The sequence below is a fragment of the Myzus persicae genome, unplaced genomic scaffold (genome assembly GCF_001856785.1).
Source record: "Myzus persicae strain clone G006 unplaced genomic scaffold, MPER_G0061.0, whole genome shotgun sequence".
Taxonomy (NCBI): Eukaryota; Metazoa; Arthropoda; class Insecta; order Hemiptera; family Aphididae; genus Myzus; species Myzus persicae.
Window position 1 is genome coordinate 194,441 of NW_019102674.1, and position 144,179 is coordinate 338,619.

At 28.1% G+C, this 144,179-nt stretch overlaps 1 protein-coding gene and 1 long non-coding RNA gene across 4 annotated transcripts; one reads left to right on the forward strand and one right to left on the reverse strand.

The window, feature by feature from the left end:
• Positions 1-7,842: 7,842 nt before the first annotated feature.
• On the forward strand, positions 7,843-103,346 carry LOC111032926 (5-hydroxytryptamine receptor 2C). 3 transcript variants are annotated; one of them, XM_022313410.1, is made up of 8 exons: positions 7,844-8,304; positions 26,211-27,034; positions 63,150-63,377; positions 68,818-68,957; positions 76,825-76,964; positions 92,935-93,087; positions 98,572-98,853; positions 101,462-101,774. In XM_022313410.1, exons 2-8 carry the CDS (start codon positions 26,245-26,247, stop codon positions 101,772-101,774), a joined length of 2,046 nt encoding a protein of 681 aa, XP_022169102.1. In that variant the 5' UTR covers positions 7,844-8,304; positions 26,211-26,244. The 3 variants fall into 3 exon arrangements, with proteins under 3 accessions (XP_022169104.1, XP_022169102.1, XP_022169103.1); XM_022313412.1 differs by lacking the exon at positions 92,935-93,087 and having other exon boundaries at positions 7,843-8,304; positions 101,462-103,346; XM_022313411.1 differs by lacking the exon at positions 7,844-8,304 and having other exon boundaries at positions 26,245-27,034; positions 101,462-103,346.
• LOC111032927 lies at positions 80,132-82,146 on the reverse strand. Its single transcript, XR_002604352.1, has 2 exons — positions 81,939-82,146; positions 80,132-80,299 (listed from the first exon to the last, which is right to left on the reverse strand). It is a non-coding gene; the product is annotated as an uncharacterized LOC111032927 (long non-coding RNA).
• Positions 103,347-144,179: the final 40,833 nt, after the last annotated feature.

The window sequence follows — 144,179 nt, forward strand, 5'->3', positions numbered from 1 at the left end:
GGTGTAATTAATTTTTTTTTCAAAAAACAATGTGATGCTTATAAAGTCAGTTTTCATTTATAAGTTATTCAATTTATATTTTATATTATACTGAGTCTTTATTTTATATTGTTATACATATTTCTAATATTTGTTAATTTTATTAGAACAAGATTGTTAGACTGTGATATTGTTCATTAACTAAAATGTAATTTACCTAGAGACTGATTTATACCCGCAGAGTTATAATAAGCTTATATAATAAATTATGTGAGTCTAACGTTGAGTACATCGGTAATAGAAACATGATTACACGGCGTTATGGATAGGCATTTTAGCTACTCAACTGTGGTCCATGTTCCCGATATTTTATATTATTATTTTGTCATAAACATAAGTATGACAATACTTTAATGTATTCCAAATTTTAATAATAAAGTTATGAAATATTCGGGCTTACACAATATCAGGGATATCTCATGAGTTCGCTTTCTGAGTTAACACTGAGACATTTATTTAAATGTTTAAATGTTTATTATAATGTTGTTTTGATAACCATATTTTTAACTATATTTTTTATTTATATTAATATCATATAGATACCTAGTAGAGTACTTAAATTGATCTTGATAAAGACGTTTAGGTACCTATTAAAGGCAGTTTGTAGAATTTGTTGTCTTAATTATTGTTCAGAATGTTTTAGTAACGTTTCTCCGAGATGAGGTAAATATTTTATGGACCCCTGGTTGTTTTTTGTTGTTTTTTCGGTTTTTCCGCAGTGTTGGTAATTTCGAATTTTTGTGAAAATCCTAAAATACTACATTTTTAACGTGAATACCTTCTAAATTATGCCCGTGAAGCACATGAGACGTTCGACGACTACGGCTGTAGGTCGACGCATGTACATCAAAAGGTGTGTAGAAGCGGTACCTAAACGTACCTTTACACGTACATTGTGTGGGTATAAGTCGTCGTGTTATAATATATTGATAGCACTAGGTAAACTGTTTATGAAGGTCGAGAGTATGCCAAAAGGGTTTAAAAGCGTTTTACCCGATACGAGGGGCGAGAAGCAGCTGTAAACATAAATCAATATATTATTATTGTTTTTGGAGATCTAGAGCGCATTATGTATGATAATATCATGTGTTGTTATTATTATTTATTGAACCATGCAGGTACTCGTCTCCATGCCCACGAAACTTCTATGGAAAATTGGGCGGAGTGTACTAAACAAAAAAATCACATGGGTATTGAATGTCCCATGAGACCTCCATAGGATAATTGTGGTTAACAGATTGCGGACCCTAATGATATTCTTATAAAATCAAATTATTCTGTGTCTAGTGTACACACAGTATGTCATTATGACATATTGTTGTTCGTTTAAGTTGTTGGACTTACGAAGCCCGAGCTTTTCGTTATCTATTTACCATGTAATTTTTTATTTCGGTAACCGACAAGTCCAGCAGTATATTATTGTGTCTGCCGTCAGAATAGTGTACAAGTTTTCAGGCCAGGCCATGGTTCGTAATAATTGGTGGCTTAGGTTATCTTTTCGTAAACGTGTTTTTATACTGTAAACACAACGTTACGTCGTGCTGTTTACTCTGGATTTTTTTTTAAAAATCAAATTTACCATTGTTTTATGAAATATCAATACGCATACGGCTTACATGTATCGAATAATTTTCAAGTACATTCCGTAATGATAAAATTCAAACTTTTTCTTTCTTTTAGCGAATACAAGACAAGTAATGCTTGTGCTATTATCTATACAAAAAAGTGTGATGCTTCTAAAAGGTCAGATATAAAACATTAAATATACTGCACAATAATCATTACATAGTGAAATCTGTCTAATGGACACCTATAAGGAACGAACGCTTTTAGTGGTTCCATCACTGTCCATTAAATCTTATATACAGGTTACACTGAATACATATACATTATTGTACATAGTATATTACTAATAAATGAGCAATAATTGTGTGCGAGTGTGTCTGTACATTTTTTTCTCATTGATTTTGTCCGAAATCCGCAACTAGTTAGGGATTATTTTGATAAAAGAAATTCATAGGTCAAAGATCATCTCGGGAAAAATCGAGATTTTGAATTATACTTAAAATTTTGAAAAAATTACAAAAATCTGAAATATTGATAATATTGATAATATTATTATTTATTGGATATCCGAGGTAAAAAAAAATATTAGTAGTAGATTTTGAATATAAATATATAATGCTAGGTACCTACTTTGCAGCACTGCTGTTACAGTCGCAACGCATGAAAAAGTAAAACAAATAATTGAAATATATTGTAAACTTAGTTAATGATTATATGTTATTTTATATAGGAAGTAACTATCTAGGTATTAATACACGAAACGGGTGCGCTACGCTAGTGTCAACAAGTAATTGACGGTACCGCAAATTCGCTGGTATGTAGTTGCCAACGCACCCGCAGCAGCACAATATAGGCCAGGAGTGAACGTGTTAAGGTTAACAACCAAGGGTAGTTTTAATTTCTCTTTACTGTTTTATTTTTATTGAACAGGTTAATTTGTTATTCATTAAAACACCAGTTTTTATGCACGGAATGCTGTAAGTATGTTGCTTTTTCACGAGTAAAAAGAAAAAGCAGTTTAAAAGTGCTTTTACAACGAAAAAATCCTTGTCATGCTCTCTTAATATAGTGTGGAATGAAACATTAAACAATACAGTCTATTCTTATTATTATATAAAAAATAACCATCAACAAATAGATGTTGATGATGAAATTCTTTTCTTGGACATTCCAGACGACTTGAATGATTTCATTAAAATCACCGAAATAGCAATATTTTTATACAACATTCTTATTTTTGTTTTGTTATAAGAAAAATAAAGACAAATTTTAAAATAATACAATTTTTTTTTATTTAAACAAATACAATTATAATTTTCAAAAAATGAACATGAGTTAAACTTATAGGCTTTTAATATAAGCTTATAATAAGTAAAACTTTATTATTCTATTATATAATCAGGACAAACAATTATATACAGATAAAATTAGTTATCGCTAATTATAAGTGATACTTGATGGTTGGAACTTAAACAAAATTTATATATTTACAAACCAAAAAAATTAACAATATCGTTTATTTTATATATTCTATACGAATATAATGCATTTGAAGATAATGCTGACAATCGATATCAACATTAATTTAAGTTCCATCATGTTCCACCATAATATTTTTGACATGCAATCAATTATTATTTAATCAATTTGTACAAGTATCATATTACGAGTATGTAATTATATAATATATACAATTTTTTGAAAGTACTACTTATGCATGATGAACCAGATGCATCAACTAGAAAATATTAAACATTGGCTTATGTATAATATTATGTTAATTTCAAAAATAAATATACGATACAGGATACACGTATTGCAGTTATTATAAAAATAAAAAGCGTAGCAAAATACAATTCTGTATTTTTACTGAGTTGGGGTGGACCCAAACACAAGTTCCTTGAATTCTATGTAAAATAGTATGTTGTATAGAATGGAATATCAAATGTACTAAGGTACATTTTGATAATTTGAAATCATTCAAAAAGTATGTTAAAAATCTTGATCTGTCTATTATATAATTAATATGTTGTTATAATTAATTTTGTTCTAAATACTCTTATCTTTTACTCTGTTTAAAATATTGTATATCTATACTCTGCTACTTCTTAATGCCAACTATCACTAATTTATTATTTATGTTTTTATTTTAAGTAATATAATATAAGAACCGCTCCCCCAGCACAAGCTTTGCTTTTAGGGGGTGCTGCAAATAATTATTTTACGTACTTATACAATGTGTCACTTGTTGTTTTTGCAAAATATATATTATTATTATTATTATTATTATTACATAACTAAATGGGTTAAAATTAAAATACTTATAAAATATTGACAACTCTGTAAGCTCGATTTTTAAATTGTATTCTAAAATGTATATGTTTAAATAAAGAGTATATTTTATTTTTAATAAAATAACATGATGTGATTTACATTAGTTCTATATTAGATTTAAATATAATGGAAAAACAATATGTAAAAATATTATGATTTATGATTATTAAAAATAGCTATTTTTTTTACCGAATTGGGCACGTGATTTATGCTTCCAAAAACTATTCAATTCACTTTTATAAAGAATTGCTACCATTCGCGATACAAAAGTATAACCAAATAATAATAATGAATAATTATTAAAATCATTGAAACACATAAAACAAAAATATAAAAACAGACTGTACATGTAGGTAATACAGGTATACTGCTTCAATCACAACTGTTACATGGTACAAGTTTATACTTAATATTCATATGAATTTCTTTGCTGGTACGGATCGTGTTCGGACAAGCAGCATAAAATGGGTCGGTCGCCGGGCTTATATTTTGCGAGCGCGTAATTATGGTTTGGGGCTTAGGTAGAAAAAAATAATGTTTATTGTAGCCGATTTGATACCCATTATTGCTTGACCGTGAGTGGAGGGTAGGTAATATACCTATGTATAGTGTGTGGTTATCACCATGTTGCCGTCGGGTTGGGTCAACGAAACTCTCACCGTGCAATAATGATAATTATCATCAAACATTTACTGTCGAATAACTACATCCCCTCATTCGGAATAGTTTATTTTGCCTGCCTCCAAAGTCAGTATTACGTAATTGTGTGGCATAACTTTCTAAGGGTTGTTGGTATATGACGTCAGTTTACACTGAATGACAGGGTTCGACTAAATAAGCGTGTTGGTAACTCGTCGCGCTTCACTCTACTCGGGGAAGAGTGTTGCAGGTGTAGTACCACTTTAAATTTGAAAACAATGATAAGTCCCTGCTTTCAATCGATGATTTTAAGCGAAACTTGCATTAGATTTTTAAGATTCTAAGTAACCCCACGTCATAAGTACTACTGTTGGGTAGTTCCTTAAACTCATGTAAATTCACGTAAAAACACATAAACACCGCATACATGCTTATTGTAAATTACCCCTACAGATTGTATATTTTCCAAATTAATGTTAAAAAAAAAAAAGATTCTAAGTTGTTGGCGTTCATAATAACTAACGAATTAAAATGTTTGGTTTAGAAGGTCTCTAGCCCAATTTCTTTTTAATCGTTAATGTGAGAGAAGACATGTTGTTGATAAAGGAGTTAGAATGGTTAATTAATTTGGAATGGAATTTTTTATAGTGGCTTTTAGCAAGTTCATTTACTGTTGAAAGTTTTAAGTCATTATGGAGAGCTGAATTTGTGATATATCACGGAGCACCGGTTAAGAGACTTAATGAGATGGATTGAAAGGCTTGAATGGGGTGGATGTTAGCTGGTTTCGCTGGGCCCCATATTTGAATACCATAGGTCCATATTGGTATTATGAAGTTATCTTATGTTGAAATATTTCAACTCTTACACCACAGCATTGTGTAACTTTTCAAAATAAATATTAAGTAGGTACCTATATTATATAAATATCATATTATAGCCGCAACATTTCGTCATTCTACCGATATTATAATAATAAAAACAATTTTGATTAATGATTTTATTCGAACCTTATAAAAAATATTAAACACTCAATTTTAAGTTATTCAATCATGTTTCAATCAGAATAATAGATCAACATTGCACTTCTCTACGATGTTGGCGCATGATCGGTAATACTGAGTGATCGGTGAAAAAGTCTGAGTCAGATGTGGGATTAACTCGGACCTCGGTATGGTCTTTCCTCACGTCCGTGGACCACGTCTATATGGAAGAAACTTATTTTGAACGCCGAAAAACGACGTCTTCGACTACTGTATATTACAGAGACGCGATTTCCAATCTTTTTCGCCGCCGCCTCGAAAACGCGATTACGCGCGTAACCGACTAGAAGAAAAAAAATCCGTTATCGTCGTAAAACAGCAATACATTCCGACCAGACCTCCGAACATCTATAAAACATGACATGACGGATTTAAAACGTCTTTCTAACCCACCCCTTCCACTAAAAGAAAATACGTGATGTGTTTAAACGTCGTCTCGTCGTGGAGATGTGAAACAGCATATTATACACTCACCATTCACTGGCTGGTGTTAACCATCAGAGATGATATTTTAGGCAATGATAAAATTTACTAGAAATAATGATTGATTATGACCGGCACTTTTAGTCGATGTTAAAAAAAAATTAAGTTTATTGACATCGACACGTGCTTATATCCACGTGATCTGTTAATGATCGTTTTTTTAAAATATAAATACGTATAGAGACCACCAAACAAAGACCAATAGATCGACCTTAAAATAATTATATTTTTTAATAATTTAATGTTGTACATTACTACTGTAGTTTATTAGGTTATGAAAAAATATAAAAAGTATGTAAGTAACAAAAATAAAAAATTATAGGATGATGTTTACACATAATTATAGTTAAACGCCTTATAAGTGACTTACATAAATAACTATAAGTTATAACTCGGTTATAGGTCAAGGCCAGTATTATTAAAATGTTATGAAGGAATATAGGGGATTATTATGCCTATAGAAAATTGAGTGAGTTGTCACGTTGACAAATTCGTGATTTAATGTGAGGTAAAGGGGAAAACGGATGGAAATTAATGAGAAATTATGATCCACTGCAAAGATAGTACAGTTAAAAGATAAGAAATGAAATTGAGGTAAGCGCTTAAGCGTTTTAATGATAATTCTGGGATTTCAAGTATATATTGAAGAAGAAAAAATTGTCACGAAAAAATGTTGAATTTTGTATTATGATGTTTCAATTTTATAGGTGTTTGAGGGGCAGCTGGTGCCAATTTACTACAAAGATACTTTTAATGTCACTGAAAAATTCACATATATCGTGTCAATACTGAAATTCATACATCGAAAGGTCATTAAAGTTGAAACAAAGTGAGAACAAAACAAAATCTTCGCTGCGAGTACACTTCATTGTTTTCACATTAAAACATTTTTTACACAAAATAAAAGTTTTTCGGAGATTCTTCATACCTTCAAGTTCGTAGATTTTAAATTTAATGTTAATTCAATTTTGAGTAAATTACAAAAAATATTTGCTTCAATATAGCCCTAAATACTGAAGAACATGATTTTGAATATGATAAATGTACGTATGACTGACCCATAGTAGCTGTCACCATTACCCGCAGTAATAACTTGGGAAAGTCAAATCGTTAAAATTATGAAATGATATAAAGTATAACATTTCCATATAGGTTAGATTATTATAGTTTACTCTTATTATAGTAGGAATACCTATAATATTTAAGACACGATTTTTTTCTTTTTTGTCATTCAGTGAAACGTTCAAAGATGTACTTGTTTTTCCGTGAGTTGGAATTATATTTTTGAACTAACCACATGGAATGTTCCAATAACTTGACAAATACCAATGTTTTCAACGCGGATCGCTATTCGGTTGTATGTACCTACACTCGATAATTGCGAAAAATCAAAAATTTAATAAATTTATTATCGAAGAAAGAACCGGGCCGAGCGCGCTTGGCGGGCCACACTTTACAGTTATTACTGTACACCGCTATCGAGCCAAACCCGGTTTGAGGGATGACACAGAGATGACGACGACGACTTGTAATTTTTCTTTTCTCTCATTCTCTTCCGGTATCGCGGCCGGTAAGTTGCGTTAAAAATTGGGACGCGGTACGAACGAACGAACGAACAAACGAACGAATGACACTTGAAACCGCCGCGTTGCGCCACCGGCCGCCGCCGCGGCGCGTGCAGGGCGTTTACGCAGGTGCGGCGGCCAGACGTGTTTTTTGGACGCGCCAACACGGTACGCGAGTTGTACGGTTTTTCAGTGGTAAAACGCGCGCTTTGCCGACCGCAACCGACTGCACCAGACACACGCACACGACAGCAGCGAGCTCACGCCAATAATATTACGCAACCGTCGCGGCTTTTTTTCGGCCTAGAAAATTGTTTTTTTTTTTTTTTTAAAGGATTTTCCTCCGGAATTTCCCACTTTTTCGAGTCAGACTCTCACTGCCGGAATCCGCGCGTCCAGGACACAGTTCAGCCGCAGTCGGCGCAGTGGTGGCCGCGACTACAATAACAACAAACAACAATCTCATCCGTTTTTTTTTTCATAACACAATTTCGTACTCTTTTCCTACGCTACTATTGAACTCCATCGTCATGTGCACTGAAAATAAATTATACACCTCACCGGAACGCGGCATGGTTCTTCGAGTCTAATGCTAATTGCAGTCGAGGTTCACGAATGGAGCACGTGGACAATTTGTAAGTGGCTTTAGATTTTAAATATCTCAGTATTGCTTTAAATATGCATATATATATATATGTATACGAGTAGATGTTAAGGCGTTGAATAGTTTTATTCGATCGTTTAATGGGCCGTTTTATTGGATTTCAAATATGCAAAAAAAATTATATATGTATAATTTGCATACTTTTTATTCAAAAAGTAACGACATTAAAGTTAAATGACTTGTTCGTGATTAAAATACGTGCATTTTCACAACATATTTTTATAGTATCATAATTTGAATAATCTAGGTTCGAGTCTATACTACTTACGTATTAATATTACGTGTAGGTAGTCGGTATACTTACATCCAAAGAAGATAATAAATTGTGTATGAACATTTTCGAAGGTATTTCATTTGTATAAAAAATATATTTTAGCAATAATAATTGTTGAATATCGACATATTTTAATGATTAATCGTAATATAAATACATGTGAATAAAGATAATAATTAACCTCACCAAAAAAAATCTCTAACTATTTATGGTCCTTGGTGCCTAAAAATTTTTTTTTTAATATTTACAAATTTGTTTATCATACACATTTTACAAATATGATCGGTGTTTGACTCACTCTAACCTTATGTAGTTTTCGATTTTTAATGAAAAAACTGTATTCACAGTATAAAAGCATATATAATAATGTGTTCACTCCGCTGAATGCCTGGTATGTACCTAAGATAATAAACATTGTTTTTTGTAAGTTGTATTATTTTGGGAAATTTTGTTCATAATACCTTATACAATTACATATACACACACATTTTCCAAAAATCATCTCTGCTAGTTAAACGATCCCTTCTTGGTGACCTTACTCACGAATAATTGTCAATCATTTAAGTGGTTTACCCTTTTGTATGTTTAATTGGTTAGTTTAATATACATTTTATATGAAATAAATAGATAAAAAAATACTGTTTAGAAATTATTAAAAATATTTTTACTTTTGTGTTTTTATATTTATAACGTACAATTAAATTTTATTCTTTGTCACAATGCTCTTTTACCGTACATTTGATGCAAATTGATGATTTTAAATGGCTCTTATTTTTTCATAGGAATTCTCGTTATTTACATATTATGTTATATTAGATATTATTACATTATTTTATTATACGTATTAAATATCTAATTAAAAATAAATCATGTAACATGCACAGTTTGTTTATAATAGTATATTACTTACCCGGTCGCCTGGGTATTTCATATTTTAATCACCTATTTTATGATTAAAACTTGAGTCTTGATGAATCTTAATTAAGTAAGTGGCAAATAAATGTAGTAGATAGATAGTTAAATAATAATTCTGGCTTACTAGATAGATAATGTAATTAGAAAGAGTGAATTATTGTTTCAATGTCAGCTATATTTAAAAATTTAAGTGCATCAAAACACGGTTGAAATACTTAACTGCCTACTTATATTTTAAAAAACTGACTATTGAAGGCTTTTTAACTTTTTAGATACCTATTTAAAAAAATTATTATTCAGAATAAAAGTTTGTTGATACAAATTTATAAACATATTATTTAAATTGCAACAAAAATTAGTTTAATACTCTATACTAATAATTAGTGAAAGACCAATGTTAATGAAAAAAGTATTTAACACTGAATGACTAATCAGTAATATATTTGAAACTATATGCAAGTATACTATATATTAGCAATTAAGGTACCAATGTAACATGTTGGAAAGACAAATGTTACGTCATGTTAATTATATTTACTTAAGTAATTAAGGTTAAATCTCAAAGATATGAATTAAGTTTGCCAACCACATCAAAATATTTCTTTAAGTAATTAATTTGCATTCTACTATATATACTATGCATACAATGTAAAGTTTTTAGTTTTCATAAAATATGTGATTTTTGTTTCGAAAATAATTTTACCTTTAATTTCAAGTCAAAAATATTTTAAATATTATATTCTAAAAATCCCACAAAGGTGAATTCACTGTAGGTATTTTGTAAAATTACCGTTTGTGTATTTTAGATTGTTGTGGATACCTAGGTAGTTATTATAATTTACTTTTTAAGTACTTTTGATTTAATTACTAATTATATTAACAAAAATATATTTGAGTTTCATATTATTTTTGTATTCTACTTAGTTCAATAATTTTAAAATACATCCTTATTCATGGATTTATAAACAATATTATTTAAATATTATTTGTCGCTCAACAAATTCGAAAAAATTAGGTTAATCCATACTTCAAACAATAATGATATTCACAACGATGACTGTTTGTTATGTATCTAATAATAAAAACATATTAACATGCAAATTATTTGTAAAAAAAAATGTATATTTAGTTAGAGTGTCAGTGGTAATATGTCATAGGTAAGGTATATGTTATGAATTCAACACCAAATAGATACAATTTTACAATTCGATATTTAATTAAAATAAATGTAATTGACGAGAACTATTCAAGGCAATACTCAAGCGTAACAATAGTAGAGTTGTTTTATTTTAGAAGAAAAATATTTGTATGAAAATGTATTTCCATAGCTTTTAGTTGAAAATAGATAGATTATAGGGGAAATGCCAACTATTATACAGCGGAAGTGTCAAATAACGGAATGTCATTTTGGTTGGGATGTTAATGGGAAAGAGGGTGTAAATCTTTTGTTTTGTTATAGCAAACATATCGTTTTGCAGCTAGTTTTTGTAAAAGCGCTCAGAATTCCATTTTGGAATATTGTATGTGTATACATTATACAATACGCATTATAATAATATTAGTATTCATGTAATCTGGAAAATAAAAATGTATTTTTGTTTACCAAAATGTATACCTTTTTAAGTCACTCAAACGAAATGTACAATATTAATTTATGTGTAGAGCCTATGTAGATTATCTTTAAAATTTAAATTGATTAATTATGTAGGAGGTAGAATAGAAATATCTGTAACAATATTTTAAGGGAAATTAACATTAAATTAATACTAGATACACTAATATGAAACACTGGAGTCTCGAGTGTTATTATTTAAAAGTTAAAAATAATATAAAACCTACCATTTAATTTAAATTAAAAAAATAATTGTTGTGTCTAATTGCAAATTCCAATTAATAAAAAATATAAATAGGAATTTAAAACATCATTTTATTAGTTTTAAGTTTGGAGTTGTATGCAAGATCGTTATACATAATCCAGGTAATCATATTATGCACATAAGTTAATTCTTTTAAGTTATAACAGTAAATAGTAAATATTTACTATCTAGAAACTTATAAATACTAAATATTCTATTATTAATACTAAATATTCTATTATTATAGGTAACTAGAGCATCTCGTTGAAAATTCGATTTTTATATAGTGACATTTTTAGAAAAAATATGAAATAAAAAAAATGATTTGTGACTCAAAAAGTGAAAAACTTAAAAAAATGATTAAGATAAAAAATGTTTTCAAAAATACTGTTGGGTTTTATAATTAGTAAATAGTTGGATTCAATAACATAGTATGCTACTTGAATTATATTCCAACATATTATGTAATATAAGAATAACTAACAAGCAATGAATATAGATTAATATACTCATAATTCAAGATGACCATGTTTAATTTTGAAAATTGATCTAAATTCATTAACTTTTTTTCTGTGGTTCCATAATCTCGAGGTCCTTAATGGAATCAACAATTCTGTAATGGACCGTATTGTTTAGCTCTCGGTATCTTGGGTGTGTGAAAGCCGTGATAACCGGGACTACACACTAATTATAAATTAACTGTACTGAAAATCCCGCAGGGCACAGTTCAAACCTTTTATTTTACATTGAACTCCATAAAAACGTCCCAACCCGTTATAACAAACAATGTTATTGAGTTATGCACATATTCAATTTAGCATACATTAAATAGTTGCAGTGATGGGTAGTTGAGTCCGATATTATGTGAGTTATTTTTAGGTTGTTTTATTTCCCGGAAGATAAAATAAAGATAACTTGGTTAGAATTGTAAAAATAGTTTTGACTATACAACCATGAATCATTATTTTATTATAATACGCAAATATTGCTTATGTTCATTATTTTTTGATTTTAAATTTATTTTCACATATGAATTTTCAAATACTATATATGTTTTCACATTGGCTAGTGCATTTCATTATTTTTTAATACTTACACCACATTCTGAACAACAGTTATTTTCTTTAAGAAATACATTTTAGGGTATTGTATATTCGTTATATTGTAGACTTGGACTTACAATTTTGACTCTAGCATGGTTTTACAATCAACGATTTACCCCATTTAATTTTTATTATCTTAGACATTTTGTGTCTCGACTTAAATTACTTTTTTAATAATTTTGTAAATACTAAATAAGCAATAGTGAAAAGTATTGCAAAATTTGGCTTGCGTTAATCTTTTCAATACGTTTTTGTCACTTAAAAAAAAAAATCGTCCATATTAAGTCAGACTATAGGTTAATTTTTTTCAAATTTTGAATAATATAAATTACTATAAATACATATGTTAGTATTGTGTAGCTTATATGTTAGTCGTATCATAGCAATTTTTAGTGAATTGTAAAATACATTGTGTGGTAAGCACTAAAAGTGATTCAGAGTAAAAGATAAATTGATTATTAAATTATTATTTGCATTTATTTGATTCAAAAATTAAATTAATAAGCTCACTTTTATACATCCATATTATATCAAGTTTTATGAGACATGGTAGTTTTAGTTTTATATGCTTAAAGGAACTATTAGTGTAATGAAACAAAATTACAGTTTTTAGGACACTAAAAATGTTACTTTTAAATTCAAATAAATGTATAAAAAGATAATTATTAGGCAAACGAGTTATAGATTTTAGTATGTATTTTTATTTTAGGCGTGTTATAATTATAATTATTAATTTTCAGTTATAATAAGAACATTTTATTTACTAGCCATCACAAGCATTATTTTATATTTTATCAATTAAAAAAGTTAATTTTTTTAAACTTGAAAAACTTAAATATTTTAGTTAAAAGATACTATTAAATATATTAACTATTTAATTGTTTAATTGTTTCTTACGCATTTTTTTATGTAGAACCAATGTGGTTCTACATAAAAAAATGAAAAAAGTTGTTTTGTTTTCAACTGTATGGTTATGAACTTAATGAATCAATTAATAAAATTAATTGTAATTAACCGCCACGTGCATATTTAAACCCGAGTAGAAGATAGGAGGTCTAAAGAAATGACCAATTATCTCATATTTAGATAATTTTGTACTGAAAAAATATTTTTTCTAAATGCCATTTTCAATCAATAATATAATACATTTTCACAATTTGACTAGCAGTGTTACATTTTTTTATCAAATAGATAGCAAAAATAATCGAAATACATCAATCTTTTTCACTGGCAGATAATAAATATATGTATGAATATAAATATATATACATTTTAAGTAATAAGTGATCTGCGTTTGTCCTGTAAATGTTGAACATGATATCGAAACTACTTTACCTGTCATAGGATCTACGTATAAAAAAGAGGAACCACGTATGAAAAAGCGTATGCCACCCAATTTATATGATAAGCACGTCAGTTAGTAATCAAAATGAAAACTACTATTATGCAAGGGCAATATCAAATTGACAGAATAAAAGATGATAGAAAGGGTAAAGAGATTTTCTAGATAAGATGTCAATACAAGGGCCAAAAGTAGTCGACAAAGAAAAATATTGTGTATGAGACCACTATGACGCTTAACCAGAAATGCAGGGGAGCAAGGAAATAATAAATCAAAATAATCTGCCGGTTTAGACGGCTTAATGTTTTCACACTTTTTCACAAGTCCTGTGAACTATTTGGCAAACAATAACCTAAAAAAATAGTCTGTATAAGTCAACTGTAGAAAAAAAAATGTTACATAATTTAACGGCTTTCACGATTGGCACGTAATCGTGTAACGATATTAACGTGTCTTATTTACATTTAAGACTGTGGATTTTAACAAGAAGTTAAACATACAATAAGCGAAGAATCCGGTTTTTATTTGCATATATTTAAAATTTTTAAGTATTAGTTTTATTGTTCGTCACTACATCTTTTAAAACTGCTTTAAATTAGATTAAAAAATATTAATAATGTTTTTTTTTATGATTTCTTGACCTTTCATAATGTTTAAAATGGTTTGGTTTTTTTTTCTAGAATGTTTGAGATATGTTTAAGAATAGTCAAGATTGAAAGCTATGAGTACCCTCATTTTTCATAACTACGTTATTTTTCAAAAATATAGATTCTATTCAACTTTTAAGTTATGAATTTAGATCGAAATGAAGAATAATATATACAATAATAAAGGCAATTTATTGTTCTTGGAGGTGAAAATATGTTTTTAAAATTTTTTTCCAACATTTTCCGTATATTGTTTTGATTAATTTAATTTAAAAATTAGGTTTTATTTGTTTTTTTTTTCTTAAGCTTGAGAACTGTTTTCACACATAAGTAACTAGTGTATTTAATGAGAAATGAGATTATTTTTTTTATATTATTCAGTTTAAGTTTAAAGTTATAACAACTATTCAAAATATTATTATTATTTTATGTATCATATAATACAATATACTAAATATTTAATATTACAATTTATAAAGTTAATGGTTTACCTTACTATATCTGAAAATATCTTACAATATTACTTTTCTTTGATCATAACATTATAATTGGTTTTTAAATATGCTCGTCATTCATATGAATCTGAAATCTTTGATAAATAAAAACTGTTGTAAAGAATCCATTTCTAATACCTACATTTGATTATTAATAGTTAACTTTTAAAAATTTGTTGCAATATCTGTACCTAAGTATGTAATAATACAAAATATGAAATTATATTTTTTTAAGAAGTGCAACAGTTTTATCATTTTATGTTATTAACATGCTTGTCAGAAGAGAATTTGATAAACAGAGGTCGCATATTAATATAATAGTTAATCCATGAGACGAATATGCAACTCTCAACATCAGCGTTAGGTATATCATAACCATGCTCAAAACAATCGATTTAGATGGATGTTAATTAATAACACTGAGTGGTTATAACAGATTAACTAGAGCACACAAGACAATTTTAAATGCATTGTCTGATAATGAACTAACTATCGACAATAATTAAGACACTATAAATACAATCAAAAATATATTAATAAGCTAGGTATACTTAATTAAAAACAATAAACTTATTAGAAAATGACAAATTATTCTACTGACTTACAATCCTGCTAATTTCAATCTTTACAACGATAAAACTTTGGCAATTGGTTAATCTCTTATAAGATCCAATAGTAGGTGTATTCGATAAAATACACTCAAGTGATCATTGGCCCAAAATTAATCAAATTAGATAATTGACACGATTTAACCGAAACTAAAAACAAATGTTATATACCTAATATATATATTTTTTTTCATTCTTATTTATTCGTATCTACCATACTCAAAACCATCATAGCTGTAGAACCATACATTTAAAGTAAGTATACAATTTTTATAAAAAACATATGATTGCCACTTTTTAGATTCTTTTTAATATATTTTTCATAAAATAATTATATAAATTGCCAAAAACGAATATTGTTTTGTATAACTTGATATTATATTTGTTCGATATTTCTAAAAATAATAACTTTTTAGAACGATTCAAGTAAAAAAAAAAAACAAATTAATTCGTTTATTTACTTCAATAAATACTTTTACAAAGTTATTCGACAGTTAATACCAAACAACTCAGTTTTAAATTAAAGTATTTAATGATGGTATCAAACGACGGACTTTATTCCATTATTAGAATTTTGATGTAATCTTATATAACAAAAAAAACTCTTGGGAAATAATGTTTTACAGAGTATATGTGTAACTTGGGATTTTTTTTGTTAAAGACAATAAATATTAGCATAAAGCCAAATTTGTAAATTTCCAATGTTATCGAATGATGATTACCATTAAAGCCCTGAGGGTAAATGATAACCTTGAAGGCTTGCCAACGATGCAAAAAGAATTCAAATTAGATTTTGTCGTATATTTTATAAAATGTATGTCTTTAAAAATACATTTCCAAAAACCAAATACGTAACTGAGATAGACTAATGTAGGTTTAATGATTTAAAAATACAATCTTAATTAATTATTAATGATTTTACTCTGTTATTTATTGGTATACAAGCAAACAGTTTAAAATTTCAAAAAAAATGTGATAATCTACGTAGATCACTACATTGGTTCAAAAAGAAATAATTTAAAATTAATAGTAAAATTATAAGTTCAGGTGTCTAGAAATGTTAAAAACGTTTAAAGTTTCTTCAAGAATGTTAATATAAGTATATACAACTTTCTTATTTTCCAAACACTTTTTCACTCTGATAATACAAATTATTTGTAAGACACAATCATTAAATAAACAAAACGCTAATTGATGTGTGTACAATGTAAAAGCTCTCGCAATGCATCTTTCTGACACAGGGATTTAAAACGATTTTAATGGGAATAAACATCCCCAACAACTGCCTTAACGAATACCAATATTTTTTTTTGTTATTGAGTAAGTCTTAGTGATCAAAAAAAAAAATACCATCTTATAGCCATGGTCAATTTTTTTTCAATTTGTATAATATAATATTTCCATTATCAACATGTTAATCTGTAAATTAAATTTACATTTATTCAATCATGATAAATACAATGGAATGCATAACAAACTTTATACTATGTATGATATTTGTTTTAAACATAGATAAAAAAAGTCTAACAACTCAATCTGTTATTTCTTTGACAAAAGAAATACAAGAATTTCGTTTATGAAAAGAGAGAAATCGCAAAAAACAAGTGATCCCTTAGGGTTTTGATAAACAATCAAAAACTAAGGTTTTAGTAAACACGTATCCCTCGAAAATATGTGAAAAATACAAACAGATAATATTAAATATACATTTACGGAAACATGATCAAAGAACATATTTTATAAATACTTACATTCATCGTTTCAACATTATACATACCTACATTATAATAATAATAATAATAATAATAATTTGTTTCTATATTTTCAATTTCAAATCATTTTGATTGATTTTATTTATTTTTGAACATAGGTACCGAGTATAAACAATAAGTTTCTAAATTCTTCTTGCTTTTTATCATTCTTATGCAAATAATTCTACAAAGTTGTAGTCAAGTATTATACATTCAAAGGAAATGAAAAATTATTCTGGATGCGTCTTAGTCTACTTAAATGTTTGAATAGTTAAAAAGATCGTGATAATTTACTGCAGGCTTACCGATTGATTTTCATAATAAGATAATTATTTCTTTGGACATTTTCATAAAAGTCTATATTATACGGATAGAAATCACTGATCAGAAATTATATACAATTTTTATGAAATTCGTGATTTTATGTAACACGCATTTTAGATCTGTCCGTAGCTTAACCTTATTAGTTTTTTGGTTAGGTCATTACGAGCACTACGTACCCACTTGTGTTGTCTCCGTATTACAAGCGTAGGGTATAGCAACTTTGTGTTTAGTAGTAACAATTTTATTTGGTAACCTTTAATAATACAGTTATAATAAAATATTATTTATATTATTATTATATTTTATAATAGACTACTATTTATCAAACTTAAATGTAAGAACATTATCTGTGGTTTTATTACATTTTAATTTGTAAGAAAATTATTAGAATATTTTAAATACCTTAATTTGCTATTTGCTTAAAAATTAAAACATCGTAACTCGTAAGACACTTACTTGAATTTGTAGATAGACCATAACGTTATGTTCTAACCTTTAATTTTGATAATAGATCTATTAATTATACTTTTAAGGATTACAGCACTAAATTATAACTGTTCAACACAAATTTGATACTTTGTACATTTGTGTGATGCGTACTATATAATCAAATAATTTCTCCTCTTAAATTTGACAAACTTCGGTCATATCATAATTATAAATGTACAATTGGTGATATTTTGATAACTATGCATAGAAATAACTTGAAAATATCTGTAAAGTATTTTAGTAGAGGTTATTTCTATGTTTTTTTTTAAAAAAAGAATAAGGAGTTTGTAGGATGAAAAGTCCCGGGCCTTTTTAACCATTACTGGATGATAAGCTACGGGGTAATATACATTTTATACTATGAAAAAAATCGTTGTATATTAGTGATAAGTTGAAATGGTTTAGTAATAGTTTCTATTGGTAACAGTGGTATCGATATTGCTTTTAAAAAAACTTTGGGGACATTATACCCTCACCCCTCTCAGGAGTATTTATTATAGGAATGACCTATCTATTTTATAATTTCTATTTTTCAATAGATAATTTATTTCATCTGGATGGCAGAAAAAATTTAACAGTACCTACTATATAGCGCAATTTTAGATAATATTCTATTTTGAAGAAGTAATTTTTTTGATTAGAAGTATTCGAGTAGACAAACCTTAAACACCGACTATAGAATTTTTGCAGAATGTTAGTCGGCATCTTACTATATTATTAACAGAACGAATATTTGAATCGTTTTTATTTTTATTTTGGCTCTTGTTGTTTACTTATAAGCTAATGTCATATTTACTCAATTTTAAAAATTAAAGTAATGTACTACATTTCTACATTTAGGAATAGTAAATAATAATTGCAATATTAAATAATATTTAATAAATATTATTCAAACCGATTATAGGTTGGTAGACATTTTTTTTACCTTAAAATTGTCTGCTCCTATTATGCTTAGATGACTGAGAAATTAATTTTCCATCTTGATCACATTTTTATTTCATTACATAATTAAAGAGACATATTATTAATTTGTTTTAATTTTAATAGGAATTCTTACCTTGTGTGTAGGTACGTATTCAATATTCTGTAGTCTGTGCCCATTCCCACCCATTAATCTTTACTGCAAAAACAAATTTATTGATATCATTTCTCGTAAAAACATTTTTTCTTTGCGCTCAATTTAATCATAAACTGTATTTTTAATAGAAAAATAATACGAGTGTATATCATTACTTTTGTTTTAAATTAAAAACAATTTTGTATAATATTGAATTTAATGTGGTACTGTTTATTGATGGTATTCTGAATGGTTTTATGTTTTAAATTAAACATTTTTTTTACCCATGTTTCCAATTCAATTACTAACTAGGTTTGCTTTGAATATTATATGAAATAAAACTCATCTATGAACAGTTTTCAAATATTTAAAAATTGTATTTTGAAATATTATTAAAGGTGAACTTGTTTTTCCAGTGTATTCATAACATTAAAAAACAGTACATTACGTATGTAAAATGTTCATAAAATATTCATAATTTCATAATATTAAATGAATGTATGGTATAATATAGGTATATTGTCTATTTGTGGTTATGTTTGCACAAGTGTTTAATCCATTTTTCCCGATACTGCACAGTTTTGTAATATAATACAAATTTCACTGATTGTATGTGGTTCCTTTTATACGCTCCGTTGGACAACTTTTAATTTATTAATTAGTAGATTTTATAGATAACATTAATGACTCAATGACTAGCAGTCGAGAAAGGAACGAATAGGAGCTGTAGTAATTGATCTGGAAAATTGGATTTCGAAAGAAAAAGTGAGGGAAAAAAATATAGGTAACGCTATTGTATTCGTGCAGCACGTACGATATTTTAAGATTTAAAAATAAATTGTTTTATTGTTTCATGTATTATATGAACAACACTTATTGCCATTATGGTGTGAAAATATATTCTCATGTCACTTGTAAAAAGGGGCCAACTTGAATATAGGCACTAGGACAACCTTACTAGTATAAATCAGTAGGTATCGACTTCCTACTATTTAAGAGGCGAAATCCGAATAGCGGATAAAAAGTAAAAGTTAATGTAATAATGTACCCACTTAAAATAAAAATACATTATACATTGATAATAAACCTTTTTTTCTGATGCACTGTCTGTGAATAAATTAATTAAAATATTACCCAATCCAAGTTATTGTATTGATTATAATTTAAAAACGAATAAAACTGCGGGTATCCATTACTGATTCATAACTAACTAATAACTACTATTAGCGTGGGTACTACATTTTGGTGAAAAACAATGTTTTTCTTATTATTTTTCTATGGTCATCATGATATACTCTCATTAAATAAAATAATTTTTGAAATCGTTTATGATGAAAATTAATTGAATTGGCAGATATAATTTTACTAAAGTTGGTACGAACATACCAGTATCAACTGTATATTTATACACTTTGATTTATACTTACATTTTTTAACTAAGTTATAATGGTGCCTTAGAATGTTTAGACTCGTGCATGCTTATAATTAATTATCGTGTAATGCTAGATTTCTAGTATTTAAATACTTGACACTATAGTGTTATTCATAAAACGAACGGGTCCGTTGATTATTTTGCAAATATTAGATTAAAGTTGGTCATTTTAATCATCATTCTTGTTAGTTAATGTTTAAACTGTGATATGTTTAAACATGATGTCTTAAATAAATACATTATTGGACATTTTGTACACACTGTGTACTAGTGTACTACACAGTGAGTATAGTGAGTACCTACATTAAACGTTAAATGTTTTAAATGTATTTTACGTTTTAGTGGTATGCAAATGTGTTATTGATGAAATCAATTAGAATAAGAAGTAACCAATTAAAAATAAGTATTTAATTTTGAATATATTTCAGTAAACTATATTATCCATGTTGTGTTATTTGTATTATAATATTACAAATGTTTAAGTAAAATGTTATCAACGTACCTATATACATTAGAATCGTTATATTTTTGTTGTTCATTATCCATAATTTTTACACTATTATATTAAATACCAAATGTGTTACAAAACTCACTCCAAACGATACATCCGTGCAAACGAAAGTCATGCGTCTGTTTTTGTATTTTGTCGTAAAAAAAAAATCATTAAAAAAATATTAAAAATTCACTTTTGTACGCAAGTCTCATGATTTTTTTAGCACTCAGCTCTATTTTTAACTTAAATTCTATTCAATTAATTTTTGCTTCTATTATGTACGCGTGTGTTGTTCATGTTTTTGTCTTTATTGAATTATTGTCAAATGCATTTTTAAAAGTACCTAGTGTAGTATTAAAAGTTATTAATACTACATCGTTTGTACGATATTATAATGATCATATTAGATATGTGATACAAACATGAATAATATTTGTTGTATTGAATGTATAGTAAAAAAATTACTTTTAAAGTTATAATACATATGATTTACTTTTTTAAATAATGTCTGAAGTTATTAGTGTATCACTTGTCATAATATGTTTGCTGAAACTTATGTTTAGAAAAAATTGAGGTTTTCTGTTACAAATATACTTGTTTTTCCACAAATGTTTCATATTATTATTATGAATTTTTTTATCAGGGGGAACCCGCTGCAACATAAACAATTGGATATGAGGTGGTATGGTAGCGGGCTGTTTTTGTATATTTTTAAGTATGTTTTTGAGTTGGTGCTGTTGGTAGGGTTGTACACATGGTATTGTGTATGCGTGCCATGTTTGGTCTCTAAAAACCCTGAGGGTTACCCATCCAGGAGTTAGTGACGCCGGACGTTAGTTACTGCACCACACCATGCAATTTTCATTTTATTATAATTCATGTAAACCATACAAATGATGAGTACCACTCAATCATAATATTATTATGATTACAATTGTGAATTGGTTTTAACACCATGTTGTATAATGCAAGTGTTAAAATAATATTAAAATGTTTTATTTTCAAATGCCTAATCGAAGCTTATAGTTTCATCAATCATATAGGTAATAAAAAATTAATAAAATGAAATAATACACTGATTTTCACCTAAACACTTTCATATTAATATATTATACACAGTGTTTCATAGAATTATGACTATAAAATACTAAGATTTTTGATTTACCTAAACTATAAATGTTGGAATGTTGTATAAAATGTTTGTTTTTGTATTGTTGTTACAATTTTGAGAAATGCAAAAATAAAGAATGTGCTTTCAGAAATATAGTTAAGATGTATTTTAATTTAGTTGTATAAGGTATACAACAGATTATAATAAGTAACGATCAATAACTAAAATTATTTTTTTAAGAATTTAATAAACATATTATATACAAATACAATATATAAGGTTCCTGTATTGTAATGCAATTTTTTTTTATATAAACTATAAAACATAATAATTTATGATATGGTGTGTAAAAATGAAAATGTATGTGTTTATTGGTCACCTAATTTATCGTAATGGTTTTTCGGTTAGTTCTATTGTTCCTCGAGGGTCTCTCTTAAGTCTCTTCTTATTTGTATTATGTATTAATGGTCAGTCTTCTATTTTTGATAGCTCTATTAACATTATTTTATTTGCCAACGATGCCAAATTTTTTTCAGTTATTAAATCTCCAAATGAAGCTTTAAAATTACATTCAAATTTGGATAAATTCGTTGATTGAAGTCGTGGTAATCGCCTACCATTAAATATAAATAAGTGCAATAAGTAGGTATATGATCACCTATAACTATTACATGATTGATAATTATCCTGTTACGTGAGTTACTTCAATTAGAGACTCTTTAATTTTAACATGGATTTTTCCATTAACATTAACACTTTTATAAAAAAAACTTTTAAAATTCTGGGATTTATTAAGATAAGCACGATTAATTCTAGAAAACACGATACTTTTCAATAGTTATTTTCCGTATTGAGTTTGGGTCAATAGCCTGGCTACCTCTCTATTTTTTGCATATAAATCTGATTGAAAATGTTCAGTATAATTTTTGTAAAACTATTATGTTTTAAATTAAATGTATACATCCAAGAGATTCATATAACGAGCAGATTACCCAATTGGAAATAACGTCTTATGGCTTGAGAAGAAATGTTGCTGATAGTGCGTTCATATATGACTTATTAAATGGTCCTATTCATTATCGTGAATTACTATCTCTGATTGGTTTTAATATTAAAACTCACTCACCGAATAAGAAAATCTAATTTATTTCATGTTCACCTTTAAAAAAACAAATATTCTTACATTTTATTTTTTCTCAGAGCTCTGTCATTGGTGAACCATACAACGGACCATGTTAATTTTTTTCTATGTAGCGTAATGTATTCGGACAGAATGTATATACTAATGTGCTTAAATTTAACTGTCTTAATTAATGTTTTAAATTATCAGTCAATTCTTGGTTATTACTGTTACTGTAATTGTAATATTTATTAATTATTTACTATTATTATTGTCATACAGACTAGTACATACTTTTTTAATTTTGCTGTTTATAAATATACATGTGCTATTTAAATTATTCAATTATTAAGTTAAGCAAAACATATATACACAGTTATTTTGTATTTTTCTAAAATGTTTAAAAATAATTTTAATATGTATTAAATTAATAGTTTATATCTCATAAAAGTATGCATTTGAGTATATTTGAATGAATAATTTATATTTTATAAGACAATACTCCTAACTAGGTTCATCTTAAATTAACAATTTATCAAAATTGGATACTGTATATACTTAGTACTTACATATGATGTGTTAATATATCATATACGCTGAGACATTTTACTATTGTTTTGAGATTTGAACACTGCTCATGTCGAGAAACTTTTCAATAACCTCTTTTATTCTCCTAAGCGTCAGAGTTCACAGGTACATTCATCATTCCAACAATTCTCACTACATGCGGTCATTTACACGCGACGAACAGAGACCATAGTGTAGGTATCCAGAAATGCTAGATAACAAATATTTTAAGTTTTTTCTATGATTCCCTTTTCTTATATTATCTTATTACTCCATCTATGTGTCTTTATACACCTAACAATAATAGTCAATACGATCAAGTGAACTTAATTCATAAAGTTAATCACCCAAATGTACCAAATTCACATCTGTACATTTTTAATATAGATTATTTATCTTAAAAGTAGGTACTCCCCCAAAATGCTTTGAAAATATTTAATTATGTTAGTAACAATAATCGTGCTCGTCAATTTCTGTCATGTTTCAATATATTTATAAAACAAATAATATAAATTACAATCGAAACCGATTTCGTTAACTGATTATTGAGTAATAACTAATAATGTATAATAGATACCTACCGTACATACCTATTATAAAAATGAATCCAGTGAACATTTCATTATTTAAAAAAAATATATTGATTCGTCTTTACTCTCTATTTGTCACACGCTTCTCATAAACAATATTTTTTATCCTTGCAGTTATAATAAATTGTTTTAAAAATGAATATTATTATTTTTCAAATCAATAGAAACAAAATAAATTGTTAACACTGAATACAACATGGCTGAAAACGAAAAAAAACCATTAGTCTGATGTTGTCTATTTTTTTTTTCTGTAAACGAGGAAAATATAGTTTAATTCGATCAAAACTGTTTGTGATTAATCTTCAATTACGCTAAATTTGATAAATTGAGCGTTTCCAATTCATATGACAACTATTCTCTTTAACGTTGAAGTTTTGTGTATTTATGAAAACTATTATAACACATTTCGTGTTGCCATCAAAATATTGTCACTGTCAGTCAGTATGGCACGTCTGACCGATGACAATAATATTATTTCCACTCATGGGACTGTCATCGAGACCCGTCGCGTCTGGTGGATAACGGAATTTGAAGGGCTCTGATAATCCTTCGGCCGAATATGTAATTCCCCACGTGTTTCAAAGGTTTGTTTGGGAAGGCCGTAGAGTAATACAACTTTGTAACGAGAGAATTAATAGGATATTACCTTTGTACAAATCTTCAAATATACATTATACATATTATACACAACATAATATGTTTTACACTATATCTATACATTATTAGATATATTATAGATATAATAGCCAATAGGTATATCCTTATAGGATAAGAATTAAAATAATAATAATTATTAGTACCTACCGTTGCAGGTGTAACTTGACTATATATGTTAGTGGTTGCGATGATTGAAACAATACGTTTAAACGTATTACAATGGGTCTGGGGAAGATGTATTGGGCAAATTATTGACGATTGAATGTTTTAATTGGTTGATAATAATTATCACACTATATTTATTATTTATATTATATTCTGTAATTTAGAAAATTTGATTTTCGTATTAACACACTACGTCTATGTTTAAAATATTAATATTATAATATTTTGTAATAAATCGATAATAATACGGAACAATTCAAACATATTGGATACATCCATGCAATACATTAGTTGTAATTTTAGTAACAGGTAGTAAGTACTTATATTTGGTGTATGATCATTACTATTCAGTTAATCATAATATTTTTGGGGGATTAGAGATAATGGCCAAAACAAACGGATTTTATAAATTAATGTTACTACTTGCTAGGTAGAGAATATAATTGTGACAAAATACTGATGAGATCAGTCTCTCGGCATAGGTACAAGAGTATATTATAATACGTTGTGATTTATTCCATTATATGATATTATAATTACTATTTTTAGTTTCATTTATTTCTTTTAGCAACCAAATATATTTCAAATTCTGAAAAAAATGAATACAATAAGTACCTAATACATATAAACAAAATTATATACAAGACAGGGTGGCAAGGAAAAGGTGAAAAAGGTTTTAGGCGAGTTCAAATTTAAAATTGACTTGAAATAATTAGTATCATAAGCAAATCTTTGATTAAATATTGAGTTTCGTGGTATTGAATCAAATTTAGCAACTTGTACATTAGTAGTTAATACTACAGTTCTGTAGTCGGGTAATTTAATAGATTCACTTACCTATAATAATAAGAGGAAAACAACAAGTAAAATATTGTTTTTCAGCTCGAGTCACGTGCGTTGAACAGAAGAAAATGTAATGGGCAGCGGTCACGATGACGGAGCTGGCAAGGTGTGGTTGGCGCAGGTCATCTGCCGCCTGGTGTACTCTGTGTACCAGGACAACGGCAACTACTACAACAACGGTTCGGCGTCGACCGCGGCCACAACCGCCGCCGCTGCAGCCGCGGCCGCCACAGCCACCACCGCGGCCACCGCCGCCGCCATAGCGGTGGCCGGCACCGAGATGGTGATGACCGCGACGACGAACGGAAACAAGTTGCTGGTGACCGAGGCCCGGGTCGACAGACTGGACTGTGGCGGCACTTGGACGCTGGACTGCCGGCGCGCTGCGGGCGCACTCGCGTGCACCGACTCACTGTCCAGGGCCACCGACGCTGATGTCCGGCTGTATCTGCCCGCCAGGTTGTCAGCCCACTTTGACGGACAGCCGGCCGTGTCTGTGGGCTTGCCTGAGATGGCCCGTGGTAACGCCGTCACCGTTGTCCGTTGTGACGGTGACGGTGGCGGTGGCCACGACCACGACGACGTCAACCAGGTGACGTGTTCGATACACGGCGAACAGTGGCCGCCCGCCACCATCTCCACTGAAGACGAGGATGGCCACCAACGTTCGTACAACTGGAAGTATCTGTTCGTCGTCGTGTTCATCGCTTCCGGTGGCGTGGGCAACATACTCGTCTGCCTGGCCATATGCTTGGACAGACAACTACAGAACGTCACCAACTACTTTCTCCTGTCTCTGGCCATAGCTGACCTGCTGGTGTGCCTGTTCGTTATGCCACTGGGCGCCATACCGGGATTTTACGGTAAGTGTCTACAACCTAAATGAATGAGATATTATGGTCTTTACAGTGTCACATCAGCTCTGCGTTCGATGTACAACAAAACTTTTAAAGAAGTAGTTAAAATCCATATTAAAGCAGCTTAGAATGTAGTTGAAAAATCGGGAAAATAACTAAGTTTGAAATTTGAATGTATTCTTACATAATCAAATATTTTATGGAGATAGGTTTTTTTTTTAAATTAGCAGAAAAATCCTATTTGTGACATAGGTATTCATAGTAACTGTTCTCATCATCAGTATTCTGAACGTTAACTGAAAACATGGTAGCGGTCCAATATCCAACTAAAAACAAATAATCATCCCATACTATTAGAATATTATTATAAATAAATTATCCTTCATCAGTATATTATCAATGAAAGGTAAAAAAACAAAAATCATGTGGTTGTATGTGGCTAGGGATTTTTGTCATTTTATATCACAAATAAAAAATTGCGAGAAAAAATAAAAATATTTTAATTTTTAAAGAACAAACTCTATGGAGATAATAATTCTAAATACAGAAGAACGAATTATTTATAATTGTATAATTGTTATGCGCCTTCTAACGTTTAATTTTTACCCAATTATTTATTTAATCTTTAATTGATTTATAACAGTTTAAGAAAATTAAAAAATTAAATACTATATATAAGTATATAAATCATTTCTATTTGATTTGTTTTTTGTTGAGCATAGTATATTAGACTGGAAAAAAATACCAATACATTCACGAATAATATTCTGTTATTCTTTTTTTTCATAAGTAAAATACTTATTTGTACATCGATAAAACTGTGTAGGCAAAACTAATTCAATGCCAACTGTTTTTTTATTCTTATTAATAAAGTAAGAAAAAATAAAATCTTTGAACAATTAAGGAAATCAAACACAGTTACAACCTCCGTATAATGTACAATACAAATTTCACTTAAGTTTATATTTTTTTCGATTAAAATGAGTAGCATATAAATTTTTTTGTTCTTTATCTGATTACTGTATGTTTTCTATACTACAAGCTCGCTACAAGCTCCTATCTAAACAATGTTACAGTAAGGTGATTTCCCATGCCAAGTGTTCCCTTGCATCAAATCTCTTCGTTGTTTCTGGCCCTTCGTATAGAAAACACGTAGGTAGTTTTACTTCCATTTCTCCCACTGTAGTTTTTGATGGGTTTTCTAAGTCTAATCCTTCTGATACCGCTGAGATTTTCTTCAAATATTTTTTATTCTTTTTGTTCCTCATCCACCAGTCACTAACCATATTTATGTTTAAATCATTTTACTTTTACTGTTATATTCCAAATCACACTTATGATTAAATTAACAAATTATAATATATTGATACATTGGTTATTTAAAGACTTGAAGATTAAATATTTTTGGTTTTTAAAAAAAAAATATAGTTACTTCCACATTTAAAATGTTGGTAACTAATTTGAACAGAATAATATTCTGTAAGAGTACTTAAGAGTACGAGACTTTTAAGAAACGTCAATTTTATAACCAACAAGTATAATACTAATTTGAGTGATTTATTCACTTAACAAAACAAAGTTTTCAGTTTCACAAGCTATTTATCGGCCTAATCGATTCGTTGCATAGTTGTACTGTACGTTAAACTCATACTCTATAATATGGAGTAACACAACGATTAGTACTGACATTATTAAATACTTCTATATGTACAATTGTCGTTTATTTTTATTATATCTATAATAAGTGTTAAATATTGTATGTTTGTATTGTGTTCAAGAAAAGTAACTCAAGTTGTACTAAATATAACAAATATTATCTGTACATAATATTTTAAATTTAAATGACCATTGGCTCTGGGCAGCTCGATTGGGATATCAACCCTGAAAATTACAATCTACCGAGTGCAATCGGTCCATCTATCAACTTTGAAAATAACCGAGCGCAATTATTAGTACATGGAAAGGTAATTTTAAACACAATTGGTAAACTCCCGTTGCGGTCGTATCTTACTAATCGACCCCTCTATGTGTCTGTCCTTGGTTTATTATCTCTAATGTTTACACTGACGTTCAATGTCCCCAAGGTGCTTTTCTATCTCCTTTCCTATATTCTTTCTCTCATTACTTTCAAAGTACAATCTCACTTTACTCTCTGCCCTGCTTCTTTCCATATCTCTACTGCTCCTGAAAAATATATTGAAAATACCCCTAGTATCCAGATAATGCTCTCTGCAAATCACGACCCTACTTTTTCTTTCTACTTCTTACATAAATCTATTATTCTGTATTATGCTGTAATTTAATTAACATATATAATATTATTATGTTACTTAACCTAACTATTATTTTATTCAGCTTGCTCAGTAAATATAAATAAATATGATATTATACATAAATATAAGGTAATTTCAGAATTGTTATGGTGAGATTTTAATATTATTCCACTATGTACTCGTATCATCGTTTCAACAGTAAATTATACGATCTTAACGCACTGACGAATGAACTTTTATTGCATACCATAATCGTCAAAACATAACTGGATTATTGACTGGATTATTACCTGTTTTTAAAAATTTACTTACTTAGTGAGTAAACATACTTCTTACGAATCCTAGAAAGAGTAGAACAAAAAAGTGATTAGAATGGTGTAAAGTATAAGTTTATAGGTTTGTTTTAAATACAAAGAGTAATTATCAATGAAAAAAATTGGGAGTCAGCTACAGACAGCTATTATGGTTCTGTAGAAAAATATTTAGGTAATAGCGCTTGTGTTCTTACTTAAGTTAAACACGTGAGATAAAAATCTTTGTATTTTTTTTCCGAAAACCAACTATCGTAACAAGTCTCTATGCAGTGGTAAATCACGACTGTCAAAGAGTGTTCACCGAGATATCAGTGGATTACGAAAAACAGCTTTTGCGCATATTCACCTATAGGGATAGCTTAAATCGTATCCATACTACGCTTCAAAGAAATTGTTTCAACATCATCTTGAACATGTCTTGATTAAATGATTGAAAAACACTGACAAAATTAAACAAGTATTTAAAGATTCAAAGTAATAATTAGTATTTTTTGGTCTTCACAGATACAAATTATAACTATTATTATTGTTTGAGTTACATATAATACATGGTTTAACACAAAGATATGATATATCTATGATATATAATATTTATAATATTTGTCATATCTTTCTGTCATAACCTGTAAATATGGTAATTAGTAGATTTAAATCAAGCCCAGGAGAGTTATTGATAATTATTAATTAAGGTAAATTATGTTGATAAAAAAACAAAACTTTATATGGAAATTAAAAATTAACTTATTCATTTAAGGTTAAATTATTATTATTTTTTTATAATATAAAAATATTCGGTACATTGAACCAAAAAAATAAAAAGTAAATGTTTATGAAATATAACGCATCATCAATAATAATTGTATTATATTTATTTTTTGATTATTTATAAACTACCGTAACACGAATTTCTTATCAATAAAAATCAGTTAAGTTAAAAATTAATTTAATGACAGTTAAATTTTAAAAAATAAGTTACAAGTTAATAATATTTTCTTTAATTTAAATGTTTAACTCGGTTATGCCTAGGCTTGGTTTGAGGTATACTTGTAAACGTAATCCATCACGTATTTCATTCTATAAATTACTATCCATCAAAAATATTATGAAATAACTACACTCTACACCATATATAGGTTCTCAACCTATGGTCCGCGAGACATTGTCAGGTGGTCCGCGAGCCATACTTACAAAATGAAAAAATATTTTAATAATTTCATTTTCCTTTGAGGCATAACACTAATTATTGACAATCGTGTATAGTACGTCGTTTATTTATAAATGTATATTACATAGTGAAACCCATGTTATTAAAAGCCTCTTATTCATATAATAATAATCAAAATTCTTAAATATGTGAAAAAAAATTGATTCTTATTTGTAAGAAAAATAAGGTATACAATTGAGGTGGTCCGTGACGTATCGAAAGTTCTCATAGTGGTCCGTAGTACCAAAAAAGTTGGGAACCACTGCTCTACACAGTTATCAGTTATGTTTGTTTCAATCTATAACTTATTTACATTTTTCAAAGAAGTGCAATAATCTCTTAATTGATGACTTCTGTATAACCAAACTTTTAAATACATACCACATACGGATTATCATATTAAAACAAAAATCCACATAAATAACTAATAACAAAATTTTATTGAAGTAGGTTAGTGAGGGTTCAAAGAAATATCTTCATGTCGCCAGTTATTGCAAACATATACAAATTTCAAAGGTCAACTACCAATTACTCTCATGAATAGGTAAAATATCCAGGAAGAATATCAAGCCCAGATAAATATATATATTTTTAAATTAAATAAAATTATATTTTTAGAGAGTATTTCAAAAATGCATTTATTTTATTACAAAAAAAAAAAAAAAAACAAAGCATTTATTGTAAATGTAGCAATAGAATTTTACATTGTGTAGGTTCACATTTATTTGAATAAATTAGGATATTTAAAGTGGTACACGACTCTTTGTTTTTTTAAAAAATACCTAATACCTAGTCTTCATTATTGGTGCTAATGTCATTCTCTAGGTCAAAATATTTAAATTAATGAACCTATCTTGATTCATACTAATAAGAGGCCGGCGACCCAAGTCATTTCGGAGCGTGGTGGGCCATAATATTTTGACATAATTTGTCGTTAACATGTTTACGCTTATAAAAATAGCTCTAATTGTCCGATTTTGATAAAATGTATACAGTTTTGATCAATAAACCTTGTATAGTAATATAAAGAAAAGAAATGTCTTGGGTCGCCGGCTGGCACGTGGCCTACAAATGATACGACTTATATATGGGCCACCCTTGGTCGCCGGCGGTCTTGTTCTAAATCTAAATTTAGGTGGAATTTTTTTTTTGCTTATCATAATTTACACTGTTATTGTTTCTGTGACGATAAATGATTTATCCAATGTCAGTCGTCTTTAGTTTCCGTTTTCGTTGTGACCGTTTTTGATAGTGTTGTGAATTTCATTACTTTTGTGTTTTATTTTTCAAATTAAATTAAATTGTTTTTAAATTTTTGTAGCATTTGCAAATCAAAACTATTTGTATGCCTCCAATGTTTCCAACACCATTAACAAAGATAAATTACTTATAAAATACTCAACAAAAATAATTTTTAATGTTTAATGTTAATATAAAAGTAACTTTTTTCACATATTTTAAAGTAATAATAAATCTTTCATTAGTTTGAATATTTTATCGGTTTTTTTTTCAAAATTATCTAATTTTTGTTGTCAACGCCACTGTAAAATCTATTTTTTTTATCTCCAAGTCGTATTAAAATAAAGTCCATTTATAATGTTGAATTTGGTTTCCGGCGACCCAAGCGGCCCCTGAACAATAATTCGGTTTGGGTCGCTGACGTGTTAAACGCCACATAGTGGCAAATGATATCTCACGATATACTTCATCATACTTACCGAAAAAGTATAAGATTATAGGATAATCTTGCAAAAATTAGGAAATACTTTACCATCATATAATGTCAAATGCTTTTTTATTTTTTTTAAGCTTGATTTTTCACTCAATTTTTTGCTCAATTATATTATGTTATTATATTTTGAGGGGGTTAATTATCTGTGGGGGGAGGATCTTTTCTACACCCCAAGTATATTTTCGCCAATGAGTTCAACAATATAAATTTAATGCTAAATTGATTTTAAAAAAGGGTATTGAGATTATTCCATAATTTATTCGTAAAAAAATGGTATTGATTTGATAACAAAATTGAAATTCTTTAGCATAAGTAGGTAATTAATTTACGTGTGATAAATAATGATAAAAAAATCTCATTAGTTATATTAATTAAATGACCTTAATGCAATTAAATATGTAAAAATTCACTGTTCAATAATTAAATTATTTTTCATGCCGATAATAAAAACTGCAGAATGTTAGTCGAGGCTTAAAAAATCCCGGGTAAAAAGGTAGCACTTAAGAGTCCCTAGAAATGATTTTCTTTTCCATTGATTTCATGGGGAAAACGAACTAATATACTTACTTGTTTATATAAATGTGATTGAAAATATAAAATAATTTCTGTTGAACAATGTTTAATGTTTAAGCATCCAAAAGGAGGGGACTAATTTGTAAATAATTAATTTACCTTTTTATTTGCTTATTGTACGTAAGTTATATACACATAATAATATATTAAACATTTGATCAAAAAAAAAAAAAAAACAGATATCTTACCTATACTATTCGTCGATTATTCAATATAGAAACTAAATAGATTACACTTGTCATCGGCAACAGCGCGTTGTTAATATTAATTTCATGAAAAAACATAAACATTTTTGCATGTACATAATGATTGATCATCTTAAATAAAATGCAAGTCACATAATTCGATTTTTATGTCTATGAAACGATTGAAAGTCGACGTTTTAAATTAAATGTACATACCTATAGGTATGTTTAATGCAGAATCCGATTTGGGTATAAACTTCATGGCTATAATTTATTATACCATCGGCCTTACTTATTTATATAAAATATATTAATAATTTTGTTGGTTTTTTTTCCATATCAATATGAGAGATTATCTGAAATGTGTCTTTACAATTCGGTAATTGTATTACTATATCCTATCACTATGTTTATATACACGATACTCTGTGCTTATGTAGGTATTTAGGTACTAAAATATTATGTTAGTATGCTTCATCGATTAGACATCCATTACTAAGACACCTAATACAATGGAGTTAAGACTTCAGAATACAAATATGTTCAAGGATTGTTTTTTATCGCCTCTAATTGGTTTAAAACATAATGTATACTATTATACTTTATTTAGCTTACGTTAAATATTACTAAAAAGTAAAATTTCCGATCGTTCATTATAGAAAATAGGAAAATATTTAGTACCTAACTACAACGATTCATTCTTAGTGGTTTTCTGATATTTTATTTATATTTATTTGATATAATAAACCCATTTTTCTTTTAAAAACATATTTTGTGTTCATAAAAAATTGATAATTTATTTGAGTAGGTATAATAAAAATAAAACAAATAATTATATTTATCCAAACATTAGGAATAATTACAAATTATATTGCAATACTTTAATGACAATCGTTTTCTATAAAATTATACGAAAAATATGTTAGAGAATTTTTATTTCAACTATTAAGATTATTGTTGGAATTTACTGTCACGAGTACCTATTAAACACGAACGTATTTGTCCTGCTCTGTTATAAATTATGACGAATAGGGTAAAATAATATTTTCTGATGAATAATATTAATTGAAATTATTTGTTTAACTTTGATGTCTTGGTTAAAAACTATTTTTACTTGTTTAAATGTGAATGTTATGTTTTGTTGAATAATTTAGTTCTGATTATTAACTATAAATACTTATAGATTTTATCTAAAATTATAACCTCTATAATATAATAGTTTTTAACTACTAAAAACTAATGTGATACTCTCTCTAAAATCTATAAAATTGAATTATAAAAGTAATTATTACAATAAACGTTTTTATGACAAATGTTGTTTAATCAAACGTAATATAATTAGTGCAATGAAAACTTTCTATTCTAAATGAATAAATGTAAAATTGTATTAAAAGTAAGTATATAGATATTGAAAATAGTGTACTTGAATGAAATATAGGTTTCTCATAAGTACATTTTGTAGTTAGTTTGTATTATAAAATGCGTGTAATTAATATTTATTTTCTTAGTATCCTACTTAGTTCATCTATTTTCAAGTTTATAAAATATTATATAGTACAGTATTGTAGGTGTCAGTTTATAGTATATTATGTATTATTATTTATACGTATAACGCCTATGGCATTAAATTATTATTACTATTATTATGAGATTAGTGTTTTCGTATTCATCGAAGTATATTAGATAACAATATAACAATACTAAACTGAACATTTATTTAAAGTTGTACGATACGTATATATATATGCTTGATTCGATCATATCAACTGAAATTAAACATACCTTTCCAGTGACCCAACAAAACTATCAGTTACACACACAACCCAAGAGGGGTCGGTCACGTTTTATAAGCCTTGACAACTTCAGTTTCCTGTCATGTGCATTCTAAAACCCTTTTTAACCCAAAATATCATGTGAAAAAATGAAAATAAAGGATACATTTTAGATGAGGGATTATTTTTAATCATCAAATTAAATTCGAATCGTTTATTGAGTGTAAAAAGTAATCAGATACAGTATTATTATACATGTATAATACTATAGGTATTTCAATAAAATTAATTTTATCATGACATCTATTGAAAGCGTATTGTCATTGTGTAAACGTGAGACATTTGTAAAATGTCCGTGACAAATACACACATAATATTATAGTGTGCTCAATGAGGAATAAAAGGGTTAAAATATGATTTATACGAAAGCTCATAAAGATTAAACACAAATTTACCGTTTATCAGTATAAACGACCTGCAACAGTCCGGCATGATGGTGTAATAATATAATTATATCATAGTGCTGCCCTGCTTAATAATAATATTATTGTTTATACAATTATACGTAAACAACACAAAAATTGTACATGAATTATGAACGTAATAATAATCATAATAATAATGACGATGCCGACGACGACGTCGACGGTGATGATGATGATGATGATGATGATGATGATGATGATGACGATGATAATAATAATAGCAATAATATTCTTGAAGACTGAGTTGAAAACAGGGGACAGAGCCCCTCGGGACCAGATGTATAATAGCGCACCATAAAGACCACTGTTAAAGCTCCAAAGCCACCGCACGAGTTGGCAAGTAGTCAGCAAAAACTGCCCTTCATTCCGGCTTGATTAATCTGTAACGTCATTTGGGAACATTTTACCTATCCTAGTAAAAGATCGCAAGGTATATCCTTTCCCTATGCACCTATACCTATGTGTTTCTCCGTCGCAAAAGGGACGATGTGTGGTTAGAGACTCTCCTTGCTCCTGTGGCCGTATTATGTACCTGCGTTACGAATAAGGATAAGGAAAATATATTATAATATGTTTTTGTGTGTTTTAATCTTTACATTCCTCCGCCAAACAACAAATTTAATGCATATACCTACACTGTACAGGTGTGGGCGCTGATCCGAAAAATTGCACGGATAAAAGAGAAGAAGATACAAATATTACGTAAATCGTGGTTTCGTATTATTATTATTATATATATATGTGTATTATATGAAGGTTTTTTAGCCGGTGAGTAGTACGTGTACTAAAAAGAGATTGAAACGTAATTTATTCTTCCGCGATCTGACAACCTCCTTTTGTCCCGTCTTTGGTTTGAATTTTTTAAATAAATACATTTCATTATATTTCATTCCTTTAAATTATTATCACAGTAATGTAATCGTTTACATTTTACGCTTCATTATTTTAACACGGCGTGTGTTCTATTATATATAAACTATTGTTTAATAAAATATCTCTTAACCCGAGATGTTGAAAAACATTTATTTTATTCGATAAGGTCCATCTAAAAACTGAGTTCTGTTTCGATGTTTTTTCCAGGAAACCGAGAAACTTACAACGCTTTAAATATATTCATGGTTTGTTCTTTTCTGTTTTGGTAGTACAAACTTGAGCTTTTCAGTCAACGGTTTTATGTTTATAGTAGGTAGCTACTAAATGTGATTTATTTCCTACTTTGCATTATCCTTGCAACTTCTATTATTTGAGATTTTTGGATTTAAAACATCGTATCCACCAAGGAATACGATTATCGTTGAATGTTTTTATTAATAAAATATAAAATAAATAATTTTTTTTTAAACGAATAGTGCGATTGTAAATAGGCATTAGGGTTAAATAATAAAACACAAATAAAATATTGTGTTTACTTTTTTAAAATCAATTTTTTACTAGTTAACTTTTACTACCTAAATAATTTATGAAAAATATCATAAAAAAATGAATGCTCTTAGGTTAATTTTTTGATAAAGATTTAATAATAGCTATCCATTTAATTTAATAACACAAATATAAACCTCACATCCTTACTATATTTTATTTTATTATAAAAACAGTTTAAATAAAAATATTATTTTTGGCTTGTATGAATATAATTTAATTCTTTATTACAATTAAAACATTGAGTGTGACATCATTTTTGTATCGATATATTCTAATTCAAATAACTTTTTTAAATTTGTTTTGCAAAATAAGCGTCATTTTTATTTTGAGATGTTGTTTTGCGAGAGAAGTCGTTTATTAAAAACACTTTCATCTAGGAGAAATGATTCAAATAACTTGGTTATAATATTTTAAACGGATTAGGGTGGTTGCGAGAAACATGAGTATAACTGTTATACATATAGACTATGTCAACATCACAAATCATACAATACTGAAAGTAACGCAAAATATTTTAACAGATATTATTTTTTCCACAACTAGTATCAATGTGAATTTTTTAGCTTCAACATTTTCTGTTCATTCATTTGAATGAATATTTAAAATTGTTAATCATATTACAGTATTGTATACATCATTCATGTAGGTATGGTATTAAATACAGCGAAGAACCTTTTCCTTGGCCTTTACGAACACTTTATTGCAGAACACCTCCAAATGACAGATATTTTTCGGAAGAAAACTACAAACTTTCTACCATTTGATCCCAATGAACACTGAATACTTCCGAATAGCGGACAAAAATTCAGTCCCCATATTCTAAATGTTAGTAGATATTTAAATGATATCTAATGTAATGTAACTTTCGTTATTGCAGTAATGACATGCGCGCTATACTGAATTGTATGTTGATTAAAGTAGAATATTGTATTTAAAAATACAATTTTATTTGAAAAGTATGAAGTGATATTTTATGAGTTACCCTTTAGATGTGTATCTTAATTAATATATAGTTGAAGTGAAACTAGTTAATATGAACGCAATTAAAATTATATTCTTGAAATACGATATATGTGACACGACGTATATAGTACTATATACTCGTAGGATCATCTAATTGAGGTAAATGTTACAAAATATGTTAAGGGGATTCCATATGTAATGATTCTAATATTATGCAAACCGTTTACAAAACATGTGGATGATTTGTTTACTAATACTACCTACCTAAGCGGTAGGGACCTTAAATGGCTTTAACTCCAAAACATATTTTTTTGATACAGGGTGTTATTTTTTTTCGATTTCACGATTAAAATATTTATTGAGATTACCACACCACAACTTTACCTAATATATTATGTTTTATTCATACATTTTCCAATTTAATAACAATTATTGTGATTTGTGGTTATAGTACTTAGCCACGTATGTTGTGTAACTATAAATTGGTTATTTGTATTATGCTCATTTAGTAGTAAACACTAATTTAGAAATTCGATTGACAACATACACGAACAAGGTGCTATAATTTGTTTTTAGTGTTTTTACATTATTCTATTACTTGTATAAACTTGTAGCGTGACATTTACAGCTACTGAACACGTTCCCCCTACAACGGAATTGATATGTCAATGTCCCGATGACCATTGTTTTATATCTATGATTGTTTCATCGTCCAACTACGTATAATTAATATTTAACAATATAATGCCGGTCATTAGTGAAGTAAGTTGTCGATTTTTCTCCGTTTTCAAACATTTTCCAGTATAAATTGTTCGTTTATTACATCATTAAGTTAAAGAATCTTCGTAATACAGCCTAAGCTTAAACTATTGGTTATTTTTGTTTTACATTTTGGTAACATTTAATGTGTTTGCAGTCATATTTGTTTTGATAAATTATATTATATGTACATTTATCATGACTTTATTTTGAAATAAAAAATAAACATGGGCCATATCAAATTTATGTTGATACAATCGTATCGTTTAATTATAATATCCAATCAATATTACAACTTGCAGTTATGAGTAAATATTTTTAAAAACTAAGAATTGTATTTACCCTAACGTATTTCTATTTCAAAATTATTTTATTTTTATTCTTAAAATAAAATCTTTTCTCACAACATAAAATTAAATAATAAACTATATAAAAACTAAAAATGTAAAACAATTTTCTATTTGTTGTGAAATGTAAATTAAACAAACAGATTTTAGCAGTTGGTATTATATTATGTCTGAGGAAATAATTATTAATTTTAACTTGAAGTAATTACTATCGCATTTTTAGTTCAGAATGGTGAATTCAATGTTTATTTTTACGAGTGTTAATAATGATTTTTGTTCCGTTTCCATTTTCGGTACATATAGCAACTAATTCGATTATCGAATATAAAAGTAAACCTTTAAAAAGTTATAGAAAGGTCGTTGTCATTAACGAAAAGTTAGGACTAGCAGAAGTTTAAGTTTATCGACCAATATCGGTGATTATTACAACTGTCACAAACTAGGATACTACATAGAGAAAACTTGGTTTAAACCTTTAGAAATTGACAGTTCTAAAAATCCAATTTAGTACACTTAGAAATAAAATTGAGCATCACTTCTTTAGTAGTTTTTTTTTCTTTTTATCACAATTGTACTAAGTACAATAATTAGAGATATTATTTATGTTGACTAATAACTACGCAACGCGTATTGATGCCTTGAATGCTTATCACAGTTATTAGTTAGAATCTCGTTGTTATTTTGAACATTAAAAAAAATGTATAGGTACCTTTGAAATATTAATTATACGAGTATATTGTATTTAATATTTTTCCATGTAATTGAAAAATCATGATTTTCTTGGTACTTTTCATCTTATGTACTTTGTACCCTTTACTTAAAATATTGTGTGTAATTTGGTAGATTATTGTTATAATATAACATCAACGACAATATTGCTGTATAACAATAATAATGGTCGTGGGTCTTAAAGGTTGTTATCTTTTCCAACATTTTATTTGTAACAGTAAATTTTGCATTTTTTTAAGTGTCTGTACTCACATTTTTTTTGCTGTGACTGATGATAGAGATTTAAGTCTTTTGACCTGGAATACCGTGGACATGCCATATTTTTTTCGTTAGTTCGGATTTTAATAAGAACAAAAAACACGGAACTAATGGAAGTAAAAAATAGTTATAATGTCTGAAATGTGAGATAAGTATGGTTATTGTACTTAAACGCAAAAGTGTGAATTGTACCCATCATTGTAAAAAATTAATTGCTTCCTCGTACTGCTTTTCAGTTTTGTTCAATGGAAAAAAAATTATTTGTTACATTTTACATAACTACATACGTAGTATATTATCTATATATTTATTTGTACATGGTAATTCTTTTAACATCTAATAAATAGACATTAAATCCAAAAGTATGAATGTTTTTAGTAACATTTTAGTTTAGAAAAGTCGTTGAAAAAAATATTTTTAAAAATAATATTTTTGTCGCAAGCTGTCAGGTACCATGTATTTTATTTTTTTGAATTACACTGTACATTTTTAATTTTATAATATTTCAAAGTAGAATATTTTTCTTAGATTTAAATACATAAGATTCATATTGCTAGTGAGTACCTAATTATTTATTTATAATTAATAAGTATTGAAACTGAAAGTATATAATATTAGAGGAGTGGTGTGGGCCGAGCCGCATAGAGGTATTCCGTAAAATTTTGGCGCACCAATCCCCTCATCAACATTTTAAGAAGGTACTTATCAATAACAAGCTCATTAATTTAGTGTTAATTCAAAATATTATTATTGTGTTAGCGATTTTACCTATTGATTTTCTCCAAAAATATTCTCCTTTGGAATATGAAACTAAAATAGTAAAATGTATGATGTCATTATTGTGATTCAAAAAGGAAAACACTTACACTAATTATAACGATAACAAAATGGTAAAAATCATTTCTCAAAACCTTAATACTTTTTTAGAAAATGAATTATAATTAAATAGATGTAAAACACACTAAAATTGTGTGTTGGAAACTTGAAAAGGCATTTAGTATGTTGAAGGACTGGATCATTTTTTTTCTATTTACGTTAGGTCAGCGGTTCTCATACTTTTTTGTTCGCGTAGCCCTTATGTTCCTAAAAAAAATTACGGAGCCCCCAAAATTCAGAAATGTCTATTTGAGACAACAATAATTCATAGAAAATGATGTTGATTATAAAAAAATATGTGGATTTATAAATAGTTTACAGTTTTAAACTTTAAAATAATACATATTGGTACGGTCCAAATAATAATGAATATAAGTATAAAAATTAAAAATGTTACTAAGAAATATAATAATAATTTAATAATGTGAATTTAATTAATACAGATAATATATGGGAGCCACGGAGCCCCTAGATTACTCTCGCTGAGCCTCAGGGCTCCGCGGAATACAGTTTGAGAACCACTGCGTTAGGTTATTCTAATAATTTAACTAACATGACTTCCTGTATGATGATATTACACGTAGAAATATAAATTGGTTGATTGGGCTTGGTAATAATATTGTATTTATATCCGAGAATTATCTGACCATTACGGTTGAGTGTACTTTAATTGAAGTCCAAGACGACATGTGCTGGACACTTGTCTGGGAGAAGACGTAACTGTGGCCGGAAACGCGTGAAATGCTGTATTCCCCTGAGATTATGCGGTCGGTAGAGATGGTTGTGAGGGAAGGTAGGATTGCAGATAATGGAATACACGTGATCATCACTAAGGTGGCCTAGGTACGTTATGTCGATTTGATTTGACTTCATGAAATATTCATCAGACAATATTACGTACAGAAGAGTCTCAGAATATTGGCTACCTACCGGAATGAATGGTGGTGTTAATTTTTCCTCGTTCGTGACCGGTGTTTGAGGATAGAGCAAAAATAAACACATTTTTTGGATCCCCCAGAGACTGCGCCTGAAAAAAAACCCTGTAACGTGCCGCTTAACATTTACCAATTACACACACAGATTATTAGAAAGTAAAACGAAAATAAATTATTTTTTATAAAGTGTATTAAGCTATTTTAATATTATCCACCATGTTTAATTAACATGACACAAAATATTACTCTTGTTATTTTTATTACGTATTTTTATTTTTATCGACATTTTGACTGTGAGTATAATACATTTTTATACATACTAAATCTTTATCTCTATATTACAACATCTTTGGGTCAAGTACATAAGTTGTACTATTTAAAATTCTTTATACAAACTTCAAACATAAATTAATGTTAACAATCAAATAGTTAATAGTCGAATAGTTTATCAAAAAGTTCGTAATACGCATCGTACATTTTAATAATTTTCAATTTTGAAAAATATGAATTCCATATTAATTTTTGTTTACGTTGTATTTACATTAATAGAAGATTATAATATAGAAATTATTTTAAATACTGTGTGAGTTTCAAGGAATACAATATATATTGTCAAACTATGGAGCACACATGTTGACTTTCATGTTCTTAAGGTTTGTTATCTATCTATGCAGTTTATTTTTTTTTTATGGAGATCACTTCAAAATCCGTCGTCAAAAATAGGAAATAATATACTTATGTCTTCTGGTATACTGCAATACGTAAATTCGATAACAAGATCCTTAGGGGTAGCTGGTGACAGCTGTTAAGTAGCCTAACAGAGATTATACTATAAATTATAATATTCAATACCCACCATCCCTTTCCTTTATGTAAGTCAGAAGGTGCCACAAATTCTAGATACCTATAATACGCATGGTTAACATAATGTAGGGACCATGGGAAATCAATAATGGATTTACATGAATATAAACTACATTTCTCAAAATAATTATAGAGCAAGACAATCAAAAATTATTTTATTTTCATTTTAAATAATGTAAGTGGCTTTGAAATAAAATTGTTGTATACATAAAAAAATACTTTTTTCTGTTTTCACGCTTACTTTTGTGAATACTTTAATTGGTATACAATGCTTCAAATTTATTCAATTTATTTATTGGAACTTGGATTTTCAAACAATATTAATATTAATTGATGTATAGCAACTATAATATGTGTTACCAATGGATTATTATTTTAAATTTCTAATAATACTAATTCATTTATATTCTAGTTAGGACAGTATAATATTTTAACTAATTAAACTAATAGTATTTACTATTTAGACAACTAGAAAAATATGCAATACAAGTTATAACAACTTGTTTTATTAATTATTTTTTTAAAAATATTTTGTTAAGATTTACTAGGTAAACAATTGCACTCAAAAGTTTATGCCATTTAAATTAAAACCCGAAAATTAATTTGATATTAATTGTCCAGAGATATAACATTATATTTGGTAAGCAATTTTAATTTTATTAGATAACAAACAAAAATATTTAAATGACTATTTTACATTTAGTAATTTAATTACATTTTTAAAAATAATACACTTGGACGTTTTATAATAATAACATTAAAAATGATATTAAAAAATTGTATGCATTTCATTTTTATGAAAGTTGTGTAGAAAAATGATAACTATATCCATAGTACTTATTTACTCTGACATGGTTTGTGTTATACAATGATAACAATTAAGTTTAATTTTTAGAAGTTTATCTAACTATTCATTATACGACTTAGTTTACATACCTATAATAATTCCACGAATAAGTGGGTATTAATTATATGTAGGTAATTTTAACTGTGTATTATAATTTAAAACTACATAAACTGTTCCAATTTACTAGGTAATAATGTGTTGAATAAAAGTAAAATGTATAACACAATGTTTGCTGCAATAATCCAGATTCTGAAATTAAATCATGCTATAAGCTCACAACATAAAAGGGATTTCTTCTTAAATTGAGGGTTGTCATTTAATTATCAGGAATTGTGACTCTCGATGTTGACCTATTATACCTATCCCTAAAGCCTTTATTATACACAGTTTCATAGGGTTAATTCTAAAACAACAATATTCACTCTTCAATTATTACAGTACCATTACCTTTTTAATAAAGGCAATTTTATTCTTTACAAATAAATTATAAAGGAAGATTTTTTTTGAAATTAAAAAAAAATTTATTCACGGTCACAATTTTATAATTACTGAAAGACAATAGATAATATTGATGTATTATGTTGATATATTTACATAAGAAATTTAAAATAAAATACTATGAAAACTAAAAACTATACAGTTAATTATAATTGTTGAAGATAATACACGAAGAAACAAAACATTATATTAAATATAACAAAAAAATTAAATTAAATACAAATAGTGATTTAAGGCTTAGAGGAGGTGAGAAACGGAAGTAAGTGAAATCTTAAACAAACTTCAACAATTATAATTTAATGTTTTGAGGTAGGTATTCAAAATAATTTAAATATTTTGTCACTCTTTTAAAATTCTAGTCTGGAACTTAAAATGAAGTTGTACTGTGATGATTTTTATTTGATTATACAACACAATAAATAATAATATCAAACCTAGTATCGTAATTATTAATCGTGTAACCATATTAATGATAGATACTTACAGATGCATTCAACTCTGTCTCAGAAATTATTTTTGTGCACATGCCCCCCATATCAAATGTCGGGACCTTGTACTAATTGTTTTTCTACAATTCAAATAAAATACATGACATTAAAATCAATAAGCGTGTCCTATTTCTATATCATAATATACATTCATTATATCATCAAATAGTATGAAAAAATAATAAGGCAAAAGTATTGTCATCAAAATTTCAAAATTTCTAATTCATTTTGACGGGTTCTTAAAATACCCTTGCTCCTGTATTACAGGTCCCGTAGCCCTCCTCCCTTATGGTGGCCTTGCTCGTGTATATTAGTATAAATATAATAAGGTGTCTTTTTGTTATAAACCTTTTAGTATCTGAAACGAAAAGACTCATAATATTATGACATATTAACATCCGATGTTTGGTGGGTCAAACATTATTTGAAGAAATTAATAATTTAGGTTCGACGTGACACCAGTTTGCGGTTTGTGGTGAACCATTTTGAGTGAAGTCTGAAACATTTAACTTCAGTCGGACGAGTGGTATTATAACCACTGGTTTCGACCAGATACAATATCGCTTTGGCTGGACTTTTGCGTTCTTTGATACGCATTGATCAGTGAAACGATTTTCACCACATTTTACACTGCTATACACATAATGTTGATACGTGTCACGACATCGCAGCGTGTGACCTTACCCTTGTCAAGTCAATATTGTGAAACTACAAAAAAACTACAAATGATTTCAGTGCGTTTCTATTGGTTTCGTTCAACTTATAGGTACCTAAAGAATATTGATAATAATATATTTATGCTGTAACTGAAGGTCAGAAAATATCAAAATCAAGATTTGTTTTAGTTTTTTTTCTCAATTGTGTAGTGTAACACGGTTGATTTCAAGGACTTCCGAAGTGTCAAACACTAAAGTTAAGTTACGAAAATTGTTGAAGACAAATTTTAGAAACTATAGAAATATCATTTGGTTATTTTGAAAAGGTTAAAAACTTCTCCACCCAAATCGTCTTAATAACGAAATTGTTTAGGAATTTAAATTGAGACTTGGTGACTTCTAACAGTTTTACAAAAAACAGTGAAATATAGTTTTAAAAACAAAAAATGTTTAATTTTATTGAACATCGTTGACTGCAAAATTAGTTTGATTATGAAGTAAAAAACATTGACAAAGGTTTATTGCGTGACATAGTTTTAATAATGTATATTATATTATAATAAGTAGGTTTGCTAAAATTTTCCCTCAATTGTCATGAAACCATACTGAGAACTAAATGGAGATTATAATTATGAACAATATATTATAATTTATAATAATGATTATATTATAATATACGGGGTATGATAGAAAAATAACGAGACTTTATATTATGTATAACATAAACTATTAACGTTATCCATAAAACGATTATTGAAATACGAATAGGAAACGCTTATCTAAAAGTACTATAAGTATTGACAAAATTGGTTCATTTTTTCATACGTTATTAGCCTTGTGTTAGATTTAAAAATCGAACAACGTGTTAACATTAAATTTCTTGTAAAATTAAAAAAAACTACCACGGAATCGTTTCGAATGTTAAGTTAAATTTATGGTGAAGAATGCTTATCCAGAGCTCGTGTTTTTGAATGGTATAAACGGTTTTGCAGTGGAAGAGAAGACGTTGAAGGCGATGATCGTCCTGGACTTCCTACCACGTCTTCAACAAACAAAAACATTGAAAAAATCGACCAAATTATTCGGGAAGATCGTCGATTAAGTGTTAGAGTTGTATCAGAGATGCCAGATGGTAAATATTGATAGAGAAAGTGTTCGTAGAATTTTAGTTGAAAATCTGAACATGAAAAAAGTGTGTGCCAAAATGGTCACTAAACATTTTTGACGGTTGATCAAAAATTCAATCGTAAAGAAATTTATTCAGATATTTTAAAAATTATCGAAAACGATCCATTTTTATTAAATAGTATTAAAACGTGTGACGAAACGTGGATTTTTACATATGATCCTGAATTCCTGAAACTAAAAGGCAATCCATGCATTGGAAGACACCGAATTCCCCAAGAATTCAGAAAGCACGAATGAGCAAGTCAAAATTCAAAGCAATGCCCATTATTTTTTTTGATATTAAGGGAATAATTTTTGTTGAATGAGTGCCTAGTGGACAGACAGTCAACCAATATTATTATAAAGAGGTATTAATTAAATTGAGAGAACGAGGTAAAAAAAAACGACCAGATCTGTAGTATTAATAAGTGACAGTATTGTGAAAAACAGTTCCCACCAGGCTCTATGTTTTGAACTGAAAAATACTATTATTAGAAAAAATTATAAAAGCTCAAAGTTTTCAAACTTCAATTGAGGGTCAACCATTTTTATAAAATAGGTACCTTAGTATATTATTTAAATCACAATTATAATTTCCTAATGGTGATAAATCCTTCACCAAATACTAGAAACTTTTTTTAGAATAACAGACTAAAGTAAATAAACTAGTGATTTGAATAATCAGAATTATATTTTATTTAAGTAAGATATCACCAAATTTCAAAATTTAAATACAATTTTAGGACTGTTTTGTGATATTGTATGTGTTTTTTTATGTTTTTTTAATTTCTTAATTAAACGAATAGTTAATATATGTTGATAGAGCACCATACCGCTTAGGCTGCTTAGGGTAACTATTATAAATTGAATTCGAAATAAATAATTATAGGTAGTAATATTTCATTAATAAATTCTACCTAGTAAGTAATATGTAGTATTATGTTTAACAATACTAATATATTAACTTAATATCAAATTTATAACTTATGAAACTTATGTATGCTACTTATAACTTTAATAAGAAATATTAATAAATTAGTATTTATTTTATGATTATTTGTTTGGTACCAAAATTTTCAATTTATCTGATTTTTGAAAATGTTGTGTAAATCAGTAGAATAATTATTATAACCAGTATAATTTAGGGTGGCACTCAATTTTTTTTTTTTTAGTTTTCTCATGTTTTTAATTTGATCTATTTATAATAAAATTGATATTGTGAAAGTATGAAAAAATTTAATAAACTTTAAGAGGTCGCTCAAAGCACTCAAAAATACCAAATATAAGATAATAATATGCTTAAGATAATTTTATTTTTGAAATGCTAAAATTAATAATAAATATTAGTATATGTGGTTTACAATCAATCATTTAAATATAATATATTTTTAATAATTTAATCAATACAATTCATTATAAATAACAAATTTACTTTTTATATCTATCAGACAGTTATTTAACTTTTAATGTTAATTTTAACACTATTACTCAACGCGTCCACAGCAGCAGAACATCATCCTAAAAAACTTTTTAGTACGACTTAAAAAGGTTCGGCGTCTATGTTTTGTTATCATCAGGTCCTCTACTTCAGAATCTGTATCTTGTAGCGAGTCCAGACAATCGAGCAGCGGCACCTCCAAATCGAGTTGGGTCTGCTGAGTTTTTGACTCTACAATGAGAACATTCGAATCGGACGCGACTTTTTTATCTGTTTCCGACGTCATCAGGTTAGGCATCGAAGAATACAAGCTTGAGAGTCTACTCGTGGCCACGGCTTCATAATGCCGCTCACGCCTCGAGCAGGCCTCATTCAAATACATTGGGTTCAACGAAGTCGAAGACATGAGTATAATACAAACGCGAAGTTACAGTATACAATTATAATTGGTTTTTTGTATAGAAAATGTCTGTAACAATCTTTCAATAATATAACAACTGGGAGATGAAAGACAAATAATGTTTTAATAGTAGCTGTCCATTTTCATGGAAACCATTTTAATATATTATATTTGTATATTATGGTTACTATATACACCTGGAATACAATATAATTCAAATTTCACAAGTAAATAAAATAATTCCAAATAATTAAGATAATTACGTTAATGTACAATATGATTTACCAAGAATGCTTACTACCCTTAAGCATGTTTTTTTTTTTGACAGTTGACAAGTTTTATATTTATAGTATTGGCCAGTTTTGGGAAGTAAATATTTTTTTTTATCGATGTTAATTTATAAAAAAATAATAACAATCGAAAATGTTATATGCTTTTAAATATATCAACATGAGTTAAAACATTTTGAAAATTGTATGGTGTATAGGAAATGCTAATATACACATTTAGTGAATGTTTTATGTATCCACAGTTATTTATTTTCGAGTTACACCAAAAATCTAAATCGACTTTGAGTAAAAATTCCCGCTATTGTATCTTAATTGTTTGTATGTTTTTCCCGGCGCTAATGAAAACTTCTGTGAATTTTAAATTTTGAGATTCCAAATGCACCAACTGGATTCAATTTTCTACCGTAAAAGATACTAAAGTTGAAAATCAAAGCTTTATTTCGACTACTCGTGGTGTACACTGTACACAGTACATAAAAGTATTGCACCATACTAAAACAGTTCCGTTGTACCGATATTAAAAGATAAACTGACCAGAAACATGGATTAAATTTGATACAATATTTTCATCGATAAGCCTTATCTAATCTTTATAGTAGGTACATGGCATATTCAGTATTCACAGACAGTATAAAAATAGCATGATGCACAGTTATAAATGTAATTGCCTTGGGCGACCATTAAATATTATTTGATTTGCACCAAACTTTCAACAAATCATTTTTACACCAAATGAAACATTATTAAACCATGAGACATAATAATAATAATAAAAAAAAACCATCATATACAAATGAGTACCACCTGCCACCTTACTGTATACAGATATATATCAGAAACTTAATACGCATGGTATAAATCATATGAACATACGGTATGTTTTTTAATTAGTTGTGTAATAAAATAAGATTCCTCGAAAAATGATGAAGAGATTTTAAGTACAGTGATGATCCATACGACATATATGGCTATATGAGAGAAATACGTAAAACACACTGAGTGTGCTGGAGCCTGGAAGGTAGTGCGGTCCTTCTAAAAGGAAGATGCTACGATGACACCTGTTACAATATACTTCACGTGTTAAATAGTGTTGTAAATTAGTATAAACTGTGACTACACAACATACACAATATGATAATATTTTGATGCACTACGGGTGTGCTAAGGTGTTTGTAAGTCCTGGTGTCTTTTGAGGTAATTTAGTGGTTTTTTTTATTGGTCTGAAGGAGTACCGTGCATGTAAAATTATTCTGCTGCATTATTATATTTTGTATCCATTGTATATATATATATTATATATCCACGTTATGTGAATATATTTTAATTCACTTACCTTATCTGTAATAGAAATTGTTTAATATAAAGCTGATATATTCATTTTTATATGTCGCCGCAGGGCCTTGTTCGAAGTCACTGCAGCGTACATGCATGACATAATTCGATATGTATTAATTTGTGTATTCGCTTATTGAACTAACAAGATATTGAGATATTCTTTCTCCTACGTTCTTTTTATAGAATTTAAGTAATTCGATCACCGTTTATACGAGTAAGCTTATACGACTCTATAGACTATAGTAGTTATTATTCACAGTATATGATGTAGGTTCTGTATTGTGTTAGTGAAAGCTAGAGGTTACATAGTGCTTATAGTGAATTTAACTATAAATTATTTTATATTCTAAGTATTCCAACCTTCAAGGCTACCATAAGTCATTCTCATTTCTCGGAAACCGAATGTAACAAAAATAATTTAATACTATATGAATATGATTAAACCGTAAATCAATATAAAGTCTAATTTATAATATTGTTATGCTATTGGTTTTAAATAATTACTTATAGCCTATAGGTAATCTAAATAATAATGCTATGTAATGTCTATACTTATATAATAATATTAATAAATATGATACTTAAGGTAAATAAAATAACAAGTGAATTTGGTTAATAGTATACAAGATACATAATATCCTGTGATCATATCCAGATGTTTGAATAACTCAATATAATATAATATACAAGTGTAAATGCAAGTACTCGTCTGAATGGGAAAAATATATCGAAGTGTACAGTGGCATGCGGACGATGTGTCTTGAGCTTTTTTTACTAAAATACTGGCTGCTGTGCAGATTTTGTTTGATCCCTGTATAGGATAATTTTATTTTCATCTCTTAAAGTATTAATTAGTATCGGAAGGTATCTAGATGCGCTCGTAAATTCATATATTACTATGTAAGTTTGCAACGTACCTATATATTACCAGTACCTAGAGTATTTATTTATGTTGTTTTATAGAACGTCGGTGCGTTTGTGCACACGTCCAGTATACATGGAAGACGTATCCATAAGTATATTACGTTCTCTCACATCCGATATGATCACATTGTGATTAACTACACTGTGTTTTTATATTAAAATAATTTAGAAATATTGTGTATTAGAGTAAAGTACTTTTCCAAAAAATTGTGAAAAATAAACTCAGTCTTCTAACGGTGTGTATCTATATCACTTTTCATGTCAGCGGGGTCCTTTAAAAATATTTTTCATTTTCCGATTATTTTTTTGTTGACATTTTATTATTGTTATTTATTTAATTTAACGCTAATAGAACAGTCAGACTTTGTTAATATTCGAAGTTGAAGAACAGGCCAAAAAGTTCGAGTTATTAAGGATAATAAAATAATAGGAAATTCTAGGGACCGGGAGAAAGTTCTAGGTATCGAAGATTTTGAGTTAACCAAGATCGATTGTATATTAGATTTTAATCATCAACTGACAATTTCAAAAACAATGAGAACATTTGTTTATCACATAATAATTTTATACTTATTAAATAATTGAAATACCTGACTTCTTTTTTATTTAATTTTGTTTTACACAAAGTACTACATTGTACATAAAGAAAAAAATAATCACTCAAAACAAAACTTTTCATACCTTATTCTTATTTTATCAGATATAAAACAATGATTTAAATATATATAAGTTTTTATTGTTGTAAATTTCATTACACTTCTTGATTTTTAATTAATTTTCTAGGTTTCTGTTTACTGTGAGCACTAGTGTAGAAAGTATTAATACAATATTGGCTGTGTGTTGAATAAAGTACATTTTTTTGATTATTCAGACCAATATGATTTAATTTAAACTGATATATTTTTTTTACAATAAATATACAAGTATATGCAGTTAATCATTTCCGATATAACATTATTATTCATTATATGAAGTTACATTTTAATTATTTTTTCATTTTATATTTCCAAATTGTTTTTTAATATTTAACTCACACAATTGTTCTTGTTTGTAATTTTAACATTTTCATGTACGGATTAACATTAAAATTTAATATGCAGGTAAATACTTTAATATTTTGTTTTTTGAAAATTATTTTTTGGTTTAAACATTATAATATGATATCATAAGCTTACAATGTTTGGCATTCTTAGATTTGTCTCTGATAAGGGATTGGTCTGAAATTATATTTTTTTGTAATAGACAAACGACGATATATTGTTATAGATCATAAATTGATTAGTGAGAATAATTTTTGGTGTACCTAATTCTATAAGAACTTTTTACTATATTGTAATTTTAACTATTCAAGATTTAACTAATTAAATTAAATGTTTAAAATATAATTTAAGTATACAAGAAAAAATTAATAAAATGTGTTTTGAACTGAACCTATCTACTAAGAAGTATCAATCTATTACTTGGTAAAGTTCAAAATTAAATTTTTAAGTATTTGAAATTTGCATTGTAAATAATACTCGTACAATTTTGAGTTTGAAAATAAAACAATTTCTGTCATAATCATCTTTGATATTTTTTGAATTAAAATGTCATTCAATTCACCCAACAATATTTTAATTCAAGTATTGATCATTTATAGACACTATCGTCTATCGATAATGCTTTTAAAATATACATTTTCTGATTCAACTGATCATGTACGAGTACCCACCGATATTTGGTTTATAAATGTATTTTAATATTGAATCATTACCTATTCATTTTAACAACAAATATAGCTAATGGCCAAAACAAAGAAAAATATAATCTAAGTATTAATTAATTCACATTTATTTCAACTATTTGAACAATTAACAAAAAGATCCTCAGGAAGTGTTTTTTTTCCTAGAGTTCGAACATTGTTTGATTACTATTCTGAATGCAACAAAAAGCTCTTATTATGGATTAACCATGGCTAAACATTGAAAAACTAGACGTATTATTTTTAATTACGTTGGAAGGTCATGCACATAACATTTTTTTTTTGGAATCGGGTATGGAAAAAAACAACTTTTAAACTACCCTGCTCAATGCTCCGTCTGCAGTGTACGATATTTCTACGTTTTTATGCTATGGTTGAAAAATCATTCGGAAAACAACTATGTACAATTTTTTTTATTAAATACCATTAAAATCTTTTATTTTACAATTTTACAACATTATATAGTAAATACTATACTAAATTAAAAAAAATGAATACAACATTTTTAATCAGTTAATATTTGTAATATTGTTAAATATTTTTAAAAAAAGCAGTTCTATCAATCCAAGGAGTTTATACGTTAAAACGGTAAAAAAAATCGGTCAAATAACTTACTCTTAATACGGTCGTCACTAGAATCTATTGTTCAAAAACAAACATTTTTCGATTATGGTAGTTGTTAGTGACATGATAATATTGTTTCAATTTAACTTGCTTGTCTCATATTGTAACTGCATTATTTAAATTTATATTCTTCGGGATATTTTTAATTCTAGGAAAATTAAAATAAAATATGCTTGAACAGTTATATACATATGTAAGAGTAAATTTTGGTAATCTTCCACAATTGATTTTAGCTGACAAATTGTATGCAAAACGATAATTTCATAATTCCTGCACTTTCCTATCTACTAAAATTAAGCCTTTAATATGAGATAATTTCGAAGAAATAGCAATTATTGCTGCTTGATACGTTAACAAATTTTTTTTTAATTTCTCACGAACTAAGGAAATGCATTTATTCGTATTAGCTTACATTTTATGACATTTCAATAATTATAATTAATGTATACAAAATATAAATATTTTAATAGAAGGTATACATAAATATGTTTTGATCGAAATTACAATACATAGGCCGATTAATAGCAATCTGTGGTATAAGATATCTCTCCTCCTATTTTTGTAACACTAATTACGGATCGTACTTTATATTTTTTATTATTTCTGATGTATAATAATCAAACTATGAATGAAATTTAAATATCATTGAAATAGATACCTCCTAATCAAACTGTGTACTATTGTTCAGTAATTATTGAAAATAGTATCAATGGTTCTTGAAATTGAACTCAAAATGTTTTTAATCTCAGAAATTCTAATAATATAGGTATTAGTATAGTTCTCAATTCAGAAAATGTATGTTTGAGGATTAGATTGTGAAAGACGCAATATGCAATTAAAACGCAAATAGAGTAGGTACCAGGGTACCTACATACGATTCTCACATCTTAGAGACATGAATTATCGTTTAGTTATTCATTACCAAATGAATATCCTGGAATGGAAATGTATTTGTTCAGCATGCGTAACTGATGTGGATGTTCTGTTTACATACGATATATTTTGAAACCAATGAAACGGGCGTATAAAAATTCTTAAGAGTGAAATAATAAATAATAAATATTATTTATAACCAACTAGTTACTACTTACTACATGCTGAGCACTCGGATCATCTACTATCATTTTTTTTACGATTGAATATATTATAAAGATATTCCATTAACTTGGGTAATAGGTACATTTTGAAAAATACAATTATAAAATTGTATCGGTACCATAGTGTGGCGCAGTGGCTGACCGCAATGGCGTAAGATAGCTGAAGCTACGCTGTGTCCGGCGACACTAAGTCTCGGATGTGTGACCACCCAGGTTTTTAGATACGAAACATATCACACATACACAATACCACATGTTACAACCCTACTAGCTATAAAACCTATCAAAAATATACAAAAAAAACCCTCTATCGTACCTCCCCACACCCAATAACCTGTGTTGCCGCAAGTGCCCCCTAATAAAAAAAAGGTACTTATTTGTTAACATAAACTTTATTTGTAATGAAGTTTTTAAAAATGTTGATTTCTTTAGATTTCCTAGAAGTGTTTGAAGTTTATGGTTGTTTAAATTAATATAATTGTATTTTGATAACTGTTGTAACATTGTAGTAATCTATATAAACTATAAAATACTATAGGGGTGACTTTTTTTATCTGCAATAAATTTTTTTTTTCGTTTCAAAAGTGGCAAGTTTGATGATTTATGGTATATTAAAATATTAAATTTATTTTTCATTTTAGATTTTGAGAGGATCGATAAATGTATGATGTGTGTATCTTTTATGACCTTTTAGAATAGTAAAAGTCCTTCAATTTTCTACTTTGAGTTGTTTTTGTTGTTTTTCAAAATTGTATAGTAACTTGAAAGTTGAAGTTATCTCTAAATATTTATGTTTACATTTTCTTAACGTGATATAACTTTAAACATTTTCAATGTTGAATCTTTTTGTGGTGGTATTTAAAAACATTGGAAATATTTGTATTTTTAGAGAATTCTTATAATATTTAAATTAAACAGTAAACATTTCAACAGTTTTCGAAAAATAACGATTTAGAATATAGTTTGAGAGTTTTAAATAAATACGTAATCCGTTAGAAATATTTAAATATGTTGCCATGATGTATGTTATTATTTTCTACACGCAATGAAATATTCAAAATATCCAGTATAATTGTAAGCTATTTATTGACCACGAATCTATTCACGGTATCGTATGGTTAGTACATGGTATATTGATAAGATAATGATAGTTATACGTCTATGAATTTTTTTTTGTGCTTTCTCAGTATCTCAATCTTTAGCATATCTAATGCTCACTCCTTGATTTCCTACCTTAATGACACCTTTCCTTTATTTCTCACTAGATCCATCCAACTTACACTTTGTTTTCCTATACCATAGCTTTTTTTTATTTGGCTTGAGTATTCGTTTAAGTAACATTCACTCAGCTCACTATACACGCCTGATCCATTAAAATAATTTTGATTTTAGAAAATCTGGTAAGTTGAGACCATTTTACAGTTTGGTTTTGCAAAGTTCTCCTTCAGTTCATAGTCAGCAGTGTTGATGTTAAACATCCATATGCAATATATTTATATATTTATAAACGATATTACACTCGTATAATATTATAAAAATTAATACCTAGTATAATGTATACGATGTTTTTTTCAAATAAATGACCAATAGTATTATAAATTAATTATAAAATATCCCTATATATTATGTATAGGCTGTGACACGTTCCCCGCTCAGAACAGTTGTTCATATGGCGTATGCAATGAATGATTTATTATTGAATTAAAATTTAACACATCCACTACAGTGACCTACTCTATGACGATGTACAACCAAAACATACAAACTACGACGGACTGACTTCTCTGATTTTTTATTTTATGTTTTAATGTTCTGCCATTTAAATTTTTTTATTTCTCATTAATAATTAATATTTGTAATTTCATCTATGTCCATTTCTTTCATTTATTTACTATCCACAATCCACATAACTTTTTAAAATTAAATTTGAAATACAAAGAAATGTCTAAACGTATCACATATGTACTTCATACAAATTATGCAAAGTATTGGGGTCTCGATATCCACAACGTCTATCTGGCTCAAATAATATGTATTCTGAGAAATATCTGCTTATGACCAAATAATAAAATATCTAAGAACATTTTATCAATACGAATATAATATTATACAGTATCATAAGTCATACAAATTCTTAGCTATATAATTTCAGTGACATTTTATTTAAGAACTTGTCGAAACACCATTTAAGTAAGTAGGCAGAGACAAAATCATGGAATATTATTCTTTTCAGGGTTCGTTTATACGTTCCTGAATTTGCGTAAGTCATTTCAATTTTCGTAGGTCGTAAATCTTAATGAATGCTTTGCAAAATAAAAAATTATTTATTAATTTTGTATATTTTTGATTCCGTTTGATCATAGATATTTTTTAATTTTTCATATATATTTTTAACCTTTTCAATCATCGATGCACATATTATATTATATATATTCAATAGTTTAATTCATCAACTTGAATTTTTGTTGCGGTCATTTTTTGTTTTTAATGATAACTTTTTTTAATTAATCAGAATCTAAAACCAATTATATTAAAACTTTTAATTACTATGCTTATAAGATTTAAAAATTTGTAAAGTTTTTAAGTTTGTCACAAAATATTGATTATATATAGTTAACTTGATTTCAAACACAAAAACACAGACATTTTAATTATTCTTTATAGAAACATTAAAAGAATTTGATAATTTATTTTTTTATTTAATGTTTTGTAGTTTTACATATTTTAAATATGACTACATTAGCCTTAAGTCATTTTTAAACATTTGTTATGCATGTCTAAGAGAATATATAAATTGCTATGAGTTTTTTATGGTATTAACGAACTTTGGTAGTTGATTGTTACATTATTGTTTTAAAGTGGCAGTGATGATAATTTGAAGTGAAGGATAGCATTATAAATTTATCACAGATCGGGGTATTTTATTAACAGTTTTAAGATCATTGAACACTTTAGTCTCACAACAATAAGAAATCAGAGAGAAAAACTACATTTTCTGGAACCACAATATGAAAGTTAGGTACACATTTGGTTTCCCTCACAACAATAAATTTAAAACTGTTTTTTTCTTGGACCTAACCTAACCTAACCTTGACACAAATTTTAATATTGGTACAAACTTTAGTAAACCATTTGATGACATTTTAAAACTGTAATGCAAAAAGTTATGAAACTACAATATTACCCTGTAATATAGTCGTATAAAAACCAAAACTATTAATAAATATTTGAATAGTTAGTGAAATCAGAAATGTGTTAATATTTTTCTTTTGATTTATTTTTGTGTAAAGCTATACGTATGATATAATTTTTTTAGTTTGAGTCAATTTTATTAAATAAATAGATTGCAGTATCATAGTTTACACAAATAATAATAATAATAATAGTATTGATTGATAATCCACTTTTGATTGTAGGTATCCATGTTCATCGAAAATCCAGCTGGTAGACCTTTATTACCAATATTTAACTGCAAAATCCAAGTTTACAATATAATATTTGTGCATAAGTGCATAAGCTAGTAAGCTACTGCATTGATAATTGAGTAATAAAGAATACTCTTGGTTATAAACAATGAAAAAAATTATTTTTAAAATACCTTAGATGTATATTTGTCTTTTCACCATCAACGTTTAATGATGACTAAATAAATATTATTAGCAACTTGGGCTTATACAACTTGTTCACAATATCACTTGCACTAAATTATCTTTCTATATTATTTTTATGCAACAGTCATACATTGTTTTAATAATTATTAAACAGCAATCTTATAATTAAATTAAAACACACATTATAAATCATGTACTGTTTTTGAGCAGAACTAATTAATCATTTATCATGAAATAAAATTATAATTTAACCCACCTATTTAGAAAAGTATGAATATTAAGTACTAGACTTTTTTTTGTCGATTCGAGATTTGTAATGTTGATGTATAAATAGTATCTAAATCTAAACAATAGGTAATTATCGTTTATGTTACTATGTTAGTCAATCTAAAATCCGATATTGTAATAACAATGTGCCAGTAATTTGTAAAAAATGCATTTGGTAAACATATAGAGTAAATGAATTATTTCTATATGTGTAAAATAGTTTATATCTTATCAATAAGTGATAACTTATAACACTGAACACTTCGCAACCGTCGTGGTTGTAGGCTTAGCGACTTTGGTAAAATCAATGATATATCTGTGGTTAAAACCATTGAACTACTTGATAAAATCAACGATATAGTTTTCTTGCATTAACATGATATTATCGATTTGTAAAATTGATTTCTGAGATTATCTTATAGAACAAAAAGTTAGTAATGAACACAATGATCATCATTTTTTTTTTGTTCAATGTATCAATTATAAAATATTATGTCTAAATAATAAATAGATACAGAAAAATCAGGTGGGATAAGTCCTATGCTTACAATTTCAGGAAAGATTTTAAATTTTAATTCCAAAAATAGTGAATTTCAAAGTACCTTTCCTTTCCCATGAATTTAAATTGCAATACATCATCTCATGCAAGATTTTCCCTTTTTACCAACTCACAAAACTATGTAGTGAGTGTAATATTATAGTCCTTGGTTCTCGAGTACTGAGTTTTTATGTTTGCACTTGTTAAATATTTATTTTTGATTTGTATATTAAAACACTATCGTATGTTCTACATAATTTAAGTTAGTATTACATACATAGTCTGTATGTAATTAAATTAATAATAAAACATACTCTTTGGTTGCATATAGTATAATAGCAAAAGTACTATATTATCCAAGGGTTATTTGTTCCCAATATTTGGTTTTCAAGTTTAGTTATCGTAGAGAAACTTGCCAACCTTTGCCATACTGCAGGTCACAGTAGAAAGATAAATCTATTGGCAGGTACTAGTAGTTGTTGCAATAAGAAGCGTCTTAGCAAGTCCATTTAACAAAATAGACAAGTATTATAAATTTTTATTTCTGTAGCTAAGCCAAAATCGTCGTTATTTTCAACTGTTGATTTATTGTATAATATAATTAAAATATTATTTTTTAAATAATTGTTCACTGTTCTTCAGTGTTTAAAAAATTAAATTTTGTAAGACTGTAATAAAATTAAAAACAATATTTAACTAAAAATCAAATAATATCATAATCAAAGAACATAATATTATATTAGTATTCTAGTAAAATATAATTCTCAAAAATAGTGCTTTAATACTCACTCAAAGAGTTCGAGAAAAATATTTATTTGTCACCCAAGTTTATACGATACTAACCATAAGTATAGGCTCAATCACTATAGTTTATAATTTGTAGAACTTTAATAATATTAATAATCAATATTGATTAAATTGTATGAATAATGTGATTAATTCTTGAAGTTGCTGCGTAATCCTAATAGTTTAAATCGTCATCTCCGTTAACCGGATGGATGCGCATACAGCGGCGGTGAAAAAATTTAAATCACAATCACACATCAAAAACTTTTACTTACATAATAATAATATCGTTATACGCGTATGCCATCATATTATGATTATTATCTTACATAGTTATGTTCAGTGTACGGTAAACAACGACGATAACAATGCCATTGTTGTATTATTGAAACGAGTATAAGATATTGGCTGTGTATTATATACGCAGGGACAATTTGGGTTTGCTCGCTAGATAATAATTATTAAGATTAAAATGTACGATTTTGAACTCGGTCGTGTATAGGTTTATACATTTTTAAAACTTTTAAATAGGAACGCTTCACAGTCAGTTTTTGTGATAAAATAATATTATATGCATAACAACCGATGATCCGAACTGTGAATGATAAGTTCCTACAAGAAACTAAAAAGTAAAATAGATATGCAAGTTCCTCCAGGAAAATAGTATTAGAATTTCTATAGAAGACAAGGAGAATGCAATCTCAACATACCTATTTACCAACTCCCCCTTTCAATTCATCTCCAAAAAAATACTACGCCAATATGGCAATATCTACACTCTTAAAAAGATGGCTTGACATACCAAATACACCATTACCTAAACTGCTACCTCCAGTTTCCTACATACAACTTCCATGGAAAATGGAACATCCCATCAAAATTTCAATGATCCAACAAGTAGACAACTCAGATACAAATGAAATTCCCCAAAAATTCATCGATACCATAAGGACTGATTTCCATAACCACAAAATTATTTATACATATCAAAATCCAACGGAAAATTAGGATTAGCTATAATATTAGACGGGTGAATTATTCAAATTGTTTTCACTTGAATATAATTATATGTTAACTATTGAAGATCTCACAATCTTAACAGCGCTTGAATTAATTGAACAGTATTGGAAAAACACTGAGTCATTTTTAATAGCCGGTGATTTCTTAAGCTATAAAAAACCATGGTTCTACAAATTAAATAATAAATAATATCCAAGAAAGAGCTTCTTAATTATACCGGTAACCTTCTTTTGGATACCCACTCATAAAAACTTATCCGGAAACAAAAAAGCCGATGAAGTAGCTAAGGAAACCTCTACCAATAATAATAATAAAAAAAATAGAACTATCATCTCTTAAAGACGTAATCATATGCGCCTTGGAAAGGAGAAAAAAAGCATACCAAATACTATGGGACCAGAAATCCAACAATAAACTCCACCAAATCAAGTCTTTTTAGCTCCAAACCTGTACCCGGATTTTATGTAGTTCTTTTTGGTCAGTTCCTAAACAAATATGAAAATAAGATGTGTAAAACCTACGTTTCTATGTACCAGAGATATATGTATTTAAAATATATTTTCCTATAACTATAAATGGATATCATAAATTAAACAACAAAAAACAAATCGCCTCCCTACTTGTAATTTTATTTTTAAACAAATTCACATGTGTGACTTCAAAAAAATATAATGATAAGGAATGGAGTTAAAAATAAAATAATCATATTTAATAAATTGAAATGTGTGTATATTATTTTTGAAGTAAAATCATTTCACATAATCCCTGTTTAAGATTCAGAACGGCCCGATGAATGTATTGATTTTACACTGATGTGAAATGTTTTATGTTTACGGTTAGAAAAGTGAATCAGTTGGTACTAGAAGTAATTGAAATCTAACAATTCTCACTGATTTTCAATATAATTGGGGGGGAGGGGGAAAGACGGTTTGCCAGCCTTTAATATTATTACGTATATTTTATGTTATTGTTGTGATTTAATGTTTAAATGTTTAAAAAGTTCATCAGGATCACAAAAATGATCAAACTATTTTGTATTTAAAAATGTATAAAGTATTCAATTTTTATACCTAAGGCTTGAAAATTAAATACCCAGTTCAATCGAAAACCAAATAATCTAAATACATATTTGTTTAATAGTCATTCTAAGTTCAGTCCTGTACGAAATTAGTTATATAAACGAAAAATAACAATCTTAGTTATTTTTTTTTCAGCTGAATTCAGCTATTTCGTAAGTGGGGTTTTGAAACTTTTCAACAACTATTATATTTTATATTATACTATACAATTATATTTTAAAGACATTTATTTTCATTTTATGTTTTTTATTATTTATATCTCGAACCTATTCAAACTGTTCAACGGTCGGTTATGACTCAAAATTTAATAACATTAATGTATGACATGAATGTATAGATGTATAAATGTATGTAATTTTTTTTTCTAATAGTAGGTATCTACCTACTATTAGAAAAATAAAATAAAAATATTATTATATATGAAATGGTTTTGAAAAAAAATAGTTAAGCCTACAGTATTACTAATAATAAAATTGACTAATATAGTAACAGTATACATAATATAATAATGAAATAAAATATAATTATACCACAATAGACTGGATTGAGCTTGCACTTAATGTTCTGAATTCTACTGATATACATTTTGAATATTTATGGATGGTTAAATGTGGATTTATGAATTTAAAAATTTCGAATTGTATATAATACTCATACTTTATAGAAATTGTTATGTCGGAATATTATATTATATAAATGTATTTCGTCAAAATTCATAACTTAAAAAAATATTTAACCACAAAAATACTTAGGTAGTGAAAAATTTAATATATTTTAATACAATATAAATGTATGTAAATAAAAAAATGTTTCCAAAAACATAAACATTAAAGTACAACATGAAAGGATCACATCACCGCTCCACGAACTGGGCTTATTCATTATAAATATTAAATTAACCTATTTAGATTGTATTATCTATTAAAATAAAATGAAACTTAGTAGTTACTGAAATAATATATAAAGTATAATTTAAATCATATAGCTATCATGAGATCACATATCATGTACCAGTTATAATACTTGTTTAACACTCATCGACCAAATATAACGTAGGTCAATACATAAACTTTGTACTATTTAAATTTATAATATGTCAATGTCTAACGCAATAATATTATATGAATCACTATTATATTATGTCCATTGACCAAATATGCAGTGGGTGCCTATAATTGCTTATGATAAAAAAATACTCGACTTAAACACGATTTCATTTCCCAAACTACATATGTCATCACGAGTCTTATTTCCGCGTAGGTATTTATTTCGCTCAATGGCGTTCGTCTAGACACTAGACTCTAGCGTAAAGGTGTTATAGTCAGGCAAGTGGTCAAGGGTTCAGGTGCATCGAGCATTGTCATTATGGACTTCCCCCCTTTGAAATTCTAACATCGCGCGTAGTAGTCCACAGACCCCACCAAGGCAGTAGTACCATATGTCCATACATAATATCATATAAATGCCTCCGGCTTACAAATCACGTATATGTATTTTTTTCCCCCAATAAACGATAAACTACTGCAGTTTGTGTGTTCATGCAGTGCACTGGTTTGGAGAAAAACGCAGCCAAACAACGACGACGACAATAATAACATGATTTATTTGCGTTCTGTGTTTTCAGGTGAATGGCCTCTGGGCGTAGCTTGGTGCAACGTGTACGTCACGTGCGACGTGCTGGCTTGCAGTTCCAGCATTATGCACATGTGTTGCATATCGCTGGGAAGATACCTGGGTATAAGACATCCACTCAGGACCAGGCATCACTATTCTACCATGAAATTGGTGTGTTTCAAAATCGCGATCGTCTGGTTTCTGTCATTTTTGGTATCGTTTTCCGTCACACTTCTCGGTAAGTGCTTATAACATTCCATAACGTATCACCATTGATTATAAATACTGCAGTTTTATTTTATAGTGGACAGACCACTTAACGATAAATTTAATTTTAAAATTATGTTCAAATTGAGCGATATAAAATGTATCCATAGATGTATGTACACGTATATTTTACCTGGTAAGTCAAAAAAATTACACCTCGTAATGTACTCAAAAACATTATTATAAAACACCTTTCGTCGTACCTTCGTGTTTTCGGTATCCAATCCATTTGTTTTTGTTGTATATAATTATATTTTATACACGTTTAATGCGTATGAGTTATGGTACATAGGTGTGTGTGTTTTACTTACGTTTTCAAACGTATTGAATATAATATCAGAGTAAATCCATCACTGGTTACCTACTAACATAACTAACACGTTGTATTCCTAAATTATAATCAAAATAGATTGAAAGATTTGTTTAGTAAATTAAATATAGGTACTGCTTGTGCTATAATCGCATGTTAAAACTCATTATACAAGCTCAATTTCACAAATACCTACGTTTTGTCACTAAATTATTATATTTTCACTGATACAGTGATACCGTGCACTCTCTTTAAATGAAATATAAGAATTAAGTTTGATTATAAAAGGTTTTGTTCGTTTATTTCTACATATGAAATAACCATTTATACACGTCGATTTCAACTTAAAAGGTAAAAATAACAAGATCATATTATGTAAACCTTTTTACTGATTGGGTTCACTTTTTATTTAAAACAAATGTGGCTAGGTTCAGTTAAATAAACGGGTTTTCTGTGTTTTAGAATTTTTTTTTTCTTTTGAAAATAATATAACCTATATCTTTCCTATTATTATATAATATATTCTAATAATAATATGAGCACGTTGTTGAATTTTTTAACACATAGTTTTTGAGAAAATTAATTAACTGTTACAATTTGAATAACTCATAATCTGAGCTACGGTTTTATAAAATTTGCTAATTCTTAAAAAATATAGATATAAATAGCTGAGGGTACCTCAGTTCCATAAATTTGATTTGTGTTGAGAAAATTTCAAATAGAAAATAATATATTCTATAATTTTGATTTTTAAGTAATTTAGATTTTTAGTGTTATTTTCAAGTGTTCTTGCAATTTTGTGCCATTATGAATTAAATTTCGTGAATTATGTGTTTTTGATTTATCTCGTAACTAATCATAACAAAAATAGTAAAATAATAACTTACTTATGTGAATAAATATGAAAAAACACCCACATTCAAGTTAATTTTAGTTTTTCATTTTATTAAAAATCGTTATATAATATGTATTATAAATAACGCTTAAATTCTTAGTACAACATAATAAATAAAAATAATTTAAAAATCTATTATTTTTAGGTCATATTAATGGCATTTATTTCAATACATTTAAGTTCTATGAAATCTGAGAACATAACTAATATATTTGTGTATCCTCATAGGTACTAACTAGGTAACAATATCAAATCTAATCAAAAGGTAGTCCAAAAAATATTTTAAATTTCGAGTTATTTTAAATATACTTGAAGGTATAAGACGTGTACTATTGATTCACTAAAAATAGATAACACTCAATTTTATGTACCTACCTACTTAAGATCTTATTTTAACTGACTCGAGACTGTTTAGAGTTTCGTTCAATATCGTCTCGTTTTTGTTTACAGTAATAAATAATTCAATTAATAGCCATCCAAGTCTGATCTTATAAATACATACACATCAGTTATTTTCAGATATCTTCCGTCTATTATATAATTACATTAAACAAACTATGCATAATTAAATACAGTCTAGACTCTAGAGAATAAAACATGAATGTGCAATATTTTACTCACCTCTCCTAAACATTATAAATACGTAGGTATACACCACGTGCTAGACTAAATTTTTATTTTTAACGAATTATTTGAGTTTCACTATGAAAGATTTACTGATTTTTGTTTGATTACACTATAGCCTATCGAGTGAGTAAGTGACATGAATAATTTATATTTTGAATCGAAGTATTTCTTTTTTTTAACAAAGTTGTATCTAACGCACCTTTAAATTAAATTTAATATTAAAGTCCTCGTTTCCACAACATGTATTTTAAATATGATGGATATTGAAACAATTTAATTTTGAGAAGGATGTATTGTTGTTGTTACATTGCTTGCGGAAATTATAGTTTAAAATAAAAAATATTTAAGTACATAGATATATACTGTACTGTATGCACTATACATATATTATATATTATCAGGTAGGTCAATTACAAAAATGATTAAAAATTTAATTATAAAAAACAATAATAAATAATATCCTACATAATATCCTACATAATAACCATTCGTTTCAAACGACACACGATGTTACAGTTTGTATCTAGTTTTGGTGAAATCTTTTATTTTATTTCTTGCGATTTAATTAAAATATTTACACTTATTTTATACGGTTTTAAATCGTTGACATGTTTATCCATTTTATTCAATATCGAATAAACCATTCATAATTATTCAATAACAAAATGCTGAATAGAATTAAAAAAAATGAATCAAAACAAATTATTTGTGAAAATGTATTATGCGTGTACATTGTAATTAATTTGAAATTAAGGTAGGTATCTATTAGAAAAAAAAAACTGTAAGATAATAAGATAAAAATCAACCAGATATAAATGGTCATCAAACGGTTGGACGGATTATCATCGCGAATAAAAGTATGAAACACTATGCACTATTATAGTAATAGATATCAGAAGTTTTGAGTGTCGTGTGGTTAATTAGCCGAGTAGACGATTGCTGTCTAGCGGCATCGAAGCGTCAAGGGAATAAAAACAAATAACGCTCGTCTCTAATGGTTAAATGTATGTCATCAGGTCCCAGCCCTCACTCGCTGGTGCATTCGTCTTATCAGAAAAATATATACGACCCTGCGAATTATTTCAAGTCTCGCGTACATACAATGACGTACGTTACGGTAAGTCTTCTCCGTCCCTGCGCCGCTTTCGTAATAATATTTCCACGCCACTCACACTCATACACATAAATACAATACACATTCGCGTATAGTCCCTTTTACCTCTCCTCTTTCTTATTCTTTCTCTCTTTCTTTCTCTTTTTCTCTCCCTCTCTCTCTCTCTCTTTCTCTCTCTCTCTCCCTCTCTCTCAACGTACATTATACTTATATAGCCTAGTAGTAGGTAGGTATATAATGTAATATAACTACGCGTATACCGGGCGAGCTGGTTATAAAGACAACAAACGAGCATCTGTCTTTTTCTCACGGTCCGCCTTGAATAATAAATTATGAACGTGCGTCGACGAGCTACAAGGTTGGGGGTGGGGAATGGAACGGGATGGGCACTACGGGTATAATAATATATAGGGGCGGGCCAGTCAAAGGTGCAACGACGGCGGTGGACTCGGGAGCTGCACGGAAAATCCTTCTTCTCTCGAACACACACATTTTGCGTAATCGTACGATATAAGAGAACCTATATTATTATAACACGTCGTGATATTATGATAACATTATGGAAACCAACATGTTTTCGTTCGTTCGACGTATTATAATAATATTGTACTAGACTGTATAGTTTAACTATACCGTCTTGTGTCGTTTCTGAGTTTTTACGGTTTGCCTTTTTCGGTAAACCTCAAATAATATTCGGTTCTATGATCGTGTGCAATGTGACTAGAGCAGGTAAATTATTATTATTGAAAGACTATTATTATTAAATGAGTAGGTACTTATTCATTCGACCCCTCGAACACGCGCTTAGCACTATCCTCAACACCCACCACCACCACCACTACCAGTCATTTATTGGATTTATATCATCATATATATTATTTTGTTGGAGTGTGTGTGGCTGAAGTATGACAGTGACTTGGTAGTGGAAAAGAAAAAAAACAATCTCATCACATCGAATCCGTCTCTCGGGCGTGCGTCCGTGTGAAACGTGAGTTAACAACAAGTTGTTGCTTCGAGGCCTCGAGGGGTGTTCGACTCGATGTGTTTTTTTCTCCGGAAATAATGTGTGTCGGTGTGCGCCCGAGTGAGTGAGTGGGAATCCGTGACGAGCGTGGATCCAGGAATGAAAAGAAAAAGGGATGGCCATCAATCGATCGGATACGAACAGTGGTTATATACTTTATTGAGTGTGTCACAATCGGAAAATTTTGATCAATTTTTAAAGGAAAACGCAAAGACGTGTCGCTTTTTTGTGTACGCCAGAAGTTATACTTCAATGAGTTATATTTTTAATATTTTTTAACTAAATAGTATAAAAATTATAAAGATTAACATAAAAACGTTTAACAGTAAGGTATCCCCACATTTGAAAAAAAGGTTAAATTTGTTTAGCAATTAATGGAAAATTATTACTTATTAGTTCATATTTTAATCATAAAAAAGTACTGTTTTCTCTATACCAACATATAAAAAGTTTGTACATTAAAATTTCTCATCAAAATGTAAGAACAATTCATTCAGGGAAATTGTAAAAACAAAATTTTAAAGTGACCCGAAATCTGCCCTTTTTACCATCATTATATGTATCCACCTTAACCGTAACGCAAATAACTTTGGATTTATTTTAAAACTATTATCTTAAATATTCTATCAAACATAAAAAAAATATTTTGTTTGAAACAATAATATTCATATTTTAACAACTATTTTAAAATAATATAGTTATTTTATTTTATTTGAAAGTTTATAGTATTATTTTTGAATTGTGACTATAGTGATAAATATTTTGTTTTGTATTATCACAAGGCTTATTTCAGACTTAAATATTTGAATTATTCTTAGTCGTAGTACTTCAGAAACTACCAATCTATTGTAATTTACTGTTCCCTGTATATTCTGCAGCTTTTAAAATCATTTTTACATTTTTTATGTGTATGCTTTGATGTTCATCTGAAAATACTTTTAGTATTACCCACATCTGAAAACTACATGATATTAATTTTATTTGTATACAAACATTGGCTGATTCACTTATTTACAAATGTTGTAATAATGGTATTTGCTTATTATTGTTGATACTTATAAAGAAAGTTCCTAATATAGGCATGATTAAAAATAACATATTTGATAATTATTATCTATGTTTAAACCAAATGATAAAATATTGATTCATATTTAAATCTTTTTACTCAATGTACAATTAAGTTCCTCCAAACTCTTCCTAATAATGTTCAAAGTATTAAAATCAATCGATAAGCTCAACGATTACACCTCGCATGTGACAACCATATATAGTCATATGTGTTGTCGTAAATGCTATTTTTAAAATGTTATTGTTCAAACTATGAATATTAAGATATAGGTATTTTTCTTTCGTATTAAGTAGGTAATAGAAAAAAAGGATTGAAAGTCCATAACGTACATTGTGACTTGAATATTGTATTACATATTATTATCTTTTACAGGTCTATCCAATGCTAAGAACATTATGCCGGATCCAGGGGTTTGCGTAATCAACAACCGAGCTTTTTTCGTCTTTGGTTCGCTGGTCGCGTTTTACATACCGATGATCATTATGGTGGTCACGTATGCCCTTACTGTTCAGGTGAGTTTTGAGTTATAAGTTTTGAGTTTGATGTTTTTTAATTGGGGATTTTTAGTCTGATATTACATAATATTATATTTTACACATGTTTTTATAAATACATTTTGTATTGGAAACGATCGTTGTATGCATAAAAGTCACGTGAACTTTTTAAATTACATGGTCAAATACTACACCAACAGAAACCATTTATGTACTTTTTTTCCCGTACGAGAATTGTCGGAAACGCAAAATGATAAATGAATGCTTGAAAGAAGCCTGAGAGTTTCACTTTAATAATATATTTCATTACGTATCCCAAATTGTCCGTTATGTTGCTGAATAAACGTTAAATTTGTATAAACTTGTTTGTATATGTATATGAAAATTAGAAAAGTTTGTATTCATTAGACTTTTGTTTTAAACAAAATAGTTTTGGGATTTGAAAGATTTATTATATCAAAAAGTAGATATATCAATCAATTGAATAAAAAGTTTGAGTGCACAATAAATGGTGATGGGCTGATTTGTAGATTACTTAGTCCAACTCTTTAATATACGTTTATACTATTTATAGGAACTTTACGAAATAATAAAATATTAAACTAATATCGTGCACAAGAAGTAATTAAACCCAGGAAATCTGACAACATAATTGTACGTTTAAGTTATTTAGTTTGTTAAATAATAAGTCATTCAAAAATAAAATAATTTAGATAATTTAATTGTGTATAATTGTTTGTAATCGTTTAACTCTATCTAATATGCTTAAGTCAAAATCAAAATAGCAGGAAGGTATATTTACTTTTTTTTTCTAATCGGACTAGAGACTTTTAGCTTGACAAATCACAAATATATTTTATATTACATTCTTGTATTTTGTTCTCTCATACTATGAATTAATGTATTACTTTATTTGTATGTACCTAATTTTTAGTTATTTTTTTCGCTATCACAATGTGCAGTTGGTTCGGTTTAATGTGATCACTTTGGTGCAGGTCATTTTGATTCTATTAACCGGTTGATTCTATAAAACATTTACAACATTTATTTCATGATTCAATCTTTTTATACAATAACATATTTATTTATAATTACATATTTAATGTAACATACATAATAAATGACACAAGTACACAACGCACAAAGATAACTGAATAACATAATAACGTACAACGATGTACTGTCATACTAATAAGTTCAAAAATAAAATTGGGTTTATAAATTAATCAGTTTGAAATACCATAAAAACGTTAAGATTGTTCATAAAAGTGATTCAACTATCCGGTACTTAGTGATTCTAATAAATAAAGGTCAATTACATTAGGTTTTTTAGTAACATACAATTTGGTTTGGGATTTTAATTTTTGATTCTAATAAACGGTTGATTCTATAAACCAGTGATCACAGTAAACGGAACTCACTGTATTGTAATATTAATAACATACCTATTACCTATCTTTATTTTCTTAAATATTTTAAATAAAATCTTTATTAGATTTTGGTATTTTTTTAAACTCAAATTGAATTATATTTTAAAATATTCTTAATCTAAATTATAATAGCCAATCGGACTACTACTTTTTGTTTGTTGAACATATTTAAAAAAAAAATTCAAATCAACATAATAGAAAAACAAAATTATGACAAAAGCAGTCCATTTATAAATACCAAATACGAAATTGTTATTTCAATATAACTGTTAGAATTACTTATTTAAAACTTTTAACACATGCAGTATATTCCGTGATAATGGAGTAAATTAAATTTAAACTATGGGAGTCTAATACAAAAAATATTAAACAATATTTAAAAAATAATAATAGTTATATTATAACTTATAAGCTATTCTTTAAATTGTTATGCGATTTGGTAGTACTCCAATGTTTGGTCTGAATATGAATTTTTAGTGCCCATATCTGTGAAGTGTATTTGGTATACATTCTATTTACCTTCTTCTCAGTTTTGAACAACTAAACCGTGGTTTTTGTTGCACTATTTGTTTAGTTATTCTAAAACATCGTTAAAATTACATTAATACAATACATTCGTGTGTGGTGCCATATATAGTGGAATTATTAGGTATGTATACTGCAAATTACAGACAATACAAAATACATAAAATGAAAAGGAGAAATTCAATTATATATAGACGAATAAACAACAGAAATATAAACATTAGGTAGGTAATAAAATGTAGAATGAGGGTTATGCCATTTGAAACATTTATTTTAGGATGCAGTATCAATAGTGTTTTATTTCTTAATTTTCAAACAATTATTGAATAACTGTAATATTGTTATAATTAAATAACGACAAACTTTAATATAAATAATATATTCTCTAATATCTGATCATTATGTGATAACAGTAGAGGTCTATTATTGGCCAGCTTTTCAATTAAGTCTTCTAAAGCTTTTGAGAGAAGCGAGGAAAGTTAGCTAGCTTATTGAGCAATAATGCAATTATATTGAAAAAATTATGTTAATACTTACGTCTTACATAATTAAAGCCAATTATTTTTGTTTTTTTTATAAATTATTCTTTATAATTTATATATTATACATTAATATACATAACATTTAAACTATGATTAATGATTTAAGTGATATAAATGAAAATAAATTATTATCAAAATTATAAATACATCTCAAATATTCCTGAACATCAAGTTATATTTAAAATTATAATTTGATATTATATATATATATATAATATAATTATTTGTGTATAATAGAGATATTAAAAAAAGATTAATATTTTAATACTATTTATTATTTAATACCGCTAATTCATGCACGTTTTGAGCATTCGCCGTCTAAACGTTGGAGGTCTACATCATTCAATACAGTTTAAATTATAAATTAATACTTACTATTTAGAAAGAGAATTATCGATAAGCCTTTAAAATTTTCAAACCAAACAAGTGAGAAATTCTTATAATACATTAACACATACAAAATGCTTTTTTGAAAATTCGCATAATTATAGCAATAACCATACCGTTGAACTAATAAGCGTATTTACATAATAACACGAAAGATATTTTTTCTGAATAACTTCTGTTGCCACGTGATCATTGATCACTGGTAAACTAATCGACAGTCAGCACCAGGTTCATAAAGCATATTATATAAGGTTTAATTATTCTTATTGTGCTTAAAATTATAATAATACTTTACAATATTTATCACGGGAATCTAATGACAATAGTTCCCAATACAGCCAACCAAATACAAACATAAAAGAGGTCGAAAAGGTTGGGAATAAATAAAAAACTAATAATTGCATTATAAACATTAATTACATGTAGGTATATTTAGTTCAACTTATTCGTTGAATATTTAACTAAAATGTATTTTTTACTGTTGAGGTATTATATTTTATTAGTAGGTATCGATATTGTTTCATGTATCTATATCGATATTGAATTCGAATACCAGCATCTTAATACCGAAAATGGATTCATCCACAATTTTTTTTCCCTTTATAATTTTATTTATATTATTTACTTAATACAAGCGCAATAAGAAAATAAATAGCAGACGATATAGCCAAAAATCCAACCAAAGAACCCAAAGCTGATTTTTGTATCCAACATTTCACTTTGACACAAAACTCCTATATTAAATATAAACCTAAGCCAAAGATGCCAACAAGAATAGAGACCAATAAAAACCAACAAACCGAGAGAAATTAAATCAGCCTCTCTCCCATGGGTACACGACGTGTCTCTCCAGCGCTAACATCAATCCATAATCAACAGATTTAGAATTGGTCACACCTTATGGCTTATACACCCATGGTTATCTAATGAACAAAAAGGAACAACTTAAATGCGCCTCATGTACCACCGCAACTACTGGTTAACACTTATAAACAAAATGACTCCTGACAAAAGACTATAGAGACAAACGAATGCTCCACTACTATACATAGGAAATACTTTTACCCAACACAGAGAGAACATCGATTCTTCTGGAAATACTCAAAGAGACGAACCTATTTCAAAAAATATAACAAAAACACTTTTATTATATCACATGTATTTTCAATAGCTAAAATCTTAATGTATTAATTTAAGATAATTTGTATACATCTTTAGTAGTAATATATTTTAAAAATTAAAAAATGTTATATGTTTCTTTGGAAAAGCCAATAGCCCTGGTAGTTGAGGCGAATTTTTTAATAAATAAAAAAAAACAATAAGAAAAAAACACGACAACGTTTTTAAACTTTATACATATCAATGTATTTAATAGTAAATATAAGTAGCAAAATATCATAAATAAAATGTATATATAATTTATAGAAATAAATACCAAATAAAAATAATATGAATGATATTTTGCTACTTATATTTACTATTAAATACATTGATGATATCTAATAGAATCATTTAATTTTTTGCATGTAAAAATATAAATTTATACTGCATTTATATCGACATTGATGTCAATAAAGAATATCGATTTAACTGCGCCAATATTGGAAAAGTTGCTTAATATCAATATCATCCTACATAACTGTTTTTATTATAAGGTGAGTTACCTTGGCCCCACCACTTACTCTAAATATATAATAATTAATGTCAAATTATGTAATATCATATCTTGTAATCATTTGTAAATATAGTTAAAGTGTTATCGTGGGACATTTTATAAGGCTGAAATAAAAGCTGAGGTTAGGTTATTATTCTTTTTTTCATACTTTTTTTTCTGTGTCAATTTATCCATTTAATTGAAAATACCTATCTATTGCAAAATCAGTATATGACAATATCACTTTTTTTGTGTACATTGATTTATTGTTATTACGAAGTGCGTTTATAAACCGTAACTGAGATTTAAAATGCACACAAAACATACAAAACATATTATTATCAATGTATACTAGAACTATACCTGAGATGTGTTGTAAGAATGAGGTATGAATAAACAACGTATCTATATATTTTTTACGACTATTCAAAATGGATAAACTCAGTATCATCATTTAAAAAGTAGTAAAAGTGTCTTTCCTGTCGTCATCCTGATTTGGATCATTTCACCAATACTTTTGAAAATGTCCTGCACTGTGCATTACATATTACAACCGTTTTCAATTGAATTCAACTCAGTCCATAATTTTTGGTTGGTTTAAAAGTAAACACAAAGCACTTATTTTTGTAATCATTAAATGCCAGCATGGATCCATAAAATTGTTAACTATTTGATAACTAGCATAATATTTATACGAGAAAAATAATTAATAAAAAAATCCAAATAAATCAAAGCTATATTAATTTGATGATGCTGAGTTATACAGAAACCAAATCAAATACTCTTAAAAACGTGTAGGCACTACCTTAATTCATAAAAATGTATTTAAAGCTTACACTTTATATATCACCTGCCTTGTGCACAAACAAATACAACTTTAAAAACATTTATGCATCATAATTCATTTTCATCTTTGCTTTTGTTTTTACTCAAATAGGTTCCCGTTTTTTTTTTCATGAAATTTAATTTTGACACTTTAATATTATATAAATTCACATTTTAAAGTGGTATTATTATAATTTAGGAAAGTCGTCGATTGAAATATTTAAAAAAAAAATACTCTCTTACTTTTTAATTTTTATACTAATATTGTATCAAAGTTTTTTTTATCAAAATTTAAGGTTTAAGAAGTTAAACAAACAAAGACATTTAATACTTCATGAGCTCAAATTTAGTTATTATTATTATCATCGCTATCAGTTGCATAAAATAGTTTTAGACAACTTTAAACATTATATACAAACAATTTTAAATTCTTGACGGAGCAAAAAATATATTGATTTAATAACAATTTAACCCGTAGTGTTAAAAAAAAATATAATTTATAAGTTTATCTGACGACACGTGTTTTTAAAGCAGAAAATTAGCTTCAAATTTCAACGCTGTATGCAATTTTTGATGAAAAATTTGATCTAGTATATGCTTTGAAAGAATAAACAGCAATTTTCCTAATAATTGAGAAAAACTAACAAAAAACAGCTGGCCAAATCATAGCATAACGCCAGTTTTTGACAAAATCGATTTCATTTTAATTAACTTTGTTGAATAATTATTTTTGAATAAACCTTACTTTGTAGATACATAATTAATAGTAAATTACATAAAAATACTATCAGTGGTATTTTTTCTTTTGTAATAGAACATGATGAAATATTATAATCTTTATAAATTATACTTAAATTTTATATCATTACCTATCTGTAAAAGTACTTCCTATTTTTTTTTTCGCAGGCCCAAGTTGTATGCATAATTTCGTCTTGATCATAAATAGTATCTACAGAATAAGATTATTTAATAAGATTATTTAATAAGATTATTATACAGCTCAGTAGGAAAAAAATAACCGTTCATTGGTTTTTTAATGATACGACTCAATTTATGAGTATAAGACGGAAGTGTGTTTTTTATATAGATACGAGGTATCTATAGGTATATGTTAGATAGACGTTAAAAATGTAAGGTTTATCGGCACTAAGAATATATGAGGCTAGTCTACGAGGTGTTTATGATGTTTTATTCGTTTCAATTGTCAATGTTCGTATATATTTGATTCCAAAGCTTATCACGGAATGGATAACAATAAAGAACTTTAGATCCATATCTGCAGCGAACCCCCTACATGTATCATTAAATTTAACTTTAAGCTATTCCAAGCACCTTACAAGCATTTTAATACTTTCTGCACATGTTTGATTTTGAAATTGTAAAGTTTTTTTTCATTGGTAGAAACATATTTAAAATATAAATAATAAATCTTTATTTACTGACGAAAATTGACAAATTTATGAAAGTACCTATTTATAAAGTTTCATTAACACAAAGAATTTTCTAATATTAAAAAGGTACTCCGTTCGAATGCTCAAATGAGACTTGTTTATTATGAACTCCAACATATTTTCGTATATAAAGCCGAGCTACTGGAAAAACTATACGTTTGTCAGCCATATAGTAACTTCACGGTCATAAATTCGTTTTTGAGTATTTTGATCTGCCGTTGAAAATTACAAGTGCATGGGCGTGTGTACACGCGTTTATGTATTTTATGAGTGTTATCACTTATCGTTGGGTGGTAGTGTGGTACACACACTAATGATCTTTTACTACTCTCACAAAGACATGCCGAGCCTATTCTATAGATAAACACCATGATAATGACGGTTCTGCATGGTCCAAAAAAGAACCTTATTACCCGTCATCTCCACATTGAGTTGTTATAAAAAAAATTCTGTGGGATCGTTTAAATTCTATTTGAACCTATTCGCATTGAATAATTCCCATGAAAAATTAGCTTTAACAAACGATCACTTAGATCGAAACCACTTAGATTCAAACCGTGAATTTACGAAAGCTCAATGCGAGGTATTGGCATACTGATACATTTATCCAGACACCAAAAACTTAAAAATGTGAAATTTTGTATAGCTTTTAGTTAAAAACCACATATTTTGCAGTAAAATCTGTTAAACGAGTTAAATTTCTATAATTTTTTTTTAAACTTAGTATGGGGGTTAATAGGGAACAGAAATAAAAATTAATTAATCATGAAAAACACTTCATGAATTCCTCTATCAATATTTTAAGAATTGGTTATGATCACTTATCTCACAATTTTATTGTTTCAATATAATTATAACGAAAAAAATAAGTTTGGCAATGTGATGGTGTATGTAATAATGAACATAAATCAAGTTTTCTCGATAGTTTATCGCTTAAAAAGTGGCTTGAAAAATATGAGTGGTAACTGCCAAATCGTATTTGACCGGTCTGTGTTGGGTATTTTGTTATTTACAAGACTTTCGAATCGTTGTAAGAACGTGTGGTGCATGACGATTGTATTTTTTTTCCAGTTATTGCGGAAAAAAGCCAGATTTCTGTTGGATGACAGTTTTGTGGACGGTCGGAGGAATGGGTCATCGGCGGAACCGCATCTGTTCAGACGTTTGGGTGGCCGGTTTTCAGCCAACAAAAATCAGAACGTTGTGACCGGGTAAGTGTGCATCGGAAGTTCTGGGATGGCATGTGATTTTAACTTAAAATACATATTAGTTTGGTGTAGCACCACGCGTTATTTATTAGAAATTTAGCATGGTTATTATTTTTAATGCATGCAGGCATTTAAAACATCAACAAAACACACATGTTGTCGCATGATAGTTGTAACTTTTAAGGCTGTTGTTTTTGATCATGAAATATTTTTCTCTGGTAAATATATGCTTATTTGATATAAATTAAATTGTTTCAATAACTTCAAAACATTACTGCAATACGACCGTTTCTTAACAATTTTTGTTTTTTTTTTTTCAAAAACACAGATTTAATCAGTTTTTGAAAACAGTTTAACCAACTATTGATGGCATAATATAGAGAACTAGTCCATGTCAATTCTCCACGTTTCAGCATTAAACTTTCTCAATAATAGCCGGGCTCGACAGGAGTTGATTGGTGGTCAGACATATGTCTCCTGTCTGAATATCTTCTCTAGAGATTATGCTACAAAAGCCCACCGTTTATCAGAGTATAAACTCTTCACTATAACCACGTTAAGCTGTTTTAATATTATTGTTGAGGTTCATAATGACCATAAACCACACTTATTTAGAACAATAAATTCATTACATAGTGTTTTTAATTTGTTTATGGGATCGTTGAGGGTCGGATAGGTTTAAAATATTACTGACTCGAATAAGAGCGCAGTGAATCAGTAGTACCACCGATTTTCGCTATCTATATAATCGATATTATAATTATGTACTCGAGTGATTGAAACGAATGTGTTATGCAGACCTTTTGTCGTTAAACAATTATTAAATGTATGTTATATTTTCAACACATGTGTAAGTGATGCATAGGGTGAAGAGTAAGTTAGGTTGCTATTTATATACTTGTTAATTTAATCGTTTCGTTGGTAATCATGAGTTTCGTTCAAAAATAAAATGAAATTGTATAGTTTATTATATTTTAGAATTTTGTAGGATGTTCATAAACGTTATTACTTTTCAAGATACTTCATATTTACAGTTAAAATAATCAACTGGTTTAAATACATACTGCCTTCCATTGGTCGTTCAGCGAATTATAGTCGAAAAAAAAAACATAAACATGTTCTAAAATATCGATTAAGTTACTGTTGCGGCAACAGTAACTAATTCGGCCTATTAACGAGTTACATGCAATTTACTATAAAAACTGTATTCGCAGAAAAACTTTTTTGTATTAGAAAAACTTACAGACCGTTAGATTTCATGATCTGTAGTTATTACAGGACTAGTGATAATAAACATCGATGGATTTTTTTTTTCATAGTGTTTTTAGTGAATTTTCTTGACTATGAAACCACATTTTTAGAATAACCACTCGTTTTTCGTGGTTAATGCTTGAGCTCTGTTTTTGCGTAGATTATAATTTTAAGAAAAAAAATATTTCCAGTTATACTTACCTAATACTCATAAATAAATGCATTAAAACTGGATACATTAAATATGTAAATATACATCCACAATTATTGTAAGGGACATTTTTTCAAACGATATTTTTTAATAACAAATAAAATATAAATCAAATAATAACGTTTATAATATTATGTCAATTTTTTCGTGACAACATATAATAATTTATTAAATTTCCTCATTGGTAAATTAAGTAGATAAATCAGGAAATATTATACAAAACTATATTTTCGACATCTTCAAACGGGGATTGAAATATTCAATTAACTTAATTAGTTTTGGAAATAATTATTGTTTGACAAATATGAAATTTGTTCATATTCGATCAAAACATTTAATACAGATATCTACAGACATACCTATGCCTACTGATTAGACTCATTAGGTAATATGAGTATTATAATGCTGTTGTTCATATTATAAACGTAAACTTATTGATAATACTTAATAATTATGAACCATTTTGGTTGAAAAGTATTTCTTTGCAAGACGCATAAACATAATAACTTGAATTAATTTAATTTTGTATTTACTAATATTTAGTAACAGAATTACTATCCTTACTACCTTTGTGATTGTGTTACTATAGACAAAAAGTTTATTTTTCAAAACATAAATGTTTTTGGAAATATTTTTTTATATAAATTATTAATTAACATAAAAAATTAACATTTTTGAAGTTTTGAAGTTTTTATTTTTTTGAATACCATTCTTTCTTGAATTTTTGTTCCAAGCCTGAATACCTATTCCTCTGAAAATGTAATAGGTACATACAATTCAAACGAGTACCTTTTTAATTACTCATAAGGTATTATCTTAAACTTTAGATGAGTTAAGTAGATTGCACCTTTCCAAATGCAGGTTCACTGATTCAATTATCTAAACATTAAACAATCAATTCATAATTAATTAGTTATAAAATTGGATTTTTATATATTGAAATTTTAGGAATAATATTCTGATGAATATGTTGTCAATAATTTTATTTTGTAATAGCTTAAAATGATGTAAAATAAAATTATTAACAACAATGTTAATACCTACTTAAAGAGAAAATATGAAAATGAGTGCTTATATCTTTAAAAATTACCTTTTAGGTATATTAGAATAATTTAAAGTGTGATGTTTTGTACCGACATGACGGTATATGTCATAAATTAATTCAATTAATTTATAACTAGTAAAGTTACATATTATTATCATGTTTTATTTGAAAAAAACTTCAAAAAATGTAAAAATATAAATATTTTAATTAATTTTATAATTACAAATTTACCAGCAAAATGGTCTATATAAAAAAAATATTTTTTTTTAAAATGACCTTCAATTAAGACTAAAGCAAAAAGCTGGTGTGCATAGTTTTTTTTTTTTAAACAAAAAAAAAATAAATAAATAGCTATTAGCTTAAAATATGTTGTACTGACACGTCATCACCTATGGTTAAAATAAATTGTACTGTAGTTACCGTTGGAATTGTTGTATTAAATTACATTTAATTTTTTTTATACAAATAATTACAACTGTTGGGTTGGCTTGACGATAGTAAGACAGTTTAATTTTTTTTTTCAACCGTTTAGACTGTTCTATACTAGGGTAGTTATACTGTGCAGTGTGCAATGGTTTTGTCTATTGCTCAAAATTACTTACAAACATAAATAGATTTAAAAGTACTCGCGTACTGAACTATATTATGTAACTTAATATTCAATGTATTCTATTTGTGTAATGTTCATCGTGATCTTTTAGAAATGTCTGAATATGATATAAGTACCTCTAGAAGTCTGGACAGTAATGATTTTTGGGTTTCAAGCAACTTGTTGTTATAGATGCCAAATATTTTTTTTTTACTGATTCTGAACATATATTGACATTGCATCTAAAAATTATCGAATATGAGTTGTAGTAAATTTATTGTTATAACAAAACATTTTTTTGTTTTAAATTTGTTTTAAAATGTACAAATGTACTATCTCGATTGTATAATTTTATTTAAAAGAAATCCATATTCTAAGCTACTTTTGTAGTCCGACACTAGAAATTTAATATTATTTAGAGCGAAACTGTATAACTCTAAATCGGAACAAATTTATTCAGTTATTGATAACCGATAAGTCCTTAACAACAAGATTTTTTTCGTTACATAGCTTCGTCTCATTTGTTTACCATTCTTCAAACAAATTTTATTTTTTTATTTCAGTTTCTTCCAAAATTATCTAGACTTACTATTAAATCACTTATTTTGGTTCGTTTAGGCAACATTTTTTCAGAGAATGCATCAGCATCTCTGTTTAAAAATATCATGATTTGGATTAGTTAAAAATATGTGTTGAAATTTAAATAAGTAAAACTTAAAAATTTAAAAATTATTATAATAAAGTGATTAAAAAAAATATATATTTTTCAAATTTGTTGTTTATACATGTCAATTAATTATATTATAACAGTTTAACTGCAATTAGATAATTTGTACATTGTCGTTATTTTTAATTTCTAGTTTCTATTAAATACACTTTTATTTAATTCATTCACAAAATTGTATTTAAAAAAAAATGTACCCACGGAATTTTTAGTTTTTATAGAAAACATGACATTTTAGAAAAACATTAAATACCTGCAATATACTAAGTGAAATAAAAACAAAAACTCTACGTCATTAATGGTTTTAAAAATAGACTAAAAAGAAAATCTGTAAATATCAGTTAACAATGAAATTGCAAAAAAATAAATTTTAAATCATGGTTAAAATAATACTTAGGAAATTTGCATCGAACGCAATCATGAAAAAATATATTAGTTAAGAAAATCTTAATCGGCCTTCAAAATTAATTTTCAAGAATGATTAGTATGGTGATATTCGACAGCTTCAATAGCTCATGATGATTTCGAGTAAGATAATAGATTCATCCAAGATGATCAGTAAGTTAAGTTACCTAAATTACTTAATACATTACTAGAACTTCATGTTGTCTTGAATAATTTAAATTTAATAAAAAGTTATAGGGAAAGTTATAAAATATTTATAAAGTACTGAGCAAAACATTATGCACTATTTACTTGTCTACGTGATTTAGAATTTTCATTAAAATTATAAAAAAGTGTTTTTTTGATAAAACTTTTAAAAGTTGCTTTAAACTGTTTTATTGACGCTTTACAATTCGTTGTAAATTTAGTCTTATTAATTTAAAATAGTGTCATTATCATCATGAAAGCTCATCGGAACCAACTTGTATGGGTATCGGGTCACTTCCCTGTCTGCCATTTCCCCGTCAGACATTTCCCCGTAGCCACTTCCCCGTAAGATATTTCCACGTCCAATATATTTCCCTGTCCGTATTATATTATTTATACATAATAAATTTAAAGAAATGTAATTCATAATTTATTGATCACGTAAATATAACATAATATACATTGTCGTTTTATTATCTCTGTACCTATTTATTATAAATAATTATAATTGTCGTGCTGAAATAGTAATAATAGATAAAATTAATTAAAAAAATTATAAAAATTACCGTTGTTTTAATTGATTTTGTAGCTATACATTTTGAGCGATTCCAATTAAGTACTCATCCAGATCACGTTCGTCATATGTAGATACAATATTTTGTATACGTCTAGCAACATCGCGATATTTTTCTTTTTTTGCTGTAGGTTCTTGTCCAGCGATGATTGGTTAACTTTTAATTCAGTTAACCGTTGTTCTTTTTTAAGACCCACGATAAGTCACCATATGGTAGGATGAGACGCAGCTAATAAAGTTATATTTACGTGATCAATAAATTATAAATTACATTTTTTTAAATTCATTATATATAAATAATATAATATGGACGGGGAAACGTATTGAACGGAGACATTTGTCTTGCAGGGAAGTGTCCATGAATCGCTTATATGTTACCAACCTGTAAACTGGCCGGACACTGATTCGGTAATTATTGGGAACTTACTCAAAGTCGTTCGTTAGTATGCAATGTTTAATACTTATATTAAAATAATTGATGTGTACGCATTCCTAACAAAACGGTTATTATATTTTAATTTTTGTGATACTCGAGTTGGGAGGAATTAATTTATCACAACGCGAAACGAGTTGGTAATAGTTTGTTATCAAGTATTTATAATTTATGAATAACTTTTACTCACTTTAAACCATTGTATATGAATAATGATGTTATGAATATATTATAAAAATATAAAAATACAATTCGGAGAAAACGTTAGGTACTCTTACGTATTATATTTGAGAAAATTGTATAGTAACTAGAAAAAAATCTATCTATTATGTTTTGTTTCATTCTAATTATTTTTATGTCTTATAGGGTATGAGTATAGGGAACGTATATGGTTTTAAATAAATTAAAATATTTAGAAATATTTAGTATTTACTGGTACAAATGTATACAGACAACCACATATAAGTACTCTAAAAATAATTTAGTAGATCATAGTAACCCAATACCATTAAACCGTTTTACCTATACATTTCAATTTAAAAATAAATTGTAGTTTAAAAACATTTATTAATTTTGAAATAAAATATTATGAACCCGACAAATTGGATAAAAAATTAATTTTGTATATAAAATATATACCTACAATCTACTTGTAAATTTAACATCATAAAATTGCAAAAGCCGGATTTCTTATTTCCAAAATGTTTAGGATAGGTACTCAACACATGACATGAAAAAATGGAATTAAAGATAGCCCGGTTCTCTATATTCTAAACAAATAAAAAACTTGTATACATTATTTATTAATTTTATTTGTTTATCGTATGTGATTGGTTTAGAAATTGAAGTACAATTCAAAATATATACATAATATATTTTAAATCCCTTTATAAATGCCTATACTAAGAAACAATTTTAAATTAAATTAAATATGGTAAATATATTTTATAATAATATTAAGTATTAATGACACGCATAATTTATATTTTTGAAGTTTCGACGAAAATTATTACAAAACATTTTTTTTCATATAAATTAATAACATTTTATTTACATTACCTACCATCATTATATTTATGTTAATTTTTTAACAAACCGTTTTTTACCATGTATTAATTTACCTTTTAAATTTGATTTTCTCTAATAATATTTAGCATTTTTTAATGAATTTCTATGGCTATTAAATTTAAGAAGTTAGTTATCAAGTAATGCTCATTGGTTTTAGCTTAACAACTTTAATCTGCACGATGAATATATATTTAAGATGAAATTTCTGTGATTGGCTTTATAACATTTTAATACAATAGGTTTTTATTCATAACTTATTATATTAACCAAACTAGTATTATTCATATTGTAACTCAATTATTCCCAATACTTATTAGTTTTACAATGATGAGGTTTTTTGGAGGGTCTTGGAAGTAGTTAAATTATTCAATCTTCAAATTTGAGGTTGGTGTCTATAGTAGTTAGTTGTAACTTATCGGTACTTTTTGGTGAGAGGATGGAGGTCGATTTAAAAGTAAAAACCCCTAGAATATTCACGCATCGCTAATTTAAAAATAATAATCGTTTTAAATATTTGGTTGTAACTCGAAAATATTAAACATATAAGTTCCACATGCATAAAACTATTTTCTAATTTTTTTATGCACAGAATAATTTTCAAAAAAAAAAATACACGAATTTTGAGCTTTTTATCACTCATCACTATTTTTATTTATATTATATTTATATGTCATCAGTGATTATAAATAATATAAGATGTCCTTTGTTTTTGACACTTAAATATTCCGTATTAACCATAGGTAACTAAATTATTGACTGTATAAATATCCGTAGATGTCTATTCGTCGGCACAACATTTCTGCAGCTATAATAATCGGTTTTCGCAAACCACGATACATCATTGAATTCAAATTTAACACGTCCATTACAGTTAGGTATTTGTTGAAAAGGTAAACTCGAAATCTTCTATACAGTAGATCGGCTTCAGAGTTCCTTGGTTTTTTTTTCATACAGTTTACGTTCAATCGCGGCTGTGCTCATTGCGCACTCAATACACACTTGAATGCCACTAACGACAGTGTATGTATTTTCTTAATATCCGTTGTCAATCAATGCTTGAATGATTCGCACAATCATTTAGAAGTGCCAGAGGTATTACGTTTTCTAGTTTGAGTTAATAATATGTTCTATCGTTGAAACCAACTACCTACCAATCTACCAAAGGTACTCATTAGTATAACCACCACTGCAGGTGCGCGTCTCATAACGTACACTCGTGGAATTATCACTAGCTGTTTGTCATTATTTTATTATTAATTGCATTAATGTTGCGTGTTGGTCGACAATACTATATTTTTCGGATTTAAGCAATACTTACAACGGTATAATTACTATAATGAATAAAATTAATCTACTTGGTTTAAACTTTTGATTCATTTGCATATTTAGTTTAATAATGAGTTATTACTTATTATGTTTTGTACATTTTACTTTGTTGATAACGTTGGAATTATTTGCTCAAGTATATTTCAATCTGAACCATTGTTGAAATGAATTTATATTTCATAGTTAAAATATACTTTTTATAGGTTTGTGTAGAAGGGTTAACCCTTACAATTTATAATTAGTGAAAGTTTCCCAAAGGGATGATTTATGCGGTAATCGGTAAAAAACGAAAAGTTATAAGTTACTATAAGTAAAATAGTATATAGTATTATTATTATTATAAGTTGTAAGTTATTATACTGAATACTGATATTATTTATGTATCATCGCTACTATAGGTAACAACAATATTGCAGGTCCAGCGTCTTATCAAACCCATTCCACATAACTGTCGTAGATGTATTTATATAGGCCAAATTTAGCAGACAAATATACGTAAAATCCTAGAACCTATTGAGTTTTGGGTATGATAAAGGTTTAAAATGAATGACTTTAGATAATCGTGATAAAATTCTGGATATAAACTTCAACTTCCATACATTCTGTTTCAATCTTAAGCTTCAATTAATTCTCAATCTTGAATACGTGATATATTACCGTACATTTTTGAAAAATATGGAAGTTATGAAGTTGAACAAAGATAGGACCAAAATCTGTTGAAGTAGATACACATATATTATGAAACATCAAGGATGTAGTCGTTTAACGTGGAGGTGTACGGATGAATACTCATTGAAATGTCATGGAAAAATATGCTTGGGCTTGAAGATATGAGATCCTCAAAATGGAAAAATCCATAGTCATATTATAGTTGATAAACTCGAGGTAAATAATTTTTTCATAAATCTACTCAAATATTGTTTAAAATGTGAGTAGAAATACATTTTTTGTATAAAAATCTGAGTCTATAGTATAAAAATCTGGGAACTCGCTCTGCTGTATAGTAATTAGTAGGTGTCGAGTGGACCTCGTCATTAAGTAGGTCACTGTGATGGATGTGTTAAATTTAAATCCAATGATAAATCATTGTACATGATATAACTATAATTTATACAACAATTAATATTAACTTATAACTAATATTTTTTTTAGATTTATGCAAAGTTACAAAATAAATTTAAAAATATTTGTGATGAATATTCAAGTGGGGAAAGAGATATCGTAAATTGTTTAATATCTATAACATAAACTATTAGATATTAGTGATTTTTTTGAAACTATTACTAAACTATAATATTTTATTCAACGTAACTTGTGAATTGTTTTATAACATCTATATCATATACTACCTATAAGATATTTGTGATTTTTAGAAAAAAATAAATTTGACGTTTTTTACATTGTCGTTTTTTTCCTATATTCGATTTATACAACTATTCTTAACATTTTTTTGCAGGAAATTTCAATTTATTCGTGTAAATACTAAATACAATATATTATTTCACATCAAAGTGAACTTTTGACGTATATTCCAAAAAATTATTTATGTATCACTTCCTATTGAAATTGTATTATATTTCTAGTTGAATCCTAGCTAAATACTTAGAACAACGTATCCACTCAGATTTGGTCTACTAATGTCCAGTTTTAAAAAAAATCGCCTAGAAATTAGAACAAAGTAACTATAAGATGAAACTAAAACACAATAGACATACAAAAACAAGTTTGTGGATTGTATGACCCAAAAACTCAGAAACACGTATGTAATTTAAAATGTATTGCAACTTTAGCGGTTCTAGTGATAAATGATAATGGCTTTTCCACATACAGTGATCATCTGTTATCCCAAGAACAAATTATTTTTTGTTATATTTATTGTATAATATATTATTATTTTTTTAATTAAATAGTTTCGTGCAAAATAAAATAGGCCATTTTAAATTTCAGTAAAAGAAATACAATAATTTATCTCACAAGAATATGTGTAATTAAGAAACAAAACAGTGTCCGCTATTAAAGGCCTTAATTTGTATTCCCTCTTATTTTATTACTTGGCATATTCGAAGGTACCTGCGATCTATTCATTGATAGAAAAATTGGAAACGTATTGTTCCGTATACAGATAACATTTTGGCGATTCACTAGTAGTCTTATCCAAAAATGTAAATGAAAAACGGAGATAGATTTCTAGTAAATATAATTTGCTTATTAAGTATCACCCCTTTTCTTAATAACATCTTGAGTTTTTCGAGTCATAACTCAAATCAAATTATCAGTATTTTTTATATGCACAATATCCAATAGTATTGATTATAAAGTAATAGGTACTTTCTTTAACTTCTTACAATTCAGCAATAATAATAAGTCCAGTTTTATTTTTTTTTGTACTCATTTTAAATAGCTCTAATGGGATAATATTTCCAGAGTATATCTAATAATTATATTCAATGTAACTTGTAAATACATTTTCTGAAAAACTATAAGAAGATTTCAAATTATATTTTCCGAAGTATCAATTTTGTTATATCAACCTACCTCTGTATTTTAATTGAATAAAAATCTTTATAAAGCTTTCGGAGAACTCCTTCTGATTACTAGCCAAGAAGAGTCGTGTAAACCAAATATTTATATTAAGATAAATACCTCCATGTAATCAGTCTATATCATACTATACAAATTAAAATAGAGTTAATGATGATCTTATTTTTCTAAAAAAATTTGGTTATTACTCTAAAACATTTTATTTTCTTAACTATCAATAATTATGTAAATTGATTGTTTTTTGATTTTCAACTTTTAATCTATATGAAAATAGTTTAAAAAACTTTTCTTAACTCTTATTTGACTATTCTTTTTCAAAAATTTACATGATTGTTATTTAATTTTAACTGTTTTAAAAACATAATATATTACAACATAGGAAAAACTTCTATTATACAGGGCGGGGTTCTGACGATTTATAGAGAACTGTGGTGAGGTACTAAAGTATATAAGATAAACTAGTTTACCGCCAAATTAAAGTTCATGATTTCTAGTTTTACTGTATCCAGTAATGGTGGACAGGTGGCCTGTCAATCAGCGCGTTTTTACCGTTACGACATTTATTGAGGGTAATGGAGATATTACCTGGCCACCACATTCTCCCGATTTGACTCGCCTGATTTCTTTTTGTGGGGTTATATTTTGAAATCTAAAGTATTCACTAATAAGCTGCATACACCATTAGAGTTAAAAGAAAACATTAGACGGGGAATTATAGCCATCGATCTGCATGTCCTACAAAGAGTTATAGACAGCACCTTTGAAAAACGGATAGCCGACTGTTTACAAAATTGAGGCGGCCACTCAAGTAATGTAATTTTTAAAAGTTAAGATTTTTGTTGATAACAATTAAAAATAATCTTTATGTTGAATAAAATACAATTTGTTTCATTACTTTGTTTATAATACTTGACTAATAAAATTCGTCAGAACCCATTGCTCCACCCTGTACTATAATAATATGGAGTTCTAATTGCATGTACTTACTACGCACAGACGAGTTATTTATCCATAAGTATACAATATATTACTACATTTTAGAAAAGTAGGTCAGATTGAATTAAATTAATATTATTATGTAAACGATAAAGTTAACAGTGTAATATTTAATGTTTAAAGTAAGGTTTTAAAAACATATCGATTTCTGATGATACCTCGAATGCTAGGTAGGTATTACATATTATTATTTTTAATAATTGTTTATAAGTTTTTACATAATTTATACGCCATAGATATTTAATAACATCATGGTTATTGTATCTGCCCATAAAATAATACAGTTTATTAGTGGAGTGTATAGGTAATAGTTTGAACGCTAAAATAAGTTCTTAAATGTGTGTTGTAATTTCGCTTTTTATTTTATAACGCCGGATTTACTCAACTTGTATGTATGTATGTATATGTATTATATATTGTTTGCTTTTTGTCTAGACACTGTTTTGAGGGTGATAAATGTTCTCTAATTCTTTCACGTAGTGAGTCCATTAATCGAAAATTAGATGTAGATTGTACTTCAAGTTTTTAAAAATAGCAAAACTCCCATTAGTTTTCGGAACAACGGACAGTTTTATCGGTTGGCGCTTCCGGTACTCGCGGTACACCGAGTACGCGGTTCACAGGCAGGATCCATTCCCACATAAGCACGTACAAAACTTTCGACCATTATTGGCAACAAGTTAAACGTATACATAGCTCAAAATATAAATCGTTAAATGGTTGTGTGTAGCCATCAAATAACACATCGTTAGAGACACGCGTAATATCAGCGGGACGGAAAAAACACAAAATTTCGATCTGCAGAATTATTGATCAGTGAGTTTAGATGCTAAGCCGGGCGGGTTATTACATTTCACTGTAATATAATAAACAGTGAAAAAAAAACGTTTTACAACCGTAGGACTTCTAGTGTGTGGCTGATGTGAATGTTAACGCAGTAACTCATAAATTACTACACACGCGTGAATCCGTTTACCTAAATGATTTTTTTTATATGTATAAAACATAGTTGTAGGATTTTAATTTCAATCATTCAACGATGTGTATAACATCCGAAAATACAATTTTCACTTTGGTCGTTCCTCGGGGAACTTGTAAGCGTCGACGGTTAGATGCACCAAAACTTGTATGTATCTTCACACAAAATGCCATCCGTTAATCAAAAAGTTTCAATTCTTTTCTCTGTCTTGTTTGTTTTTAAAAACCCATGATTTCACATTCAATCAGAGCAAACGATATTCCCTAGATAATATATTTCAGAGTAAAATTCAACACATCACCGTTATAAAAATGTATCTTTTAAATGCACCGAAATACTGTATTTTAATTCGAAATCCGTCGAAGGGAGTCCGACTCATTTTCGTTTTAAGTTTACATGGAATTCTCAATGAAAAAATCAAAATAACAACATTTAGGTATAGGCCCTACCTACTTTTCACTAAATATTTGAATTTACGGTTTTATAGTTTTACGATGTGATCGATTTGAAAATAACAATTCATCTTCCTCGTGGATGATATTATACGAACGCATATATTAATTATTGTATGTTAATTTTTGAACCAAAGGGGCAGACAGTACACATGGAGCATAATATGCATTTCGTACGTACGTTGTTATACACGTACCTGAATATTGTTTTGACATAGAACGGTAAATTGAGACCTTAGCTAAAATATAATCTATATAGTCTGCTATAATAATTCTACAACCACTAACAATATCATAACTCATAAGTTCATAATATAATACAGGATTAATCACTTTGTCAGTGATATATTATATTATAATCAATGATATCATATATAAATATATTAATTATGAATGTAGTTTTTCAAATTATAATACAATTTTAAATTATTGTTAATTTTCTTTGTATTGATTTTTACCTGGCCATGGAATATTTAATATTAAAGTAAAAATATTTCTGTATAAGAGAAAAATAAGATAAGTTTATGTATTCCATTATATTCAAGTAGGAGAAGGAATATTTTTGTTTGTTTATTTGATATGTATTCATTTTTGTACTATAATTTTATTTTCTGTTAAATATTTAAATCAGAACCCAGAAAATTTGTTATTTTACTGAAGTATTCCAGTTTATTGCAGTATGAGTTTTTATTTTAGAACATGAAAAAGATCTTTTAGGTTATCCATTGTTAGATGGTACATATTTTAAGACATTTTCGTGTACGTACCTCTAAACTTTATCAATATTAATTATAAGATTGTAACGATGAAAGCAGGAAGAAAATATCAGAGATAATTTCCATACAGTAGGGAAATCACCCTTCGTCAATAGTGGATAAGAGACTATTTGTGAACAATTTAAGTTTAACGAACTCAAATTTCTTTTTGGTAATGTAGTTTTAAACATATCATGACCATTTTATCTGATTTAATAAAAGTTTATAATGTTGTAAAATATCTGTTTAGTACTGGAAATTATTAATTAATGGGTACTTTTTGATAAATTTGGATGAACATACGTTTAGTTTTTTAAAATTTTTTGTTTGAGTGCTTTTATTTGTAAGAATGATATCTATAACATTTTTTTGTCGTTATTCAGTTAAATTTTCAATGAAAATTACTAATTATCTTTTTTTTAAATATCTGAACACATTTTATCTATCCGTTGCAAAGTTTTCAAACTATTAAAATTTTCAATAATCAATATATAGGTTGAAGTATTTTCTGGACCATATATTTTTGTATGTTTACTTTTGATACGTTTTCGTCAAAACTTCTAATCGTTTTATCATTTAAAAATTTGAATTTACAAATCAATTGAACATTTAAAAAATTAAAAAACACAGAATAACTCTAAATACATAATAAGAATAAAACAGCTTAATGTAAATAAAAGTGACGTTACATATATCTAACCTAAATGCAACACATTTTCTAAGAAATATTCCAAATGAATTTTGCATCATAAATTTGGAATTTTTTTAATAAGAAAGAAGATCAGTATTTTTATTATTTTAGCTTAATAAAAATTGTAAACATAAAAATATTAGTAATGATATCAATGTCTGTATTAAAATTGATAGTTTACTTTATAAAGATAAATTCTTAAAAACAATGTTATATATTAGAATGAATATCAAATAATATTACAATATTATAAAGTACAATAAATAACAACATATTATAGGTAGATATGTATTTTTATAGGTATTTATTAAAATGCAAAATATATTATAGATTTATAGGTGCATCCATCAACTAACCCTACCTTACTGGTATATAAATGACATTTAACTAAGCAAAGACCTTTGTATAAAACAAACTTGCTTCCATCACGTGTAAGAAAACTCACGAAGGGTTAGAAACCACTTAAGGTTCTTCAGCCAATAGCCACGCCTATAAACAAATTCCAAGCAACTCGCTTAGAAGCCTAAAAAGGAACAGCAGTTGTACCATGGCGCCTTCCACTTTCCTATGTTATGACCTCATATGTGATACAAAAGTGCTTGTTGTATTATTCTCAAACACAGATTGTATGTTATAAGTAAATGCATTTTTATATGATGAAAAAAAATTACACAAAATAGAGGACCACTTAAAAGCCGTAAGAATAGCATTGATTTTCACAATTATTTGAAGTCGTTCGCAATATATTATTTATTACAGTATAGTGTTCTTTAAACCTTATAGATTTCGAAAGTTCATCTGAAAATTAAAACATATTTGTTTGTCATTAATATACATACCTCATCGCGCCAGTAATCATTTTTTGTGAAAAACAAAATTAAATGTCGGATTCAAATGTGTCCTACAACTTTATAAATTGTGTCCACTTTACTAATGACTATTATCAATTAATATAGATTGATTGATTCAAGCTCAATTTGTTATTTCCGTATCGCAATTATAAAAATAAAAACAAATTAGTAATTCTCGAATGATGATATTATAAATGAAATAAAAATGTATTGTAAGCTGTCAAAATTACAAAGAAATTAAAACGCATCGGAGTCCTCAAGGAAATATGGGAATAACTAAGTTGCATGTACATCACATTATAATATTATACACTTGTTGCCCCTGGATATCATATTAAATGTACAGCTGTTGACGAAGCCTTTGTCACAAGTTAAAAGAGTATAACTTTACATAATATCATTATTGTCTTGTCGTTCTTTATGCTAGCAGAAAAAAAAAATTATAATAATCACCAAGTAGCATAAAATACAAACATACATTTCTTGAGAGATCGTAATATGTATTCATATCCAAAGATGTCAACATACAAAACAAAATATTGAATACCTGTCTATTCGTTTGATTACGCTCGATGATCCCGCAGCGTATATGGTTGTTTTTGATATCGTATCAGAACTAGACTTGTACAATATTATTATATTATAACAGTAGTATTGAAGTTAAAGTTTTTTTTTAAAAAATATATCTAATATTCTGCTCGGTGACGTATAGAATTCAGTGTGAAAGGCGTAGTTTAAAATGTCGTGAGACGTGTTTTGCATGCATGGTCGAAGGTTGTATACCCGGTATAACCACACCACACTTAGCCGTTTGTGCATTTCGAAATTCTAGCATCCAGTATCGATGTATACATAAATATATTGTACATCGAACCGACAACGTGTTATTGTTTTAGGCGTTTACAGCCGGGCAAAAACAACAACAAACAGTGCGATCAACAGACGCAGATACCGGACGCGGTGTCTGCTGGCGCCAGTGACTCGAGGAATTTCCGGTTGAAGACGCTCAGACTTCAGCTGAACATGAACCCGTCGACACTTAATTTGAGGTACATTCACGTATAAAATATACGTACGGTCAAGTTTACATCACCGCAGACCACTTGACTGTCCGTATAACTGTTATAGATTTGTCCCTCGTAAAAATTTACCATCATTGTGGTTACACATTTTTAACGCACGGCCAATAACAATGATCAATATTGTATAATACACCTACCCACTGCATTATTGTACGCTTGTTGTGTGCAAGGGAAAAAAGCGATCGGCGCTTTTCCCCTTGATATTTCCAATTTTCTTTTTTTCCGACCACCGACGTTCAGGTCACCCTATACGGGTACCTTTTGTCGGAGGACACATACAATGTATAATAGGTATCCAGGTCGGTTTATGGATTTTTGAGCACTTTTCGCCCGGCGAACGGAGAAAACTGATTTCTACCCTATTGTGAACATCCCGTACACCGGATCAATCAACCCGAGGAAACAGTCCCCTCCCCCCCCCGTTCCGCCGCACGCAATGAATGGAAAACATTCCGACGTCAGACGAATGGGAGCCATTGAATATTGACGGACTGCATTAGGTTTTTACCCCATCTACCTTTGTTATTATAACATAGGCTCGGAGCCACACGGATTACGAGGTACCTACCTACACAGAAAGCGCAGTAATAGCCGCGGAAGAAAAAATATTGCCCGGACGCTCAGGAAATGCAAACTGAACAAACGCGTTGGCGTAAGACTATAGTGCGCGAATTGATGGATTTTATTGCGTTAAAAAATGCAAGTAAAAAAAAAAAAGCCACTGTTCGACGGACGGAAAAATGCTAGCAGAAATGTTTTTTTTTTTGCTGTTGAAATTATGACTTAATTTTTAATACGCGTTAAATCCCTTTGGTTATGCCAGTACACTGCGGTTTTATAACCATCGTCGCGCGATAACCGTATTCGTTATTTTCATTTGTTCTGGAGAATAATATTAACGAACTTAAATTTAACTAATTGGTAAAACCACTCTAATTACTATTTCAATAGCGTTATAAGTTAGTCCACAGTTCATTCGAGGTACGTTTCTGAACTGAAATTAAATACTACGTTTCGAATACATTTTGTTTTACATATATTTTATACAAGCCAATAGAATTAACATGTAATTATGCTACGGACAAAGCAAACGCTGAAAATAATTAAATTACTGTTTTAAACGGTTATATTTATTTATTGGTATTGAATAGTGAATACTATAAGTATTAAGAAAATAGTTATTTTACGTCTACCTTATATAAACAATTCATCTGGATATAAGTTTTGAAGGAAGCTGCTCCCTATTGTGCGTAGATTGAAGATTATAAAATAATTTTAATTTTATAAAATGTCTTATCTCAAGAAAATGTCTGGTGCTATTAATAATACATGGAATTAAAATTAATTAAAAAATTAAGCTATTTATGATGTGATTTTTTTTACTGAACCTGGAGGATGCCTTTTAATCGTATTATATTATAATAGTTGATTGTTATTAATTAAATTATAACTCTTATACGGAATACTTAATATTATGTCAACAAAATAATTAGGTTTAAGTTCTATATATTTTTTATTAGAGTTAACGATTTAATTTTCAGTTTAAATTTAAGTAATAATTTAATAAATGTGTTGGGTAAGCCACACTTGTCTTGAAATTTTACGAACAATTTAAAACTGACCGATTTCCAGATTATAGAAATGAGGTAAAACAGTTTTTGAATTTTTCATTGCCCCAAAAATGTGTTTTCTGAAAAAAAAAACAAATCATTCTGCACTGTACAACCAAAAGTACAACATTATTATTCACGAACCAATGAAAAATATATCAACCAGAGTATTTTAGATGTGGATAAAATGGTATCTTGTCATTTCCAATATAAATGAGATATATATATTTTTCATATTCAAAAGTGTCCATATGACCTGTATTCATATAGATTTAAGTTAAAAATAGGGAGGCCTTAAATTTGATCTATTTTTGCTGTATAATAGTACGTTTATTTTCTCTCTAAATTGTTCGTAATATGTGACCAAGTTTTCGGGTTGTAAAAATGCTCCAAAAGTTTCGAGAAACAACTTCTTCAATTAGAAGAATCGATTAATCGAGTCTATTGGTACTTAAGAAAGTAATGTTCCAATTTAGAAATTATACTGTTTTGAGAAGCCCAAATATCACAAAATAGCAAAAAAGATAATGAGAAAATGTACAATAGAAAAAAATAGGATATCAATTTGGTTATTTTTTTTTGTTATTTAAAAATAATTAAACAAGAGGCCTATAGTTGATTGATTGTAAATTCAAATATACATAAAATAGTTTTCATAAAGAATTGAATTGTCTACTTAAATATTTAATTGATAAATATTTGGTTGTCTACTTGTAACACCTAAAATTGAGAAATTAAGAGGTTGTCACACTCCCACTTTTTAAGGGATTTATATAGGACATTTTAAATACATATTGAGAAAAATGAAAATGTTTAATATTTTTAAACACGAATTCAAATTTCCTGACCAGTACTCCTATGTCAGTGCCATTGTGGATTTAGTTGATGCTTAATAATATTATGAGCATATAATATAGAAAAACGGTTCACGTGAAAGGACCACTTAAGGTGTATTACTGTATTAGAGGGATGTCAGTGAACTATTAATTTTCTCTATCTAAACCACGCGTGTAACATACCAAATGTTCTGTTGATCTAATTTAGTGTTGTTAGCTTTAATATTAAAAAGTGAATTTACTATTGTCAGAATTAATGACAATAATGAATTTTGGTTCGCTCATGGACTTTTATTGATATTTTTAACTTAAAAGCGAGTTAACAGAATTTAAAAATTGTAATATTTTACAAAGTTGTAACTGACTTTATACTTAAATATCTAAGGAAATCTCACATTACGTTGCATTGGTTTCTTGGAGAATATTCTGATTTTTATGTTTGATAATAGGTCAACTAACTCCAAGATTAATGCAAACATCACAAAGTTGGATCTTGTGAACACAAATCAACTTTTTGGCGATGCGAATCAAACATAAAAATCCAAAAATACAGCAAAATGTTGTCTACTGTATGATGTATAAATTTAGTATCATAAATTTGACTGTGATCTGAGAGGTTCTTTTATACATAAACGGTTTTCACAAAAAAATTATTCTTTTTTTGGTAGGTATAATATTAATCAATCCTAAGTAAGTATACCCATGACATCATATGTTATTCAAACCATAATTATTACATTTTGTCTTCATCACAAGTAAATCTGAAAATCTTTACGAATATTGTGTTTTTACAACCGTCTAAAAATATGATTTTAAATTAATTTAAAATGCACAATAATCGGATGTATTCAAATTATAAGGTATTTGTAGTTTTAAACTTAGCTTTAATTTTATATTCATGAACGTTTCGTGAATAATTATTACCTATTGTAATATTCTTTATTGTATAATTTCATACATTTCTCAAATCTTTAATCATTAAATAATTTCATGAGCAAATTACGATATTAAATTTCAATTATTTAAATTGTAAATGCTTAATATATATATTATTGTAATTAAAAATTAAACTCAGATCCATTTTTTTATCAACTTTAATTTATCAGCTTATTACTGTTTTCATATTTTCAGGTACCTATTTAAAAATATTCATCGCTCATGATCTCTGTATAATTTACCCATAACTTTATTTTATTAATACTTCCTTATTGTTAGTTATTTATTTAGTAACCAGCTCTATGCATGTCAGTGTGTCACACAATATTTATGTTGAGTAATACGATAACGATGGCGTATCGAATAAAATAACTTGTCCTTGATCTTACCAAATATAACAAAATAATGTACAAGTAACCTATTAAGTGAAAATCACTAAATTGTTGTTATTAGTTATATATTTAATATACCATCCATTATTTGGAAAAATATTCATCGACCATTTTATTATGCGAAAGGCCATTCAATAACCTTAACATATTACAATATAAAGAATACAGTATCATATTGTTATATTAAGGTATAACTATTATGCCTTCGACATTTTCGTTCGTGAACATTAGAAAATAATATGTTAACTTTTATACCGGTTACTAGTTAGTCCCACTTAGGTATATTTTAATATTTTCTTGATGTTAATTTCCAGATACATGAAATAATGGTTTGCCATAATGGCAAATGGAAAATATGGACAGTCTTTATACTTAGGAAATTAGTTTTAAATAATTTAATTTTAGTGTAATAATAGTGTATTAGTGTCTGCTAATAGCGATTATAAAAGAAATATTATTTTAATTAATTACTATAATATTAAAATATACAGATGATTCGATTTAGTTAATCGCTTAAATAAAACGGATTTAAATCAATTTATCTTGTGTGGATAATTTATTATAATTATTGTGATTTATGAAAGATAATATATTATACATATTTTTGATGAAATTAATTTGTTCATAATGAGTAATGACTGAAAACTATTGTTTTGAGGCATACGTCATAATATGTCCATATAGTAATTGAATTACAAATGGCGATGTCGTTTATTTGGTTGACAAGTATGCATAAATTATTATATATGTTATACCGTCTCAATTGCTCTAATTCTCAACTATATCTGAGATATAAAATGTGTACAGTCAAAAGTGGAGGTAAAAAAAGATTCGTTGGACGCAGTAGTAAAATAAATGATTTTAGTAAGTTGTTTAGTGTATAGAACATTAAATTGCATCATATTATACGTGTAGATGACTAACACGCTACTTATTACTGAATATCATTAAATTATTATAGTATAATATTATGTTTGTTTACTGAGTACACCTAAAATATAAAAACCCTGTTAAATAAATTACAATTCTTAAACAATATTATTTTTAAAATATCTTTGTCAGGCATTGGAGAGGAATGTATAGATGCCTTTCTAACACGAATAAAGACTATACGCCTTTTGGGAAACTCCCCTCCCCCTCAACTAAAAAAATTATATGCATTTTTAAATATACCTGCTTCTATGGAAAAATTTACCATTTTAAAGTAATTACAAATATTTCATAAATAATGATGATTTGGTACCTTATTATCATTGTGATGAAATGTATATCAAGATATTTAAAATTAATATTATTTTACAACAGTGAGATTCTCATCATTCTAAATTATGCAACTTTTATGATGGTCTCTGAGATATAGGTTTTTTGAAAAAGAGGCATAAAAGGCGTTTTTCCAAAGTTATTTGCAGCGTAGATAGATACTTAATACACATACACAGATATATTATACATGCATTGTATAACTATTGTTAAATTAATGTTTTGATAGTGAATTAACATGTAATTCAATATAATACTATTATATTAACAATGTGTATAAAAAACTTGAATGATCGGGATTTTTTTTTATTATCATTACTTTTATTGATATTATTGTTCTACAAACTCACAGAAAACGTCACTAAAAATAAAATATATTAAATAATATCTATTATAATTATATACTTTTGCTTGCAGATTTCTCGCTAACAGACAGAAGCGTCAGAGCCTGGCGGCCGCCAACGCCGTTAGAACCGAACAAAAGGCCAGCAAAGTGTTGGGAGTCGTGTTCTTCACTTTCGTGTTATGCTGGTCACCATTCTTCTTGTTGAACATCGTGTTTGCTGTCTGTCCAAAGGAGAGCTGCCCTGTACCAGACCACGTGACCGAGGTGTGCCTCTGGTTGGGATACGTGTCTTCAACAATAAACCCGATTATCTACACGATATTTAACAAGACGTTTAGAGCCGCATTTATCAGGTGATTTGAAATCTAATAATGAATGGTCCGAAATTAACTACAGGTACATGTGGTCAGTGTCACAGTGTCTAATTTACCGACTCCGTCGGATAGGTATATGTTAAAAATTAAAACGATATTAGGTACTGCATAACAGTGACGAGATCAGCTTTTTTTAAAGGGAGAAAGAATATGATTTTATTACTATTCTCATGCAACGTTTTAATATTGGGATAAAATATGCTTTCATTGTCTTATCATATATTTTATAAGACAAAGGGGGGGAGGGGAGATATGTCATATTACAACCCCCTCCCCTCCCATCAATACCTCTGTGTATGACACATTAGTTGTGTCTACACACACGCCGACGGTGGTCATGCTGTAGTTTCGTGTAATGTTAAAAATTATAATAACGATACAAAAAGGAAAAATACTGAAAAACCTGATGTTAAAATATTGCGGACAATTATTGATTAGACCCGTAGTGACTTGAGGTAGGTTTCATTCCGACGGATTATTGAAACGAGTTGGTCTAGAATATTGCGGTGTTGTAATTAAATTTACGATCGACCGAGTGTTCTTAGAACTTTTCAATTAAAAAAACTAATGTAATATAAATAAAGTTTCCGTTGTGTTTTAAAAACAGTGTAATGTTTTCTTCGGATTTGTCCGACAAAAATGCAGCATGATGACAAATGATTTCAGTGCCACCAAATATTATTGAATACGATCGATCAGGGGTAAATTTCGTACAAACTTCGATTAGGTACACTGCTGTTAGAAGAACCTTATTATTAAAAAAGTAACTTCCAAATCCAAAGTAATGTGTTCTTAAGTAAATGTAATTTGAAGTATATTATCTGCGCAATAGTGGCTGTAGCTGATAACTCTTGAATTATTTCATCACCACTCTACTCATCTTGACTCTTCTATTCTAATCCGCAAGAATAGAAAATAAGTAAAACTATGTATTTTGTTACCGCGTTCGCCGATACCGTTTACGAAGCATTTTATACAGCAACGGTTCATATTTTGCTGGGGACTATGAAATCCAAATCCAAATATCCGTAATGAGTTATAAAAAGTATAAAACACCTAAAAAACAACCCAAAAGGTAAAACGTGTAGATATATTGCTATATAATTACTGTAATAACAGTAGTGGTATACTAATAAAACTTAACGTTAAAATGATAATGACGAAACAAATTACGTTCGACGTGCTGGCGGTGTTCCCTCGCGCATTATGATTGTAGCTGTATCGGGTTGGGGAACATGCCCGAACATAATATATTATGTATACAGGTAATTTAGTGTGGGCCTTTTAATTATTATTTTAACTGCATTCAGGGAGCTACAGGAAATATAGTCCAAATAATATTAATATGTTCTTGTTGATACATTTATTATAACACATCATAATCAACATTAAATATTATACAATGTTTCGAAAGACTTAGTGTATATAATATGTATAATAGTCATCCCGAGTTCTTTAGTGTTGTTACCGTAGAACAATTGAACTTGTTACGACGTGTATCTTTTAAAGTTTTAACATGGGTTTAATAAAATGATAATAATATTATTATCATGTCCATGATTTAGGAGTCATTGCATAGGCACATGTGAAAATTAACTATTTAAACAATTAATGTTAAGTTATAAAGTTATTTAAAAATATTAATATTTAATTATTTTTGGCTCAACTATATTAAGTATCGATTGCAATAACTTAGCTTTTCCCACTTTCAAAGTAAATTTTAGTAATGGTTTTTCATTGTCGAGTTAAAATCTTGTTTTTAAATACTATATATATAAATGTAATTCTAATTTTTTAGTTATTTTCCGACGAATAACGCTGTATGCAAACATTTAAATAAACATTTACTGTTAAATTCCTAGATTTAAAAATGCATTTGACACTAATCTGTAATTGCCCAAACAATTATGGTTAGTGTGCAATAACATTGAATCGTAGAATGTATTTTAACATAGATAATATGTTTATATGTTTTTGAGTTGGGTACAACTTTTTTTTTCTAGCCGATTTTTGTATTTCTTTGTTAAGTGTCATAAAAACATAAATCAATAAAAAAAGAAATTTAAATTAAAGTCGTAACAAAATTTAGTTTGTTGCTAGATATTTTTCCAATGCACTATACCCAGAAATAAGTCCATAATTCGTCAATTTCCCTTACAGAGGAAAAATATATAGTAGCATGCTATGCTTATAATTTTAGCAAAATATTTAATAACTGTTTAAACGCTTTAAAGTTGCAATTTATTAAAAATAAATAAATATTTGAGTCAAGTTGATTTTTTCGTATTGTAGTTTCAAACATTGAAATATATATTTTATGATAACTGTTCCTTTATAACTTAAAGTCCTTAGCTTTTACCAAGCTCAACTAACTGAAGTTCATCGTTTTCAATAAATTAAGTTGTCAACCGTTATGTATTATATTATTACGTGTTGTATTGCATATTAGTATGTGCCAGTATATTATTGTATCGCGTCGGGTAGCCTTTGGATGGGCACTTGACGATTTCGGGTCTTACCAATTTCGAGTTTTTATGTCATTTGATTCGGATCGATTTTCATTCCTATCGCGATCCGTCTGTTCCAGGTTGCTCAAATGCCGATGTCACAAGACCAGACCTCACCGGTACAGATCGGTGACGGACAACCGACATTCCGCTCTGATAAGCACTCCGTCCGGGGCGGCTGCCGGAGCCGCCACTGTGCCGTTGTCCCTGTCGCTCCAGACCACTCCACTGAACACGTCGCCACTTGTGAATGACGCCGCCACTACGACCTTTGCCGACACAGCCGTTGCCGTCATGGCTGCGGCCGCTGCGTCTAAGAAAACGACATCCACGCCCGAGTACCCAGACTCATTTATTGTCCAAGAATGCCCGGAGGACAGGGCCAAATACTGAACCTGAGTGGGCTGTGGCCGTTTCCGCTCGGACGATGTCGTCCCGAAACTTGAAAATATTCGAGTACTTATAATAATATGTTGTTTTATTGTTATTTTGTTTTTACAGCATAACGATATAATACGTAATATTAGATCTCATAATATATTATTATGTCCGATCAGGCCGAGTTGTTTCGCATACGAAGTGGACCTACATATTGTAAAAGACGTGTTTAGAAGGGATTTACTAGTGTAAATGTGTGATATTAACTTTCTATAATATTATATTATAATTGTTGTCGCAATCAACATTTCAATTGTTTTTTTATATATATAATAATACTATTCCTAAAAAAATTGAAATTCTTGTTATGTTGATTACAACAAAAGTTATCATATAGTTGGTTAATATTACATTCGTCAGTTAATTTCTACAGTTAAACTCTACAGCTATATATGTGTGTACTAAGTATCACTTCTGGATTCACTTCCACTGATGTCCCCATCTGAATTCATGGTAATATGTAAAACCAGAGTTATTATTTATTATTATTATCATATTAATAGACATATCACAATATGCGTCCACTCTGTCTTCCTTTGTTTCCTCCTAACCCTTTCACTTGCTTCCTGTCTGTGCACCCACCCAAGCACTCGTATCTATGCATTTTCATATACGATGTAAGTAATCGAAATAAAAACAACTGCTAACAATGAGGAGGGCCAATCAATCTTTATGAATAGGTACCTATCCCGTAGGAAAAACGCACACTCGCCAGAGACGGGGAAGTAATATTATGTGAATAATCGCACCTCTCGGTGGATGAAAAAAAAAATAATAAGGGTGCACTGTGGTTTTTGATCGTTAAATTGATGAACTCTGGGCCTAAAAATCCGAATATAGGATATCGGTATAAAGAGTTTCGTAGGATGGGTGGGAGAAACGAGAGCTCGACGAATTCTTCGCATAAATAACTATTATACAATTATTATTACTTACAAGTGGAAAATTTTATATCGGTGTGTTTTTCATTTTTATTTTTATTTTTATTATTATGTCAAATCTACAATATTTCGTAGGTTTATAATAATAAAATAGGTACGTGTTCAGGATATTTTAGCACGATATTGAGGTACACCAAAACATTAAGATGTTAATAATATTCTTTCTATTGTATAATTTTAATAAGCTAAAGGCAGTAGTTAATATTTGTTATATTATCAACACCGATGTTCGTCAAACCGATTTACTGATTTATATAATGCATAGTTAATAGGTAGTTAACCAATAGGTAGTTAAAAGTAGTTACACAGTAAATAATATTATTAAGTATAGTGCTTTTAGAAATAAATTATAGATTATTTACCATTGTAAATGTATTTTAATAGAAATCATTTTTTTTTATTATTATATATACACCAGTGTGTTAATGTCTTATGTTACGTTCAAATTAATTTATATTTGTTATTCAAACATTTGTGTTATAAATATGTGCGTGGAAATGTAGTTACTTATTCGTTTTAAATCTAAAACATATTGTAGTTAAATAGTATTAATATAAGAGTTATTATCAAAAAAAAAAAAATAAAAATAACGTTATAATTATTTAAATATAATACTGTTTCAAATTTAAGGAATAATTTATAAATTATATTATAACAAGTGTAAAAGTGTTCATTGGTATTTATTATAAAAGTTGAAGAATAAATAAAATTATAAAACAAAATTGGCGTGATAATAGCTTCTTTTATATACTCAACCCAACCAAAAATAATATACGTAGGTACCTATACTCTGTTATTGGTATTTTAAATTACATCAACAATTTACGCAGTATTTATTGTTGGGTCTACACTTTAATGACGTAATGTGTCTTAAAACCATAACATGATAGGTCTAATTTAGGATTAAATGTACCAATGTTGGAACTTTGGAATTTTCATCATTAGTGCAACATATTTTATGTATTATGTCTACTGTCCAGATTCGGTAAAAACTAAGTTTTCCTGAAAAATCAAATTCGTTTAATTGAAATAGTAACTAAATAGATTAAAAATGTTTTTTGTTATTTATCGAATTCGCGTTGGGGAAATTTCAATAAATTTTTAAACCCGTATAGTTTGAATTAGTATTGTTTTAGAGATTCGAATTTCTACTTTGATATTAACAATATTATACGAAACTTACTGGTTTAGAGAGGATTGATTCGTCGAAGTTTGCGAGTTGTTACTTGTTTTTATGTAATTCACAATACAGGAGGGAGAGAAAGTCCAGAGAAGTCCAGAGACGTAAATCCATGCAATTATTTTTCAAAGTTGCTACACGCGACTATTATGCTTCGGCTGTTCGTGCGAATTTGTAAATTCTACATTGTGAACTACATGTTGACGTTATTTCTTTTGTCCACGAGATTCAATCGAATAGTATTTTTTTTAGTTGTTATTGATTTCATACCTTTTGAAATGGGTTTGATGTTTACGCTGTATGATTTTCATTTCAAAACATCATAATTTTATAGTCATTAAATAATATTATTATTATGAAAATAAGTATAATACATTATAAAATAGTGCACAATATCGATCAAATGTATACTCATTAACGAGACTTGATTTTAAGGGTGGCTTTTTGATGACGCTGGATCACTTGTAACACAATTCTATGTGGCTGGTACTTGCTGTTACGTGTAGTAGGTATACACACAGTTTTAATCAAACACCACGCACGAGTGGTATACTGGTATAAACACTTCGTCGTGTACAGGTCGATAGTATTTTTTTTTTTTTTTGAGTTTGTTACAAAAAAAAAAAAAAATAATATTATACCTCGAACGATTTGATTACCTTTATCGAATTCCGTTGATATACCACAGGTACAAGCTAGGTACAATCTTTACAAGTGTATTGCATATTATCAATTATCATGTATTCATGTCTTATTAATTTTTAAAATTTGTGATGAAAAACCTTTTGAGTTATTCTCATATTTCCAGTCGAGCGGCTTTACTGTTTTTTTCTTTATAATGCATGTAATTTTTGATAATTCTTTACTTTCTTATGCCATGAACTGTTCTTACCATATCAAATTATATATTAATCTACAACGAATATAATATAACAATATCCGTTATTATTATAATCTTTATCAGCGTTTCCCAAAGTGTGTTCCGCGGAACCTTAGGGTTCCGTGGGACAATGTCAAGGGTTCCGTTAGATGTATGAGATTATTGAGAAAATTATGTTTATTTAATGTTTGTCGTTTAAAAAATGTTTGATTGAAATTTTTTTTTAAATGAAGTTTAATAATGAAAAGTCATTAACAGTATCATTAAAATATTATTTGGACTTGAGAGTCTAAGGAATTGATTTTCCTTTTTTAATTCACAAAAATTGTAGTTGAGTTGGATTAGACATTAGGGTTCCGCGAAACACAAACAATTTTTTAAGGGTGACGTGGTAGTAAAAGTTTGGGAACCGCTGATCTATATACATGTAGGAGACCATTCACTCATCAACGCCCAGACCAAAACGCTATGTCTAGAGACTTGAAATCTTGTACAGAGGTTCTTTAAACAATGTAGGGGTGCACTAAGAAAGGATTTTTCGAAATTCAACCTCTAAAGGGGTAAAATGTTTTTTTCATAAAGCTATATAATACACGGGCAACGCCGTGACGGGACACCTAGTATAATATAAAATATTACAAATGTATGGATAAATGTTGATTTAAGTCTCGCAAATAATATGTGTCTGTCAGCTACAAATGTTGCTTTTAATCTTATTTTCATATTTATAGTATTATACTTCGTTCAAAGTAAATTACATATAGGATGATCCATTTAAGAGGGTACACTAATTATTTAAAAAAGTATTAACTTTTTTTGAATTTTTTTTTTAAACTTTTAAATTTATGCTTTTCTAAAACTGTATAATATTTTAATTTGTTTCACCCTTATATTTATTGATGAAACCAATATCAACTTTTGATTTTCAAACTGGAACATATGAAAAAAAGGTCATAAATTAATAAAACTATTTTATAAATGTTCACATTAAAATTTTTATTATTTGTTATTTGGTTTGCAAGATACAGTTAATTAAAGTTTGGTGGTTTAAGGAGGTGTTATAGTCGGCAGTGCTACAAATATCCAGCTATCCAAATTACCAGTTTCCTGCTAATCATGCGTCGTAATTAGGAATGTCTAATTAGTCGATACGCTAATAAATGATTTGTGTTCAAAGTACAATAGTTATCATTTATTAATTGTTACCTTAACTTGAACAGTATCAAATTTATTACTTATAGCACCTGCTCTTTACAAATGAATAAATAGTATCAACAAATCCTTGAACCACCAAAATTGAGGCTCTTTATCTCGCAAACGAAATAACGAAAAATATAAATTGTTATGCAAATATTTATAAATAGAATGGTTTTCATGGTATATGACCTTTTTATCATATGTTCCCATTTGAAAATCAAAAGTTGATAGTGGTTTCACCAATCAATAAAAGGGTGAAAAAAATAATATTAATTACACTGTAATAGTAAAGACTAAATCTAAAAGTTTAAAAAAAAAATTCAAAAAAATATAATACTTGTTGAGATAATTAGTGTACCCTATTAAATGGATAACCCTGTATACTATTTTCACGTTATATATGTAGTGAAATATCTATCATGTCTCATGTCTAAAAATAAAACTAGCCTTGGATAAAATTGATTAACTTACCTTAACCCATATGAGCCAGCTAAAAAATCTTACGAACGATTATAATTGATCAGAATTTTACGAATCACTGTGTATGACATAATATTTTTTATTGTATATTCAGTTTTAATTTTAAATCCCTAGAGAAAAATATTTTGAATGCAAAGAGATTTTATGATTTGAACATATTATCAAATTGTCAGATTAAAGTAAAAAGTATTACTCCTATTATTAATATCAATAGATAACTATTGAATATACTTAAACCTAGCCCATGCAGTGACTATAGATATTAAGTCATACTTAAAGTAGGTATCAAGATATGAATGAAAATCTATCATTACAATAATATAATGTATCTCTTACTAAACGGATAAACGGTAAGCAAGAGTACCAGACGTCATCTTTGAAGCCCTCCATCCAGACAACATAAATGACACAATGACATTTATAATTAAGACTAACTTAATCAATAATTTGTAACTACTACACTAATATTAACGAATTTTAAGATAATATATATTGATGTATATCTATAAAATGTCGAAGCCAATTGCCTTAGATGCCGGGCCTATAAGCGAAAAAAAAATAATAATTATATATATTAATACAATAAGAGAATATATTTTTAAATAATCTTGAACTTAATATAGTTATTTTTTAAGAGTAATTACAATAATAAACTACTTGAAATTTGATCTGGGGTTGACAAACTTTTTATATGCCAAGGACAAAAAATAAATATACATTTTGCATGGGCCACGATTTGAGTATACTTGCGTTATTTTATTTTAAACAAAAATATATAGTCATACAATTCTAAGACACTTTGGTTTTGATTCACACAAAACTATTGTTGTTTCAAAAATCTCATAGAACATTACATAAGTACAACAACTGCACATTTAGAGCAACGTACGCTATTAACTATTAAATGGTTAAGTTTTTCTGGCTACCATCTTAAGCAAGTTTTGAGAATCTAAAATACAAAACTTTAAAAATACTTATAACTCGCTTAAGAATGCATACGTTTTACAAACATCAAGAGAAGACACAGATAATCTTTTTACATTTAAATTGTAACTGATGAACTCACATTTGCTATGTTATACATTTGTAAAATGGACAATGTGGAATAACAAGCAAAGCACCACTTTGGTCCTGCCAAAAAAATTTGAATCATGAATATAAACAAATTATTTCTGTACTAAATATTTTATTAATATCGATAATATTATATCATATCGATGTAAAAAAGTTAATTAATATTAGAAACACAATTATAGTTTTATATTGTTTTCTGATTTAAAAAAAAATGTTAATTCATTTTATTACATTTTATTTTATTATGAGTAATTAAAAAAAATTACAATAATAAATAATTCTATTCCTAATATAAATTGATCAATGATCGATGCACACGTACACAGCTTTGATACACAAATTAATTCTTGTGTAAGAAGCAGACAGACTTATTAATTTTAATTCTAGAAAATCATCTACATTCTACGTATAAACAGGTAAATAAAAGTTAATATTCAGAATATTTAAAAGTTAAAATTTATAGTTATTAATAATACAATTTAAAACAAAATATTGCAAAACAAAAATAATTTGTCTGTATTTGCGATTCATATTGCATGTAACATAGACAACACATGCCGCTATTGTGGTTCTCATAATGTTACAGTGCTTTTCAGTTGGAAATTACGAAAAAATAATGGTTACAATATTGTACTTTATGTATTTTTTTTCAGTAAGAACTATTTATAATTATTAAATGCCTACCACAAACTACACACATGTGACTACACGAGTACCTACTCAACGTGTTGATACATATTTAGTTTCGCATGTCTTCCTCCAGTATCATGCAATACTACATTTTTACTTTTATTTATACATTAAACTTAAAATTATTTATCTGTATGGATATTAATATATATAATTCATAATATAATAAATACTATGCCACTAAATATTTTACAGTTCACGCCACCATTGTACAGTTATACAAAATGTTATAATCTCTGTCTCCATTAACAGAACACTAAATATTGTAATTGTGTTGTTAGCAAAATCATAATTGCTAACAAATTTGTATACACAATATATTTGCATTTTATCTAGGTAAACTATATATAATTTATATTATATTTATATTTATTTTTATAAGGCTAAAAATGTAAATATCTACGTCTGAACACTGGTCCTAAAAATAATTTATTTTCATTTAGAAAAAATAATATTATGTTAAACTGTTAATACAATTTAGATTTGGATATCAAAACTTAGTATTAATTACGAATGTTTTGAATCTAAATGTTATCAATTTAAAAACTATTAATATTCGTTTTAATTATTACGTTTATGGAATAAAATAAATACTACCTAACTATGTAATAAAAAATTGTTAAACTTTAAGTAGTATGACTTTCACCACCTAGTTTTTAGCCAATCTTACAATTACAACTACATATTTACATATTTGTACCTTATAAAAATATTGAGATATTAACTATCTGTGTTTGATTTAAATGGATTCGTGAACCTTGTATGATTTCGTGTCGTTTATGATGTCAATACCCTTATGAATTCATGAAAGATGTCGGGAACTTTGATTTTGTGGCACGCCTTACTGCCTTAGCATATTTGGGAAATTTAAATGTATTATGTTTTACTGTTATATACCAACTCAAACTGTTGAAAATCAAATTTGGCCTGACACATTTTTGCGTAACTAACAAGTTTAACAAGTTTTTTTAAAGCTCAATACCCTTCATCTTGATAATTTCTTACCAACCACCAATATAGCCGATAGGAATTTTGACTTTATACCATAATATGCAGTAAGTCATTAAGTGAACTATACTATGTAAATATAATATAAAAAAATGATATTGTAGAAACATCGAAATTTTACACACATAGTATTTTATTTTATTTTAAATCATATAAACATTATTTATTGTTAAATATTAGAAATAAAAACTGTTCTAGTGTTTGTATATTTTGGCTTATCTACCCGATTTACCGGATGGTATGTTCCGGTTCCGGGGTGTTTGGTGTGATTCCGGACCATAAACTAATAGCGACATTATTTTAAAAATGATTAGAATTTCATATTGCTATTAAACATACCATCATTGAACACAACAATAATATAGTATTATTTTTCTTTACCCGTAGAACATTTAAACATAAGTTGGCTTAGTAAATAGGTATGTAATATTTATTAATATGATTGAAATCACTGATAATTTGATATATTGGTATATCTTGGAAATAGGAAAATAATCCAAGGAGAATTATAAAAGAAATTTAAATTTTTAAGTTTCCCGATAATTTATTGATCCTGACAATTAAATTATATTTGATGATTTTATATTTATGTATATTTTAAAATAGTTTTTATGTATTTCAGTAACACTCTAGTTGATTTAATTGTAAATTTTACACTGTGAGTAGAAATCTGTGTAGTAAATAATGTAATATATAACGTAACACTTCAGTCTATTATTTCCTATTGCCTAGTTATTTTGATAATTTGGTTCACGGAAATCAAATGTTATTACTTATTAGAAAGTTTTGTCCCGGGTTAAAATTAATATTTTTATATTATAGACTTATAGGTCATGCTCCTTTTTCTAAATGGCCTGTTATCTTTCGAACATTTTTGGTACAGTATTCTAATTTTTTGTAACTGTTTCGGGGATTTTATGAGAAGGTTGGTATATTTCAAACATTTGCATAGCCTAGGAAACACGACTTTAATAGTTTTCGAAAATCGGGAATGTATCTAGACGTATTAATTAAAAACGATAATTATTTATTAAAATCTATTTGTATATTTTAGTTATTACTGTTCAAGTACAACACTTAAAATTATTATTTTATTTTAAATAAATATTTGATTTGTAGATTTGGAAAATATTGGATAATATTCTGTCTAAATCATAAAAAATCCAAATACCAAATATGTTTTGTGCTGCTATCTGCTGGTTTAAATCTCTACTAGACTCAACCGAGAAATTGACAGAATACTGGTAGATAGCATTGAGGGTTATGTTATGCTTATGTTATATGAAAACTGTTCAAAAAAAAAGTTTTTTTTTGATAAAGGTAGATAAACTCATAAATAATCTTGTAACAAATATTAAAATCTTAGATATAAAAAGAAAAAGTTTCTTGAATCAGAAATACAAAATAATTTTCAAATTTTTGTGAAAAAATGTGGTCGAAATTTTAAACTCAAACACTCAAAAAAAATTACTGATGATTAAAGCCCAACTTTTTTTTAATTTCCACTAACAACAAGTTACGAGAAACTTTTTGTTATATTTTACAGTTTATTGATAAAGCGAGAAAATTGTTATCTTCGTTAGTATTAAAAAAACAAAAAATAATCCGAAATTGCATATGCCTATAAATAGTTTAACACTAATTAATATACATATTTTGAAAATTGCATGATGTATATTTTTCGGCAAAAACTTCATGTATTTATGATATTTCTTTTTGAATTCCATCAAAAACCAAAATCGATTTAGTCAAAAACCTGATTTCCGTAAAAATTCCTGTTTTTCTTTAATTTCTTGTTTGTTTTTCCTGCCGCTTTTAGAAACTATTGGGCGTTTTTTATTTTTGACACTCTAAGTACCAACTAGATTCACTGTCTATCAGAATAGGTTCTGTTGATGAAAATCGAAGCATAACGTCCCAAAACGTGATAAAAGACACTAAAAAAATCTAAAAAACTAAAAATTAATGAAAAAACACATAAAATCAATATATTCATTGCTCCCTTCAAAATCTAAAATTGGAACTTAATTTTCTTATAAAAAAATGTGATTTACATTTGTCGTAAAGACAACATATGTAGAATCACTGCAACTAGAACGGTGTATTACATTTCTAAGCATTTTTCAAGAGAATTAAATAGCTTGAAAAATTAAATCTCTACATCGAATACTTTCTGAATTACAACAAATAATTAAATCGATTTTAATAAAACTGACGTTGGGTAAATATATGTAATTTATTATTTTTGTTAACAATTTTAAAGGAGCACAAAAATAAGGTTTTTTTATAGATTTGAACATACATTGTGAATGTATGTTCAAATCTAAGATATATTATAGTATAGGATTACGTTTTTACTCCCATTATTCAATGATTTATGAGGAATTTTTAAAAATATGTTTAACGTAGGAGGGTGACCACACGTCCCGTTTAAGACGGGATTGTCCCTCTTTTTGGCCATCATGTCCCGTTGTACCGACAAACTTCGAACGGGACGCTTTTTATCCCGTTTTAAGAAGATGGTCCCGTTTTAATCCAGTTATTTCCATACTATTACATTATGTTTGGAAAAAAATATCGATGTATGAAACAAAATATAAAACAGTTTTTCTCGTATAAATTTTTAACATTAGAAACCAAATATATAAATGGGGCTTAGTAAGTTCTCACACTCAAAAAATTACACCTGTACGTAAGTTCCCATACGAAAATTTGTTTGTTTCTGAAAAAATAAAGTCTTTTGTAAAGTCAAATCAATTTATTGAATCTAGTCCAAATATATAATAAAAATTAATAATATAATTAGTAGGTATGGTCCACAATTCCACATATTATTTGTACTAGCACTTTTACTAGGGGGGGGGGGGACGTACTGCCACTACTGCGGTATCTTCGATGTAATTAGTTTAGATCGCAAAAATCGTTTATTTTATTACTTTCTGGTTTTTCAGCCATGAAACTATCTATAAAACAACCTTTTCTATCTTTTATTACTAATCTTTATTACTTAGGTAACTAACATACTATATTGAATTATTAAAAAAAAATTATGCAGTTGGAATAAATCCAAATAAATTTGTCTTAGACTTCGAGATTTCAATGCACCAAGCAGTAAATATTATATTTCCGACAGCTCAAAAATAGGGATGCCGTTTCCATTTGGGCCAAGCTTGGTAAAATTAAAAGCTTAGGGCTTGCACAAGAATTTAATTTCGCAAATAATGAATTAGGATAGTGGCTGGTACATATATTTGGTTTACCATTTCTTAATCCAATAGAAGTTGGTGGTTGATTTATAGATAGTTGAAAAACCAGTAAATAATAAAATAAATGATTTTTGCGATTATTTAGTGACGAATTACATCGAAGATATCAGTACGCCCCCACCTAGTATTTGGGCTAGTGCTAGTTCTGAAACAAGCCTTACTACAAACGCTTGTGAAAGTTTCCCTTCCGAATTGAACTCAAATTTTTATCACCATCATCCGAATATATTCAAAATAATAGAAGTTTTAAAAATGTTTCAAACAAATACATATGTAAAGATAAGAACATCATATTTCAATTACAGACCTCGAAAAATAAGTAAAAAAACAGAAGAAAAACAAAACTATATCAATAACAAAATATCAGATTATAACTTAAAAATAATTACACAGTATGACTATGTGAAGTGTTTGAGCTTTCCCAATAAACCAAATTAAGTTAAATTTTTTCTTCTACTATTATCGTTGATTTTAGAATCAATGCTATTATTATAATTATTATAACTATTATTATTTTGTAATAATATACAAATAATGTGTAGACCATACCTACCATACCATTACCTTAAACTATTAATTTTCATTATATTATATTTGGACTAGATTCAATTTAAAAAATGATTGGACTTTTTTTATGCAACACAAAAACAAACAAATATTAACCACACCAACTTCATTTAAGTTGTCAGTCCTAAGTCTGAATAAAGTGGGAAGGAAGTTTGTATTCGGTATAATTTTTTCGTGTGGGAATTTACGTTTGCATACCCTTGTGCGATTTTTACCTGCTATATCTCGTGTGGGAACTTACATTCGCCCATATAAATAACATTAAGTTAACACTTTTCGTGGAACCAACGTCGAGTCAAAATGCCGATGAACAGTAAAATTAGTGACAAGTATGAGACATATTGTATGGCATAATATTATGTCTTTCTACGAGCTTAAATATAATATTATGTAATATAATATTATTTTTGTAGTCAATGATATTAGATTATTAGATTTTATAATTATATTGATTCGATTATTATTATTATCATCATTATTATTAATATTATTCTACTTTCTTCGTTATCGTTTTTACATTGTTCGTGTTCTTTCGTCTTTTGTAGACATTTCGCGTTTATCCGTATTTGGTAATAGTTTTTAATTTACACTGTGAATTTCTTTTCCGTAAAGTCGTTTTGTGTTTTGAAATTGACTCGGACCTATCGATATATTACCTAACTTAAAAAAATAATACTTAAGATGCCCAAAAGAAAAACATATTCCTAAACATGTAAACACTTTAATTATTTAGGTTATTTTCTCAAAAATGGTAAAGTAATGAAAAAATAGTTGTTTGTGAAATGACTCAGATTTGTATTTTTACTTTCTTCAGTTGTGTGCATGTATATGGAAGGGGTTTTTTTGGGGGGTGGGAGAGTAACAAATGTCCAGTTTTTTTATTTTCTTAATAATATGGTCACCCTAGTTCAATGTCTTTAGGCCGAATTAGAATTGCTCATCTTATTCCCAAAAATGTTGCTCACTTCACACAATAAAAAAAAATTGATACCATAAAACACAACGATATATTTTCAAATTGTTGTTGTAGGGATGACGTTGCCTGGCCTAATAGAACTTACCATTTACCTTTTTTTTGTGGCATCGATCAACAGTGGCGAACGGTTTGCTTGCTCGTCACACTACTTACCCCTATTGATTTGATAGGTGTATTACATTATTTTTTTAAAAATAATTAGTATTTGTTTGAGGATAATTACTTTTTCATGATAAAAAAAATTGAATATGAATTTTTTACGATCAGTGTTACAAAACGAAAATCTTAATTTGATAAGCTATAATAATGCGGAATATTATAGTAGTGGTTTGGGAGTTGTGGACTGTTGAAAAACTGTGTAATGGACTGCGAGGACTGAGCAATTTACCCAAACACACGTAATACAATAAGTCAGCGTTTCCCAAACTCTTGTATGAGCTGGCCCGGTAATTAATATTCTTCCTCTGTATAAATCAAGAAAATATTTTACATATTTAATTATTGAGTATAAAAAGGAAAAATAAAACACATTTGAATGTCCACATAAAGTTGTATAGTACAATTGGAGCCTTAATTTGTAACAAAAATATAATAATTATAATATAGTTACTTATTAGTAATTATATGAATTGACTGATATTGGTGAGAAACACGAATCTGTTTATTTTAAACTAGAAACTCCAAGTTTGCTGGAAAGGACATTAATTGGCTTAAGTCTGTTTCGATTAGCAACCGATTTTTGTATTTATTCTTCAAGAACATCAGGATTTAAAATCCTGCTTCACACTTATAGGTGGTGACAAAAGGCATGAGAAATTATATCACTTGTTTTGCTAAAACTGAGTACTCTTGACGAGAATATAACCAAAAACCTACTAATGTCCGTCAGGTATTATTGTAGCTGGTGTTTATAAATCTAAATATTATACTAAAAATATTACTTTCACTCGAAGTGGTCTCACATGAAGCATTTTTAACGCACGCATACGCGTTTTAAAATCGTTTTGATACGAAAAAGCAAAATACGTTATGATTGGTATGTGGTATGTTATGTTATTATACTATATTTCATACAATTTTAATGTATAATAATTCATTGTAAAAACTATAGGTAATATATCTAACAATAAAATATATCTAATAATTGTAAAATAATTGTGTACTTACAAAATATGTCGTAGAGGTGCTTCGTCAGACAGCTTAAGATTCAGTGTGAAATAAATATTTAGCTATTTGTGGATAACGGATTAGTGCCGTAATAACCAACGTCTAATGCATTTATTACTTTTATGTTAAATATTGTATTTATACAACATGGTTATTAATTGGAACGTTGGAAATTGAACACTGGATAACTAATGTATGTATGCATGTAAATGTGTTTCTAAAATAATTATAAATTTTTCCCCAAAATGTTGTTTTGTAACGGTTGTTCATTAGGTAAAATAAATATTTTAAAAAACAGAAGTGTTTTCTGAAATGGTGATCTTAAGTTAATGGATCACTTTTCATGTATTTAGGTAAATTCTGTGTCTGTATAGTGGACCACATTATATTATTATAACTATTGAATAACAGAATATTATTATTATGGCATGAAACGTGTTAAGTAGAATGGATATTATTTCAATAAACCACAAATTATTACTATATAAATATCAATAATCGTAATATTGTTTTATTCATTAATATTATATTATGCGTTTAGCATATTTTACTGTTGAACATTTGAAACATTTTTTACGTTTTCATTTTTTATCTACTTTCGAGAACCATATAACCGGAAAATATGCAATCGTAGCAATATATATTTTTTTAAACGTGTTAACAATCAATTTGCGTTTAAATGGAAACAACAGCACCATTTTGTTTGATAACTAACGACAATAGCATAACAATTTCCACCATATTTATCAAGACGAAGGAAATATAATAATTTTTCGACGTACAATAAAGGAAATGATTTTGTTGAAATAAAATATTTTTCAATTTAAGAGTATACGATTTTTTTAACATACATAAATATATATTCTAACGTAATTATCTAATTATATAATTTAAAGAACTCAATTTATTAGACTGTGTAATGCCAGTATGCCATCATTTGAAAACTACTTACTAAAAAAAGTGTACATAAATAATTTTGAAGATTAAGCGCATCTAAAATCATAAATACTATAGTGGGATTTCAGCTGGATGGTGACTTCAGAGTGTGCTTATTATTTCGATAACTTGACTCTACACATCGGGAATACTGAACGTTTTTAAATGTATTTGTTTTAAATTTATAATTTTTCCATTTATATTATTTCGAGGTTTATCAAGTAGTTCTGTAAATGTGGTGTTATATTTGATGAGTTATACACAAAGTTACTTCTAAAGTTTATAGGAGATTCGCCTAATAATTATTCACAATATTACTCCATAGGTATTAGAAGACTTATATTGAAAGTGTCGAGTAGCGCTGTAGCGTTACACAGATAATGCTAATTATCACTACATCCATGTTTTCAAAAAACGACGATATTTTTACCAAAGTCTGATGATTCAAGTACAGCGAGAGAGGACAATATCATAAGTTAAAGTTATAAGTTCGTCAATGTAACTAATACTGATAAAATGTGCTTATATTATAAACATAAAATTAAACAAAATATCTCCGATAGAAAGCAAAACTCGATCATTATCTATCGTAAAGTATAATAATAAATTAATAACCATTAACCATAGCAACAATAATAATAGTAATAATAATTATTTATTATTATTATTATGCAATGATTAGTTTAAGGAAACAAGTTTCTAATTTCTAATTATAAAAGTCAGTATGAAGCACATTGACAAAATTAATGACTAAGTAAATATATCGAACATAAGTTGTGTCTGAAGTATTCGATAGCGTGTATTTTGATTGATGAGTATGTTAGAAAGTTAAGAGCTCTGATTTATTGATTTTTTTACTCTTACTTTGTTCATTAAGTTGTTGAAGACAGCCAATTCAATGGGATTTGTGTTGATTTTTAACAAAAAATAAAAATAAAATGTTTGATTCGGTTGATTGTTCTGTATAGATTAAGAAACTTTGTAATAAGGATTGTATATTATATCCAGTAGGCACAAGTGATCCATCTGAGTCTATACTCTCTTCGTAATTGATAATTGGTGAGCTGGTCTTAAAAATGTGGAAGTGGAGAGCTATCTCTCATTCCCATTATCTATGCCCTCCTCTCTTTCTAACTCTCCCCGCAATTCGCCTCTCTTTTTTTGTACATTCTTTCCATCTCTCTTTCACATTTTTTCGCTATATAGGGAAATCCTAGTTACTCAAAAGTATTCCCAAAGGTGAAATTTATTTGTCAATTTTAATCGTATTTATTTTCATTAGTGTCCTATAGCTATAGTGTAAATCTATTGCGCCATAAATTTTATTTGTTTAGAAATCATTTGAAAATATATCTTAATGAAAATCAATTGTTTAACATTGAAACTCAGACTCCCTTTTTTGGTAACATTCGGTGCACGTGGATTAAATGCAATTTAATTTTTTGATGTCCAAAAACGTATTTATGTAATGATGTATCGACCATATTTCATCATCAAAAATACATATTATATTGTCAATAACTAATTAAGTAGCACAGAACATATTTTCAAAAGTAGATACTTATGATAATAATAATATTCCAATTGGGTATGTTCAACAATAATTTACAATAAAAAATGTAAATATTATAATATATAATCTTATATATAGCTATCTACCATTCTACAATTCATGGATAATAACTTATAACTTATAACTATTAACTTATTAGTCATAAGTATATCCAATGGTTTTGGAAAAAAAATAGTTCAACCTAAAAAGTTAAAAAACTGCTAACAATCGTATAAATATAAAACTACAATCTTATCATATCGAATGTCATTCATATACAATGATTTTTAATTCAAATTTAATAATAACAAGAATTCGTATGTGATTTATTGGTATATTCTTCGCGATCACTCTTATCGTGTATTTTTCCACCGATGAGTTATACTTAAAGCCTAATATAAGGAGACAGCAGTTTTTGTAAATTCTGTGATTATATTTTATTTAGCAATAATTAGGCTAGCTTGATATCATACTAAAGTCTTTTATTTATTGTAACTTTTATTTTATCAAATACCATCTGTTTGCAAAAATATACATATTATTATTAATAAGATTAAAATAATAAATACCCCAAATTATTTTTGCAAAAGTTATTTAAGAAAAAAAATATAACATCAATTTGTTCTGGAAATTTAAATGTTTAAAAAATGATTTTATTTATTTATTTTTATATTTACTCTGCTGTATTGTGCATTGCAATTTAGTAGGCAACTTACTACTAAATATGTGTTTAATTTGATACCAATGATAAATCATTACATACGATAAGCGATCAGCAGATACGGTAAGTAACCTATATTACAAATTATTTACCAGATGACCGAGTTCACAAATGTTCGATCATGTGGATTATGTTCCAATAGACCAATAAATATATTTAATGACCAGTGGGATTCAAAACTATTTCATTGTATTTTCTTCAATAGGTCATACAATTCTAGACACTGAGAGAATCAACAATATTGTTAAGTCTATAAAGTTATGTAGCTAAATTGCATATACAATGCGCCGTGTTACACATAGCGTTATTATAATATTATTAACCGATCATTTGTATTCAATAATAATATATTTATATATTACTAATAATTATAGTTTTATTTTTAGGTATGTACTCTGAACAGTTGCAACGGACCAAAATCAATGAAAGCTACTAGAGCCTGTTTATATTTTAGAATAATGTAATATCACAAACAAATTACTTGAAACAAGTTTATTGTTTACAGGTACACCCTGTGATTATTTTGTAGGTTCCTTCTGAATATGGTAAGTTTTCTCGAAAAATAAAATAAAAACAAATCTTGTATACGGCTTTAAAAACGAGAAAACGTTTTCTTCTACCACTGAATAATAATGTAATTACTATTGGGAGTATAAAACAATATAACTGGTAATGATTACCAACAGCATTTCTACATAAGCGCATCGCTGTAAATAAGTCGGGTAAGGAAAGAAAATATCTTTCTAGTTTTAGGCAGGTATCTATTTTAATTCAATTCAACCATTGGCTGATACATTATTATATTTCGTTCAATGGTTTTCCGCGTATCCCAGTTTCAAATAATGGAAGAAAGAAATAATAATAATAAAAACAGTTTTGATAAAATTACTCGAACTTAAAGGCTTGGATTTTCTTTCAAATGGATTTCGTAATTGTTGTATTGATTATATTATTTTATTTTTATAAACACAATCCTTAAATGCATAAAATATAGAAACCGATAAAATTACACATATACCACAATACCAATGTGGAGGCAACCTGACTTCGATCAGCCGTGCAGCTCGACGGCGTAAATGTGATCGTCAGGTATTGCCCGCTCACGAATTATGTTAGCGTAATTGTCGTGCGATAGTAGTGGACTGTAATAGGAAGAAAAATTGAAATGGGTGGCGGAAAATGAAAGTGAGAAATAACACTGTGTCGAATTTTTGTATAAAATTATCAAAAATAAATATGACGTATATTAAAACGTTGCAACAGGGAAGTAAAGCTTAAGAACTATGTTAGTAGTAGGTGGGGGCTGACCACAAGCGGTCGCCAATACAACGGGACAATAATGAATAATAATACACTTATAAAAAAATGACTCAATGCTCGAGTGACAAAACAATACGAGCGTAAACAATAATAATAACAAAATTGGTAGATGATAATAAATTTGATAATATTTACAGTACGACCTGATAGTAGCTGGACAAAAAAAAACTGCGTCGGTGATGATCAGCTGATCCGCGATCGATGGTCGTCGGTCGATGCGTGCGTGCGTAGGCTGTCGTCTGACGACGGCTAATACTGACTGCGCGTGCGTGTAAAAACGGCGGTTACGTCACTACGCTATACGCACATACGATAGGTATGACGTGATTTTGACACTATACGCTATATCCAAAATGATACTCGGTCACGGCGAGAGCTGCGTGACGCGCGAAAGTGCGAGGTGCTCGGACGACTTGGGTAGGTACACCACCGCGTGGCGCGAGGGGCTACGGGCGGCTGAGTATAACGAAGTTGAACGGTTTAGCGAGGTGCTAAACGCTGTTGTGAAGATGGACAACGAACGCGAACACTATAATGGTGAGCAAAAACGGCTCGGGCGGGCACGGAATCACACAACGGATATTGACGGCGACGGCGCACCGGTTCGCACAGAGATCGGGCGAACACACAGACGAAGAAAAACGAACTATATATTTTTTGTCAAGACGGATGAGGACCGGTGACTGCGATTTTTCGACATTTGCGACTTTGCGATTCGCGACGACTGAAGGCACTGCGTTGGCGGCGGGGAAGAGACCACCGGTGGCACACCGATAGCGTTCCCTCTCCGGAGATATCGGAACGGTCGCGTGAACATTATCTGCGCCGAATGACGATAACGCTAGGGTAAAGTCTAGAAACTGGCATATGCACCGAACAATACCTTTAAATACAAATTACATGATATTAAACTTATATACACTTATATGCTTGCTCGAATTCCATGCAGGAATATTGTATTTTAATCACACACTGCTAAAGCTTTTAAAAGGCTTCACCAACTTATCTGTTCAGTTATCAGGAATGGAGTACTTAAGTATTTATTACAGAGTGAGGGTATTTGATAAATATTGTGAGCATATTCATTTTATCAATTATTATAAAAACTTATATCATATACCGATACATTTTTTTACACTCTAATAATGTAAAGTTTTACACCGTAAATAATTAGGACCAAATGAAAAATAGAAAAAAATAGAAAATAATAAAGATTTAAATGTATATACCAACTAAAAAATATAATAATTAGAAAATAAAATACAACTAATACATAAGCCCTTCATTACAACAGGCGACTTCAACAGCTACAACGTCGGCTCTGTCCAGAAAAAATCTTAGAGCGCAACAATCTGGTACTACCCAACAGTACGGAACCGTGTATAAAATAAAAATCCAATTCCCGTCCAATTTTTAAATAATGACTTGTCATTTGCAATTGCATCCTTTTCCCAAACACTCGATTGGTGGGTCTTAAACAATATTACTAGCAGCGACAATTTTCTCATAGTAATACAACTTGTAAACCAATATAATGAAAGCATACCCCACTTTGAGTGATGGAATATGAAAATCCAAACTGCAGATTCTTCACTGAAATGCTGGAAGACAAAGTATCTAATATAAATAAATCTGAGTTTCAAAACATTCAAACTTCATCGATAAAATTACGGGAACAATAATCTTAGTAGCCAATCCAATTAAACATATAGTTCCATGGTGGAACCAAGACATAAAAAAACAATTAAAGACAAAAACCATGTACCTACTCAAAAATTTTCAAAAAATCAATAAACAAGAAAACTTCATACAACTAAAACAATTAAAAGCAAAATTGAAATGCCTGATAAAATCAAGTAAAAAATCTTCATGAGAAAATTTCACTAGTAACAACTACAAAAAATTAGACACCAAATCCGTTTGATCAAAATCGAATGTTTAAAATTACCCGTCGAAACCAAAAATCAACTTATTCGATAAAAAAGTGGTAAGTAGATATCGCTCTGAGATACAATAGGTTACAAGTGGGTCACAGTAATGGATGGTGTTAAATTTGAATGAAATGATACAGGTAATTCCATTGTATCCGAAAAATGATTCTGAGTGAAAATGCTCTGTTAGTCAATAATATTACTTAGAAATTTATTTTACTAGTAAGCATTATTACTACGCTGTAGGTAAAATCTATTTTTGCCAAAAAAATTCATTTGAAATGTCATAGCGTGTATAAAATAGAACAATATACTTTAAAAGTTTCAAGTACCTAATAATAATCTTTTAATTTACAACAAAATAACATAAATCATTATTCTTGCCTGTTTAATATGTAATTTCGTCCACATTTGAACATAGCAAACCAAAAAAAAAAACTGTGTTTCTATATTTTTAGATTCTTTAGTTAATGAATATCCTACATGCATAAAACTTTGTTTTAAAGTTTCAACCCTTGGCTATAATATATGACAATTTAATGCATTTTTATCCAAAAAAATATTTGTACATTTTGAACGATATTATGAATTTTGTCAAAACTTTAAATGATTAAAAAAAAAATTTTGACGATATATTTTTAATATTTTTCAACTGATCCTGTAAATAATATTATGTGTCAGGAGCCTTACATTAATATTTCGAACTATTTGACCTAATAAATACAATTTTATTGACTTAAAAAAAAAAAACTAAAAAAATAGAATATTGAAAATTTCGTGAAAAGCTTAAGACGAGTCAAAAAGTTCTGGAAATTCTGTCAAGTATATGAATTGATAATATAAACATATGGTGAAAATTGAAGGTATCTGCAGTAATTTGTTTTCGAATAAAAACAAAATAAGAAAATCGCTATATGAGAAATCGAGTGAATATAAAATGTTGTACAAATTCAAAGTCAAACGATCATATATTATTATAAATTCAATTTCCCTTTCTAGTTGAAAAATTATGTCCGTAGCAGCTTAATTAAATCTCCTTAATAATTGTTAATAGTAATTAAGTCTCTTAACTAATGGCCCCTGCTGCCAGTTGTACTTTAAGGAAAAAATAAATATATATTATTGAATATTATAATTTTGCCACGTGTATTATTGGTTAAAGACTTATAGTACAGGTAACCGCTTGTATGAGAGTCTGGAATTTTCAAAAAATCTAAATGGTTTCTCTGAACAATTATTTTAAATCTTCTTGTAAGAAGTTCACGGATCAGTACGCCCTTGGCGCGTTTTCTAAAACGTACATCCAAACCATGGATCTTAAATAAAGTATAAAATCTACGACTCGATCGTCCGATAAATTACTACGGTCGAGACACTACAATGCGACAAACAATTATTGACCGTGACCCTTACACACGGTGCGCTTAAAATGTATTATAGTATTATATTATTTTATTCTGCTTTTATGGCATCAACGGGAACTGATGTTAAAGTAGAACAGACAAGTCCCCGAATCAGTATCACACTAACTAAATGTTTTAACCATATTTCGGAGATTAAAATAATATAATAACCTAGGTTGTTTTTACGGGATGTTGAAAATAAATACATACCACTCAATAAATTACCCACACATCTTCCAGCATGCTCATAGTATATTAATATGATAGTTTTATAATGTATAGTCAAAATCCTGAGGGTAATGGCAAATTATTTTTAACCCTCTTCCACCCATCACACATACACACAAACACTTGCCCTCGTACGTTTAACGACTTATGCAAAAACCGCAGTAACACGTCCCATCAAATTAAAAGGTAAACGAGGATATGATGTAAATTTAGACAACGATTGCGATGATTTGTGTGTGTGGTGTCATTACGTACAATGACTTTTGTGAGCAGAGTTGACCCGTAAACTGAAGTGGATAATATAATGATATAAATCATTAATTCGCTCAGCGATTAATGTATTATTGATTTTACAATGTATGTTTTTTTAAGTCTGTTATCATTAAAAATGTGTCAATCTCGGAATCTTTTCTTTTAGACCTAAAAGTACAAGGGAGATAAAATTGTAGACTACTACTATTTTTAATAATTGGAAAAAAATAGAGATCTAGATTTGAAAAAATTGATTTTCTTATATGGTTATTGTTCAAAATCTGCAGATAACCATAAATACTTGAAGTTTTTACCAAAATATGCTTAATGTTTAGGTATATTATAATTTTCGATGCATGGTATATATCACAGTATAATACCATATATTATGAATTTTTTAAGCTGTTTATGGACATTTAAGTGTTTGGTCTTTTTTTAGTTTTTTTTTTTTTTTTTAGAATATTTACAATCTATGCTACAATAAGGCATAATAAGCAAATTTGAGCACAAATTTTTTTTAGTTTACCTATTTTCTATTCATTTTGGCTTTCTATTCAAAAAACTTGAAAATTTAGTACGAGGTTACTCATAAGTTGTAGTCATATGTTTTTAAAAATAATAAAGTAAGGTTTATTATAGAATGTTAAAGTATTATAAAAAAAAAAACAGAAATTAACTAAAATGTCTAGGTTTTTGCCTGTGGAACATCATTAATCATAACTAAGCACAGATATGTAAAAAGCCAATATAATCAGAAATTCCAAGGGGTGGTTAGGGGGTTTACTCTCCTTCAATCATTGTCCCTTAAATCTCTTTATTTGTGTATTTGTTACTACCACAACAATTCATTTTAAATAAATGTATTATTGCGTATAACCTCCTCCATCCCCCCCAATGGACATTTCTAGGTAGATTACTGACGGATTTCGAAATACAAGGATCACGCTGGACATCAATGCGGTTTCAATGAAATCACAAAGTAAGTCATTGAGTGAATTAAGACCTTGGCTATTTAGATTTAAATTTTAATCCCTTAAATTGGGGTGCCGGTGTAACGATATCGCAGCACCCCAGAAGGAAAATTGGATTTTACACTGTGAAAATGAAGTTACGCATTCCAAATTTGTAGTTACGAATAATTACGATTTAGTTACTAAATAGTGGTACTGTTTTGGTTTCGATAAATGCATCACTTCCCTTAAATTGGGGTGCTGGAATAATGTTACAGCGGCACCCCAGGAAGGAAATTGGATTTTACGCGGTGAAAATTTGGTTACGATTTGTTTACTAACTAATGATATGATTTAATGTGGAAATTCTGACATAGGGAGCCAGGGTAACGTATCTGTTTTGTACTGGTTTAGGACAAAGTGGTATCCTGCGGAGGTACAAATTTCTGTTTTTTAAATGAGAAACCCTCGTTTTCAATTGAAAATTATTCAGTGGATAATTTACCCGAGTATCAGAGTCAAAGTTAGTACAAGTAGTTTTTGAGTTGTTTATTTTGTGTTCTAAGGATAAAAGGTTGTTTGGTGATTGGACAATTGTAGTCATTATGAATACATCAACATTAATTATTATTTGTTAAAATTGCCGTAGTATAATAAACACTAGTTCCAATATGATGTCAATTTCATGTATAACTTGTTGTATTCAATATTTTATATTCAGTTTTTTTTTCAGTACCTACCTAATAATTATCGCGAATTATCATAAATAAGTGACAAAAGAGTTATTTCTAAAATTGTCTTATTTAAAATCTAAGTTATTTAAAAGTATTAATATACGTACAACATTATTTTTATAATTTAGTTTAACAATTAAATATTAAGTTTCAGTGAGGGGAAATACTTTTTTAGTCAAAGATTGGATTTACTGAAAGTAATGGATCCCTAAGTATCTTTGTAATATTGTTGGAAGTACTGTCCGCCAAAGTTGCAAGAAGAACAAATGGGTGGGAACGATCTTAAAAGTGATATGGCCTTAATCGTGTATCAACGCTACCATTGATATATTTCTTACGGTTCTAAATTAATCAATTACTTTGTGCACTATGAAAACGCTTTAAAGTGCATATAATTTATTAGCGATAATAATTATGTCTTATATATAATTTTCGTATTATTAAACAAAATGATTTATAAGTTAAAACTAAAAGCCCAAAACATATTTAATAAGTAAATTAAAATATGTTTGTGCAATTAAGGTTCTATGGTGAATTCTAGATAAAAATCTATAGTTGATAATATGTTAGTTAAAAGGTTCCTGGATAAATTGATGTAAGCGGGTTTATATTATATTGTACTAGCGAAATCTTTTATCGAAGTACATCTATTGTATAGCCCTCTGTAGATGTTGCAGTTGGCAAATAAAAACACAATGGTTTTATCAACCATAACAATATTATGATGTAAAAATAATATATCTTATAAATATGGTCAGAAAGAAAATTTAACTCGTTAACCATCAATATCTATAAAATTCTTAATAATATACTGTCTGTTTGTTGCAACATAATAATTTCTTTCAACAATATACGTTAAAAATATATATGATTTCATACAGTTAATCAAATGCATTTTTATTTCTATAGAATGATATTGTTGAGAAGACTGCCCCATTTATAAGATATACATAAAAAAAATATGAAGTATTCGTTATGATGGGTCCATTCTTATAAAAACAATAAACTCTAATGTTGAGAATATTATAATATTCATAGTAAACATGGCAGTACATCATTTTATTTCAAAAAATTGTCTAAATAATAAATAATTATTTAAAAAAACATGTTAATAATTAATTTTGGAAATTCGAAGATTGATAAAATGAAAATTATTTAAAAACTTTAATATGATCACAATTTTTAACATTTATGAGTCACAAGATCATTTAAACTTTTTAAACAAATATTAAATCCATGTTTTGAAAATATGTTTAATAGTTTAATAAGCGTTTGGATACCTAATTTTATAATTTTATTTATTATAAATAGATTTTTAGTCTGAGAAGTTTATATTTTCAATTGAACTTATTATAAGTAGGTGGATATTCTTTCAAATTGAGTACCATGTTAAATAGTCCATATCCGAATAGTTTGATGTTTTTGATTTTCTTTATCTTTAATACTTTAATACTGTATATATTTACTAGTGATCTTATGTCCAAAAATGCTTTCTTAATCTCTAGGTTAGAACATGAATTATCTTATCTCAAATATTTACTTTTATTATGTATAAAATATGTATATGAAGTTTTTGAGTATTGTATTGAATTATACTGCAGATCTTAATAGAACATAACTATAATTTTTAATAAAAAATGAGGCTCACGCGATTCTGTTCACAGCCACAAATTATTTATACAATATACCTAAATAAGCGAAAAGCTTTTGCAAAGAATTTCATGAATATTAATGATTTATTTTTTATTTAAGATTTAAATGAAGGTTGGCAAATTATAAACAGCTTGAATGTCTTTACTAAATGTTAAGATAAGACTATAATAGTAATATACAACAGTCCTCAAAGGAATAAAATAATAAGTTTATTAGATATGCCTCGTTTCCCTATATTTCTAAGATTTCTTGACGTGCAAAATTGAACTGCTGATCCTTTTAATATTACACATAACACTTAGCAAGGATTGGTAACTGAATACAACATTTATATTTAAGCATTCTAAATCAACAAGTATAAAAAAAAATATCCACTACTTACTACTATTTCAAACAACGATTCAAATCTGTATATTTATTAGATAGCAACAAAATAATTTCGTATACTCTAGGCATAACATATTTAAATTGATAAATTTAAATGAGATTATTAATGTTATTCAATTTATATTGTCATCATTAAAAAACTGTTACATTCAAAGTTTACTTCAAAACCTGGGATACGTAATGATATTTAATTTGTCTACTGTATTCATTAGGTATTAATAGTAATCCGTAAATAACTGAGTTGCCGAGTTAACATTGCATAATCATTAAATAATATATAGGTTGTTCTACACAATATGTGGTTGAATGTAAGGTTAAAGAAAAGTAATAATAAACTGGGAGAGTGTAGGATTGATTGGTCAACAGGTCGTGTGCCGTGTAGTGTGTAGTACATATTATTATTATTATTAATGTGTTTTATGGTCTATATAATATAATTTTTAGTTTGAGAACAATAATACATTTTAATTTAATATTATTTGCATTATATACAAGTTATATCATATTATTTATTCTATTACAGCTGTATGAGTGTTTACTTCACATCCATGTTATTAGAGATGTCAGCAAAAAGTATGTGTTTTGTTTTTATTATTTTTGTTTAATAAGTTGAATTGGTAGGAACTTACCTGGTTTGGGACTTATTGCAATAAAAATAAACTTATGCATTCGAATATTCAAATTAAATGTACCAAACATTCTTTGAAATAAGCAGCTAAAATTATAGGGAGAAACTGAAGAAAATGGTGTGCACCCATAGAAAGTGTGCCCTAATTTTATAATAATATTCGAATGCTTAAATTGGTTGAATATGACATTTTGATAAATATAACGAAATATGTAAAAATATGCAAAGTAAAACTTTGTTACTTATCTGAACTAGAATATTCTACAACCATCACAAAAAAAAAACAATATGCAAATTCAAGAATTCCCGAACCCTAACTCTGATAATATATTAAGTATACAATTCGTGATATTTTGGTTTTTTTTCTCATTTTGACTATACCAATTTGAATAAGGAAAAAATAAAATGTTCAATTAAATTATTTTAAGCATTGTGCATCTGTCTAGTAGTTATAATACAGAGTTTTTTTTTTGTCTGTTTATCATAATGAAAATTATAATTATACTGATTTATATTACCTTTAAAAGATTGGTAAAAGTTATAAAAAAATATATATTGAGTCAGATAGAATTTATACTTTGAAGTATATTTATTTTTTTAGTTACAAAAATTGATTACATGATATAATAAAGTTTTAAATATACATATAACTCCACATTGACCATTTATTGTTATATTTATCATATAAAAATATTGTATTGAACAATATCATAATATTTTTTCCGAGTATAGTACCTATGTCAAATTAAAGAAATATGAAAAGTAATATAGGTACTTATAATAATAAGATCCCATATAACAGAAAAATCAGAATACAACTTTAAAATAAAATATACTGTTTATCAATTTATTGTGATTATGTGTTATAATTTGTCCTTGAAAAGGTGAACTGCGTCCAACTCCTTCTATATTTTGAAGTGGCTTGGTGACAAATAGTGGTGCTTAAATCCTTGGGCGTTGACTACACTACAAAACGGCTGAGAACTTTGTCTGAATCTAAAAACAAAAAAAGAAGAAGAAGAAAAATAAAGTCTGTTTTTGTCACACAAAGTGCATTATTTTAACAATAATTCGAAGCACGTCCCAGGCGGATAACCTTGTTTCTCCGATATACCTGCACCAATTTATATTGTTTACGTGCTTGGTGGCTTGTTTTTTTTTATATTTAACATGAATTACAACGCACGGTGTTTTGGTAAAAAAATTAAATCCAAAATAGCCAAATTAAATACCAGCGGAATAGGTCGTAGTAGAGGATTATAACCCAATTACAATATAAACAGTTTAGGTATCTAAACGGTGAACGCTAAAACCGCATCTGATTTACGTTCTTACGGCTCGTGGGTCGTATCCGACGAACGCAAGTCAAGGATTAGTCACGTAGTCAATTGCACCGTCCAAGTGGAATTACACCAAATATATTTTAATATAAAACCCGAAAGTCCAGGGACTACGTGCTCCTTTTGGCCTCTTCTATCGATTATAGAAGTCTCGACACGTGTAAGTGTTGTCCTGCAGTGGTGGATTTTCTGGAGTAGGGGTGGCACGTCGTCGAGGTGATCGTCTACCCCTCCGATATTGTGCATTTCCTTCTGTCTCTCAAATGCTTCGATTTGTACACTGGTGCACATCATTGTTTAATTAGTCGACCAGAGCGTTCTTCCAAAGACTGAATTATGTATTTTACTTATTAATCAATTTTTTATTTTAGATTCTCAACAAAATGAATATAGTGTCAACAATGATATTTAAGAATTTTTTTTTAGAAAATTACAGTTACAGCATAATAGCAATGAGTGATCTGGTTTCAAATTATAAAAAAATTGATTTTTTTGCAACGGAGTCTTCAAAAAAAAATCGTAAATAATTAGTGTTATCCAGTTATTTTTTATTCTATCAAAATAACATCTATTATAATACGATTTCATAATATGCAAATCTATTTTTGATTAAAATAGATATCACGATAACAATATAATGAACAAGATGGTATGTTGATTTTGCGCAAGTCTGTCTATCTCCATGCTCAATCTAACATAATATTATACTGGCTACGCATGTTATCAGGAGCATAAAAAACAAAACATGGCAAAAAAAAAAAAATGAAAACCAATCGACCGTATTATATTATATTATTGGCGTGAAACTGACGTTTACACAACTGTTATTACTTCAAACACTGCTGCTTACCGGTATTTTGCAAATTACTTTTATCATTTTTTTTCTTTCCAAATTGAAACAAACTTTTAATTTGGCCCGAGAATCCACGAAAAAGCACGGTGTTTAATATTATGTAAACACGTAAAAAAACCATTTACAAAACCCGTCGTACCTGTCACACAGAATGTTGTCAAGTACAAAATGGAACTTGAAAATATTGAATTTACGATGATGGCTCTTAAACGTGTTTATTAAATTTCCGTTGCCGTGCCGTTGGGTGTATAATTTATTTCAAACCTGCATGAGCATTATATTTATAATTAGTCATTTTTATTATACCGCCGTCTTCTCGCTAAAATTCTCACAAAGTTCATTTAGAATTTAGAATTTATTAAATTGTTTTTTATTGTAGCTCACACCATTAGAAAAAAAGAAGGATTTAGTGTTTTGTAAAAATGTTTTGCGTGTACTTCATCATTGAGTAAGTCACTATAATTGATGTGTTCTTGAGTTAAATGATATATCATTGAATAAGAAAAACGATTCTGAGCCGTCTAGGTGTTTTTAATAATAATTAATATTAATTTTTATAAAACTTATTTTTTTTTTATTAGTAATTTGATACGTTTAACTTTATTTTTGTTAAAATCATAGCATAAGTATATTGTTTAAAAATTACTATAATAGTATTATTTTTCGTTTACGTATTCAATATTGTCAACATTTAAAATTCAAACAACTAAGACAAATAATAGTCGATTTATTTTTTATGAGCAATTAGAAGAATATAAAATAATTTAATTATTATGGAATGAAATTTGATATTTTAAGTCATTTTAAATTTGAAAAAATCATATCATCAACATCGATTGATTTTTGGAGTATGGCATTTCGAGAATCTACGTAAATTAATTTTTGAATTACAACAAAAAACAAAATCGATTTCGTTGAATAAGTTTTACCCGTGAAAGTGTTCCCACTATAAGATATTTCTTTTTAAGTTTTCTTGGATTATTTGGAAAAATAATGGGAATATCCTACTTTACTTCTCTTTCCGTTACACACATATATACACTGAGGAAAAACTAGATCCAATTTTCTACAAGAAACTACTCCTCAATATTCAAGATTAAACCATATTTTCTAAAATAAACAAAGTCTTGATAAAAACAATATCACTGTAAAACCAATACATTCATTGCTTCGATCTAAGTCCAAAAATGCATCATAACAATTTATGTTGGTGAACAAACGAATGTGGGTTAATGGGAACAAGGTATTTCATAATGACTTCAAAAGAACAAATTAAAGTTAATACATTGTAAGTAAATAAAACATTTCTTCTTGAATTTACCCATTTGAAAACCATTTGAAAACCGCTCATTGATATTTGAGGTAATGAGTAAAATATTCAAGCCATTGTTAAAATTTTAAATTACATTTATTTGTTTGAAACTTATAATAATACTGTGTTCGAAAATTGAGTAATTGAATGTTCAAGATCTCGTAATTACATGTTTTTTTTATAATAGCACTCAGGGTCTTTGTATAGACTAGATAATATAAACTATCACGGGACACACAGCATACATCATTTTTATATAAAAATACAAAATATGTATCATTATATATGCAAGATATTTAATTATGTATACAAAAAAAACTGAGAACTCACTGTGATGAAAATAGGGTTCGGGTATCATCATTGAGTAGGTCACTGTTATGGATATGTTCAATTATAGTTCAGTGACAAATCATGGTAGGAAGAGAGAATACAAAATAATACACCAGAGCAGAGAAAGTATGTCATTAGCTTTTTTTTTTTAGCATTTACCGAGTAAATTAATGTTTATATTCGTGTCTAACTTATTGTTTCCAATAACATCACACATTAATCATCATTTATCATCAATTATATTAATATAAGGTATATGTTATATTCATATAGTAACAATATAAACATAAACTAGCATATAATATTATGATTGATAGTATAAGTTAATAGGTACCTACCTACCAACGTATCGTATAATTGTTTAAATGGATTACATATTTAAATACATGTTATGAAAATATCATTGTTTATAAAAAATATTAATATAAAAGTGTGTAAAAAGTGTCCGGAATCTAAATATATTTTGTATTATAACATAGTAACAACAATTGTGTTTTTTTGTTTTTTTCGGCTCCAAAATATGATGACAAATACATGCAAATACACATCATTGTAAAGCTAATAGGTACATTCAACGACCTAAAAGTTGGGAATAATATTATGCATTGCACGTAAACATGCACACATGACGTAACAAACTCAATTTGTGTACAATAACTAACACAATATAGAACACTTATAAACGTATTTGTTTTCTAAACGAATTATTTTCTTACTTCAAAGTTTGAGCATCGAATATAGGTTTTACTTAATAAAACGTTTAGTCAGTGTGGTCGCTGTGCGTACCTTATGCTAATACCAGGATTAGGTATTCGTATTTTTGAGCCAGTGCCGTTCACCAACACATTTTCAAGACAAAAAACTGTACTCATAAAGGAAAACAATTTTCAAAAAATAATTTTATAAATTTATTCAGCTATAGATTAACCACTAATTCTAATAAGTATTTCATTTTTATGTATTTAAATTGTTAAAAAAATATTCTGCTTCAGAATAATATGCAACTAAAAATGTCATTCAAAATTAAATTAAATTAAAATATAACAGATTTTATTGATACCTACTATAGATTTGATGTCGGACCTCAAAAAGTTTGAAATCAATATAAAGAAAATATTAATTTTTTTTTTGCTTTTTCTTCTTCTGTAATGTTTAAATAATATTAACTTGACTCAGTTCAAAATATGCTTATTATTACATCATGGATTAAACCATTATGTGTAATTTTAATCTTTAAAAATAATAAAAATTACAAATTTAATAAATTTTGTTAAAAATACCTATGTCTTTCAATTGTGCCTAGGCTCACATCAGTAGATTTAGTCGTTTAGGTAACTACAGGTTTGATGCCAACCATATTATTAAATCAGAAAAATGTATTTGTTTAATTTTGATTTATAACTGTTGTACCTAACCTATTTTTTATTTTTTATCACATGATGGATATTAATATGCACAAACATAATTTTAACATAACTTATTCCTTTTAAAGTTGATTGAAGAAAAGTCAAGTTGATTTGAAAATCATCCATACAAGTACACAGATTAGTTAAAACTTTTTATAACATTCGATTTTTCAACTTGGCTTTAAAATTGTAAATAGTTATTGCCCACCTTTGCGTATTTCCGTTGAAACCAAAATATTCTACACTGCCATTAAAACCAAATTATTACATATTTCAGTATAATATTATACACAAGATCCAAGTTGAAGAAAATACGGTACTCGTGGTGAAATCGAGACGGTAGTGGGATCAGTTTAGGTACCTATATAATATTGTACATTTTAACCTAACTGCAATATTTTACGTGGCACGTAAAAGGAATTAAAACCGCGTGAGTATGGTGTGCGTGTGTAAGTACTGTATGTAGATCGAGACCTCTGGAAAGCTCGAAAATTATTCACGCGTTAATGGTTTTATAATATGCTCGATTGTTAATTAATATTAGGATTCGTTAATTGCTCGCACGTAAACTATAAACCAAACATATACGGTATGATTTTGTGTAATTGTACCTGAGTGTATAGAGCAGTGTTTCCCAACCGGTGGTCTACGGTACCATAGATTTTTTCTTCGATTTCTATCAAAAAATTAATATTATTTTTTTTTTTTAAATAGCGAAAAACATTACAACTTAATGTAGAACCGTATTCTAATTATTAATGAGCAAAAAAAAAAAAAGGTTGAGAAACACTGGTATAGAGTCTGAATAACCTACTTCCTTAATTTTCTGTTTTTAACATTAGGTAATTTACAGATTTTGAGACTTTCTGATTATGACATTGACAATGATTTTCTAACGGTGAATTTAGAATAATATATTATTGCGATAATAATTATGTTTAAAATAAAACGATATATTGCTAGATAGTCGTCTTGAGTGCAGAGTACGTTATCGACCACACTGACTAACATGGAGTCTTTCTCAAAGTTTGTTTGTAAACCTAGAAACACCCTGTATAATATTAGTACGCACCATATTATTATCTACTGCACTGCTTCCACCGGAAGGCTGCTGTAGGTTTCACGCGTGGCGACCCGCAAAACCGCAAAGGCGCGTCATAATCCGTTCATTAATGTCTCGCTCAAAGTCACGAGTACGCACTCTTATAACACGATCGTTATAATTATTATTATAACCACATGACACGAGAAGACTCGATGCAGTATCATATTTCTTCAGAATTTTTTAGAGCCTTTGAAAAATCAATTTCTATTCGCCAAGTGGCTACATTCACTTCGGATTAGGTCCCGCGGTGGTAACTATATAAGTATATTAAAGTATTTTAGAAGCTCGTTTAGCATTACAGGTTGACTAGGTAAAATGTTCAAAACTAAAAGAACAATGATCTTTTATTCAAACACTACTATTTTGTGTGCTCCGCTTCTACCATTACAGCACACTACTAACCGATATTATTACTAAGATTTTTAGGAACTTAAGTGTTCACTTGCAGTCAGTTTATAATGTAAATATATATTTTGATCAATTCGGTTTAAGTACTAATAAAAAGTTAGCCTTGGATAAAAGAAAAATTGATTAAGTACCTAGGCCAATTGCGTGGAAACCATTTGGATTCGTTCTTGGATTAATACAGTTATCAGTTATCACATATAGGTAATATTTTTTAAAATGTATTCTTATTCGTTTCTATTTATTTAATAAGCTATATTTTGTTAAAAAAAAATAATGGTAACAAAAATGTTGAACTTATTCTTGCCGTTTGCGCATACAATTTTTACTGCTGAAGTAGTGACATATATATTATTTAATTGATAAACAATATTTAATATTATTGAGTACAGAATATGTTGCATGTATCACATACACACACATTTTCCTTATGGTCAAACCAATAAAAACACAAATACAAATATTGAAAAGAAATTCGGGCAGTAGATTCGAATTACACTGGCCTCCACTGTTATATACCTATAATTCGACGGTACACAAAATTCACTTTATTGAATTTCTTTTACTATTTAGAAAAAAACACGAGTGTCTATGAATCGCTAACAAATATACAGGCCTCGCTTTAGAACTCGCAATGCACTTCTATTGAGGTGCTTACGTCTTTAAATATAATTTTAGAATGAGCTGTCTCATCCCATTTATTTCGATGGCATATTATTACCAATATGATCCTGTCTATTATTTTTATTATTTAATTTAATTTTTATACGCAGTAAATTGGTTAGATATATGTTATTCAACAATGAACACGATATCAATTCTTTTCTATAAAATATTACGAAAACAATGGTATGAATTAAGTGATGAATATTTTAGTTGTATTATTTATTACGTTACTAGTCAGTTGTTGTTTTTTCGATATAATATTAATTATCATGAATTGATACACTTTTGATTGTTAAGAGGCAGTTTGTCATTTTGTCAAAATATTGGTGTATAATATATATATATATATATGTGTGTGTGTGTGTATTATACAATAAAATAAAAGTAAAAACGTAAATTGCACCCAACGAAGGGAAAAAATTGTAAATTGCGCCCGGTATTTTTCAGGTATAAATTTCTATGTAGTAAATTGCGCACAATAGAAATATTTTATTTATGATAATCATTTAGCATTATATAGAGGACACCACGAATAGGTGACTATCACTGTCCTCAAAAAATGATTTTTTGGTTTGCTTGAAATAAATAAATGAGTAAATAAAAATGGAAATTTTTTTTTAAAATTAAATAGTATTGGGTTAATAAATTGTTTTAAATGTTTTCTGTGAGGTTAATTCCTATAGTAAATGATAAGAAAACATTTTAATAATAAGAAATCTGGCAAATCATATAATATACAGTTAACCTAATACAATTATAAATTATATATTATCATAGTAATGAGACATCATTTTCACATATTCAGCATCCGTAATAGTGTTTCATTGTATTGTTCAATAATTTTTGATTTTGTGTTTTGAAATGTATATGGTTTATTTATACAATTAATTTGTATGTACATTTCAGATTGTTACTCTTATAATTTATCCATACAATTAAAAGTGATAAACATTAAATGATCAACAGTATTTAAAACAGATATAATATATAATATAGTACAATAGATATCGATGTTTTAAAAATCACTTCGATACTATGGGTGCATTTTACTATAACCATTTTTGAAACCGAAAAATCTCGGTCGCAATTTACAAGTACCCTAATAAAAACCGGGCACGGCCGCCGGTCCCGGAAACAAATTCAGTCTCTCGCTCGTGTGTGTACACTCACGCCCAGGAAACGTTTATTATATCCGGAATACCAACACGTCACCCACGTCCACACACTCTCTCACTCGCCATGCCTTACTCACAGTGTCTGTCCGGGCGTATGTGGATTGTGTCATTTCATTATCATCCGGATTACACGACGAAGGAACTGGGCCGTCATGACTTGTATAATACCTGTATAATATGTGTATTATGTGTACATTACGCACACAGACTTTCCCTATCCCGTAGATTTTGACTTTCTGATGTGCTCGCACCCTTTAATGACTATTTTCACTGAAAGCTCTTCACATTATATACAATATATATTATGATTACACATAAGTACATAACACATAATGTGCAACGTAGACCATGCCTGGTTATAGTACATCATAATATTTTTGAAACACGATTTCATATCGGATATAGGTGATGCATCCATCAAGGTTATTTCATGGTTTATTGACATTCATTGAGTTTATTACGTCCAAAAAGTTTTTTTAAGTTAGGTTATGCCATTTGAAGTACACTTTTTTCGCATATTAATGTTTACTAGTGTTGTGCATAGATAACTTTGAAATTATACAAATAAGATAACAGATAATTAAATAAAAAGTCATCAAAAGAAAAGGTAAGTTAATATCATTCATTTTTTTGTATGCAAATACAAATAATACAATACTTATAGATTAAGTTAATAAATTTGAATGGAAAAAAAAGTTTAATATTCATATTATATTGAACATTTTAAATTATCTGAACACTTAATTTTATTTATTATTTTTGTATAGCATCAACTGCTATGTAAATATTGTGTTGTATAAAGTACCAACCTGAGTTACATATAATTTCTGCATATTTCATTTCAGAACGTAGTTTTTCTTTGTACAAACATATTTTAAGTAATATAAGATATAAATGTAAGAAACCTAATTATTTGGAAATTTATTTGTATTTTTTTGTTCAAGGATTTTTTTGGTACAATATTATAGAGGTTAGAGATTAACAAATAATTACGATTTTCCCAAGCTACATAAATTAGTATTATGCAAGGGTATTGAATGTTGATGCGTTTGATTATAATATAATACTATTTCAATTAAAAACCAACTAGACAAGTAGCACAACAAAGCTGCAAGTTTATTTCTGTAAATCAAGTTCATGAACAAAAATTGTTTTCTAATTATTTCGGTAATAATGAATTACTTCTTTCAGCAACTAAGTGGTTGCGGTCACCCTCCAAACGGCGCAGCAAAATATGCGCCGAACGAATTTCTTCGTCCGGCTCCATATTGAGCGACGCCGTTTAGGATTTATCGGGTCACTGGCCAACTCCTGCTCGTTGCCGTCACTGCATTCTGTTTCCCGTTCCGGGTGGTCCACCAATCCTAAAGTTATAATATGTATATTTGGCGCTGAGGACCATCGACTCTGCGCTGAACAGTCTTCAAATTCGCTTGTCTTCCGGACTTTGGGCGATATTGCTGGCAGTTCGAGCGCCGACTGCTTGGACGTACACGATAACGTGTTAACTCTTTTCGGCGTATCCATCTAACTCACAGAACCATTATCCTGCAAAGACGCGTTGTATCCCGCGTACTTCGCAACAGACACCTCGTGGTCCGGTGGACTGGATGGGGGTCCGTTTTGTTCCAGAACGTCGGACAGCTCACGAGGTTGCACGGTCGGGGTGGACAAGTTCTGATGGATTCCGGAGTCTCCTTCTGCGGCTGGTTGACGACAAATCGTAGCCACGTTTGGCGTAGACACATGTATTTTCAATGCCTGCCATGTTCCAACCAGTGTCAAAAAATATAGTCGGAATGTGGAACTTTGCTGATCTCAACTCTTCGAATATAATTCGCATTTTTTCTCCTTCCGTCAACTGCAGCATAATGAGTTTGTCGTTAGAAGCCATCCTAGACATAATATATTATATGACTTAAGCGCGACAACGATATAACGATTAATACTGGTGATGTACAAAACACTATACGCATGTAGATGCTTTAAGGTAGCTAAGTAGCTATCAATAAGTCAACATAATCTTCGCGAGACAAAAATAATTTATACTTGGAAGTCAAATCAATTATAATGATGTTTTTTGTTGATTTTGCATCGACCAGAAAAATATTAGGGACCCTATTAAATATTATAATAAGTGCTTAAATTTAAAATTTAAAAAATAAAACAAACGTTTTGATAATATGACTAAGACTAAAAAGTTCTACTAAAAAATTATGAAAGTTGATAGGAAAATTAGTTATTAATTAAAATAAACGTGCAAATTTTATACCTATAATACGCATGTTGTATGGCACGGGGGCCTATGGGTGACTTAAGTTTGTTTAAAATCTTAAGCTTGATTGCTTAAACTAACCACGATGAACAAACACTAATCAAATAACTCACTGTATAATTTTTCATTAAGTTCAGCTCTGCGTTGATTATCGCTAAGTAACTTGCATTTATATATAGAGATTTTTAACCGTGTTAATCTTAACCTAGTAAAGTACCTACTTTTTCTATAATATATTAACAGTACCTATATCATCAGATCAAGACGTCGAATACAGCAGGATATATGAAGAATTCGTGTCGAGACAAAGCCCACAGCCGAATTTATGCTCCAGGATTAGACGATCTTCGGACTATAATCACCCAAAAGCGTTGAGCGATCGTGATCACGCGAGTTTGCCACTGCACAAACGATTTATATCAACGTTGTCTAATATGTAATTGCAGTCAATATTAGGAGGCAAGACACCTCAGATAGGAGGGCAGTCTATAATCGAATTTATGATCCCAGTTTTTGACGATCTCCGGATAAATTGCTTAAGAATGTTGGACGATCGTGATCTAGCTAGTTTGTCGATGCACAGATGTAAATTGATGACTAATATATCAGTCCTCACCAATTCCACGTACGGTTTCCGTCCATCGCATCCACGAAATTGAACGTTTAGACGTCCATCGAAGTCCACCGAAATAGGTATGCTGTCATCCGTCTCGTCTTTGTCACCAGTTCAGCCGGTCGAAGCCGACGTGCAGTAGTTAAGTTCTATGTAATATATGTCATCACGGTTTGGTTTCTAAAAATAGTTTGACAAAACCACCAGTCCGCAAGAAAGTTATTTTCATGGGAACTCGGAGTGGGCGAAGAAAGGCGAAAACGGACCTGACTGAAAATCGTTCTCCTGTGACCTAAGGCGTTTTCGCTCATTTCGGCAGTGTAGTGGGCCTTACAATTTGCTTTGAGATTAAAATTCTAATTAGTAATTAGAATATTATCATTTTGTTCCACATTTGATAGTTATATTTGATGCATACAATTTTAGAATAGTAATCTACTAACGATTACCTGTTTTATTGAAAAGTATTCATAGATCGTCAGACTATACTCGTTCCTTCAAATTTGAAACTGTTAATGTGCATCTTAATTTTTAGTTGTATAAACTTTAGAAATTATTCAGTGGATTATATACATGAAATTTGTCAACAAAAATAAATATTAAGTTCGTTAACAAGTCATACAATTAATACCAGTATTATAGCAGTATATACCAATGCTTAACATGCTGAAAGTCGAGGGTAACGTGCATAATATATAATATTATAATAGTCCATAAACACTACATATTATATCATGAATAATGCTTTACTGCATCATATCACCATCGTCATAATCATCATCTTCATCATCATCGCATCGTGTATAGATGGAAGTATATTATTATAAATAATTTCATTCGAAATTCCTTGCTTTCAGTGATTATAAACGGTCTTTCGTTCTATCTTTCTGTCTTCTACATAATATTACAATAATACTATCTATACATATAGAACAACATACATGAACAATAAGCTAAAGAGAAGGTGTAAGAGTATAATATAGCATACGCGCCTACAAGACGAATAGTGGGGGAGGTGTTACACGCCACCGTGGAGTTTTATGCGATAATAATTCAGCCATAATGAATGAAACACATCCCCCAAAGTAATTAAAACGGCGTACCCTTGCCGGAAGAATCTTATTAATACTAACTCTATACCAACAACTTCGGTTTAGTTAGGTATAATAAATTCTGAGAGTATAAACTATTGAAAATCAGGTTATTATTTGTTTTACCCATTTAAAATTTTAATATGTTGAGGGGGCATTAATTCGTTATCGTTAAAGAATCGTCGCTTATAAATGTTAAATTTCCTTTTTTCGTCTCACGTGAGTATTTTTCGTATCTACTATCTACATCAATTCTATATTAGAAGGGTGAAAATGCCTCAATAAATCCACATCCTTCATTGGAGTTACTTGTATAACTTTTTCTTTTATATAGGTAGGTATTTAGTTATATCTACCTAATTTACAATCGTAAAATTACCATGAAATAAATCTAAGAAGGAAAATCGCTGTTGAAAAATGAAATAATATGGTGATGGAGCTGCCCTATAAATTCAATCAGTCGTATTAAAAAAAGTCTTGAAATCAATTTTTAATAATGGTAAAAACTTAATGAAAATCTTCTAAGCAATCAAAAGTAAGTAGTTTAAAACTTGATATATTTTTAACGATATTTAAAATATATATTAAAATCGATAGTTTATACCAAAATAATAACCTATTTTATATTAATTTTTATATTAAAATCGGTTTAAAACTGTTTACACAAATTAATTAAAATTTAAAATTAAACAACAGCCGAGAGGTTTATAATATTGTTAATCGCTAGGTAATCATTATTAAAAGGTTATTCAATTTTATTTCACAGCCACGCGTTACAAGTTGTAACTAAAAGTTGTACCAGCAACGAGTATGGAATGTGCAAACGACGCCAGGTTTCTTGTAGGTAAAATCAATATTAAAATCGTAAAATATAAAAGTGTTATTTTAAATCTTTTGGTAAAAGACCAAAAATCAAGTTTAAACAGGACAAAAAATAAGAAAAAAATTAAATCAATATTCTGCAACACTATAAAAATCATAACAATATAAAATCAATATATTATTTTAAATTAAAATCAGAAAAATGTGGACAAGAGGGTACCGCTCTACTGTACCTACAGTAGGTGTCAATTATGTCAGAGGTAGAAAAACTCGTTGAGAATCTTCTATTAAAATTATCAAAATCATCCACATACATCGTTGTAAAATCAATGCATTAATTCGCTGAGGTCAAAATCAAGAAGTATTAAGGTAAACGAAATTGAATCACCCTCTTGCCCCGCTTCCCTAAGTCGATCTTCAGATCATAGGCCTCTGTATATACTCGTACATCTCAACTGCTCATTGCCTCAATGTAATTAAATATATAAACCTCTTATGTTTGTAATAGTATTTATTTTGATATTTTATTGCGTGTGTACCTAATAAATTTACATTTTTACATCATTATTACTGTTTGGACGATATTCTATAATAACGCAAACTATAAGCTAGGGTACCTGAAAGTAAACTCAGAATAAAAACCAACTGCGTACAATCAAATCGTGAAAATTTTTTACAATTAGGTACCACGAAAAATTAATTTGGATAGACAAAATGTATTTTAAATTTTAAATTAATACTTAAAAATGAATATAAATGGAAATTATTTATAAAAAGCAGTAATGAAAAAAAATCTTGAAGTTGGAAAAGTACATTATAATATGCTTTTAAAGCATTGAAATAATCAAATCTTTAATTCGTCGTACCAAAGTTATTGCGTTTAAATATCGTGAATACAATAATGGGTAAAAATGATTTAAATAAAAAATATCACATTCGAGGTGGTGTAAAGTATGAGATATGAGGTACCAACATAATATAGTCTGAAGATAGACTTCGAAATAATTCATTAGGTAATAATGTTTTAAGAAGAAATAGTAATTACTTTTACAACGACAATTTATTCTTAAATAATTAGAACAAAAAATAATAGATGTAATATCATATTTAATAGTAATAAGTTAATAGTCAGTATTTGTCATAAGTATTCTTAATTATTGAAAATCCGTCGTAGTTTATCCAACGAGATGATTTTTAAATTCTGTTATTTTCAACAATATTATATTATTATTATAATAATATAATACTTTTTTCACAATTATTGTTAAATAACAAAAAAGTCTTATACATTTCGGAAATAAACAAATTTACTTAAAAAAAAAAAAAAATACTCAAATAATTATTATTATCTACACCGACAGAACAAAACGACAAGTCAAGTTATGAGATAAAGTATAAACTTACCGATCGCATACACGTGTACGTAAAGTCGAATCCGAAATCAATCAAACAGAATAATATAAACTCGCTTATGATTTAAGAACGGCGGTGTAAAATAATTTCACGCCAAACAAGATATGGTTCCTCACCACCATCCGCAAACTTTTATATTGTCGTGGTCACCGTCGCCATTTTCCCTTAGCGTCGGTTCATAACGTTTCTTTGTATTTATAAATATATATTATACTACTTCGTTTGCTCTCCACCATCCGTTACAACTTTATTAGTTTTACCGAAATCGAAGTAAAACCGTCTGCTGGCACCAGAAAAATCCTCAGATATTTGATACTGCGGCACATTATATAATAGTATACTCGTATATCTTTTTGTTGGAATTCGTTTTCATATAAACTACTCAAGTCCCTGTTAATAATCTAAAGCTTTATATTAAATCCAATATAATATAATATATTGTTTCCACTTCGTTTACACATTTTTGTTTGTGTTAATAAAAAACATAATATATATATTTTATAAATTTATATTATATTGCATCTTCTATTTAATGAAATCCTACTTTCACGAAAATTACTATTTAATTAAAAGGATGACATTTTAGCGGATACACACGTGTAACCCATATTATGTTAAGCTAATGCCTAATATAAATAGATTTTTAATATTTGTACAAAAAAAATTTTGATTTTTCAGAATGAGCCAGCTAGGGCAACGTATGTCAATATTAATAGCTAACTCAAACGCAACGATAACCCACTAGTTGCATCGTTATCACTATGGCTGGGACCCCTGGCCAATTCCTGCAAAAATGTACAACTGCAGTGGGACTATCCTGTATTTGTTTAACGTAGTAGTGTATACTCAGTATACAGTTTAATGCATCAAGCATGCTCGTTCCCATTTTTCCATTAATAATTCAATTCAAAATTTGATTTTCGAAATTTTTGAACATAGGTACTCAATGAGCCAAAACCATATTTTTAAATTTGTACATTTTTTTTACTACTTAAGGAGTAGTTATAAAAACTTTTTCTTTCAAATAAGAAGACCTTTGTTTACTATAAATTATTTAGTAGATAATTATTTGAAAATGTTGATGTTTCTAATTCAAAATTTGAATTAGTAGTTTCTCAGTTATTAAGATGTTTACTCAAAGCAGAATAATAGTCCTTACAAAAAATAATTATTCATAAAAAACAACCAACAACAGAAAGGTTAATATTAAATAGGTATTAAACATTATTTGTAAACATATTGTGTAGGTATAATATTCCGATAAATTTCATAAACTGATCTTGAAAATATAAAAAACACAAGGTGGTTGTGCTATAAAGTCTTAACGATGTGTATGTAGTATATAACAGTATGTAATATATAATATAGTTTTATATACAAATTATAAGTAAAAAAGCAAGTATATTATAGTGCATTTAAAAGTACTGGAAGTT

Coding starts and splice junctions, on each gene's coding strand:
- LOC111032926 (XM_022313410.1), top strand. CDS start 26,245: ATGGGCAGCGGTCACGATGACGGAGCTGGCAAGGTGTGGTTGGCGCAG. Junction 68,958..76,824: donor CGTATGCCCTTACTGTTCAG/GTGAGTTTTGAG, acceptor TTTTTTTTCCAG/TTATTGCGGAAAAAAGCCAG. Junction 76,965..92,934: donor AATCAGAACGTTGTGACCGG/GTAAGTGTGCAT, acceptor TTATTGTTTTAG/GCGTTTACAGCCGGGCAAAA.